The sequence below is a fragment of the Notamacropus eugenii genome, chromosome 5 (genome assembly GCF_028372415.1).
Source record: "Notamacropus eugenii isolate mMacEug1 chromosome 5, mMacEug1.pri_v2, whole genome shotgun sequence".
NCBI lineage: Eukaryota > Metazoa > Chordata > Mammalia > Diprotodontia > Macropodidae > Notamacropus > Notamacropus eugenii.
This window is the reverse complement of record NC_092876.1, coordinates 311,637,069-311,751,033: the sequence shown is the minus strand read 5'-3', so window position 1 is coordinate 311,751,033 and position 113,965 is coordinate 311,637,069. Positions and strand designations below refer to the sequence as shown.

General features: G+C 38.6%; 1 protein-coding gene across 2 annotated transcripts; it reads left to right on the top strand.

The window, feature by feature from the left end:
* Window positions 1-41,480: 41,480 nt before the first annotated feature.
* On the top strand, window positions 41,481-91,709 carry TFCP2L1 (transcription factor CP2 like 1). 2 transcript variants are annotated; one of them, XM_072613390.1, is made up of 16 exons: window positions 41,481-41,669; window positions 43,161-43,190; window positions 47,536-47,687; window positions 66,198-66,274; window positions 66,871-66,976; window positions 67,474-67,580; window positions 68,243-68,395; window positions 73,634-73,744; window positions 76,916-77,007; window positions 78,691-78,739; window positions 78,835-78,928; window positions 80,627-80,717; window positions 81,481-81,581; window positions 85,197-85,339; window positions 89,541-89,592; window positions 91,347-91,709. In XM_072613390.1, exons 1-16 carry the CDS (start codon window positions 41,608-41,610, stop codon window positions 91,391-91,393), a joined length of 1,467 nt encoding a protein of 488 aa, XP_072469491.1. In that variant the 5' UTR covers window positions 41,481-41,607; the 3' UTR covers window positions 91,394-91,709. The 2 variants fall into 2 exon arrangements, with proteins under 2 accessions (XP_072469491.1, XP_072469490.1); XM_072613389.1 differs by lacking the exon at window positions 43,161-43,190 and having other exon boundaries at window positions 41,497-41,669.
* Window positions 91,710-113,965: the final 22,256 nt, after the last annotated feature.

Here is a 113,965-nt window from a genome sequence, read left to right as displayed (position 1 = left end):
GTTAAGTGATTTGGCCAGGGTCACAGAGCAATTAACTGTCTGAGACCAGATTTGAACTCAGGCAAGTGAGTCTTCCTGACTCCAGGCCGGGCACTCTTTCCCCGTCACCACCTAGCAGCCCACTCACCACTAGGTTCTGTGAATATAAATACAAAGAATGAAACAGTCATATGACCCCTTGAGGGGATAGAAGGGTCAAGTGAAAAAAAATTTAAGGATAAAAGACAGGGACATTAGAAAGGGAAAGGCTGAAATTAAGAGAAGAGAGGATTGGAGTGGAAACCTGCCAATGGAGATAGAAGGAATAGGATGGAGGATTGATCATGACAAGAAGACTGTTCACTACTTCACCAAAGCACTAGTGCAGAGGCAGGGAACCTTTAGGTCCTCAAGTGTGGCCCTTTGACTGAATCCTGAATGGATTCCACACTAGAATGTGGGATAATGTCAAGGAGTTTTGAGACAGACCAAAAGAAGAGAGGATTTATTTCAAATGCTTAAATGGCCTCTTTTTTTCTCAGTAAAGTATGAGTTGGTGCTCTGTTGAGAGGGAGGGGGCAGTGGATGGTATAAGGAGTGTCAACAAACAAAGAAAAGATTGTGGGGAATGTAATAGAGAATCAATTAGGAGTAAGAGGATTGCCTGGCTTGGTGAGACCCAACTGAGGTCAGATAACATTAATTTGTAGTGGACTCAGTCTCCAAGTAGATGTGATTTCTTCTAGCACTGTTCAGCAGCAAGACTGGAGAAGGCAGGTGGGGGAAGGGGCCAGTTAATCAGAGTCCAGGACCTTTGACAGGTCTGAGTGATAGGACAAGTAGGGCATTTGAATGAAGAGGACAATGTAGGGTTGACTATGGTTCCACATTTGGAAATACAAGAAAGTCAAGCTAGAGCAGGAGTTTGGGAGAATATTAGGAGTTGGAGAGATTAGAGGTCATAATGAGGCTGAAAGGATAGGTTTAAGAAAAAGGAGCCACAGGGAGAAGTAGGCAGTTAGGAGATCATGGTCGAATAAAGACATTTTGGGCATCTAGGTGATATAATGGATACAGTGCTGGGCTTGGAGGCAGGAACACCTGAGATCAAATTCAGCCTCAGATGTACTAGCTGTGTGACGTTGGACAAGTCACTTAACCCTGTTTGCTTCAGTTTTCTCATCTGTAAAATGAACTGGAGAAGAAAATGGCAAACCACTTCAGGATCTTTGCCAAGAGAACCCTACCAAAAAAGGGGATCATGAAGAGACAGATATGACTGAAACAAGTGTACAACAACAACAAAGAGATTTCAGAGTATTTAACCATGGAAGGTGAACAAAGGTAAGTGATGATGAGATCAAGCATTATTACTATCCATATGTGCAGCTGCGGCTTGAATCTATAGATCATAGAATTTGAAGAAATTGATGAACTGGGAGGCCACATGGGGTGCTTGGGTGCATGTGCTTGGGCCTCAATTCTAAAATCACTTTTCTTTTTTAAAATCACTTTTCTCTCTAGCCTCAAAACACTATCCCAGGCAGTTTCTCCCCAGCCCAAGGACACAGTCTGCCCTAGCAACAACCTGCTCCAGTAGCCAGTTGTACCTATAGAACTCAATTAGGCTTAACCAGCTGTGTACCAGCTGAATGGGCTGCGCACTGGGTCATAATGACATTTACTACTCACTGACCAATCATATGTATCCTATACTTAGACATACATATACTCCCTTACATTTATCTTGTCTAGCAAGACACTGATGAGAGCAGCCTGGTATTTCTGAGCCAGCCCTGACCATTAGTTGGCTTAGTGACATTTCAAGTCTAAAACTACACCTCCAGGTAGCCTCCCTGACTTGGGCTATTCCTGATAAGTTTTGGGTAAAATACCTGCACAGTAGTTACCAAAAGTGCATGTTTCTTTAAGAACTGACCACTCCCTAATACCATGGCACATGTTTTCTATAGAATATCTTATATAAACTTTCCCTGTACCCCTCTAAGTTTGCAGGTTCCCTAAGAATGCTTGCCAGCTGAAAAGTGTAGTAAATCTTTACCTTGACCTCAACAATACTTGAGTCTGTGAATTCTTCTCCAGATGACCTGCCCCTGGTACCATGAGGTACCCTTCCAGCCCTCATCAAGGGGACATCAATATCTTCTTTGAAATTTTCAAGTATTAGGGCAGGGGTTAGGGTGAAGAAGAAGACTGTGAGCTAGGCACCAAATTCCTTGGGACAGGAGGTATAGTAAATGACCCGAGTAATAAGTCACTGTCACAAGTATCAGAATTGGACAATATACCTGGATGGAGTGAAAGTCAAAGCAGGAAAGTTTGCTAAGTGATGGTGACAGAAAGATGGTCTGAAAGTGTGGTAATGGGAGTAGAATGTACCTACTCCTTCTGGGCAAGTGTTTCTTGGGACGTGAGCACTTATATGCAAATGCCAGAATAGGTGGCCAGAGATATAATGTCTTCTGGACATTGCCAGGTCTCCAAGAATGAAGAAGATGGAAGAAGGGCAGGAGGAAAAGTCCGAGAGAAAGGAAAGTTCATTAACAACAGAGCAGAATTCCAGAGAGCAAGATGTAAGGTGAGAACAGAGTCTGGATGAAGACTTGAGAGAATAGCTGGAGTGAATGAGTTATAAGCAGAAACAGTGATAGTGGGGATAAGGAAGGGGCTTGCTTTGGGAACTGAGGATTCTGTATCATTGGGATTAGAAAAGGAGAAGATAGAAGTCTGCCCGTCATATGAGGGGAATATAGTAACTTTTGACTGAGGATCCTTCCCCCAAGAGTCCAGTGAATAGTAGGCAGAATCAGCTCTCATTCAAAACACTAGGTAAGAAAAGAGATTGGACAGTGGTGGTGTTAATAACTATGAATAAGTGAGGTCCTGAAGGTCAGAGGTCGGAAGGGAGGGGAAAAGGGTGAAGCACAGTGTGCCCCAACGAGGTCAAAGTGAAAGAGAAAAACAAAATTAAAAGGCCATTGGATTTCATAATAAGGATTTCTTGGGTATACCATCAGATTAAATAGTATTTTATTTATCACTGTGCATGTCTCTTCCCATTAGATTATAAACTCCTTGAGAGCAAAACCTTTATCCTATTTATCTTTACATCTTACTCTGCCTCTATTTTTCTGCCTCAAAACTAGGATCTGGGATTTAGTTTAAAGTCCTTTCCAGTTCTAACTCAATGATACCTAAAAATTCAGGCCAATCAGGTGTAGCAAGCTAGAGAGTGAACTTCAAAACCAGGAGGACCAGAATCTGAGGTCTGCCTCTGACAAATTGATTATATGACCCTGGACAAGTCACTCTCTACTTGAGGCCACTCTCTAAGATAGGGATTCTTAAACCTGTGGTCGATAAAATGCATTTTGGGGAGGGAGATCTATGATTTTGTATAGAAAAAAATTTATATTTTTATTTTCTCTCACCTTTGATTTTCTTTGTAATCCTAAATATTTTATTTTATGCAATTAAAAACATAATCCTGGAACTCAATTAAAAAACTAGTTAAAATTGTTTTTACATGTAATTGGGGGAAAATATTAAATAAATGGGAAATGTAAAAAAAAAATACCATAATCCTGAGAAGAGATTCACAGACAGATGGTTTTCATTTCATGGTTTCTTCAGATGGCCAAAGGGGCCCATGATAAAATATAGGTAAAGAAACCCTGCTCCAAGGCTATGTGATCAGAAGTGCTGACTTGCATTAATAGAGAGATTTTTCTCCCCTAGGAATTCCCTCTAGAATGCTAATGAAATCCCACATCCCCTGCTCCTCAAAACCTTGCTAACTAACTGTAATCCATTACAGATATAGGTCACATAATCTCAACTATGCCCTCACATTGGCAAAGCAATCCCTTCCTATCTCCATAATCAGTTCATTATCCCACTTACTGCAGAGGCTTTTCCAAACCTTTTCATTCTCTTGCAAATCTCCCTATCCCCACCCCTCAGCTGAGGAAAGGCCTTGCTTCATACTTCACAGAACAAATCAATGCTAAGCGTCTCCTGCTCTTTTTCTCTCCTCCTCACTTCACGTTACTCGCTCTCTTCCTTTTATATAAAGAGGTGAATCTCTTCCTCGCTCAGGCAGTTCCTTCTACATGGACCCCAAATTGCATTCCATTCTGTGTTCTCTAACATATTGTCTTCTCTGCCACTCCCACTCTCTCACAAACTTAATCTTTCACTATCTGTTGGCTCCTTCCCTGCTGCCTACAAATACCACAATGTCTCCTTCACCTTTAAAATTACCCTCCTTTGATCTCTACAAGCTATTGTCCTACACGTCTCTTCCTCTTCTCTGCCAAACTCCTTGAGAAACCATTCACACTACTCACCCCCACTTCTCACTTGCTTCTAAAATTTTTGTAGTCTGGATTCCAATCCCATCATTCAACTGAAACTAATCTTTCAATGGTCATTGCCTTTTCTCGGTCCTGTCCTTCTTGACCTCTCTACCACCTTTGAAACTGTTGATCCCCCTCTTTTCCGATATACTTTCTCCTCTGTAGTTTTCCTAATTCTGCCCTTTTCTGGTCCTCCTCCTACACATCTGACCATGCTTCAGTCTTCTTGCTGAGGCTCCCTCAAGGTTCTATCCTGAGCCCTTGTCTCTTTTCCCTCTATGCCAAAGCAGTAGAGAGTGAGGCTGATGACTTTGCACAGCTCTGCCTCACTTAAACTGGATTCACTCACAGACCAAATTGGTCCTCTTGGAGAACAAAGGACAGAAGGATGAACAAAAAAAACAAACTCACCAGGTGATCTCTTCACCTCCCATGGGTTCACTTGTTATCTCTCTGCAGATGATTTCCATATCTATATATCTACTCTAAGTTCTCTCCTGAGCTTCAGTCTCACATCTCCAAATGTCTACTGAACTTCCTGAATTGACTGCCTCATCTCAAACTCATCATGTCCAAAACAAAGTTCACTAGTTTTCCTCCCAAACACTCCCCTCTTCCCAGCTTACAAATATTATCTCATTTGATCCTCACAACAATGTTTTGAGGGAGATGCTGTTATTGTCCCCATTTTATAGTTGAGAAAACTGAGGCAAACAGGGTTAAGTGACTTGCTCAGGGTCACACAGTTGGTAAGTGTCTGAGGCCAGATTTGAAAGCAGGTCTTCTTGACTTACTGGCCTGGCATTCTATCCACTTCACCACCTATCTAGGTGACCTTATTATCTTTCTCTGTAATTTAGTCTTGGTGGGGTACTGAAGGCTAAGTAATCTGCGTAGAGTCACACAAATATTATGGTGGCAGAATTGGAAATTGAACCTATGACTTCCTGACTCCATAGACTGTTCTCTGTTCGCTATGCTATCCCACCTCTTGCATAGCACACGTAAGATGTTGTAGGGTTAATGGAATATAAGAACTTCCCTGTCCATTAATAGGCCTATATGACCACCTGGGTCTCTTTCTCCCTTGGAACAAGAGCTGTGTTCCCAGGTACACAAATATTTCAATCACGGATGTCTTGCTCCTTTAAATTGTGGCTCAGTTCACAACTGTTATACATTCTCAGTCACAGAGAGCCTTGGCAGGTACTGAGCCCATTATGCTCTAAGCTCATGGACTTTCAAGCTTTTCTGCCAATCAGGGGCCGAATCGTTGCTATATACATATATACATATACATACGTATATACATATATACACACACATGTGCATACATACATGCATATATGCATACACACACACACACACATACACAGGAAGGCTGGTATTTTACTTTGGAGCCCACTCACTGCAAGAACGTTGTCTTTATGATTTGGCCAGACAAGACTCTGAGTAGCCATTGCTAAGACACCCTCTGACTTTTTGAACCCAGATGTTGGTGCTCCCTGGTCTGGTAATGTAAATTGTTATATCACTTTGTTTAGACAGCTGGAGTTCTGTCTATTGAATTCTTTCTTGGATACTCACTTCTTTCTGTTTATCTGTCTGCACTGTTTAATTAAAATAAGATTGTAGACCCCTTTGAAGCTGTCTTCCCTTTAGAAAAGCAGATAAAGAACCTGTGCTAGCAGCCCATCCTGGGTGTGCTGGTGTGGTTGCTAATACAGATGTTTAATAAATGACTGTTGAATGAATGAACTAGAGGGGAAAACTCAGGTTTTGACATACAATGGCACTTGCAGGGAGTTCTTCAGGTAATCACAGAAACTGGTTTTCGTTAGTGCTTACTAAAGATTAGTTAGTTATTTGGGCCAAAATGAAGAAAATGAGTTCACCCCTTGATCTGCCTCCCTCCCATCTGCTTCAAGTCCTGCCCTTGTATATCCTGAAGAATGCCAGTTTTGTAATTGGCAGTCATCATGTTGACCCATTTCTCCTTGGAGCAGCTTCACAGTGTAGGAGGTAAATTGGGTCTTCCCCAAGAGACACATGATGTCCATGGAAGGTCAGGTTTGGAAAAGGAGGTTCATACTAGATAACAATAGTCCTTGTTTGACCACTTGAATAAGACTCTTTGCCAAAGTGTAGCAGCAGTGTTTAGTCTTGGCTAGTTGCCTAGGGATCCCTGTTACCACCTGAGTTGTAGTTGCTGAATTTGTGAATCTAGGGACTTTAGTAAGCAGTTCCTCCTTATTATATTAACCTAACACATCAGCAAAACTGAATCTTGTCATTGGAATAAGGACCCAGGTTAGAAAAAGAGCCATAGAACCATATGATGTTACAGCTGGCAGGGACCTCATCCCACACCCCCTCATTTGAAAAATGAGGAAGTGAGAGCTACAAGGATAAAGTAATAGAAAGTCATTGATGGATCCTGGACTAGAACCCAAATCTGCTGCTTTCTAGCCCAGTTTCCCTTCCACTTCACCATACAAACTATATAGCTAGACTCTAGACTTAATCCCCCAAAATACATATAATTAAATGATATTTTTCAACTAATAAATATTTATTTTCTCTTTCTTCTCCTCCAACTAAAAAAAAGAAGGAAAAACAAAACCATCATAACAATGCATAGTATAGGAAAACAAATTCCCTCATGACCATGTCCACAACTATGTCACTTTCTGCAGAGTTCATCTTTACTACATCAGGAGGGTAGCTTTATCATCAGTCATGTAGAATTGTGGATGACCAGTGCAATGATCAGAATTTTTAAGTTCTTCAAGGTTTTAAATTATGTTGTTGTTATTGTATACAATTTTCTCCTGGTCCTGTTCACTTCATTCTGCATCAGTTCATACAAGCATTTCTAGGATTCACAAATATTCCTTTCATCATTTCTGATGGCATGGATACATTCATATACCATATTGTGTCCAGACATTTCCCAATTGATGAACACCTCTCTTAGCTTCTAGTTCTTTGCCACCACACACCAAAAAAAACCCTTTGTAAATATTTTTGTAAAGGTGAGTCTTTTTCCTCTCTCTTTGATCTTTTTTGGGGTATAAGCCTAGTAATGATATTTCTCAATCAAAGGGTATATGCAGTTATTAATTTTCAGAACATAGATTCAAGTTGCTTTTCAGAATGTCCGTACTAACAACAATTCTAATAATGTATCAATATGCCTGTTTTCCTGTAGCCACTCCAAAATTTGTCACTATTTTTTTTGTCAGGTGTTCTAATCTGATAGATATGGGGTTTGTTTTAATTTGAATTTTTCTAATTATTATTAACTTGGAAAATTTTTCATGTGGATACTGATAGCTTGGATTTCTCCCCTTGAAAACTTCTGTCCATATACTTAGACCTATTTAGATCAATTGTAGAATGCTTTGTATTGTTATAAATTTGAATCAATTCTTTATGTATATTGGAAATGAGACCTTATCAGAGAAAGTTGCATACAGAGATTAATTTTTTTTTTTGCAGTTAACTATTTCCCTCCTAGTCTTAAATTAGATTAATCTTAATCTTCCCTTCTATTCACTGGTTTTGTTTGTGCAAACCCTTTTTAATTTAGTGTAATCAAAATTGTTCATTTTATCTTCTCTAATCCTCTCTATTTCTTGTTTGTGCATATGTGCATATGTGAACTGTCTAATATAAAATTATTGGTCCATGTGTGGCATAGATGGAGAGATGCCTGATCTGAAATTCCTCATCTCCAAAGGGAAACAGATTTCCACCTTTGTAGGGGGAGGAGGAGGACCTTTGCTGTCTAGCCACTAGTTTAGTTAAGGAGAAACAGGCAAAATCCAGAACAGCCATGCCTGGATGATCACTCTTCAATCTTTTATCTCCATGAAAAGTGTTGGACTAGAGCTATATCTATCTAGTAGCCTATCTCAAATATTGATAGTTTAAGGATACAATTTGGAGGAAACCAGCATTTATAAAAAATGCTGCTTTGACCTCAGGGCTCCAGTAAGCTATTCAAAAGTTCACACCTTGACTTTTACTTATCTCTCTCAGACTCTGAATTCTCCCTTCAGTCTCTCCACTCTTGTATAGTATCTAGGACCAAGAGATTTTTTAGCTAATTAGGAGTCATATCTCTCTCAACCCACCCAGCATGCAATATCACAGGGCTCTCTTTCAGGGAACTTCCTCATGGCTGGTTGAGAGTGAAGTTACATCTAAAACCCAAGAGACGTTTTTGTTTTTTTAAATTGGTCCAGATCCTACTATTTCATCAGTGTTGGGAGCTCTCACCGTTGATGAGGCTGAGATCAGTGACTCATCTGTAACTTAATAATTTTAGAGTTGTCAAAGGACAATGAAAAGTTAAATAACTTGCTTGTAGTCACGTAGGTACTATTTGTCTAAGGCAGGTCTTGGATCCAGGTTTTTCTTACTCCCATGTCAATCATCTATGTACTGGAATTTGAAGTCTGACAGCCTAGGAAACATACATACATATATATATATATTACATACATATGTGTGTTTGCATATGTATATATATACACACACATATACATATATATGTGTGAGTATGTATGCTTTGAGTATGCTTCATTCAACATTTTGTATAGTACCTAATAAATTCATCAAATGTTTAGTAATACAAGGGTGTACCTCTATGAAGCCTAAGCCAAAAGAGATTAAAAAAAGAGGAAAAGGCCTTATGTGTACAAAAATATTTGTAATTGCTCTCTTTATATTAGCAAAAATATCTATTAGGCAATGTTATACAAATTATGTTAAAATAGTGGCACATCATTGCTTCATAAGAAATGACAAAGTGGATGGTTCCAGAGAAAACTGGGAAGACCTGCATGAACCGAGGCAGAATGAAGTGAGCAGAACCAGCAGGATAACTGATACAGTAACACTACAAAGAAAGAAAACTTTGAAAGACTTTAGAACTCTGATGAATGCAATGTCAAACCATGGTGTCAGAGGACTGAAGATGAAATATTCTACCAGGCTCCTCACAGAGAGGCCATAGACTCAAGATGAAGATTAAAACCTACATTTTTGGATGTGATCAAAAAGGGAAATTTGCTTTTTTTGACTATGCATATTTGTTACGAGTTTTTCTTTTTTTTTCTTTTTTTCTTTTACTCATTTGAAGGTTGATAGTAGGCTTAAAAATGCTCATTAATTAGAAATTAACTTAAATTTTTAAAAGAATGCAAAAAAGTCCTACTTAATGAAAATATAACACATGAAATTTTAAATTTGTCATACATATAAAGTGATTTTTGAAATTCCAAAAAGGATTTTTGAAAAGCAAATTCTTCTATTGCTTTTAAGGTCTTCCTCCATCACTAATGACAGAGGCAGCAGGCAGAAACTTCCACCTCATCCATTTTGTGTTATGTCTGTTTTTTTCTAATAATTAAAATTTTGTTCTTCCTTCCTTCTTTCCTTCTTTTCCTTTATTCCTTGCTTCCTATCTTCCATCCTTCTTTTATCATTGTAACTAACACCTCTTAATCCCATAAAAAAATCCTTCATGTAAAAAGTTAGAATAATAATGCAAAAAATATATTGGCCACATCCAAAAAATGTACATCCCATTCCTTACTCTCTAGTCTAGTCCATTCTTTTTCTGTCAAGCATGCTTCATTCTCTGTCCTCTAAAATCATGGTTAGTCAATGCACTGATAAAACCTTTCAAAGTTGTTTGTCTTTCTAGTATATAATGTTTTCGCATATAATGTTTTCCTGGTTCTGCTCACTTCACTATGCATCAGTTCATACAAGTTTTCCCAGGTCTGCCCAAAACTATTCCTTTCATGATTTAATTATAAAGCAATAATATCCCATTACATTCACACGCCATAATTTGTTTGGCCTTTTGCTAGTGGATGACACCCCCTTTGGACTCCGGTTATTTGCTACAACAAAACATGTTGCTTTGAATATTTTTGTACATATGAGTTCTTTTCCTATTTCTTTTTCTTATTTCTTTGGAGTACATGCCTAAAAGTGATATTGTTACATCAAAATATGTACACAGTTTGGTTACTTTGGGGGCAAACTTACAGATTGCTTTCCATAATGACTGGATCAATTAATTCACAGAAGGTTATTACTGTGCTTGTTCTTACACATCTCTTTCAACAATTGTCATTTTCTTTTATTGTTATTTTTGCCAATTTGATGGATGAGGTAGAACCTCACTCCTACTCAGTGTTTCTCTGATTGGAGAGCAGAGCCACAAACTCTGAAATCTCCATTTAAGAAAAAGACAAGACACACATTTCCTCATTTCCTATCTGGCTGCATTACTTTGGGATTTCTGTGGCCATATTCCCACATCAGGTACTTTCTCTCCTCCTTTTCTTTTTCTGTGTTTTTCCCTTATTAGATTGTAAGTTCCTTGAGGGCATGGACTTTTTCTTTTTTCATATTTGTATCCCTAGTGCTTAGTATTATAGCACTTGACACATAATAAGTACTTAATAAAGGTTTATTGACTATTGATCTCAGAGGCTTTAAAATTTGCATTTTAAAAATTAGTGATTTGGAACATCTTTTTCAAATGGTTGTTTCTTCTTTTAAGAACTGCTTGTGCATATCTTTTGACTACTCATCTTTTGGAAAATAGCTCTTGATCTTATATATTTGAATCATTCTTTGATATCAGACCTTTATTAGAGAAACTTACTGCAAAGATTTCTTCTCCCCCAGCCCCCCAACCCAGTTAACTACTTCCCTTCTGATTTTAGCTCCATTGAGTTCGTTTGTGAAAAATCTTTTTTTATTTTATGCGATCAAAATTGTCCCTTTTATCTCCTATGATCATCTCTGTTCCTTGTTTGGTTAACGTCTTATTCTATGCAGAGCTGCTAAAGGCATTTCCTTCCATTCTCCTCTAATTTCTTTATGATATGACTTTTTATATCTAGGTCATTTTGTGCTATGTCTGTAACTAATCACATTTGTGTGACACTTTTTTTTTTTTTTGGTGAGTATGGTTGGGTAGGGGGGAAAATTCAGGGAATTTTTACTTGATTGACCTGGGAAATTTCCACAGGGCAGCTGCTTCAGGGAGAAAAGAAAATTGACAAATGCTTAGTTTATAGTTTTAGAGAATTACTTGGTAGCACTGAGAGCCTAAGTAACCTGTGTCTCCAGGGTCACATGACTAACATGTGGGAGCGATGGGGTTTGAACCCAGGCCAGGTTTCTTGATTCCTCTGTTCACTATGTTGTTGTTGCTGTAGTGCTAAGTTTTACAAAACACTTCTGTCACAACAACCTTGTGAGACCAAGAGTACAATTATTATTAAGCCCATTTAAACATTTTAATTTTTAAAAATCTCAACTTAACAAACCTAAATAAAATGAGCATTTGCATATACAAAGTAAAACAGAGACAGAATATTGTGCATGAAGGCATGAAAGTCTCCTAGGTACAGTGTGTTTTTCCTTTAAAATTTGTAATTCCTTAAACTTGTACTTTTCAAAGTTATCCTGCTTGTCTTTGTTGCCCTATTATCCCCATTTGATAGATGAGAAAACTGAGACTCAGATATTTGCCCATCATTCAGTCCCGCGGATTCCCAGGCCAATGCTTTTTCCCCACTTCATTACCTTGTCTCCACTGCAGAGTAATCAGATGTGAAGATGATGCAACTTTGACGTTGGGCAAATTGCCACACCTTCCTGAGTTCATTTACTTCACAGGCAAAAAGGAAGGGTGGGATGAAACAATCTGTATGGTCCTTTAGAGTCCTGATGATGGTTCTAATACTCTATAATGGATTTGAAGTGGAAATTGGATTCAGTTTGCCAAAATTCAGGGGGTATCAGGTGGCGCAATGGATAGAGTGCTGGACTTAGAATCAGACACTTACTAGCTGTGTGACCCTGGACAAGTCACTTAACCCTATTTGTCTCAGTTTCTCATCTGTAAAATGAACTGGAGAAGAAAATGATAAACCATTTCAGTATCTTTCTCAAGAAAACCCCCAAATGGGGTTATGAAGAGTCAGACACAACTGAAACAATCAAACAACATGTCAAAATTCAACTTATACGCAATCAGAAAATTACCTGTTGTAATAGGAAGAACTTAGAGCTGGGAAATCAAGGTTCCAGTTTCAACTCTTTCATTGAATCCCTGTGTGACCCTGAGCAGTTTACATAAGCCTTCTGTACTTCATTTTGTCATCCTATAAATGGAGATAAGACCTAGCTTCTACATGGAACTAATGGAAGAAGCAAAGGAATGATGTTTGTTTGGAAATTATCTTATAAAGTGTGCCTCTCTCCCTTCTTTACAGAACTGAGAGATCGTAGATATAGAATATTGCACATACCATTACAAACAGTTCGTTTGGTTGCACTGGTTTTTTGCTCTTTTTAAAAAGTCTTTGTTTTGGGTATTGCTCAACAAGTAGGAAAGCAGGAGGAGAAATACTTGAAAACAATGGAAATATAAAAACAAAAGATATTGATGAGAAATTTTTTAAAAAGAAAAAAATAATTATCCATGTTGGCCAAGACTGGTAAAAGTGTATGACCCTGAGGTCCTTTGTTTTCTGTAATAGAGCTTCTTTAATGAGAAAGGGACAAAAATCAGCTCTTTAGTGAGATATCTATAAAAATAGAATATTGAACAAAGTGAAAGGAACACATACATACATGCATATTGGAAGAATATTATACGTAGAGGGTGTCAGTATAACTTAAGTAAAGTTTGGAATCCCAAAGCGCTAGGAAAATCTGAAAGAGTTAGATAAGTATAAGAGATTATGATTATTTAGAGATTATTATTATTTATAAAACTATAATTAATACACAAGCAAGGTCTATTCTGGTTTTGAAGAGGGTCATTAATTCTTTTGGACCAGAAAAATTCAACAGGGAAATAACTTCTCTTAGTCATTACCTGAAACCTGTGTGACTTGAAAGTGGGACTACTTCTGCAAGAAATAAAGAAATAAAGCAACCTCTTTGGAAGAATCAGACCCTTTGCTGTTACTGTGATTGTTGTGGGGTGACTGCTAAACACAACCAATACACAGCTGGTTCCAAGAAACACAGAGGAACAACCTAGCTAAATCACTTTGATTTTTTGAATGGAGAGAGTAGGGGAAAAAAAGACAGGTGATCTGCAAGACCAGCACCTGCCTGCCCAAAGGACTGGGGAGGTGTTTTTGGGAGGGGAGCGTGGTTTGGACTGAAATACTTTGAATCAACACAAAGGTGAGTCATAAGCAGGAGCTGAAGCTTGAAAGTTAAGTCTAACAAAATTAAAGCAAACAGTATGTTGTAGTTAGAAGTCTTGGACTTTTTTGGGAATCATTACACTTGATATCTAGTCCTAATTTGATTACTAAACATTCATTCTGAGATCTTGGGAAAATCATAGGAACGTGAATTTGAAACTAGAAGAGACCTTAGAAGTCATCCAATTAAACAAATTCATTTTATAGATATGGAAACTGAGACTCAGTGAAGTTAAGAAATCTGCCTTAGGTCAAATATATAGTAAGTGGCAAAACTGGGATTTGAACTCAGGATCTCTGACTTGATTGTTCCATACTACCTTAAGTCCTTGAGCTTCTTTCCTCATCTCTATTATGGAGATGATTGTATTTGCATGACTCATCTTACAATGTGCTTTGTAAACTCTAAAGTGCTATAAAAATCTATTATCTTCATCTAAGATATATAGTCCAATCTCCCTCTTTCCTTTCCCCTTCCCTTTTTTCCTCTCCCCTCTTGTAGAGGTTTTTATAGGCAGATATGTACTATATTCTACAAATTGAGAAGGTACAATAGGATACAGTGATTATCACCTTAGAGTGAACCCATAAGGGTCAGCACCTTGGGAAGATCCTATAGAATGGAATCACAACTCCAAGAAAAGTCTTATCCTCTGGCTAATATGACAGAAAAGAAAAATGACAAATGATGGGGGTATGTGGGAAAATGGATGCTAGTGCATCATTGGTGCAGTTGTGAATTGATCCAACCATTCTGGAGAGCAATTTGGAATTATGCCCAATGGGCTATAAAACTGTGCATACCCTTTGACCGAGTAATGCTACTACTACCTCTTTATCCTAACGATATCAAAGAAAAATGAAAAGGACTTAAATATTTATAGCAGCTCTTTTTGTGGTGGCAAAGAATTGGAAATTGAGGATATCCATCATTTGGGGAATGATTAAACAAGTTGTGTTATATTATTGTAATGGAATACTATTGTGCTAAAAGAAATGAAGAGCAGGATGCTCTCAGAAATACCTGAAAAGGCTTCCATGAACTGATGGAAAGTGAACTGAGCAGAACCAGGAAACCACTGTATACAGGAACAGCAATATTGTAAGGATAATCAACCTTAAATGACTTAGCTGTTCTCAGAAATGCAGTGATCCAGGACAATTCTGAAGGGTTCAAGAGAAAGAACTGATGGAATCTGAATACAGATCACGGAATACTTATTAATACTTATTCATCTTGGGTTTTTTTGCCTGTTTTATTTTGCAACACGGCCAATATGGAAATGTTTTGCATGACTGCACATGTTTGATCTATATCAAATTGCTTGCCTTCTCAAGGAGGCGGGAGGAGAAAGAGAGAGAGAATATGAAACTCAAAATTTTTAAATGAATGTTAAAAGCTGTTTTTATATGTTACTGAGAAAAAATAAAATAAAAAAGAAGTCATACTCATATGTGAACAATCTAAGATTATAGACATTAGAGCTAGAAGGTACCTTAAAGGTCATATAATCCAACTGCCTCATTTTACAGATAGTGTCATTTCCTCCTAGTAGAATGTGAGTTCCCTGAGGTCAGGGAGCACAGTGTTTTGCATAGCAAGTGTTTAATAAATATTCGTTGAATTCAATTCAGCCTTGGCACCAAGCAGAGCTGGAGTAGAGTTTAGAAAGGGAATATTAGATTCATGGATTTTGAATAACAATATCTAACCCCATTTTCTTATCTCCTCCCTTCCTCCCAGTGAGATACACTGAGACTTGTTAGACCCCTGGGGAGAAACTAAGACTTTGTTAAGCTTCTAAACCCAAGGAACTATTCCTGGAGTGCCAGGGGAAAAGAGGATATAAGCGCCCTAGAGTTTAAAGAAAGAGGAAAGTTCTTATATGTATAAAAAACATCAATAGCAGCTCTATTTTCATAGTGGCAAAGAACCAGAACTTAAGAGGGTACCATCAGTTAAGGAATGTCTGAACAAATTATGGTACTAACTATTGCACAGAGAAGCCTAGCCAGACAAAATGATGAGATGAAGATAGATATTAGCGTAAGTAGGGTAACACTTTATATAACAACTACATTGTCGAGACAAACTTATTTGAAAGACTTTAAGAACTCTGGTCAACACAATGATGCTCCATGACTGCAATGACACTCAATGACTTCCGATGATGAAGCCTGTTCCCCATCTCCTACCAGAGAGCTGATGCCCTGAAGATGCAGAATGAGACATATATTTGAGGGAAATGTCCAATGGAGAAATTTGTTTTACTTGATTGTGCATATTTGTTACTGGGGTTTTCTTTTTCTTTTTTTTTCAGTGGGAAGGGAAGTTGAGACAGAGACACAAAGAGAAAGAGAGAGAGAGAGAGAAAGAGAGAGAGAAATAGGGAGAGAGATAAAAATGTTTTTAACTGAAAAAATTTAATTTTTTTTTTAAAGAAGACATAAGACTTTGGAGTCACCATGCCTCTGCCTGGTGTCACCACTTGAAGATGAGGAGGAGTAGGGGACTTCTGCAAGGCCAGAGGCCCACAGAAACCTACACTACAAGTATAGAAGAGACAGTGGTTAGAGTCCTGGATTTTGCAGGAAGACCTGAGTTCAAATCCAGCCTCAGACACTTAGAAGATATGAGATAATCAGCAAGTCACTTAATCTGACTCTGTTTCCTCATCTGTAAAATGGGGATAATAATACCACCTAGCCCCCATGGTTTTCCCAAGGATAAAACAAAGAGGTTCAAGAGAGTAAACCAGTATAGTACTCAGAAAGAAAAAAAGGGTTGAAAACAAAAAGGTGAGGAATAGAATCCTGGAAAGTAAGGAGACTCTTGAGATAGAGAAAGCTCCTGGCAAGAATCCCTGGAATCCGGTGAACACTAGATCAATAGAGTGGCTGGTCATTCCTCAAAGTGTTGAGAGTCAGAGAGAAAGGGAGAAGGAAAGAGAGAGAAAAGGAGGTGGGAGAGGAAGAGAAAGAGTGATTGTTATAGTTTCTGTGACCAATATTCTGAGTCATAAATCAGGACATTTAAGCTGACAAAGAATACTGTTAAGGTTGCGCTTTCCTGAGATTGTGGGTAAAAATATAACTGATCCAAATCATGAGCACAAGACAGAGGCTACTTAAGCAGTTCAAGTGAATCAAGAGCAGAAAAAAAGAGAACATTCAGGACAGGAGAAAGGAAAATAACAGAGCTTGGGAACCAGGCAAGGAAAACAAGACAGGGGAAGACATTTTTTCCTAGAGTCAGAGCAAAGAGCACACCTGCTTTAAGACAGAAAATAACTGGAGAGTAAACTAGTTTGGGGGAACAGCTAGGGTGTATCCTGGGTAGAGTAGTCAGAAAGACCTGAATTCAAATCTGGCCTCTGACACTCTAGCTGTATGACTCTGGGTAAGTCACTTAACCCCTATTAACCTCAGTTGCTCATGATGTAGAATGAAGACACATTGGCGAAGGAATGACAAACCGCTCTAGAATCTTTGCCAAGAAAACCCCAAGGATGAAACCCATGAGTCAGACACGACTGAAAAAAATGGTGACAACCACGAAGATGATGATGATGATAATGACTGCAGCAGGATTTTTTGACCGAAACCATAGGATTATATACTCTTGTGTCAGAGATTTATTGACTCATTTCTATTCAGCCAATATTTATTAAGTACCTACTATGTGCAAGGTACTATGCTAAGCCCTGGGAATACAAGGTACAAATTCAAGCAAGTTAACAGTCTGCTGGAGGCATAAGCATATATATCCAAAGAAATATATTACAAGAAAAATGAAAGAAGAAGAAGGTACAATTAAGCAGGAAAAACCAGAAAAGTCTCCATAGCAGCATCTGATCTAAGCGTTAAATAAAGACAAGGGTTCTGAAAGACAGAAATGAGGAGAAAATTCATGACATACATAATGCACAGGGGCTGGTGCTCAGCAGATACTTTATAGTTCTGTTTGGCTGGAAAGCTGAGTTTGAGAAAAGAATGAAATTAATCTGGAAATGTATGTGAGTCATACTGTAGAAGACCTTAAATAGAAACTAAAGAATTTATATTTTGACTTATAAGCAGTGTCATACAATGGAAAAAGCACTGGATATGAAGTCAGAGAACATGAGTTCAAATTCCTCCTCTATCACTTACCATCTACATATATGATCTTGGGCAAGTCCAACCTCTCTGGGCTTTGTTTCTTCCTCACCGGTAAAATATGACCTCTGAGATCATTTCCATTTTTAAATGTATGGAAAACAAGTAATTTTTTTGTCCAGTTTTGTCTGATTCTTCATGACTCCATTTGGGGTTTTCTTGGCAAAGGTACTGGAGTGGTTTGACATTTTCTTCTCCAACTCATTTTACAGGTGAAGAAACTGAGGCTAACCGGATTTGATTTGCCAAAAGTCACACAGCCAGTAAGTGAGACCAGATTTGAACTTAGGAAGTCATCTTCCTGACTCTAGGCCTGGCACTCTATCCTCTTTGCCATCTAGCTGCCCTTAAACAATAATTACTCAGGCTTAGCTATGCATTAACTTGTCCATCCCACACTGGATGGATGTAGTAGAAAGGAATGCCAAAGGGAAATTGGAAGTGGGTAAAAGTTGGGAACACTCCCATTGCTCCCTCTCCCCTTCACCCCCAGCAATTAAAGCACAAAATACTTCCCCTTTTAACTTCAGTGCTAGTAATACTGCTAGGACACTCAAGCTGCCAGGACCCAGATGGAAGACTTAGTTCTTCCGATTTCTGTTTTGTCATGAACCAATTCATATTTGTTAAACTGGTGACCATTTCTCCAGGTTCGAGTTGCCAAGTCTGACCTTTTAGGTACTTTTTAATGGGTATATTATATCTACCAGCTAGCCTGGCCCTGTAGGATACAGGCTTGATTTTGATGCTTGCTTTTGAGCTTAGAAACTGCCCACAGGGGCTTCAAGTAGTAATAATAGCTTGCATTTATATTAGGGATTTCAGGTTTTACAGAGGACTTTCCCTGGATCATCTCTGTGAGGTAGGCAGTAAAACAATTTTTATCCTCATTTTACGTATAAGAAAACTGGGACTCAGTTATAAAATGATTTTCCCAATGTAAGTGTTGAAATCAGAATTTAAATCCAGCTCCTTGGACTCTAAATCTGACACTTGGCAACAGTATACTGCTTTATCAACAAAGCTCAAGGCAGTAATAAATGTAGACTCCTTTTCTCTTTAATATTCCTTAGTATATGTTATTATTGAATCATTTTTCAGTTATGTCTGACTCTTCGTGACCCAGTTTGGGGTTTACTTGAGAAAGATGCTGGAGCGGTTGGCCATTTTCTTCTCCAGCTCATTTTACAGATAAGAAACTGAGTCCAACAGGGTTAAGTGACTAGCCCAGGGTCACACAAAAAGAAAGTGTCTGAAGGCAGATTTGAAATCAGGTCTACCTGACTTTAGACCTGGCACTCTATCCACTGTGCCAGCCAAATGCCCCATTTAGTACATATCCCACTGTATTCCATGTTATTCCTATACCTTAGCATGTGCTGTTCCCCTTTCTGTCAAATGACTTCTCCTTTCCTGCCCATACATCTTTTAAGATCTATATCTAGTCCCTCTCCACTGTGAAGCTTTCCACGAATATTCCAGCCCATGTTAATCCCTTAATTCTTCTGAATTGCTATGTCATGGACATTTAAAAATTAGCAGTAAATTACTTTTAACATTTTATTTATTTTTAAATTTAAAAAAATGTATTTCTTTTTAAATTTTTGAGTTCCAAATTATCTTCCTCCGACCCACCCCTCCTACACACACTGAAGAGACAAGCAAGGTGATATCAATTATACATATGAAATAATGCAAAATGTATTTCCATGTTAGCCATTTCCCCCCCAAAAGCAAGAAAAATAAAGTATGTGATAAAATTGCACTTCAGTTTCACTTAGAGTTCATTAGCTTTTTCTCATCATGGGTTCTTTGGAATTGTCTTGAATCATTGTTTTAACTGAGTAGCCAAGTCTTTCACAGCTGATCCTCCTTACAATACTGCTGTTACTATGCACAATGATTTCTCATTTCACTTTTGGCAATAAATTCTTTATGATCGCTCTATAATCATTCCATGTCTGGTAATCAAGTTACAAGGCTTTAAGCTCCTAGCTGTGAGGCTTTGACCGTATTTCTTTTATTCAACCCTTTCTTAATTTGTATCTCTACCCTGAAGGTCTGCAACAATGCAGAGGTGCTCAGATGATGCCAATTAATTGAACTGATTGACTGAAGGAATGTGGCGTAATGTTGAATTCCAAGCCCAGCGTCCTGTCCACTGTGTCCTCTACATCAAAAAAATCTGAAAATATGTGCGATATATCACAGTTGTGGATCTCCTACCTCTGCAAAGGATGGGCGGGAGGTGTTTTCTCATACTTATTCTTTGGGGCTATGCTTATTTTTTATAATTCCCATGTGATTGTTTTGCATTTTTTTTCCCATTTACATTGTTGGAGTAATTGTGTATATTATTTTCTTGGCTCTGGTTATTTCACTCTGCATCAGTTCATGTAGATCTCTCCAGGTTTCTCTGTATTTATCAGATGTTATTTCTCCTAGCATAGTAATGTTCCATTACACTCATGAACACAACTTGATTAACCATTCTCAAATCAATGGGAATTTACTTTGTTTCCAGTCTTTTGATATTTTGGTGTCTATGGGGACTTGTTTCCTATCAAAGGACTCCCTTGTGCATTGAATATTTGTAAAGGACTATATTAGTGAAAGATGTTATTACTTAGTGAGATGATGTACTATTCTGGAAATCTTGGTGAACTTCAAATCAAAGGATTTGGACAAATTAGCTCTGGAACAAAGGACAAATCACTTATCTTTTCTGAGCCTCATTTTCCTTACTTATAAAAGAAAGATACTTGGGCTATCTATGTCATGATCTCAAAAAAAGGTCTGTAAATGTTATGGCACTATTGAGGGATTGTACCCCACGGAACATGTATAGGGTTAGGCTTACAAAAGCCATCTCACAGAGAGGGGGCTGGATCTCCTTGGCAACTTCAGGGTTCATATGTAGCTCAACACTGAAAGGGATTGGCTCTTTAAGATCATGAAGAAATAAATCCTTTTAATAGCCACTGAGTAAGAAGAGGGGACCTTAAACGGGAGTCATACTAATTGACTTCTGTCTCTCTTTTTTTCCCTGAGGAGTGAGTTAGGGTAGTTCACAGGGGTGGGGAACCTGCAGCCTCAAGACCACATGGGACCTTCTAGATCCTTTTGACTGAGTCCAGGTTTTACAGGACAAATCTTTTTGTTAAAGGGATTTGTTCTGTGAAGTTTGGATTCAGTCAAAAGAATGCACTTGAAGACCTAGAGGGCCACATGTGGTCTTGAGGTCACTGGTTTACCATTCCTACTTTAGATCGTTCTCAGGAAGGACAGAGGAGGAAGCTGAAGTTGATGCTTCTCTCCTACCCCAGCAATATGGCGGCTGTGGGCATATGGCAACATGTCCTTGCTAGGCCTAAGTGTGGATTTTGTGCTGCTGCTTCCACTTAGTCTCTTTCCTGTGTATAAGTGACTAAGCAGCAATCCTGAGATGGACACTTCCAGCTTCAGAGTCAACCTTGTGAGTCTGAGACATCTCTCTTAGTGAGAACTGACTCAGGCAGCAGAAGAGGTCTCTTTTCTTAGAGATGACAACGAAGGACAGGAGCAAAAGCCTCAGGTCTTGAACTGGTTTGCCTGGAGAAAATTGTTTAGACAACGAAGGATGGAAGTGAAATGTATGTGGCGCTCATAAACTGCTTCATGTTCTGATGTCCTCTACTGCTGCTTTAAATCTTTTTTTAATTTTTTAAATTTTTTTTATTTTAACACAGTTTATAACAGATAAAGCAATTCCAACTTTTGGTCAGGTGATACTTCTTTTTAAAGCATTTACAATATGGACCACAAAAGAAATTTTTTTTAAACATTAACCAACTGAAACACAAATAATATTTATGTTTGCTAACTTCACAAGCTCTCGGTCTAATTGTCTCCACAGTATTACTAAGAATTAAAGGACCCTAATTTAATGTTGTTGGTCTAAAGTCCTATGCCTAATAGCTTAATTTTAGACAACCTCAGATGTTCCCCTATCCATAATCTCTAATTGAATAGATCTGGTATTAAGCTTACGAACCTTTTGACTATAGGAAATTGCCACTAAGAGTAGGGACATTGCAGGGATACAACATCTCCCCAACTTCATGTCAATTCCAGGCAGGATTAGATTGTCCACTTGCATTCAGTCAGGCTTAAAGTCTGCCAGGTGTCAGTGGGGCAACTGAGTCAGGAGAATCCCACTTCAGCCCATGCTGAACAGCCACTCTCCCACCCTTCCCTTGAGATCACCTATGCAGTTCATACCAGCATCTCACTAGCTTACTGGCTTCATGGATTGGAGGCTCAGATCACCTTTCTTACTTCCCATACCTGGAGTCAGACTCAGAAGAACATTCACTTAATAGTCCCATAGCATCTAAAAATGGCAAGTTCCAATAACCAGGTTTCAGATATGATTATAGTTTCACTTTGGCTAAGGAACATCTTTTAGGCAAGTCTTAAGTGGCTTACATGCCTTTCTGTACATGTTCTAGTTCCTGATTAAATGGCAGTCATAAAATCAATGCTGCTTTAAATCTTTTGTCTTTGGGTGCCTGTAAGTCTCTTGTATCAATCATTGATTTTTTGAGCAGGAAAGAGATAACTGGCCTATAAACTGATTTATAATTTACTTTTTAGTACCTTAGCATTTCTTACTTTTGAAAGGACCCTTAATATGTACCAAACTTAAATTTCAAATGATTATTTAATTATAATATAAACACATTACATAATATAATTATTATTATTTAAATGATCATTCTCTCTGAGTCTCTGGTGTGGGATGGCAAAAAGACTCAGAGAGTTTGAGAAGGAACTTAGAAACCTTTATTGAGAAGCCAGGTTCCCTTAGTCCATTTGTGCTTGAGTCCAAGTTGAGAGGGACCCCTTCATGGGGGAAGGAGCGTGATCCAGTTCCCCTAGACTCAGCAGTGCTGTAGAAACATGACTTGTTATTAGGATAATGTTCCAGTGCAGAGCTGTTGGATTCCTTTTCTCCACAAACAAAGCTGTTTAAATCCAATGCTGGAGAAACACTCTCCAGCCTTTTGTAGGGCTTCCTCTATGGCTGCCTGCCACCTGGTCTGGAGTCAACGGAGCCATCATATAGGTTGTCATGATTTATAATGGCACAAGGAACAGGCCAGAAGATAAAGAGGCCAAGATTGTACTCCCTTTCCTCCTTTCTAAGCCCTCATTCCATCCTTGTTCCTCCCTTGGTCACGTCAGCTCTGGCTGCTCTGTTTTCCCTGCTGGGGTAACATAAACATAAACACCACCTTGGATGTGAACATGCCATCAGTTGTCCTAGGCTGGGTTTGCGTTAGGCCCGGCTGCCTGGGCACCACTATGGCTGTATTACTAAACGAAGAAAAGCTCTTTATTTTGGCAACCCATTGTTCATCTGCTCAGCTCATAAACCCTGTCCTGTTTGCACAACAGGACTCAAAGGGAGAGGCTTTAACTAGGAGGAAATGAAACATGCAGGAGCTCTCCAGAGGAATTAGGGCCCTGCCTTGACAGCTGGGACAATGCAGACGTAGACACCTGATCCTGGGGTGACCCTGGGAGGAAGGATCTTCCCTAGGGGCAAAGGACTTTCAAGTGGCCAAGAATTGACTCATCTGAGCATCACTTTCCCCTTCATGAGAGGTGACCCCTCTCTTCCCAGGCAGTTCTTGTCCCTTTTCTCCTTTTCTTCCCTAGCTCTTCCATCTGTCTCCTATACCTTTCCACCTTCCTCTGGTTTTTTTTCTCCCTTTCAATCTCCTCCATTGCCTCTTTCCCCCTTCCTTCCTTCTGTTCCTTTGGATCCTTTCTCTTCCCTCCCTGAACTGCACCTCTCCCACTCTCCCTCTACTCCCCTCTCTTTTGTCCTCATCTTACCCTCCTCCTGTCTCCTCCAATTTTTCATCCCTCTCCCTTGTCACCCACCCTGTTTTTCTCCCCTTTCTTCACCTTCCTCTGTTCAGATGTCAGAAATTGGCCCCAATATGCTTTTCAAAGTTTCCTCTTCTGACCCAGGCTCCAAAGAGTGTGCAATGGGGAGAACGATTTGTAAACGATCATACGTAGATAGAACACCTATGGGACCTGTGTTTTGTCAGGGGTCACTTTGAAGAGGAGGGGCCTTCCAGCTCCTCCTCACTTCTTTAATTCTTTGCTCCCCCACTCCATTCCCCTTTCTCCTTCTCTTGTTTCTCTCTCCTTCCTCACTAAACATGACAACTCTGCTCTGCCATGCATCTGTCCCTCTCACACTTGCTAGTGGCATATGGGCTAAAGAACTCCTAAATCCTTGGAGAGGCGTTTGCATTTAGCTCAGTTTCTGTCACTGTCTTGCCATGTGACCTTGGATTAATCAACATGTAGGGCTTCAGTTTTTCTAGTTGGTATAAAACAAACAAATATACATTAATTAAGCTCTGACTATGTGCCAGGCACTGCTCTAAGTACTGGAGATGCAAAAAAAGGCGAAAACACTCCATGCCTTCAAGGAACTTACATGTAAGTAAGAAGGTACATATGGGACATATACAGAGTAGATGGAAGGCAATCTGAGAGGGGAGGGCGTTTATGGCCGAGAGACTGGCAAGGGCTTCCTACAGAAGGTGGGATTGGAGCTGACATTTGAAGAGTGTTGGGGTGATATGGGAATGAAAGAATGGGGGATAGCCAGGGCAGAGGCATGGAAATCAGGTATGGTATCTGAGAAGCTATCCAGCCCAGGCAAGAAATGATGGTGATCTGAACTGAGATGGTGGCAGTGAGAGTAGGGAGACAAGTTTGGATGCAAGAGATGTTTTGGAGGTCAAAGTAAGATTTGGCAACAGCCTGAAAGAGGCTGAGAAGCTGAGGGTAACACTGAGGTTACAAACCTGACTGTGTAGAAGGATAGCGGTTCCAGCAGCAGAAATAGAGACATTCAGAGGAAGGGGTGTGGGTGGAAGAAGGCAATAAGTTGTGTTTCAAAGAAGTGCTGAGTTTGAGATGTCTGTGGTACATTTTCAGTTGGAAATATCTAGTATTCATTTGGTGATGCAGAACTGAGCTCAGGAGAGAAATTGTAACTGACTATGTAGTCATTTGCATAATTAAACCCATATGAGTTGATTGATGATAGAGTCAATGGTGGAGAATGTATTGGGGAAGAAGAGGGACCAGTTACAGTTAAGGAGTGAGATATCCCTGTCCTACCAACCTCATAAGAATATATAATTATGAAGTGAATCTAGATATACTATATAGTTTACATAATTACATAATTATTATCTCATTTGAATTGAGTTAACGTATTGCAGGTTAAAGAAGTAGACCAAGTTGTTGGTGCTTGACTTCTATTTTAAAGAACGTTTTACGACTGTCTTTTGATTTTTTTACATCATTGAAATTTCTCCTGACCTCTCCCGGAGACCTAACCCATATAGCATAATATTTTTAAAGAAAAAGTGAGAGAGAGAAATCAGTAAAATTAATCAATACATCAAAAAGTCTGAAAATATGTGTAATATACCATAGACATGGACCACCCCCTCCACCTCAAAAAGGAATGGGGTAGGGGTGTCTTCTTGTATCCCTTTTTTTTTTTTCAAACTATGCTTGTTCTATGAAATTCACAACAATAACTTTTGATTATTTTGTGTCATTCTTCATTGTTGTAATTACAGTTTTCTTATCTCTGCTTCCTTTACCCTATAGTAAATCAGGCAAATCTTTCCATGCTTCTCTATATTCACCATATTGGTCATTTCTGATAGCACAATAATATTCTCTTACATTCATATAACCACAGTTTGTTTGACATTCTCCAGTCCATGAGAATCTACTTTATTTTTAGTCCTTTGCTATCACAAAACGCGGTACTGCAAATAGGGTAAGCCTAGCAATGGAATGTCTGGGTCAAAGGGTATGGATATTTTGGTTACTTTATACATATAATTTCAAATTGCCATCCAAAATGAGCGTACAATGCCCAATTCCATCAATAACACACTAATATACCTATCTTCCCATAACCCATCTGACATTGACTTCCCATTTTCTATTATTTCTGCTATTTTGCAGAGTATTAAGTGAAACCTTGGGCTACTTTAATTTGTATTTCTCTTATTATTAGTGATCTGGAACATTCTTTCTTATGGTTGTTAATAGATTTCAATTCTTTTGAGACTGTTTTTAAAAAAATTATTTGACCCCTTATCTATTGAGGGATGGCTTTTTGTTTATATATCTACATGTAACATAGATATATGTTTTACATTTATATCTTTTAGTTGCTTACACACCTTGGATACTAAACCCTTATCAGCGGAATTTGAAAGAAAGATTTTTCCCTCATTTGACCACTCCCCTTCTAATTTGAAAACCTTTACAGTTTCATGTGCTCAAAGTTATCTACTTAATCCTTTTATAATCACCTCTATTGGTTCTTTGGTTAAGAATATATCTCCTAGAAGATGTGGGAGATTTGGAACACTGAATTCATTGAATTCATTGTTGGTGAAGTTGTGAACTGATTCAGCCATTCTGGAGAGTAATTTGGAACTATGCCCAAGGGGCTCTAAAATGTGCATATCCTTTGACCCAGGAATATTGCTTCTAAGATTGTGTCCTGAAGAGATCATAAAAATGGGAAAAGGTCTCACAGGTACAAAAATATTTATAGCAGCTCTTTTTGTGGTGAAGAACTGGAAATCAAGGGAATTCCCATCAACTGGGAAATGGCTGAAGAAGTTGTGGTATATGAATGTAATGGAATACTATTCTGCTACAAGAAATGACAAACAGACATATTTCAGAAACATCTGGACTTAACATGAACTGATGCTGAGTGAAATGAGCAGAACCCGAAAAACATTATACACAGTAACAACTACAGTGCGCAAGGACTGTTTCTAATAGACTTAGCCCTTCACAGCAATGCAAGGACCTAAAACATTCCCAAAGGACTCGATGCAAAATGCCATCCACATCCAGAGAAAGAACTATGGAATTGGAATGCAGAATGAGGCAGATTATTTTCCCTTTTGTTATATTTTGTTTCGTTTTGTTTTTTTCTCATGGTTTCTCTCATTCGTTTTAATTCTTCTATGCAATATGACTAATGTGAGAATGTGTTTAATAAGAATATATGTGTAGAACCCATATAAGATTACATGCTGTCTCAGGGAGGGAGGGGGGAAGAAGAGGAGGGGAAATTAAAAACTTATGGAAGTGATTGCTGAAAATTGAAAACAAATAAATTAATAAAAAAATCTAAAAAAAAAAAGAATATATCTCCTACCCATAGCTGTGAGAGGTATATGATCTACTTCTCTTCTAATTTATTTAATAAGCTCACATATCCACTTAGAGTTTATTGCAGAATATGTCTAAGCTTAATTAGTCTTATTAGTTTAATGACTTAGTCTTAGTATAAACTTAATTTTTGCTAGTTTGCTTTCCAGACATTTTTATCTAATAGGGAATTCTTTCCTAGGTAATGCATGTGTTTCAATTTGTTGAACTGTAGCTTGTTGAGTTCTATTGTTTCTGATTCTCTCTTATCTAGTCTGTTCCCTTGTTCCACCTCCATTTTGAACCAATACTAATATCTAGTTTTGATGACTGCTATTCTATAATAAATATAGTTTGAAATCTGAAAGTGCTGTTCCTTCATTCCTATTTTATATTTCCTTGATATTCTAGATCTTTCATTTCTCCAAATGAATTTTGCTTTTTTCCCATCGTTTTGTAAAATAGCACTTTAATAATTTAATTAGTATAGCATTAAAGGTGTAAATTAACTTTGGTAGTATTTTCATTTTTATCATATTGCCGCAGTCAAGCTTTCTATAAATTCTTTGTGATTGAATCTCTACAGGTATTTTATGTTCTTTAGTAAATTGATCCCCATATATTTTAACCATTTTGTAGTTATTTGAAATGAGATTTCCCTTATTATTGTCTCCTGGATTTTGTTATTATATGAAAATGCTATTGACTTTGGAGAACTTATTTTATCACTTGTAAGGTGGCCCAGTGGATAGAGTGCCTGGTCTAAAGTAAGGAGGACGGATTTTCCTGAGTTCAAATCTGCCCTGATACTTCCTAGCTGTGTGACCCTAGGCAAGTCACTTAACCCTGTTTGCTTCAGTTTTCTCATTTATAAAATGAGCTGGAAAAGGACATGGCAAACCAATTCAGTATTTTTGCCAAGAAAACCACAGATGGGGTCAGGAAAAGCTGGACAAGACTGAAACAACTGAACATGACTTTGCTGAAGCTATTATCTCCTCTAGTATCTTTGCTGATTCACTAAGATTTTCCAAGTAAACCAATATGTCATCAGAAATGCGGATGGTTTTATCTCCTCGTTACTCTCAGTTCTAGCTCTTCCTAGCTTTAGGACCATGGGCAGCTCACTTAACCTCATACTGCCTTAATCACCAGTAAGTTCTACTTGCTGGAAGGCCTCAAGCATAGTTTAGTTGACTCCTTGTTGGATGATATTGTTAAATTCATTCAGGTATGGGCTGAACTAAATGAATTCTGAAGTCCCTTCCAACTCTGACATCCTATGATGCTGTGATTCTCTCTGAGTCTTTGTTTCCCCATTGGTAAAATGGGTATAATAATACTTGAACTTTCTACCATGAAGTGTTGTAAGGGTCAGATGAGATAATAACTGTAAATCTTTCTATAGTCAGAAAGCACTACATGAATGCAAAATAATATTATTCCTAATAGCATTGCAATTCAAATGGCAAAAAGCACAAGCAAGTATCTGGCAAATTTATTGTCTCAGACCAGTCCATCGGACTTGATGGGTTGGTGATTTCGGAAGACATCAGCACTCATTCTCCAATGAACTTTTCTCAGTCTTTACTCTCCTTCATTGACCATCATTGACCACCAAGTCTTTCTAGATACTCTTTCCTCTCTAGGTTTCTGAAATACTGTTATCTCCTGGTTTTTCCATTTATCCTTTTCAGTGTTCTTTACTCATCCCTCTCCCCTTCCTGTTCCCTCAGTCTGGGTGCTCCTCAGGGCTCTCTTCTCTCAGTCTTAATTAACATGTCTATGCAAATCTACATATCCAGTCTCAATCTTTCTCTTGAGTTCCTCTCCGTTATCTTCAACTTATGATATGCCACTTACATGTCCAGCTGGCACCTAAAATTCAGCATGTCTCAAACTGAACTTGTCAATAGCAATAGTTTGCTAGCTGGTCTCGCTGTTTTCTCTCTCTTCCCCCTCCAATTATCCTTGATGGAGCTCCCAGACCACTACATACTGATTTGGCCAGGTTGAACATGTTGCTTAAAAAACTTAACTAATTCTCTCTTTTTTCTTGAATAAAATCTAACTTTCCTTTGGCCTGGAATTAAAATTCCTTCACAATCTAGCTCTCATCTACTTTCCCAGTCTTATTTCAAATTACTTTCTCATTACCTGCTTCATATTCCAACCAAACTAGACTGCTAGTTGTTCCCTAATCCTGTCCTGAATTCTCCCTCCTCCATGTGCTTCTGCACGTCATTCCCCATCCTGAAAATATATTCCATGCTCATCTTTTCCTTTTTAAATTCTCCTTCTTTAAGACCTAGTTTCCTGTTGTCTCTTCCATGAAGCTTTCCCTGATCCTCCCAACTGAAAATGATTTTTTTCCTCCTCAAATTTTGACAGTTTCATAAAAAAGTCTTTCCATTGCCACTTTCACGTTCTACTTTGAATGACATTTATGTACATACTTACCTTATCCCCACCCCTATCCCACTAGATTAGAAATAAATTCCTTGGGAGTATGATCTTAAAGAAAGAGCATTTAAACAGGAAAAGATGAGACTGGAGCAAGTAGACAATAGAGAAAATTGTGAACGAAACCTTGGTACTCGTCAATCGCCGCTTTGAAAAACATTTAAATGTTTAATTAGGAACAACATTAAATATTAATGTGAAGAACTACATTTGCTCAATAACTCCATATACATTAATTTCAATTTATGAAGTATCATAATGCTTTTTTAGTTCCTCTCTGTAATTCTCTATCATGCCTGTTTGTGCATTCACTCTGATTCCCTTTACCTTGAGAAATCACAGTATATGCTACAACTTAATTGTTCTTGGAGACAGTTATCTGTGTTAATTCAATTCAATTTCATCCTATCCAATCTGATTCAACAGCATCTATTGAACACCTGCTCTGCCAAATCTAGAGCACCCAAAAACAAAATGGGGGGAAATCATCTGTGCTCAAGGAACTTATGTTCTATTGGGGTGAGACATCACAGTGTTCAGAGAAGTAAACATGTGATACATTCGTCCCTAGTATTTGCTACTGGGAAGATTAGGAAAGGCAACTAGTAGGAAGTGGCACCTAAGCAGAATCTTGAAGGAAGCCAGGGATTGTAAAAGATAGGGGTAAAGAGGGAATGTGTTCTAGGGTGGGGATCTTCTCGCCTCCACACCAGGCATTATTGGAACTAGGAAAAGTCCTGGAAGAGACACTGGAGCAGAGGAAATTCCAAACTTTTTCTTAAACTTGGTCAAGGCTTACATATCAGCCTTGACTCCTCCTCTCTCGCATCTACTCTACCCAGTCTGTTGCAACATGTCTCTTACATGCCCCCTTTCCTCCTCTGACACTGCTACCACCTTGGTCTAGACTCTCATCACTTCAATACTTGGAGACCTGGAGTCAGGAAGACTTGAGTTCAAATTTGGCTTCAGATACTTACTAGTTATGTGATCCTGGGCAAGTCACTTAACCCTGTTTGCCTCAGTTTCCTCATCGGTAAAATAACCTGGAGAAGAAAATGACAAACCAATCCAGTATCTTTGTCAAGAAAACCCCAAATGAGGTCACAAAGAGTCAGACATGACTGAAAAATGACAAAACATGGCTTTGAAAACATTTATTTCCCTTTCAAAATAATTCTCTACTGCTTCAGGATAAAACTATCAAGGTTTTAAAAAACGAGCCCCCTCATTAGTTCAGATCCAACTACTGTGGAATTGGTTATCTTAGGATATTAAAATCATATAATTTCAAGTTGGAAAAGCCCTAGAAAACTTCCAGTACAGCACGATGGGACAGGAGCTTGGCTGACTTTTGCCATTGTCCTATATATAAACAGGGTTTTCTAAGCAAATTAAGCAAATCATATTAAGTAAGACTGTTTGCAAGAATATGTTATCTACTTAATATCTTCAAGCACTTTAAAAGCAACCATTTATACAACATGCTTCTTTGTGGAAATATTTTGTTGTCAGGGCTTTGAGTCACCATGATCTAAGAACAAAATGAGTGGGTAAAGTAGGGAGTGGGAGGGTGAGGGGAGAAGATAAAAACTGGGGCTGAGAAAGAAATAGTGAGTAAAAATTAGATGGAGTGAAATTCACAAACACAAATTATAACTTTGAATATGAATGGGATGTTTACAGCAGCTCTCTGTGGTGGCAAAGACATGGAAATTGCAGGGATCCCCATCATTGGGGAATGGCTGAACAAATTACGGTATATGGTTGTGATGGAATACTACTGTGCTATAAGACATGATGAGCTTGATGATCTTAGAAAGGCCAGAAAAGACTTACACAAAATGATGAAGAGTAAAGTAAGAAGAACCAAGAGAGCATTGCATACAGTAGCAGCAATACTGCTATAAGAAACACTTTGCCCTTTTCCCCCAAGATGGTGCTGAAGGCAAAGAAGGAAACTGTTGTTCCCCCCATGACTGAAGCCAAGTCCAAGGCCTTGAAGGCCAAGAAGGAGGTGTTGAAGGGTGTCCATAGCCACAAAAAGATCGGAGCGTCCCCCACCTTCCGGCAACCCAAGACCCTAAGCCTTGGAAGGCTGCCCAAATACTCTTGGAAAAGTACCCCTCAGAGAAACAAGCTTGATCACTGTGCCATCATTAAGTTTCCCTTGACCACTAAGTCTGCTATGAAGAAGACTGAGGACAACAGCACCCTAGTCTTCAGATCAAGTAGGTGGTAAAGAAGCTGTATGATATAGAAGTGGCCAAGGTCAACACACTGATCGCACCTGATGGAGAGAAGAAGGTCTATGTCCAACTTGCTCCAGATTTTTAGATGTTGCCAATCAAACTGGAATCATCTAATCTGTGTCCAGCTATCCCACTCCACCCACAATTAAAAATTTTCTAGGAAAAAAAAGAACAACTTCGGGCAACTAAGTCATGTTGACTATGATAAATATGCTTATTAAAAATAAAGGAAATCTGAAAAGAGATGTTATCTGTATTCAGACAAAGAAATGACAAATAGAAGTATGTATAGAATAATTTTGCATATCTTTATCTATCTGTCTATTTATCTATCTATCTATCTATCCACATGTATACCATTTTGTGTCTAATGGTAGCCATCTCTTGGGTGGGGGTTGGAGGGAGGGAGGGAAGAAAAAAAGGGAAAAAATTTATATAACTTTGTTGTATATTTGGAGGGAACAACAAGCTGTACATGGTAGATTTGCAGTTTCATGTGCAATCATCTTTTTTTATTGTACTGTGTTACAGAAATACTTGTTCTCGTAGTTGAAAATAAAATAAATTTGAAAATAGAACAAAACAAAAAAGACATACAAAAAATAAACTGAATTTTGAAAGAAAGTAAGCTGTGTATTAATTTTGATCATCCCTGTTCTTTTCCCCTCTTCTCCTCATTATACCTTATCCATTACCTTAAGCTAGTGAACTTTGACTGTACTGTAGCCACTGGTACAAGTTTAATTGTAAATATTGCCCAAGCATCATCCCTTGTGCTGTACAGGGTGCCCCACAAAAGGATGGGGCCCCTTTCTACTGATCCCTTGTGCTGTACAGGGTGCCCCACAAAAGGATGGGGCCCCTTTCTACTGATCCCTTGTGCTTTACAGGGTGCCCCACAAAAGGATGGGGCCCCTTTCTACTGCAGACTTGCCTATATTGTGATTTACCTTGGGAAAGCAAGGGGATCTTTTATGAAAAGTTCTGTGAAGGTCAAACCTTGAAATTTAGACTTATGGTTGTAGGATTCTAAGGCACATTAGTGAGACTTATGGGAAAAAAATTCTTTCAAAAGATGTTTAGCCTGATAATGTCCCTTCTGTTGACTTTATAAGTGTTGTTAAATATCAGCAGTCTCTTGTGACAGCATAGAAATTGCCATTTGAAAATGAACCTAAAGTTGACTCCCCAAAGACAGACTTCAGTGTTGAAATTATAATCTATTTCTGTTAAATCACAATAAAAATTTACTGGGCACTGAGTGGAAAAATTTCAAGCAGTAGGAAAATGCATGTATTATCTATAAGGGGCTTATCAAACTGGAGTGAGATAAAGATCCTTTTTGGGATCATCATCACAGAGAGTAGAGTATGCAACTGGACTATGGGTCATATATAAAATTAATTAATATGTTGATTTGTTTTTGCTTTAACTTTGACACTTATAACCAAATAAATCATAAGTAAAGGGCGGTTGTGAATTTTCTTTATCCCAAGTCAGACTCTTCTCCATAGAGCAGTTTATCCTGGTTCCCTTCTCTTCCACATCAGCCCAGGAGTTACCTTTCAAAGTGCTAAGCACTTATTAATTCCTCCTTTAGGCATCATGCACTAGAGGATTTCTGCTGGGATTGTGGCAGACGAATACTACATCTCTAGAAGACACCATGAAGCACTCAAGAGTTTGTAGACCTTATAACTTCTGTCTGCCTATCAGTGTTAATTTCACATAAAGCAGTAAGAACACTTAGCAAGCTTTTTTTGAGAATCATGGAATTGTAGAAGATTAAAACTGAGAGGAACTTAGAGGTCATCTGACCCAGCTACCTCTTGTACAGCTCAGGGAACTGAGGTTCGGAGAGATTAAGTGATTTGCCTAAGGTCACACAACCAGTTAGAGGTAGAACTGAGACTAGGAACTGATTACTGGATTTCTTGATTCTAAACTAGCAGTTTTTCAAACATCTTGGTCGTAGGATTTCTTTAAGCTCTTAAAAATTATTGAGGACCCCTGCCAGGCCTAGAGGCCTGAGGGCTACCCGAGTCTTACCTTACCTCTATCGGAGGTCTTCGGCTGGCCAAACCGGATGCTCATATGAGAGAAAGGACGTTCCAGAGTCGAACAAGGGTTGAGCTTTATTTCAGGGTCTAGTTACAAGTGCAGGGGAATTCTTCCTTAGGAGGGAGAGAGAAAGATCTCCCAAGGAGGCAAAGATCTTACAACAAGAGATTGGAAGTAGAAGTGTAAGTGGGGAGAGAGGGGGAGGGGAGAGGGGAGAGAGGAAAAGCGGAGCCTTCTGTCCTGTCCGCTCCGCGCCCCTCCGCCCAAGAGAACTTTCAGGCTTTCCTGATCCTACTTAAGCTCTCCAGCCGCATAGTTTGCATCTGAATACCGTGCTGTTAGGTGTGCCCAGATCCGGGACAATCTCGAGGGCAGGGAGAGCTCTCTCCCATCACATTTCTCACGGGAAGAGGCGGAAATACACGAGATAGCTCGGTTCACCTCAATTCCCAGTCATTTCCTGGGGGGTCTCGTGAGAACTCTAAGATTTAGAAGTTCCCACCTTTACCCGCCCGAGACTGTCCACATGGAATTGAGCTTCCATCCCCAGCAGACCCCAAAGAGCTTTTGTTTATGTGGATTGTATTTATCAACATTTGCCATCTTAAAAATTAAAACTGCTAAAATTTTTAAATATATACTTCATGAAAATAGCAAAAATAAATCCATTACTTGTTAATATAGACAACATTTTTATTAAAAAAAAAATCTTTTTTCAAAACCAAAGCAAACTTTGGAGAAAAGTGACATTGTTTTATACATTTTTGCAAAATCTCCTTAATGTCTGGTTCAGTTGGTGACAACTAGATTCTCAAAGGGGCAGGTGCCATGGTGGAGCAGCAGACCAGGAATCAAGAAGACTCATCTTCATGAGTTCAAATCCAATCTTAGACATTTATTAGCTGTGTGACCCTAGACTAGTCACTTAACCCTGTTTGCCTCAGTTTTCTCATCTATAAAAATGAACTGGAGAAGGAAATGGCAACCACTCCAGTACCTTTGCCAAATGGGGTCACAAAAGTTGAACATAACTGAACAACAAGAGATCCTCCTATCTGCTTCTGCATTCAATAATTTCAGTGTGTTGTTTTGATTAAAGTATGTGAAGAAAATATGACTTGGCACAGCTAGGTACTTGGAAAAGGGAAGAGTATTTTAATAGGCAAATAACTTCTTAGTATGATTATGAGAATAGTTTTGACCTCTTGGACTCCCTGAAAGGGTCTTAGAGATGCCAAGGGGTTCACAGACCACAATTTGAGAATCAGTGTTTTAGCTTCCATGGTTTCATTGGTGTGAGTACTCTTGCTGATATACATAACTCTTCCAGTTCTTAATTCATGAGTTGCTTTGGCTAAAAAATTAATTTCTGAGTGGCCAACCCTTCGGTGAAGTTGGTTGAAGCTAGGTCTTGGCAAGGTTAAGAAAATACTCCTTCTTTTTAGAGGTGTGTGTGTGTGTGTGTGTGTGTGTGTGTGTGTGTGTGTGTGTGTGTGTGTTGCGTGTAAGGTGGATTTGGGGTGTGGAATATTGCATATGTTCTCAGGCATGGTTGAGGTGTCAGTTGGTTTTGCTGAATTTTTCTTAAGATTTAAAAGACTTAAAATTGAAAAAGAAAGTTTAGCTAGGTCTATCTTCAGAAAAAAGATGAGTAGTTTGTCTCTGGGCCCACACTCCAAGCTTTGTCTGTTTGGTAAGACTTGATTAAAGCTTTCATTCAACTGGAAAAGTCTTGAAAAGTTCGGGCTCTCCTCCATCATGTTATAACATGTTAACATAATTATGTATTAAACTTCATGGAATATGTTTATGCAGTCCAATGAATTCTTTTTTCTTTAGTATATATTTATGGAATTTATCTACAAGGTATACCAAAATGTACTAGACTTTTTTTGGGGGGGGGGGGGTCTGTAGGTTAAAGAATAGACAGGATTCTTTCTTCCAGAAATTTACAACCTACTAAGAGGGACAAGACAGTACAAAGACTTGAAATACATATAGTTTTAAAAGTCTGCCACATGGCAAAAATTTGAAACTTGAGGGAGTTTCCATCAATTGCAGAATGACTGGATAAGTATATGATTGTGATAGAATACTGTTTGCTTTAAGAAATGATAAGCAGGAGGGTTTCAGAAAAACCTGGGAAGACTTATATGAACTGATACAAAGCAAAGTAAGCAGAACCAGGGAAACTTTGTATACAAGAACAGCAATATTGTATGATGATCAACTATGAATAATATAGCTATTCCTGGCAATATAGTGATTTAAGACTATTCTGAAGGACTTCTGGTGAAAAATGCTATCCGTTTTCAGCAAAAGAACAGATGGAGTCTAAATGCAGATTGAAGCATACCTTTTTCTTTCTTAATTATTTTTGTTCTGCATTTTCTTTTGCAACATAGTTAATATGAAAATGTTTTGCATGACTGCACATGTTTAAGCTCTATTGGATTGCTTGCCTTCTCAAGCAGAGGAAAGAGGAGGGAGGGAATTTAGAATTCAAAATTTCTAAAAAATGAATGTTAAAATTTTTTTAAATGCAATGGAGATAAAGAATTAAAAGAATTTTTTAAAAAATCCACCACAATAATTATAGGTATGTGATAAATAAGAATGTCCAGAGGAGGACAACCCTGAAGGTGAAAAGCCTTAAATCCATGTTTTGTGAGTCTCAGTTGAAGGAAACAGTATTTTTCACCTCATTCCTATCAGGGGACTATTATAACTGACTTCAAGTATTTGAAGGGATGTCAAGCAAAAGAAGGCTTAGACTTTCATCTGATCTCAGAGGAAGAATCAGAAGCAATGGGTAGAAGATATCAAGAGGAAATTTAGTTTTGTTGTTAGGAAAAACTTCCTAATTGAAGCTGTCCCAAAGTGGAATGGTCTACCTAGACAAGGAGTGGATTTTTCCTCCTCAGAGGTCTTCAGGTAGAGGCTGGACAACCATCTTTTAGGTATATTATAATAAAGATTTCTTTCATGAATGTTTTGGACTCAGTGGACACTAAGATACCTCCCAACTCTCAAAATCTGTGACTGTCATGAATGAGTCAGGGATTATGTTGGCAAATGAACAGATAAAATGGAACGCTTAGGAAAGGTACGTACCTGCTCATCATTTACAGTAGTAAGTGGTGTGAGGCTCTCTGGAAGAGGATAGAGTTTCTTCTATGCAAAGGTTTAAATCCATTTATTAGAAGTTTCATTACAGAATAGTCCCAAGCATATGAGGTTTTCAGAGAACAGCAATCCCATACTGCGATATGAGAGCTCTGGGATTTGATTCCTGCTCTGCCTCTGAATGTAACCTTGGAAAGAACTTAACCTTTCTAATTCTTTCCCCCAGATATAGATGAAAATGGATTACTGAAACAGTGTTTATACAAAGCACCTTTAAATTCGGTTATGTACTGTGTTGCACATTTCCTTTACTCGTTTCAAGTAAATAAGTATTTATTAAACATCTAGTCTAAGCCCAGAAATGTGAGAGATACAGTGAAGGAAACAGGCAGTGTTGTACATGACAAAGTTCCTGACCTCTGGAAGTTTATCATCTTTTTGTTGTTCATCCTTCATACTTGTACTACAAGAGACCAATGACATCCCAATATTGGGGTCAAAGTGTGTTCCCCTGTGGCTGATCAGTCTATGATAGGTCAGGCACAAATAGTCTGTTTGAACCTTTAGGATGGCGATGTCTCTAGATTTTTGCATCTCACATTTCCTTTGTGCTACTGCAATTCTGCTTTGCTCGCAGAACACAGTGCCTTCTATGATCTGAGCACCCTATGCCAGGTGGTCCTGTGCCAGTGTCTCCCATGTCTCACAATCAATACTAAAATTCTTCAGAGAGACCTTGAGAATCTCCTTGTTCTGCTTCTTCTGGGTACTTGTTTGCCTTGTGTGAGTTCTCTGTATTTGACATTCAGACTACACTGCCAGTCCATTGGAGTTGTGCTTTCTTTGAAGTAGAGTTTCGTACTTGGCTGTTCTGCTGGAGACTTCAGTGTCGGATACATTATCTTGCGGGTGATCTTTAGATTCTTCTTAAGACAATTCCAATAGGGTGCAGTGTGCTATACCGGTGAAGACACTAGGAGTCATTACATCTTGAGCTGGTGGTAAACTACTGCTCACAGCTAAGTGGCCCAGTAATTAGGTACAGGACCTGGAGCCAGGAAGACCTGAGTTCAACTCCTGCCTCAGACACTTATCAGCGGTATGATCCTAGGCTATAATTTAAACCATGCCTGACTCAGTTTCCTCATCTATCAAATAAGAGTAGTAACAGTATTTACCTACAGGGTTGTTGTGAATACAAAATGAGATAATGTTTGTTAAGTGCTTTATAAACCTTAAAGCACTATACAAAGGCTTATTCTTGTCTTGACTTTCTCCCTGCTTCAGTTCCATAGATTACATGAGGGGACTGGGCTGCAGGATTGCCACATTCCCTTCCCAGGAGTCAGTTTTTAATCTTCTGATCCTTATTCTGAACTACCTGGACTTTGATCTTCTCATCTATAAACTGAGAGGGTTTAACTAACTGATCTCCGTTGACCTTCTACAGTTCCACGTGGAAGTCAATTCCCCCCAAACAGTAAGATGTTCCCAGCAGGCCACAGGCTATTGAAATTCAGAGGGCACTGAGAGCACTCTAATCTGTAGCAGTTAAATAAAACAATAAAAAAGGAGCTGAGTGTCTAGTTAGCCATATTTAGTTAAGATCCACTAGATTGGGAGCTCCTTGAGGCCAGGAACTGTGTTTTGCCTTTCTTCAATCCTTATCACAGCCCCAGGCATGTGATAATACATTCAACTTAATTAACTGAATGTATTGATTAATACATTCACTTTGACTAGAAAATGAGAAGCTACAGGAAATGACCTCCTTCTCTCTCCTCCCTCCAGCAGACTTTCCAGCAGCGGCCTTGGAGAAGTTCTGAGATCTCCATTCCCAAGAGCTAATCACTACCCCCAGCCCCCTCCACCTCGAGCACACAAATTTGTATTAAACTGATCTGAGGACATATTTCATTCCTCGTGCCTGCTGCTGTTAGTGCCAGTTACCTCAGATGCAAACATTGCTAGCTATAGTGGTAGTCCCAAGGATAGGGACTGTCTCCACCTACTTTTGTGCAGTGCACAGACCTGAGTACAAAGTAGTAACAGAAAGGGCTACTACTTGGGAAGGTCAGGGCTCAGAAATGACTGAGGCCAAAGAGAAAACCTTCAATAGCTCCTCGTTGCCTTTGGGCTCAAAGACAAATTCCTTAGCCCAGTAAAGCTGATTTATGATGACACCGTGCATGCTCCTCCAGATAGCATATTATTCTCATTTCCCTCGACCTCTTGAATGAAACTGCTTTCTTCAAGGTTATCATCCTCTTGGATGCTCTCCTCAGCTTTTTTTGTCACCCCTTCCACCTGCTTGACCTCTTTCTTGGCCTCCTTCACTGGATCATCTTCATCCTCCCATTTTCAGGGCTCAACCACTTACTAGCTATGTGACCTTGGGCAAGTCACTTGATCTCTGCCTCAGTTTCCTCAACTGTAAAATGGGGGCAGTAATAGCAGCTGTTTTTCAGATGCAGCTGCTAGGAGGCAGGTAGGTGGTGCAATGGATAGAGGACTGGGCCTGAAGTCAGGAAGACTCATCTTTGGGAGTTCAAATCTGGCCTCAATCACTAGCTCTGTAACTCTAGGCAAGTCACTTAACCCAGTTTCCCTCAGTTTCCTCATCTGTAAAACGATCTGGAGAGGAAATGGCAAAACTTCTCCAGTATCTTTGCCAAGAAAATCTCAAATGGGGTCTCAGAGTCAGACATGACTGACAACAACAAAAACATAAATGTTTACTCCCATCTCACCCTCCCCCCTTTCAGTGATATCCAAGGCTCTATTTAAGCTTTTTTCTTCTCTCTCCACTTCTCTCTACCACCTCATTTCTATGGATTTAATTGTCTCCTCTCTTCAGGTGACTCCCAAATTCATATAACTAGCTCCCATCTCTTCACTATTTTCCTGCCTTCATCTCCAGAAGCCTGTGGGACATCTCCACCTGGATATTTGTCCACTCCCCAAAATTAATATGTCCCAAAGTGAACTGAGCACCCCCCAAAAAAATCCAACCCCAAACCAACCAAACAGACAAAAAACAACTCCCTACTTTCCTTTTCAAGTTTCTTGTTTTTCTTTAAGGCACCATTAGCCTTCCAGGTACCTAGGCTGGAAACCTTGGAATTACATTTGACTTTTCATTTTCTCTCCCCCTTCCCCCCCATTAGTTCTATCTATACAACATTTCTTGCTCTCCCTTCTTTCTCTTCACTCTAGTTCAGGCCCCCCTTACCTCTTGCATATAAGATTACAACAACCCAACTAACTTCTTGCATCCAATCTCCAATGGATTTTTTACACAGTTGCCAAAATGATCTTCCTAGTGCACAAGTCCGACTAAGCACACTCCTCTTCTCAAAGACCTTCAATAGCTCCTCATTGCCTTTGGGATAAAATACAAATTCCTTAGCCTGGTATTTTAGATACTTCACAAAATGTTTTCAACCTATCTTTTCCTGTCTTCTCCAAAATCGCTGCCCTTTAACACCGTACCTTTCAAAATGAGACTATTGCCTAGAGGTAGCTAGGTGGCCCAGTGGCTAGAATGCTGGCCTCACCTGGGTTCAAATCCCAGTTTCAGACACTAATTAGCTATGTGATCATGTATAAGTTATTTAACTTCTGACTCCCTGTCAGGATCACATGGGGTATCTTTGAAGATCATGGTGCTTAATAGATGCTTGTTTCCTTCTTCCTCTGCAAAACTTAAAGTGCTACATAAATGACAGTTATCGTTGGTGGTAGTAATAGTAAACTTTCCCCCAATTAACCAAAGCATTCCTGAAAGCCTTGCCATGCATTCTTCCCTTTCACTTAGCTCATGGTTCTTTAAATTTTTTTGAATATACTGTCTGTATATTTCTTTGCTCCTAAAACCCCACAACCTAATTTGAATTATACTTTTTCTACACAGGCGGTATGCCTCTGGTAGGATGTAAACTTTTTGAGGGTAGAGACGATACTACCTTTCATTTGGGCATCTGCAGCATCAGGCGCAGTGCCTTCAATCATTATAAACCCCTAATGAAAGTTTAGTGATTTTAATCTGCAAAAGATTTGGGGGCTTGGACAGTCCCCTCTCTCAAATTCTTGATTACTCCCCGGGGAAGACCGCCAACTTGTTCCACTGCCTATGCCAACACAGACACCTGTCACCCCACCCTGCTCCTAACCGGCCGCATTCCAGAGAGGGGCCTGACTTTGGAGAGAGAGCCAAAGCCCTGGGAAAGAAGGGACTCTACCTGGTCCCTTTCCCTTCCTTAGGAAAAGATTTCGGGATCCGCCTGGCCGCAGAAGATCCCTCCTCCCTGTCCTGTCTTCCCTTGCACCTCACTCTGCCGGCCGCAGGGTGTGCCAGGCGGGGTCAGTCCAGGTTGCGGACCCTGGGAACCACCCCTTTCTCCTCCTTCCTTCCCACCCCTCTCCTGGGGAGGAGCAGGGTGCGGGGAGGGCATCGGCAGTGACCTCAATGCCCGCCCTAACCCCACCCTCGTCCGGAGGCAGTGGTAAATAAAAGCGCGTGCTTCAGCCCCGGTGCCCCGGTGCCCCGCTGCCTCGTGGGAGCGGCTGTGTCGCGGGGGGCTCTGGCCACCAGTGTGTCACTCTCCCCTCCCTGTATTCTCTGCGCTCTCCCGAGTTTCGAGAAGGAAAGGAACCATGCTGTTTTGGCATACTCAGCCGGAGCACTACAACCAGCACAACTCCGGCAGCTACCTGCGGTAAGCCCCGATCGCTGGTGCCCTGGGCGCAGCCCCCAGCCCGAGCGGACAGCGCTCCGGTGCCCGGAGGCGCGGCCGCCCCCTCCGATGCCTCCCAGTAACCCTGCAGCCCGGGACTTGGCGCCGGCCCTGCTGCGGTGTAGGCAGGAGGGTTCCGATAACACTTAATCCTGGGGGGGCCTCCCAGGCGGGGGGTGGGGGGTGCAGGATCATCAGGAAGATGCCCTGGCCCGAGAAGTCCGCCTTGGAGGAGAGGCTGGTGCTCGCCCTAGGGGGAAGCCCGTACCTACCTAGGACACTGACTACCTACCTACCTGTGTGTCCTTGGTCAGGTCACTTGGGCCTCACTTTCCTCCTAGACTAGACGGCCTCAGTTCTTTCTTAAAGCTTTTTCATTCAGTTTGGAGAAGATTTAGTTCATAAAAGACACTCTCTCAGGAAAGCATATCAGAAAACATAATACATTTTTGAAAAAGAGCTTTCATTGTCCCTCCCCTACCCCCTCCCCTCTTGACAGGAGGGAAGAGGGGGCTAAAATTTGTGCGCTCGCTCCGCTCCCGCGGCTGGAGCTCCCCCCTCCTTTCTCCCCACCTTTGGGTGCCACTGACTTGAGTTTGCTCGGACCTTACTCAGGAAAAGAAAGGGAACCGAGACACCCTGGATGGGGGAGAGACAGGGAGCGAGACAAATAGATGGCACGCCAGGGAGAGAGCCGGGCAGCTTTAGTGACAGCCACCGGCACTTGCCGGCAGGAGGTGCATTCCCCAGTCCCTCCTGTGATGCTGACTATGTTCGGTGACCTTGGACAGGTCGCTTAACCACCTTGGATTTCCATTTGCTCCTCTGCAAAATGAAGACATTTGGATTATACGTGGAGAGCCTCTGAAATACCCAATAAATAGCTCAACAGATAGGATCCTCCCCATCTCTGGGTTGTGGGTGCTTCTGCTGCAAATGCTGGCGCGTAGCAAGCGCTTCATATTTATTAAGCTGATATATGATTACCAATGGAGTTGATTAAGGGGATACAAGTTAGTATTTATTAGATGACTGATTAATATGTGTGAGAAGGAAGAGAACTGCCTTTTTGGACTAATTCTTTATCTTGATATTAATCAGCTTTGGGGAGGAGGGTAAGGTGGCGGTTTGGGGATGGAAAAGGGCAGAATTCGTTTTCCTTGGAAAGAGTTCACCTAATGAGGAAGTGTGCAGGATATTCCATAGGGTCTCTGCATTCTGCCTCCTCTTGGCCCTCCAAATTCTGCTTTTTAATTTGAGAAGGGCATCTGGTTTTGTGGTTCTGGGTTTTCTATCTCTAGTGTGCAAATTCCAGATGGGGGTGGGGCAAGGGTGGGGGGAGAGGGTTTGACCTAAGGGCTGGGACTGCAGGAAGCATCTCTTCTGCTTACAGATAGCCCCCTCAGATAATCTTGTATGTATTTGCCTGAGCTCAGGCCTATTCCCTTGATGGAAATCTTTATTTTTCTGCAGGGATTTGACTAGCGCCCTTCAAAGGGAAAAGTAAGTCTTGTCTGTTTTGCAAAATTCTCTAAAAAAAACACCTCAAAACTGGACTTTTAGAAAGTAGGACACCCCCCTTCTCCTCTGTTCTGTGGGATTTTTTTTTCCTCCTTTTCTATTGGAGGCTGGGTATTAATGGATTCTAATTTCACTCTCTGAACTTGCTTGAACCAGCTTTAGCCTGTCTTATTTCCACCCTAGTCACAGTTTATTAAATGTGCCTAATTTAACCCAAGGGGCAGTTAACATTGGCTTGGGAAAAGTAGAATTTGTGGAAAGGTTACCAGGCAATGATTGTACCATTATTGGAACTAGATGGCTTTTTGTACCCCTCTCCGATTCAGACTTTCCCCAAATACCCAAAGTGCTACCTGTCAAATGTCACCACTCCGATTCCATATCCTTTATTCCACTTTCCTTTAGAAATGAAGGGGAGAGCAATGAAAGGGTTAAGCTTTTTAATTTGTCAGTTCATCATTCAATAGACTTAATTATTAGAAAGATGGTAAATGATGGTGGATCTTTATTAATTCTGCAAGAATATTCTGTGAAGATAAGATATTGAGCCAATGACAGCCCAGAGCAATTTAAATATAGATCCTACTCTGATGAGAATGTGTCAGTTCATTAGCATGTGTTTCATTTAAAAAAAAAATATTCTGGAGAAAACTAAGTTCCTATTTATCCCAGGAACTAAAATTTTTAATATTCCACACGACTTTAATTTCCCATTTTCTCTAAAACCTATTCTATGGTTATGAAATATTTTAGGACATTTAAAAATGTGGATTTGTGTAAATGTGATTGAAATGTACTTAAATTTCACATCCCAGAAATTTCAACTGAGTTAAATTTATTAAATTTAGTTATTAAATTTGGGAGCATAAAACTTGAATTTAAAACTTTAAATCTTAAAACATAAGAAACTTAAGACACTGAACTCAGTGGAAACTGGGGTATTGGTTGAAGAGGGAGAAAAGGAAAACAAACTAAAATTATTCCTACTCACAAGGTACTTACATTCTAGTAATTCATTAAGGAATAATTGTGCATTCTTTTTGTGAGGCATGCCAATCAGCAGTTTTCATGTTTACTTCAGAGGTTAGAGATTCATCCACTTGTGAGGTAGTCAAGAAACACATTTCAGTTCAGCTATAATGTGGAGTTTCAGAAAGAGAGCAAACTATAAGACTAAAAGTTTATCTGTAGTGCTTTTTGATCCAAGGATAATCAAGCAAGTGGTCGACAGTCTTTTATTTGATAGCACCCTCCTTTAGGAGATTGTATGATTCTCCTCCTAGACATTGGGGCAAGAGAAGGTCATGGTTCACCCAGATTTAGGGAACAGTCCTGTATTCAAGGGAACAGTCCTGTGTCTAGCCACTACAGTCCTCCCTCACTCAAAACAAAGTCAAGGGCAAGTCATGTCATCATTTCTCTGATGTTATGGTCTTCTTCAAAAATGAAGGACGAACACAGACAGACCTTAATGTTGAAGTTACTCAAATTGGCCTTTAACAGGGCCTTTAGTCTCTTTCCTCATTTAATGTTTGATGTTCTAGGCAATTTTTATTTCTTTGCAAATAAGGATAACTATCTTGAAACAAATACCCTTCCATGAGTGACTGTAGTGTTGAGTGACAGGTCAATTGTTTTCTTTTCTTTCTCCTCGCCTCCCCCCCCCCCCTTTTTATTTTTAGCACCAAAGCACATGGATTATATTAACTTAATATGATGTGGACAAACATGAAAAACCCTAAAGTTAGAAGGGCCAGTACACACTTTCCGTGTTCCTAGATAGCTCTTTTCATTTGTATTTGTTCATCTGAGGTTTAGTAGAAGGAAAGAGGTCAGCCTTGCTCTTTCAGTAAAATGAAAGCTGAGCTGAATATTGGCTTCACTGACCAGTGGAAAACAGAAGGGCAGGTGTAAAAAGGATTTTTGAGGTGTACCCAAAACTCTGTTTTCCTTCAGGGAACTAGTCAGATGTTGGCGAGGTGTGTACAGTGTTTATGTATTTTAGAGACACAAGTTTATTGTGTTAGACGGAGAACAGATTGTCCCGGTGACTTAGGTATTTATTCAATTTTTATAGTGATCCAGGATAAGCTAATCTGATTCATTAGGTAAAGCATATTAAGAGAAGGGAGGGAGGGGGAGAGCGGTTATCAAGATAAGGGCACTGGCATTTTTTTGGCACCTGTTTCCTTTACTCTTCATAATTTATTAGACTTTAATAAGTCTCTCTCTTGCAGGCCATTCATATTATCAGGGTTTTTCCATGCCTCAGTCATAACCCAGACTAATTCTAGAATCTCAGAATCAAAAGAGCGTTCAGGTTTACCCAGCTCAACCTGAACTTGATCAATATTCTCCTCTAATACTATACACACCAAGCTGTCATCAGCCTTTGCTTAAAGACAGAGAAAGAGAGAGAGAGAGAGAGAGAGAGAGAGAGAGAGAGAGAGAGAGAGAGAGAGAGAGAGAGAGAAAGAAAGAGACAGAGACAGAGACAGAGAGAGACAGAGAGAGAAGCCCACTAATTCTGGCAGTCATGGAGACACTGGGGAGAACACCATGGTTAGCAAGTTTATGGTACATCTGAATTCCCCTCTTTGAAGTTTCCTTTAGGCACTAGTTTTGTCTCATGGGACAAAGCAGAAAAAGGCTGCTCTCTCTTTCAAGTGGAGCAGGGGCTATCTTTTACCTTTCTTTGTATCCCCAGCACTTAGCACAGGGCCTGGCACATAGTAGGTGCTTAATAAATACTTGTTGACCTATTTGGATACCTGCCACTATCAGGACACCATTCTGTTTAAATTTGTACCAGATTAAGCACCCTTGCTTTCTACTTTCTTCACTTGACCATTTTAGTGGCATGGACTCAGGAGCCATGTCCACCCTGGGTACCCTACTCTGGACGCACTCTGATTTATCAATTTACTTCCTTAAAATGTGGTGCTAAGAGCTATACATAATTTTGCTAATGTGGTCTAATTAGGATTGAATATACCAGAACTATCACTTTCTTTGACTGTAATTTTCTTGGCTACAATATCACATTGTTGACTCACTGAACTTAATAGTGCACTGAAGCCCTGAAATTTTTTACATGAGCGGATAATCTTGTCACCACTCCCCAATCTTGAATTTTTGAAGTTTCTTTTTTTAAACCTGTGTAAAATTTCACATTCATCCCTATGTAATTTCTTATTAGATCTGGCCCAGCATTCTAGCCTGTCAAGACTTTTTTGAAGTCTGATTCTGCTCCAGTGTTAGCCTTCCCAGGTTTTTGTCATCTGAAAATTGAATAGCAATCTCTGCCTATGTCAAAGTCACTGATACAAATGTTTCACGGGACAAGCTGAGCAGAAATTCTTGGGGTATTCCACTGGAGACGTTTTCAACTCTACAGTGAATCTTTAATGAGTACTCTTTGAGTCTGGCCACCCAGCCAGTTCTAAGTCCAACTAATTGTACTGTCCAGCTTGCTAGGAGTCATTCTTCCTCCCCCACCCACCCCATTCTTATCTTTTGAGGTCCTATGAGTGGGGGTTTCTTTTGAATAGAAGGAAAGGAGAAATCTATTTTGTTAAGGAAAGAAATCAAATCCAAATTTCTTGTTTGAATGTAAATTCAGGGGAAATTAGTATGGTCCTGGAAGAAGAGAAATTACCTATTATCCAGTTGCTCTCCATTGCTGGAATGGATTCTTAATCTCAGTACTTGTGTAGAGCCAGAGATCCTCTCAGGGTAAATGATCTATTCAGCCCAATAAAGGTTATAAAGAGATGAAATATGTTTCATTTTTAAAAAGATAATTCGTGTAGCACATAAATAGCTATTCATTGCAATAGTTTGTGTGCTTGACCAGGACTTGTGACATCTCATAAAACTGCCTCCAATGTTGATATGTTATTAATCTTAGAGAGAGAATTTTTTTAGCTCTTCTTAAAAAAAATTCCAATTTTTGTCCTCTAGACTTACAGAATATCTTATCATTCTATATGCGATGTCCAATCAAAAGAAAAAGATGTCATACATTATTCTACTTTTATTGTACTTTTTAACCTCTGTGTGTAATATTTATGATACAGTTTGTAGTAGATTTCTACAGAAATTTCTCCTGCTGTAGTAGTTTCTTCAAAGGTTTAAGATTTTGGGGGGGAAGGGTAGTGGAGGGAATGGGGAGACAGATGAATCTGATGTATTAATATCCAGGTAAACTATCTCATGTTCCTTCTACAAGAATGCTGTAAGCTATCTAGGCTTTTTTTTTCTTCTCAAAAACAATGATTCTTCTTTTAGATATCTTGCTGACACATGTGTTAACTATATGTTTCAGTGATGTCCTTGCACTGCCAATCTTTAAGCAGGAGGAACCTCAGCTGTCCCCCGAGAATGAAGCCAAACTGCCCCCATTTCAGTATGTGCTCTGTGCAGCCACATCACCAGCTGTGAAACTTCATGAAGAAACTCTGACCTATCTCAATCAAGGTACGTTTACCCCCCCAAAGGGGAAAAGCTCCTCTGTGGACCTGGATTGGTTTGATCCTGAGTGGCCCAGATGGAAGCGTTCACATTTTAGCATGCTGTTTTCATTGGATTTCTTGTGAAGGGGAAAGAACAGGGTAGAGATTGTTGGAAGAGAGGGAAGGAATAGGGAATTAGGAGGGGAAAAAAACCATTATCATTGTTGGTTGCAGACTGAACACTTATTGCATATTATATCTGGCAAATACATTTGGTGTGTGTAAATGTGTGTATATATATATATACACATATGTATATGTATTTGTATATATATGCATATGTGTATATTTATATAAGTACATGTACATACATTCACACATATGTCCTGGCTCTTTTAGAGATTATTTGTGTAATGAATTGATTGTCTTTCATAAAATAGTTTAGATCAGGGATGAGGAACTTCAAGGCCACATATGGTCCTCTAGGTCCTCAAATGTGTCCCTTTGAATTCAAACCTGGTTTAGATGTTATAAAATCCAAAAGGCTTTTTGTTTCTGAATATAGTGGTAACTTTTTATAATTAATAGCAGGAGACAGAATGAATATTCATTTCTAGATCAACAATATCGTGAGAAGAGGATAGACCACTCAATTCCGAGTCACAAAAGCCGAGGTTCAAATTCCTCCAGGTATTGATTATGTTATCCTGGGTAAATCACTTAATCTCTCTGCCTCAGTTTCTTCATATGTAAAATGAAGGGAGTGGACTCAGTAGTATTGTAGGATCCCATCTTACTCTAAACCCTATGATCCTCTGTCAGATTTTGGTAAAATCTTAAGAAACAGACTCCTAATTTCAAGTTAGAATGGATGGTAGAGATGGTCTAGTGGCCCAGGACTCTAGCCCATACCCCTGTGGTATCAAATTCTATCTACAATATCCCCCAACGAACACAATGAGTGTTCATTCCACCTATACTGAAATACTTTAAGTGGCAGGGAATTCTCTCTCTCAAAGCTTCTAATTGTAAGGAAGTTCTTACATTTTAGGGATGTGATTCTGACCTTGTTGTCTATGTTGATGTTATGAGCTACATTATAATAATGATTGCTTTTATAGGCATTCTAATGTTTAGCCATCCTCAAAGGTAAGTATTAAGTAATATTCCTGAGTTAAAAAGCAGTGAAAATAATTTCTCTAGATGGTGTGTATGGGAGGTGGGGAGAAAGGCAGATGATTTATTATTCCACTTGGCAAAATTGGAAACATAACTGAATCCTTGAAGTTTTTTGGTCCCTTTCCTATCTCACTGACTCTTTCTAGAACTTTGACTCCGTTTGGGAAATAACTGGGGGTAGAAGTCCAACTTGATCCTTTTCACGTTCTCTTTTCTGCTGAACTCACCAGCTCTTTAATCTAAGGAGAATTTAATTTACTCCAACTTTACCAAGAGGGTCCATTTCTTTCTCAGGATGGCAGACTGTAAAAATCAGAGGTCTAGGAATGTGACCCATCTAAAAATAACCCTGATTTTGAAATGTCCCAGAAGAGATTCATTTCAAGCTTTAAAAAGGTGTTCCATCTGCCTTCAGATGTCTCAGACCTGGTTTGAAGTTAAAGTCTAATACCATCTGTCTAACCTAGATATATTTTCATTTAATTTTAAAAACTTAGGATCAATGAGAGGTTTATTTTTTGCATAAAAACTATTTTTTAATGTAGCTGATCTAGTACCCTCTTCTTTATTTTTACTCTGAAGGTGGTGTGCCACTAGCTATATGGCCTTGTAAACATGGCCCTTTCTTTCCCCTTCTACAAAATGAGATGTTGGTCTAGATAATTACTAAAATTCTGCGGTTCTTTCCATTTCTGTACTTAGCGGCAGGATCATACAGACTTTCATTAACTTTACCATATGATTGTCTCCGCAACATTTAAAACTTTTTTGTTTAGTTTATAATTTTTTGCTTTTATTTCTTTTTTTTTATACCAGTTATTTCCCCCAACCCCTATCGTACCCTTCCTTGTAAACAGAATATTTAAACAAAGCCAACCAACACAGTAAACATACTTGACTGTGTATACCTTACCTGATAAGTGTATACTTATACATCCATAGTTCATACCTTACTGCCATGAAGTGGGTGTGTTTCTTTACTAGTTCTCCAGAACTGAGATTTTTAATTACAATTCCCCAGAGGTAAGCAGCATTTTGGGTGGAATTATCATCTATTATTGTAGTCAACGTGTTGTATGTGTTGCTCCCTTGGTTTGATTTTCTGTACTCTTTGTTACTTTATACAGATCTCACATTTTTCGGAGTTCCTAATTTTTGTTGTTTCTGCAATAGCAGTCCCTTAAATTTACAAACTGCGATTTTGTAATCATTGGTCCATAGGCCAACTTACGGACGCCCATTTTACGAACAGGTCTTTGCTTCCATGAAGAGTCTATGATATTGACCTTTGAAAATTACTTTCCTTTTGTATTTGAGAAAATTTTAGTTGCTCCTTCAATCAATTTGATTTTTAGTTTCCATTGATTAACAAATTTAGGAAAGTTTTGAATAATAGACTTTCAATTTTAATTATATATATATATATATATATATATATATATATATATATATATATATACTTATGTGCATACATACATATACATACACACATGCATATATTTAGCAGACTTAAGTAGACCTTCTCCCTAACACTCCATTTGTCATGGAATTTAACAGAAAGCTTGTGGGACTTTGGGAAAAAAATCTTTGTGGTTTTGACACACTATTCATGAAGGCCTTTTTAGTAGTTAACAGTAAACCTTTAAAAGCACTTTTGTGTCCACTGCCTATGCTCTATAACATATCTGTGAGGCTCTTCCACATTATCTTCATTATGGAAATGTATTTCATGTGTGTACTCTCGTTATTATTAGAAATGTGGACATCCCCTTAGCACAAGACCCACTTAATGGAATTTCTACTTAAAGCCATGTGGCACCTTTTTCTTCTTCACGTGGTGCCAAATGTTGCCTGAGATAACTGAAAACACATTGTACTTGGCCATGTTTTTCAGCACAGTTTTACAGTTACCATAACCAGAAAAGTAAATTGCGGTGCAAGATTGAGAAAGAATCAGGAAAATGGAATGGAAACACATTAGGCTTGGAGGCGTAAACCTGTCAGCTCTGCCGTTTCTTAGACATATGACCAATCACAAGCTAATCGCTCAGCCTCTTTGAAAGTCAGTTGGTTCATCTGGAAAAAGGGAAGTCTTACTACATAAGAGTATTTAACTCATAGGTTTGTTGCAGATAAATCACATTGATGTGAGCTACTTGAGGGCAGGGTTTACTTCATTGTTTCTTTTGTGTCCTTGTATCCCAGTGCATAGCATAGTACCTGACATGGGAGTTTAATAAATACTTGTTGATGGAATGATTGATTGCTATATATTGGACCAAAAAAGATAACACAATTTTAAGCTGCATGAAGAAAGGCTTAGTTTCTAGAACGCAGGAGGCAATAGTCCTTTTGTATTCTACCCTGGCTAGGCCATGTCTGGAATATGGTATTCAGTTTTGGGTGCCATTTTGGAAAGGACATTGATAAGCAGGAGTGTCCTGAGGAGGATAGCCAGGATGAGACCTTGAGATCATACCATATAAAGAACTGTTGGAAGGAATTGGAGTTGTTTAACCTGGAGAAGAGAGGGGACATAATTATCTTCAGATATTTGATAACTGTCATATGGAAGAAGGATTAGAATTGTTCTTCAGAACCCCAGACAACAGAATGAGGAGTTGAAAATTATAAGGAAAATATTTTTTAACCATTAGTTATCCATTGGGAGGTCTTGGGTTTTCCTCTCACTAAAGGAATCTGACAATTCATCTGATCCAGTTCTCCCTCATTTTACAGATGTATTAAAGGTGATTCTTGTTCAGATATGCATCTGCCTGGATGGCCATTGAGTTCTCCTCTAACTCTGTGATTCCGCTATTAGCTTATCAGTGTGTGCTTTATGTGAGGAGCCACTGGGGAAAAGATGTCTTTTACTTGTGAAATCAATTTGATTGACTTTAGTGCTACATGAAAGGAGAAAACAGTTAAATGTAAGAAAACCTCATTATTGTCTACCAAAAATTTCATAATTATGTTCTTCAGGAATGAATTTTTCTTGAGAATCATCCCTGACCCTGTACTCTCTTTTATTCCATTGAGTTATGACTCTAATCTTCATTTCTTCACCTCACCTTACTAGTCATCATGTGGTATTCCCATCAAGGTGGGAGGGCAGTCTCGTCTCTCTTGAAGGCTGAAAGAAGTGGTTTTGAGACAAACAAAAGAAGGTCTACTTCTGTTAAAAGCTGCTAATAAACTTAGGAAACTGTCTGCCCCTAGAAGGTACAGACTTAAAATGTAAATGGGTCCAGAAAAGCCCTAAATAGGTTCAGAGACCTAATGTGAAAGAGGGATTACTTGTTCTACCTGACCCTAAAGACAAAACTATGGGCATTGAATGAAAGTTACAGAATGCAGCTTTTGATTTCACTTATGGAAAATTGAGTAGCAATTAGAGCTATTCCAAAGATAAACTGCCTAGAGAAGTAGTGGCTCGATCTCCGTTCCAATTATTCTTGGACTTTGAATGTAATTTTACATAGCGAGAACCAAGTAAGTCAAGTGGGTTTCTTGCTTATTTTTGCTTCTTATACTTATTTTTTCTTAGTTCCATATCTGTATATCTATATATATCTATATCTATTCTCTATTTATGAAGTGAGGAGCTGGAATGGAGAATGGACCTTAGAGCTCATCTAGCCCAACCCCTTCATTTTACAGATAAGGAAACTGAGGCCCTGGGAGGTTAAGAGACATAAGGTCATATGCTGGAATTTGAACATTGATCCTCTTGACTCCAGATCCAATGCTGTCAGAAGCAGGGCTTTTCAACCCTAGTCTTCCTGACTCCAAGGCTAGATCTCTGTCCTCCCACTCACTGCCTCTCCTTTACTCCATTTCCCAAGGTCTGTGTAATGGGGATAGGGAAAGGAAAAACAGAGGATTTATGTTATGAGATTTGTGCATATAACCACAGATGGAAAGAATATCTTTTGGAAAGTTTTAAGAGAAGGATATTTGCTTTGGTTGGTTGCAGGGAATTTCCTTGAACAAGAATAGATAAACCTGTGGGCCCTTCTTTATTTTGTAAGCAATCTCTGAGTATGAGAATGAAATAGAAAATCATCTTCTACTCAATGAATCACCTTTTTGAGGTGGTCTGTTACTTTCTGGGTTGCATTTTTTGATAACTAAACACTTCTAGTTCTTTTAGTCAGCCATCATGGAGCACCTACTATGTGCCCAATCGTGTTCCCCACATAACTTGCCCCAAAGGATCGAGCAAAGCTGGGCAGTGTAGATTTAAAATTAGGTGTTCTCCTTTGATCTTCTGTTTTCTCTAGGATATGTTTGGATGTCACAGTACTACACTAGCCTGCTTCCTGCACTGGCTCTGCAGCAGGTCAGTGATATATGGGCAGCATTTAGGAATAAATCTGCTTGGATAGTAGTCAAGGTGAACCTGTCTAATCCTGAATTCTGAGCCATAGCAGCTGGCTTCATTGTGAAGTTCCAGTGTTCATACTAATAAAAATCATAAACCTTTGTGCACATACATATACATATATGCACATACATGTATGTATACATATATATGCATACACACATATACACATACATATACATGTATATAATGTTGGTGGGGTTTTAAAATTGACTTATATTCAATAAAAGGTCTTTTCATTCTATTCCCCTTCCCCTCTTCCCGTGGACCATCATGTGGCTCTCTGACTTCCTGGTTTGGCTTTTTCTCACTTGATTAGAGTTACACCTTGAATGCCCTTAGTAACTTTCCAAACATTTGTGTGTGTGTTGGTCTTGTTCTATTTGCTTTTGAAAAAAGCCTTTTTGTATACTTTCCAGTCTGATTGCATCTATTCCCTATTTGTGTTATCAGAATATCATAATAAGGGGAGGAGAGGACACATTTTTCTGAAGCAGTCCTTTGTAAACTGGAGTTACACTTAACATAAGGGCAAGAGAAGTCCCTGTTAATAAAAAGAAAGAACAAATACTTGCTGATTCCCTCATTTAGACAAGATCAGGTTGACCTCACAACATATAAAGAGTGATTATTGGGAAAAGTTATTACTATGAAAATGCGTACAGCATGTTTATTTTAGTAAAGGGTTTAGAGGAATTTTCCGTGATAGAGTGGAAGGGCCACTGCGTTTGAAGGCAGAGAACCTGGATGCAAATCTTCCTTCTCTAGCCGACTAGCACTTAAGTCTGTCAGGCTCTTATTTTCTTCAACTCTAAAATGAGGGAGTTGTTCTAGGTGAACTCTAAGGTAACTTCCAGTTCTAATTTTAGGTTCCCATGTTCTTTCTTTGATTTCCTTTCACATGCAATGAAAATCCTTCTCCTCATTTAATATAGGAGGTAACTGAGATCTGGGAAGTTTAGTGTTTTGCCCCATGTCATAAATAACAAAATTACATATTTTCGAAGTTGGGTGGTACCCGGATTCAATTTGTCCAAACCATATCCATAAAGAGATCACTACTTTACCACACGTGATAAATAGTCATGCAATCCAATCTCCTCACAAGGAACAGATGTAAGGCATGAATTTTAGCAAGAGGCAAATATAAAACAAATCTCAGGTACTACATTGTAACCATAGTGTCCTATATCCAGCTCTATAGTTCAGCAGAATTACTGATGAACTGTCCATGAGAGACAGAAGGGTACCATCAGCAGCAACCCCATCATTTTATACAGTTTACAAAGTACTTTTCAGATGTTAGTTATCCAGTGGTTGATAGAATGCTAGCATTTTGATTCATGAAGATCTGGATTCAAAACCTGCTTCTGAAACTTAAGATTGAGACCATGGGCAAGTCACTTAATAACTCTCTGACTCTCAGTTTCTGTAAATTAGTAGTCCATTGCAAAATGAACTACTAATACCTATGAAACCTCTGTCACGGGGGTAGGGGGGGAAGGCCTTTGTCATATAAATGTAATAATATAAAACTTTTCTGCATGGTTCTCCAGACTTTGGATCTACTCTCACAGTGGTCTTGGAAACATGGTGGCCATGCCTGGGAGCAGTCTTAGACTAACTACACAGAATGATTTTTGCTTTTCCTGTCCCACCCTTAGATATAAAACCTCTTACTTTCCCTGAATCATAACATTAGATCTGAATGTTTCTGAAATGAGGGAAATTTAGTTTTTCAGTCTCATTATTCAATTCTACTTATCCGGCATATCCTTCTTTTTCTAATTTCCTTTCTTCTCTCTCTTCCTCCCTCCCTCCCTCCCTCCCTCCCTCCCTCCCTCCTTCCTTCCTTCCTTCCTTCCTTCCTTCCTTCCTTCCTTCCTTCCTTCCTTCCTTCCTTCCTTCCTTCCTTCCTTCCTTCCTTCCTTCCTTCCTTCCTTCTTTTACACACATACTTAGTATATAATGAATTTGAAAGCCAGCCCTTATAATAAGATTGTTTATAGCCAACTCTTTTATTCCTGTGGTAATAGAGGCCTCAGTTACATTTTACATGCCTTAGTTACTAGAATCAATAAAAGTTGGAAGGTAAACAACCTATAAATTTTGTCTAAGCTGAGTGTCATTGACTCATGCTCCATATTATGCAGTGCCGCTTGAATGGTTGGCTGCTGGCCTGGGTATTGCTGGACAGATCACTTATTTGTTTACTGCCTGATGGTGGCACAGAACATGGTCGCTGGCTAGAAGAGAAAGCTTCCATCATACCAGAGCATTAGGATTCTACCCCTCAGAGTCCCCCTGTATTTGGAGGCAGTGTGCAGTTGGGGAAAGAAGTAGAAGGCCTGGAGTTCCCTTGTCCAAACCATATCCAGAAATAAATCCCCTCTGGGGTTCTAGCCCTGGCCAACTCTCCTTACTAATTTGCTAAGTCATCTTGGACAAATAATTTCTTCTTCTATAAAATGGAAATAATATAATTATATCTGTCCTGATTACCTCATGGAATTACTGGGAGAACCTCATGAGATTTTGCAAACTATAATACGTAAATAAATTTTCACTTTCACACTTTTAGTTTTATTAATATATTTCATTTTTTACATTATCAAATTTTATAGATTATTCATATTTCCAGAGGTTTCTTGTAGCAAAGTAAAAGCAAATTAATTAAAACTAGTGCAGAGACTTCATCTGAAAGTTCATGAAATATTTAATATCGGTAATAACCCATCATACTTCTCTATTTAAAAAAAAATAACAAATCTGTTTTCTCTCCCACACCATTAAAAGGGAGGGGCGAAGCAAATTTCTTGTTTGCAGATGCATAGTCAAGCAACAAATTTCCTCGTTGAGTATATACAAAAATACATGTCTCATTCTGCCCCCATAATTCATCAGCTCTGTAAATGGATGGCATGTTTCATCATCAGTCTTCTGGAATTGAGAATGGTCATTGCTTGATCATAGTTCTTAAAAACCTTAAAGTTAATAGTCTTTGTGGCATAAATTGTTCTTTTCGTTCTTGTTTCATTCTTCATTAGTTTAAGTCTATACTTATTCATTTTAAAAGTTAGCACTTCCTTTTTAGTCAGGAGGTCTTAACTCTTTTTATGACGTAGACACCTCTTTGGCAGTCTGGTGAAGTCTATGGACTCCTTTAGAATAATGGACTGCCTCAGAATAATGTTTTTAAAAGCATAAAATACACAAGCTTTTCAAAGTATACTAATTATATTGAAATAAAGATGAACTTTTACCCATCCAAATTCTCAGACCCTTTGAAATCTAGGCAGGAACCCTTACCACCCAGGTTAAGAAGAAACCCAAGTTACCAAAGTCCACTTTTCTAGCTCCTTCACTTTGAATGACCTTATTTTACCTTATTTGGAATGCCCTCCTCATCCCTGCTGACATCCTTTAACAGTGGTAGAATTGTCAGAAATGCAGTCTGGACCATTTCTTTTAAGCACCCACTGCATGCATGAACTTCATTAATTTTGTATTATTACCTGCCTAAGGTGCCTAAGCAGTATCAGTCTAAGAGGAGAAGCGTGAGGCCCCTGTCCTCAAGAGCCTTTTAGTCTACTTTTTGGGACCAACTGAGATTTTTTTTTTTTAAGACTCAACTATGTTTGTTTACACAATCTCACACAAAGGAGAGCCAATTAATAAAGTTAAATTCCATGGAGGGAGAATCCAAGGCAAAGTCACTTCCTTGGGTGTGATAGGATTAATTTAATTCAACACACATTACATGTCTACTTGAAGAAGGCTACTAAAGATGGTGACTTTCTAACTGGGTATTAAAGGACTGGAAGGTGAGAAAAGGGGATATGTGATAAGGGATATCTCGGTTGGGCGTATTTTAGCAATTGCCACTTTGAAGATTCTTTAAGGGAGATTCATCTTTCTCACTGCTAGGCCTAGACTAAAGTCCAGAGTCACCCCTTTCTAGTTAATTTGCCTAGTTGTCTTCTAGATTTTAGATGATGACGTTTTGAACTCTTTTTTCCCCCTCTGTTTTTGAAAAGCTTTTTCCTGTAAATCATTTCTGAATATACTCTCCTCCATCTTCTTCTTCCTTCCCCCATTATTGTACCCTTTCTTATAATAAAGAACAGTAGTTTTCAGACTTCGGATGCCATATATCAAACTAACAAGGTATACAACCCTCCCCTCTGCCTTTTATTTCTGTTAAACTATTCCATGTTTGGAGGGATTAGTCATCCCTTGTCCCAGCCTCTCATGGGCAGAACCTCTAATGACCTTTTCCCTTGGCATTTCCCATGCCTGAAACCACACCCTTTCTTTACCTCTGCCTGTAGAATCTCTGACTTTTTCAAAGCTCAGCATCAATGTTACCTACATCAGGCTTTTCCTGATCATCTTACATACTATGCACCCTTCCCCATTGCTTCAAAATCACTATGCCTTTACTTTGTATAAATTTTGTACACCCCTGGCTAGCTGTGGTATATTCTGGAGATGGGAAGGATCTGTGCAAAAGTCCAGAAGGGTTAAATGGATTGTTCTGAGACTGGATCGTCTCCAGTTTCTCTCTCTGTAGGTAATCAGGTGTCAACTTAGAGTAGGGCTGAGATGTGGCTTAGCCTAGCTATTTTCTAGTACCAAATACCCTCCTCTTTGTTTTGTCTCACACCAGTCCAATCTGTCATGATGCCTGTTAGTGTTACTGAGTAATCTGGTGTCTTCATGAAGAGAGCTTGAGTGTGAAATAAGAAACTTTTACTAATGTACCATATTTTACTTTTAAAATTTCAAATACATATGTATATACTTAACTTGAGTATCTATAATATGACTAACAACGTGCTGGGTATTGTAGATGTTTACAGAAATCCCTTAACCTGCAAATGGTTCCCTCTTTCTTTTGACTACAGGTCTCCTAAGTAGCAGTGCTGCCATCTACTAATTCATTTGCTAAATTCAGCAAATATTTATGCCTGTGAGATAGAATATAAGCTCCTTGATGCTAACGACTGTTTCATTTTTGCCTTTGTCTAGGTGCTCTATCCCTAGCACCTGGCAGAGTTTCAGATATCTAGTAGGTGTTTAATAGATGCTTAATGAAATGAGACATCACAGTGGGTAGGCCTGGAGTCAGGAAGTCTCCTCTTGGGGAGGTCAAATCTGGCTTCTGTGCAACCCTGGGGAAGTCACTTAGCCTTTTTTGCATCAGTTTCCTCAGCTGGAGAAGGAAATGGCAAACCATTCCAGTATCCTTGTCAAGAAAATGGGAGTCAACAAGACTGAAAAAATCGTTCACCCACAAAAACAAAAAATTCTGGATGCTTTTAATGGACAGGTTGGGTGGCTTACACAGGTAATCTCTGTTGCTAAGGCTGATGAATCAATTGAATTCCGCAATTCCTGGCTTCCTGCAGTAGATTAAAGCCACTGAGTGTCTACATTAAATCTGGAATCAGAAGGCTACCAGGCTGTCAGTTGAAGTATCTTAGGGGTTAAAGAACCTACTTCTTTATCAATTAGCATTGGCAGCCCACATAAATAAGTGGGGAACCTAAAATTTAAAGCATAGTGATTGATTTATTATAGTTCATATATAGTTCCAGCAATCAAAGAGTTTAAAATCTAATAACCAAATGACACATGTACACAAATAACTATAATACAATTGTGTTTGTCCTTCGTTGCCAAAGAAGACCGTGCCATCAGAGAAATGATGATATGACTTGCAATTGATTTTGTTTTGAGTGAAGGAGGGTTGATAATACAAATTAGGATGTGATTAAATACATGAGAGGGTCTGAGGAGGACAGGGAATCACTCCTAGCTGGAAGCAAGAGTAAAGCAGAAGAGGTGTTACCAGAGCCCGGCTTTCATATTGCATATTGGAAGGACTGAATTTTAAAACTGCTGTACTTTAAAAGACCAAGCTATGTTTTTTTAAAACAATATTTTATTTTTCTTCCCAATTACGTTTCAAACAATTTGAAACTTTTTAAAAAAAGTTTTGAGCTCTAAATTCTATTTCTTCCTCCCTCCCTTTTCTTCCCCCCTCCCTGAGTCAGCAAGCAATCTGATATAAAGGAAAACGATAAATATTGGAGAGGTGTGGGAAAACACTGATGTATTGTTGGTGGAATTGTGAAGGGATCCAGCCATTCCAGAGAGGCGTTTAGAACTATTCTCTTAAAGAGCACTTTTGCACATGCTAGAGATAGTAGAATAAAAATTATTTATTTCATAGTGAAATTAACAGTATATTGTAATTATTTGTATTTAAAGCACATTTGCATAGATAGGAGAAATTATAATAAAATTATTTTAAAAATTTTTACATTAGTTTACACAATTGGCATGCCTAGTCTTTCTAGTGTTAAGAACAAGACAAAACAAAACATGTGGTTTATTCCTTATTTATTTCTGTTTCTGAAGTTTCAGCTGCAAAAAAAGATGGAGACTCATAGGAAAAAATGAAAATTTTCATACCTTTTCTCTCATTTCTATAGTTTCTAATGGTTGACTCTTTTCAGAGTTAATCATTAAGTCCAAATTATGGGGATTTGACCTTTCTGAAGTCATCCACTCTGTTCCTGACCCCTGAAGTCTCTTGCCTGACACAGTCAGAAAGAAGAATCAGCATTTGGAGAAAAATGCCTGAACAGGATTCCCAGTAAGCAGAAGTAATACTTAAAGAAGGAAAAGAAAGTGAATAGAAAGGGAAGAATCGTAGGTTCCTAGGCTTTCTTCCAGTTGGGAGAGACCTTGAAGGTCATGTAATTTCAATATGAAGGAGAAGAAAAAGGAGAAAGGAAAGAAAAAGGTTCATTTAGTGGAAAGAGGGCCACTTGTGTACAGGAACCCTGGGGCTCATGTCTAAGTCTGTTTGGGCTAACCCATTATCTGGAGTGTTGGGGGCAGATCTCTAAGAAGTTAGATTGGCCTTCTGGTAGCTTTCTAATATCTTTTTAGACAAGCCAGAAGGATCTAATGAACTGCCCCCCTAGGCCTAAGGGAGGAGACTGAACAATTCAGTTAACCAGGGTTGACTATATGCAAGGCACTGGAGATACAAAGATCCTAAAAAAAAAAAAAAGATTCTGTTAAATACCTACTGTATACAAAACATTGTGACCTGCATGGGGGAAAATACCTTCTGTGTCTGCCATCAAAGAGCTTATAATCTACCATGAGGTTCTGACACTTATCCAAAAGTTGATACAAAAGTGAATTTTACAAGTGCCAAAGAGACAAAGAGATCTCTAAGAAATAGAAGTTGAATGAGATAATTCTCAAGGGAATACCTCTGTCATTCAAAGCCTCTACCACCTAAATCTGTTGAGTTCTCTCCATCAGAAGGATTTGGGACCGGGGGAGTGGAAGATGGAGGGAAGAGGTGGGACTGAAGTTTTAGCATCATTTCAAGAGCCATAAATTCCTACGTTTGGACCTAGGCAATTCAGTTTATTTGCTGTGGCCTGGGGAAAAACACTTACCCTTATATCTGGTTTAAGATAACCTTTTATATGAATTACTCTATTGGCATTACAAAAGATTACCCTAAGGGTTCTATTAAATTAGAACTCAGCCAACCCCTTAGGTTTGTTTAAAGACCCTTAATGACTTGACTCAAGTTGGAGGAAGGAGGGCCCTGAGACACTTAGCGTTAAGGCTTTGGGAGTTCCTTGTGAAAACATCTAACATGAATGAGTAGAGTTCTTAGTGGTGGGAGTTCAAAGGAAGTAATAAATTCTATATTCCTTTCAAGGAGCTTCCATTCTAGTTAGGAAATAAAATAAGTCAAACGTATTAGCAAATAGATAATCTTAGGTGATTTAGAGCTTAGTGAATGGGAACCTAAAGACCCAACTTGGCATTTGGGTCCCATAAAATATCCTGAGACATAAGTAATCTTTCCTTCCAGAATTCTCACTTATCTTCTTGTTTATTCCTTTTATACACCTATTATATTTTATCTTTTGATAGTAATCAGTTGCATGTTTTACTTCCCCTACTAAGACGGTAAACTCCTCCAGGTCAGGAGAACACATTTTACTTAAACTTTATATCTCCTAGTGGCTAGTATAGTGCCTACCACTCAGTAAATATATAATAATTTCTGGAATTGATAATCAATCAATAAACATATAGAAAACTAGATGTCTCAGGCACTGTGCCCTGTGCTGGGGATACAGGAAGCAAAAGATAAGGAGGTCACAATCTAACGAATGAATGAATGTTGTCTAGTAGTAGGGATTGGGTGGGTTTGGGTGGATAGGATTTGGATAGAGAGAAGATGAGAGAGGAAGGAACATCATGAAATGATGTTAAGTAAATAGGGGAATAAAATTCAGTTTGCAGATATTTGACCCACACAGTCTTTTACAGCATTCCCTTTCTGTGTCAAGAGTACTTCCCTGAGGAGCCAAAACACTTGTCCCACTGGAGAAGGATTCCCTGTCTGTTTTTTTCTCTGTCTGTACAGAGCTAATAAAACAGTGGAACAGGGAATAAAAGGTTAAAGGATACCTACCCCACAGGGTTGTGAGGAGGACCAAAGGAGATCATTTGTGCCACAGCTCTTAGCAAAGTTTTCAAATTTCACCATTCTATGACCACATGGCACATTGGAATAGAAGGAAAAAATTCGGTCTGGCATCCAGAAATGTGGTCTAAAAGACACTAGGTCCTGGCATGTGGAAATATTAGGATAATGGACAAAATTTTTCATTATTGGTTAGACTCTCCTACTGTCTATACAGGATCAGAGTGATTAAAAAAAATAAAACCTTTTCCTGAAAGCACATGTAAAAATCCCAGCATAATGTCTGTGGGTCAAATGAAGTCTTCATTTTCCAGATAGAAGAAGTTATATCCAAAATCTTGGAGGCTAGGAAGAGTCAGGAGGCATTAGCTAGGAGGAAGTGATAGCATATTGTTAACTATTTTGTTACCGAAAATATGTTAGGGAGGGAGGAACTTAGGGAGAGCCATTGAGCTTTTAGACCATCTCTTTCTCTCCTTTATTGGGTAGATCTCACATTTGTCTGGTCTGGGGTTTCTCTGTTAATATGGATCTAAATTAGAGAGGCATGATCTTCATCTAAATCAACACTAGCTTTTATATATGTCCAAGAATAGGTGGGATCCAAGGGTCATGGCCTTTGCCCTCTTGTTTGCTATTTGTGATTTTTAATCTGGAAGAGGTCTCAGATTAGCATGATTTCTCTAGAGGTAGGGGCTCAAGGAAGTGCCTGATAGTAAGACTGAAGCTAGATAAAGGAAGATGAGAAAATAGCAGTGGAGACTGCTCGAATGACTGAGCCTTGCAGACACCAGAAAAATAATACAGATGAATCTATTGGTCTTAGAAATGACAATGAATTTCTTTGGGAGCAGGATGAGACAGTACTCCTGAGAGTGAAGAGCTGGGAAACTGATTTGAGAAGTGTAGCTAAGAGTTTCCACTCGCAGACAACAGTCCACTGATTGATATGTTCGCTTGCTAACCTTTACTGGTCAGAAAGATATGGTTAATGGTGAGGATGGTGACATCTTATTTGACAGAGGGGTTATTTCTTTCTTTAGTTTTACTGTCTTCCTAAGAATTCCTACACGCATGACATATTGAATGCTTCTAAACCTGGATCTGATTTCCTAGACAGATTGGAAGGCCTGGTCTTGAGGATTTATGAATATATGACATTTAAAACTAGGATTGCAAATCCCACATCTCGTGATAACAGTTGTGTTTTGTTCATAGGATACTTTTAATCATAGCACAGATATTTATTTTATCTTGGGGAAAGTTAGAGAAATTTTAGCTTCACGGGAAGGGAAATGAATGTTTTCTTATTAAGTAATTTTGTTCAACCTACTAAACTACCAATCTTACTAACCAGAGTCTTGAGGAGGACATTATTATTGATTCTTTTGGGAAACTAATTTGCATAATCTTCCTATCTTAAAATTATTACTGTGCCTTAGCACTGTTAACCTCTTTCATTCCAAAATACTTAGCTTGTTTCAAAAGGTCACTAAAGGAAGATTATTTTACAACCTTCCCCAGTAGCCCATTCTAGCATATGACAAACACCATTAGGGAATTTTTATATTTCCTTCAGGGAAAAATTGTGTAGAACTCTTTCTTTTTTTGTATTGAACTTGTCTTTGCTCATTTTCTGGAAGAACTTCTCCTTGGGAAAGTCAGAGACTGAATATGCGTTCATTTAGCACACATTTCTTTTATTCCTGGCTTATTCGTAATGCTGTGCAAGGGTTACAAAGAAATATGATTACATTCAGTTCAGCATTTACTAAGTGACTTCTATATGCAAAGCATTGGTCTAGGGCTGGAAATACAAAAAAAGTAAAACAATCCCTGCCCTCAAAAGCATTGCAGTCTAATTTGTAAGACTAGGTAAACACACATACCTATATAAAGCATGAGATAATTAATTCTCCTGTGGGAGAACAAGCAATAAAGACAGAAGGAGAAATGATTTGTCAACTCTAGTAGCCTGAGAAGTCTTCCTGAAGGTGGAATGGGGCCTGGGGCATTTGGATGGGCAGATGTAAGGGGGCAACATGAACAAAGACATGGTGGTGGGAATGAACATAGTGTATTGGGTGGGGAAGGAGCAACAGGGAGTAAACCGGTTTGACTGGAGCAAAGAAAGGATTTGTGTGGTATAATAACATGGACTGAAGTTAGGCATATAAATTGGCCGAGATAAGGGAGGACCTTCCGTACTAGGCTGAAGATTTGGATTTTATCCTTTAGGCAAGGGGAAAATTTTGGAAATTTCTGCATAGAGGAATAAAACAATTTAAAGTATTTTTGGAAAATAAGACTTGGTAGAAGTATATACAGGTGGAGGTAAGGGTTGGGGAGGAGAAATTAGACTAGAGACAGGAAAAGGAAGGAAGAGGACTGAAAAGGAGAAAGGAACAAGCATTTATTAAGTGCTAGGGATTGTGCTAACCAGTTTACATATAACAGTCATGTGAGGTGTCTCTATTTTACAGTTGAGGAAACTGAGGCTGACAGAGATAAAGTGATTTACCTGGGATTGTACAGCTATTAAATCTGAGGCTGAATTTGGTAGTAGCTCTTTCTGACTCCAGAGCCAATGCTCTACTATGCCACTACACTGAAAGTCAGTAAGGATTTATGCAAAGGTGGGAATGGAGAAGATTGACAGATGATGCCTATGAGAGACATTGTAAAAGAAAATTTCATAAGGAAAAAGTGGGAGCTAGTCTTTGGAATCCTAAATAGTTTAAGACCCTAAGTTATTCCACCTGCTTATGATATGCTTCCTGAGAGAAAGTCGCGACACTGAACTCTCTTACCTGATCCAGTAACTCATTTCTTGTAAAATTATAACCTCTGACATTTCTAGCTTCAGAACTGGAAAGATTCCACATTTTCTTCAGGGCAGGAGGTGTCTGCTTGAAGAGAGTTCTGTTTGTATAGCAGTTCCTGGGGTCAGGGCTCATCTGACACTGACTGAGCTAGTAAACCTGAGCTAATGACCATTTGCTTATTGGCTTATGGAATCCTTTGCTCTGCTTTCTTCAAATGGGGAGTTGGGAACAGGGAAGAGGGGTATAAAGAGGAAGAAAACTGGAAGAACTAGTTAGTAGGTGTTCTCCTTTATTTTCTCATTGCATTGGGGGTGTTGTATTCTCCTTTAAAGCACTGATTTGGTATGTTTAAAATCTGGCTCACCATGTGTAAGAAATAAAGCATTTCTTTAAGGGACAGATGTCTCTGGTGACCGTATTTCTCTTGGCGGAGTAATAGATGAGTATTTGATGTTGGCATCTGTGTCCTAGGATCCGACAGTGTCATTCCCTAGCCCTTGCCTTCTGTGTAGCACCTCAGACAGTGAAGTGGGCCTTAATTATTAAGCAGTGCAGAATGCAGCGTCATTTGCTATTTGTATATGATGTAAGAAATAATAATAAACATGTCTGTTATTATATTTTTCATTTCATTGGTACTTAATTATTTCACATCTTTTAGTATCTCATAGTTCACAATGATCAGTGGGTTATGGGCAAGATAACAAAACCCCTTTAAACATTATTTCTAGCTTCATGTCTCTGTGATCTTTGGATAATAGTGATGTAAAATCTATAATGCACCTTACACGCATTATCTCATTTGCACCTTGTAGCAACTGAGTAGGGTGTAGGTATTATTTTAAGGATGTTGAGAATCAGGAAAGTTAAGGATTGCCCAGGCTCACTCAACCAGGTGTTGTCAGTCAGGGTATGAACTCAGTTCCTCCTAACTGCAGGTATTGGGCTCTATCTACTTGTACTATGCCAGTTGGGATCATTCCCCCTAAAATATACTTTATCCCTAGTTAAAGGTATTTAGCCCGTAAATGGAAAAGTGACTCAATGCAGGAATCTTTGAGAGAGGGCTCTACACTAAGGTGTAAATGAAGTTGGGTTAGGGCATGTGAGAAGTCTCTGGGTGCCTAATGAGGGGAAAAGGAGAAAGAAATAGGAGAAACTGGAAGAGTAAAGACAAACTTGGCTGGATTCATAATTTTCCAAGTTTTGTCCTTGGCAATGATGGAATGCTGTTGGTGTGATTTTGGTAGCTCTACAAGAACTAAAGAGTATTCCAGAACAACAGAGAAAGATTAACACTGTTCAGTAGAATTATAATGTTTGGTGTGATTTATTGAAATATTATTCTTTAAAATTTGGACATGCTGGGTAACTTTTGATCAGAACATTGAGATAATTAGGGCACCCCATTCCCTCACCAAACTAGATAATAATTTGTGTATATAGTGTGAGGTGAACTTCAGGTTTGTTTATTGAGTGTATTTGCTTTGTGCTGTGGAAAAGGTTCTGTCTGAATCTTTTCTGACATGAATATCCTGGAAATATCTCCAAGTCCTCCTGAAATTGGGAGGAGAGTCAAACTTAAAAGATGCCATTAACTTTCTACAGGTCAGTCTTATGAAATCCGACTTCTAGAGAATCGAAAACTGGGAGATTTTCAGGATCTCAGCACAAAATATGTGAAGGTAAGTAGAACTAGAATCCCTTCTACTTCTTAGTACCTGGTATCCTGGAAACCTTGACCTTTGGGCTTTGGCTCTGAAAGCCTGGATTTGAGTTGAGCGTGTCGTTGAAGAGAGTGAAAAACTTAATCCTATAGACCTTACCTTTTTTTTTTTCCTTCAGATCAACAATCAACAGTCATTCAAGAGATAGTTCCTGAGGGACTGGAATATACAAGATACTCTTAGACTGGGTCCTGAGAGGCAACACAAAAATTTAAGCAAGTCTTTTGCTTTTAAGGAGAAACTAGCAGGAAAGACTGACAGATAAAAACATAACTAACAATACAAAAAAAACTGAATAATAAATATACAATGGGTTACCGCCCACTATAGCACAATGGTGCTATAGGAGGTGAAAGGGGTAGAAATCACTCTGGGGTAGAGTGGTCAGAGAAAGCTTGATGGAGAAAGTAAGATGTGAAATAGAACTTATAGGTTTGTTGGCATTTAGATAGAAAGTGGGAGTGAAGAGAAGGTACATTCCTGGCAAGGGCAACAGATGAATCTTCTTGGTGGTCCTGACACAAATTTCTCTTTGGGGGCTTCCTTCATCATAGAGTATCATCCGTGTGGTTTTTCATGACCGGCGGCTCCAGTACACGGAGCATCAACAGCTGGAAGGCTGGAGATGGAGCCGACCTGGGGATCGAATCCTGGATATTGGTGGGTCTTTCCTGCTTGGCTTTTTGCCCCAGTGCATTGCTTGAAGTTTAAACTGTGTTAGAATCCTCTCCAAATGCCTGTACATGATCATTTGATGTCCACATCTGTGGACGCACATCAGTCAAATCAACATATTAAATAACAGCCTTGTGTAAGGAACTATTGGCAAATATTCCCTCAAAGATTTTGCAGTTTATTTGGAAATACAGCCAAATATGATTAGGGTCCAATGAGTAATGCAGATGCTGTCACTGACATTCAGAAAAGGAAAAAATGCCTTGGTTGGTGTGGTACAGGAAGATGTCACTGAAGAGGTGGGATTTGAATGGTACTTTAAAGGATGGGTAAGATTTAGATAGAAGAGGGTTGCTGGGTGTTTGGTGGGGGAACCAGCATGAGCAGGTTCAGGGTCATATGGTTGATGTCTTGCCATGACTTCCCTGAGTATCTGAATGAGTTTGCTTGGGCTATTTAAAAGACTTTTTCTTTTTACGCAGATATCCCTCTCTCTGTTGGCATCTTGGACCCCAGGGCCAGTCCGACACAATTAAATGCAGTTGAGTTTCTGTGGGATCCTTCAAAAAGAGCTTCCGCATTCATTCAGGTAATTGCCATGCTGTATTTTTCTCACTGTATGGTTTGTAGTTAAGTTTGTAGGTAAGACAGGCAGGATTAAACCACATGCAGCCAGTATATAAGAATTGAATGTTAGCTGATATACTGACTTGCAGTGCAATAGAAGTTCAGAGAAGGCAGAGAATTGAATTCAGATTCAGTACCTGGGTAAACTGGAAGGAGTCAGGATGGGACCTGAACTGGACTGTTTTTATTGCGAATCTAGGACCAATGAGTGGAAAATGTGGAGATATGGGCAGAAGGGAGAGGAATTTCATTTGGGGAAATCATATGAGCAAAAATGCCCAGCAATGGGAATAAACAAGAGGCGCATATATTTGGAGGGAACAGGATGAGGACGATTCTAGAAGGGAGGGATACAGCCAATGAGGAGACTAACTAACTAACTAACTAACCTGGAGCAGAAGGGTATGTGTTGGAAAGTAGTAAGAGATAAAATTGGATTGGTAGGGGGTGGAACCAGGGGAGGAAGAGTCTTGAATTTCATCCAGAGAAGATTAGATTTGATAGGCAATAAAGAAACATTATATAGATTATTCTTTTGAATGATGTAATGAAATTTGCTTTTGTACTGTGGTTCAAACTGACTTTTCCACTCATGCTGCCATACGTTTATTGCTCTTCTTCCAGGTACATTGCATCAGCACAGAATTCACACCCAGGAAGCATGGAGGAGAAAAAGGAGTTCCTTTTCGAGTACAAATTGATACCTTTAAACAGAATGAGAACGGGGAGTACACAGAACATCTGCATTCAGCCAGTTGCCAGATCAAAGTGTTCAAGGTGGGGATTACTGTGTCTCTTTTTCTCTTTCCTGTTCTGTGGTTAAGTCTGTAGGACTGTGCACCCCACTCATGTTTTACTGTTGGGTGTGGATATGTATCTTACGGCGGTGATGGTTTTGGTGACTGGAGGGAAGGGAGTCCTTTGGCTGGGGCAGGATCCAATCACTCTGGAATAGTTGGAATTTTTGATAATTTTCAGAAGCAGAAACCTAGCCAGGTATGGTGGTTCATGCCAGGAATCCCATCTGCCAGGGAGAATGCCACATCTTGCTGCAAAGGGTTGTGCCTACCAGGTATCTGCACAAAGTTCACTATCGGTGCCGTTGAACCCTTCAGATTGAGGGGCTGTTATGCTGACTAAGGAGGGGTGAACAAGCTGTGTTGGAAACAGAGCTCCTATGCCACTCAGACTTGGAGTCAGGCCATGAGCAGCCCCTGGACTTCCAGCCTGGGAAAGATGGGAAATGTGGTCTTAAAAAAAAAGGAACAAAGGCCAAACCTCTTATTTTCATCTAGATATCTGGCCTATCTTGACAAGAACTGAGGAATCTTTCAGTTATAATATTTTCTATCCAAATACCAAAAGAGGCACTTCATAGTTCAAGACTTCTAGTCTTACTGGTAGAATTAAAATAGGTCCACCTGAATTTATTTTCAGTTTGTGGAGTATGTGAAGTTGTAGTGGGTCTGTGTTCACTGTTGTTTTTTAATTAGATGACCTCTAAAAATGAAAATTCACTGAGTAAATGGTGGTATTTATAGGCTAGAATAAAAAAAAAAAAGATCTGAGAGTGGGATCTGGGTGGGGGGACGGTAACAATGAACGACAAAAGTGAAGAAGTATCATGTAGTACTAGCCTTGGAGTAAGGAAGGCCTGGGTGTGAATCTCACCTCAGATACTTCATGGCTGTTGACACTGCACAAGTCATGCAACCAACCTCTCTGCTCAGTAGCAGCCTCATCGGTAAAATGAGAGGATTTAGATTCAGCGACTCCTAAGGTCCCTTCCAACATACCTACAATGCTATGATCCTATGAATAGCAAGGAGGGGCAGAGCTGTCTCCAAATGGACTGTCTCCTTGTATCATATGCTATCATCCAGATAGTAATGGACTATCTGGATGATCACTAGCTTCCTTCCAAGTTCAGCCCTTATAGGAATCCTGTCCCAATCCCCCAAGCTGCTCTGTGTCTTCCACCTCAGAAATGACTTTGACATAGTTTGTAGTTTAATATTCTGTGAATGTACTGTGTCTTTCCAATAGAATGCAAGTTCCTTGAAGGCAAGGGCTTTTTCATTTTTGTCTTAGTATTCTGGGCACCTATCACAGTGTTTTTCACATGGTAGGCATTAATAAATGATTTTGAATTGAATTGAATGTTGTAAATTCATGTTTTAAGCAGGAGCTTGCTCCAGGTGAACTTTGAACTTCCTTCCAACCCAGTTTCTAGTTCTAAGATGAAAGATGAGGCAAGCAAGAAGAATGTATCTGACACTCTTTTCCCAGCTGACCATTGGAAAAAGAAGTCTCTTTTCCCTTCTTTTGTTCCTTTGCATATGTCACTTCTTTTTCTGGTCATACATTTCCTAATAGGAAATACACAATCTATACATTCACTATGATACTCAGAAAAGGAATGTCTTTTGGAAAGGTGAAGCATTTTTAAGAACTGTTCAGGAGACTAATTATGTTTGTCTTAGGGCGCTTCCTCCTTCATTACTGGAATGTGAGCTGCATATCCTAGGTAAAGAGGAAGAGGGGTTAGTCCTGGTTAGTAGAAAGTACCTTAGAGATATTGAACTGAATTCTTTCCTTGGTCCTAATGTCCCAAATTCATACGGTTCTGAAGAGATAAATACGACTATATTTTAAGATTCCAGAGTTAATCCTTTTGGTCAGTCTTATTAGACTATTGGATCAATTTTTATCTCATTAATATTATCAATGGATACAGACTGAACCTGTGATTTCATTGGCATAGGGAACTCTCAGATGAGAAAGTGCCTCCTACTAACGAAGGTTGTCAACTTCTTTGCACCTTTTAGTCTTAGAGAATTACCTGGAACAACAGGAAGTTAAATGACTTGCCCAGGATCACACAGCTAGTACGTATCAGAGGTAATAATAATAACAGGCAGTGTTTAGATAATGCTTTAAGGTTTGTAAAACACTTTACAAATAGTATCTCATTTGTACCCTTCCTTGGGAGGTAGGCCTTGTTGTTATCCTCATTTTACCAATGAAGAAACTGAAGCAAAAAGTGGTTAAGTGACATCACACAGCTAGGGTCTGAGGCTGGATTTGATCTTGGGTTTTCCTTATTCCATCCCTAGTACTCTATTATCTAGTTGCCTCAATCCTGGGCCTTCCTTGTTTTGATGCCCACATTGTTATCCACTGTACTATGTGGAAGGACATGGAAAAAGTTGAGGGGAAATCTTTTATAGAAAAGAAACAACAAAAATAATAGATGTAGGACTTAGAACTTTCAAAAGTCTTTCATTTGCCCAGCAGTTGAACTCTCTAATATGTTGTCTCCCTCCCACCCCACCATGTGTGAACTTGACCATAGACTATCTTTCTGTGGTTGTCATCCCTCCCCAGTACTGAGCATGGCACTTGGAAATTAGTAGGAATAGGAATTCAACAAATTTTTTTTTTCATTAAAAAGAAAAAGGAATGATTTACATATATCTCCTATCTCCCATTAAGTTGAGAACAGGGACTATGCTCTACATTCCTGGCACTTTGCCCCATGGTGCCTTTACTCAGTAGGATATAGTAAATGTTTATTGTTGATGATAAGAAGGGAAAGAAAAGGATTTGGAGTTAAGAAAACTACAGGAGGCTTTGAGCAATCGGGAATTTTTTTAAAGGGATGTTAGAAGGAAGGTCTCAACTAGATGTCTGCTTGTTTATCAGATAGAAATGGAGTAAATAGGTTTAAATTGCAATGAGATATTTTGATTGGTCCAAAGGACAAACTTCCCTGTGGTTAAGATAATAAGAAATTTGAAAGAGGCTGTCAAGGGAGGTGGCCCATTTTCCATTACTGTAGTACTTTACAACTACTGGTTCTCTGTGTTCTTCTTGTATTCTGTGACAGGAATAGTTTATTAAGAAAGCTTCTAAGTACTGTTTTCCACCCTTTTTTCATCTGTAAACTTGCCAGTACAAACCAGGATAGATATCTTAGGGATTGGGTCTTGAAGGATTGGGTCCAGTCATCCAATTGTCTAGATGTCAAACTACCTCCATCTCTGACCCTAATTACCTTATATGTGCACCTAAGCACATATACATGTCAGCTGTTTTCCCCTTCTCTTTCCATCACAATCACAATGAACTCTGTCTTCTATCTTTGGGCTAGAAAATGGCAAAGGAGAGTGAGGAAAGAAGGTCAGAAAGTCAAGATGAAGCAAAGTGGTTCATGAAACCACCATGCAGTGATAGTTAAATGGTACCTCAGAAGCCCCTCATTTTATGAAAAGGGAACAAGGTCTAAAGAGGTTAAATGATCTGCTTCCAACCACAAAGATGTCTAGTAATGGAGCTAAAACTAGAACTCAAGTCTGGCTCCTAGTCAAGTTCTTATTCTGTTGGAATTAGGCAGGATCTTAAAATTTCCCAAACTAGTTTCACAAAATGCCCAAGGAGATATTTTCACCTTGATCTACCAATTGTCCTTTACACAAGCAAAGCAGTCTAAATAAGTGTGGAATAAGGAGGAGGAAAGATTCACCAACATTATCAGTTATTCTCTTTGCAAATCTTCCTGTCTTGCTTGAGGCCATTGCCAGAGGAGTCTGTAAGGGAAGCTCTTCTGAGTGTGGTTAGAAAGAACAAGAATGCTCAGATTTTTAGGAGGCCAGCTATTAGTAGGAGTTATTTAAGATGAGGTAGTTGATGTGGTGGAGAAGTTTGTATCTGTGGCCTTGGCACATATTGTGAATTATGGGATGGGTGGGGACTCTTCCTTTTGCAGTACTGAGAATAACCAAGGGCACGAGTGATAAATGGGAGGAGGCTAGGAAAGGATCCCAGGAGTCTAGGAGATCAAAGTGTCTGGAGCCTGTGTTCAGATGTGGTTTTCACTTTGAAAGTCCTCTTCCTTTGAGATGAATGTTGGCTTATCCGGGAGGACTGTCTGTAGGTAAGACTGGATTTATCTGTTACAACTGAAACTGGTTCAAAAATTCTCTTCATTCGGCTTCTAAGTTCTTTTCCATTTCCCTTTTGCTAGCCCTAAGAGAGGGCATGCAGTGAAGGAGTATGAGGACTCAGGTTGGTCTCCTTTGAGCTATCTCTGGATCAGTGTGAGGGTAGCAAACAACTAAAACCAAATTTATCTGTGTCTTTTTATCATTAGATAAATTAGGTAGATTATCATTAGAAGCATAGTCTCATCTGCAATGAACAATGATACTTCTCCAAAGGCACAGAGGGATCCCAGGGATTTAGGCAAAACTCATCATCTAGAGCAAAAGTTCCAATACTGAAACTCTTTTTAGCTTTTTTTTCTTACCTACCTCCATAATGTTAAGCTGGAAGAAAATTGAGTTCAAAATGAATTATCTTAGGATAGCTTCATTATTCACTTATTTACTCATTCAGCATGTATCTGTTGACCACTGAATTCTGTATTGGGTGCTATTGGAATACAGAGAAGTAGAAGACATGGTTCTAGCCCACAAAGAACTTAGAATCTTTTTGGAAAGAGACAAGCAGACGTAAACACATAAGACTTCCAGTAATACTGCAAGTGAGCACTATGGGTGTTTGTCACAAGTCAGTGAATGATTTCAGTACCAACTGAATAGTATCTATGATATGTGTTGATGGGAGTACAGAAGGACAGAATTTCTTCATAAATATGCCTATTCCCCAAGTTTTTTTGGAAGGGAGGAGGAGGTTGTTGCCTGTTATAGCCTTGCAAACCAAGAATACAAAGTGACACGCTTCTGTCAGACTTGACTCTCCATGGGGAACTAAATAACGAATGTTACTGGTTAGAATTATTCTTCCGAAGATGATCATTTGTAGGGTTGCTTTCCAAGTGTCTCTCTCTCTAATTGGCCACACTGGAATCTTCTGAATCCTTGAAGTGGGCAATGCATGTGAACCGGGGAGATTGGGAGAAGCCTGGTTAGTAGATGTCAAGGGGTCTGAATTTCAGTTAGCCACGCTTGGCTTGTCTTGGCTAAACAAAGACTTGTTGCTCTATATTTACAGCCAAAGGGAGCAGATCGGAAACAGAAGACAGATCGGGAGAAAATGGAGAAGAGAACTGCACAGGAGAAGGAGAAGTACCAGCCATCTTATGAAACTACAATTCTCACAGAGGTTAGGAAACCATCAATCCTTCCAGAATGCCTTTAGGACATAACTGTGGAGTCTTAATTGGTTTTAGATTCTTGTGAAAATGCCCTTTTGGCATTAGGGCAAATAGGAAATAAATCAACAAAAAACCACATTAAGGTTAAATAATGGCTTGTTCTCCTTGGGGTCTTAAACTCAAATAACCTAGGAGGAAGGTGATTTCCCAATGTTTGGTGACTAGAATTCACTTTGCATCTTAAATGTATCCTCCCTGCCACTCCCTTGAATCAGGAATGTTTTTTAAATTTACTTAGCTATTACTTTCATGAATCCTAGTGATCCGCTATTCTCTTCCTTTGGATTTTCTCTGTCATCCACCTTAGACTCCACTTCTGGTCAATTAATAGGCATTTCTTGAGTAATTACCATGTACCTATCACTGTGTTAAATGTTGTAGAGGTTACATGAGAGTCCCTACCCACAGGATCCCTTCCCAAATTGTAGTTGGGAGATATAAAACTACTGGCAAACTAGAGAATATGAAATGCTGGTGGTTTGGTGTAGCAAAATCAGTATGGTTTGGACAAGATAATTTCTGAGATTCCCTTCTAATTCCTAAAGATTCTAGGATTTTCCATGTAATATTTAGAATTAGAGAAGCAGATCAACATCAGGTATTGTTGAGATGGGACTTCAACTTGGCCTTCTTACTAGGATAGGTGGAATTTAAAATAAGTAGATAAGAAGGAGGAGAGTATTCCAGCTACTAGAAACAGCATGAGTTAAAGACCCAGAGAGAAATAATGGGGTGACCATTATAAAGACCAGAGAGAAATAATGACCAGAAGGACAGAGCTTAGCCCAGGGTTTTTTTTTTTTTTGAACATATAATGCCACAGTGATGGTGTGATCAACATACCTCTATTGCACAGCTATCTATGTTGTGTAGTTAGGTGTCATAATGGATAGGAGTGCTGTGCCTGAAGTCAAGAAGACTCATCTTCATGAGTTCAAATCTGGTCTCAGACACTTACTAGCTGTGTGACCTTGGGCAAATCACTTAACCCTGTTTGCTTCAGTTTCCTCATCTGTAAAATGAGCTGGAGCAGGAAATGGCAAACCACTTCAGTATCTCTGCCAAGAAAACCTCAAATGGGGTCACAAAGAGACAGACATGTAAAACAGCTGAACAGCAAACACATCTATGTTGTGGCTAGGACTGTGCTCACTGCCACAGGCAATGAAAAACATGACTCCTATCTTCAGGGAACTTACCGTCTACTGGAGGAGGGTCAAGACATATATACATATACATATATATATGTACATATATATTATATATATACACACACATACATGCAACTAACAATAAAAGGTAGCCTATGCGAAGAGCCCAATGAGTGATAGTCATTAAGTATTATTAGTCATTCAGGTCAGCCAATAAGCATTCACAATAAGTGATTTCTGTGTCTTGGATAAGTCCAATCCCAACTTTCATTTTTTTGTGTGTGGAATTTCCACCTTGACAGTGTTTGAGCTAGGAAGTCCCATTGTAAAACACTAGCTTGAAGGGAGGCATAGTTATAGCTATTCATTAGGCTTCCTCTTGCCTTTGCAAGTTGTAGAATTAGGTGCCATTAAATTCCAACCTGCACTGGCTGTGGAGTTAAATATTTACTGTCTCTGGTTTAGAGGGTGAGAGTAAATCTTAAGGAATGCTACAGATTGACTCTCTACTAGGAAACACTGTTACAAGGAAGGAAAGGAACAGATAACCAGAACCACAGTGTTTTTATCCTCCTGATAGACCAAACCTGTATGCTTTCTCATGGGTTTAGCAGACTCTTGTGTTAATTAATATTATCTCAATAAGATTGTATGCTCTTTCAGGAGAGAGCTAAGCACTCACGCAGTGTCTTGTGTACAATATGCTTTCAGTAATTCCTTAAATATTTTTAGATTTGAATTGAGGGTGGCTGTCTCTTGGGCTCAATTTCCATACTATTCATTAAAGTACAATGTGCACTTCCTCTGCCTCCATGTAACTTGAGTTCACATTTTTCCCCCCATTTTTTAATTTTCTCTGCTTAATAATTTTTTCAATTACATGTAAAGATAGCTTTCAACATTCGCTTTTATAAGATTTTGAGTTCCAAATTTTTTCTTCCTCCCCTCCCCCTCCCCAAGATGGCATGCAATCTGATGTAGGCTATACATGTACAATCATATTAAAAACATATTTCCACATTAGTGATGTTGTGAAAGAAGAATTAGAACAAAAGGGGAAAAACTATGAGAAAGAAAATATAAAAAGCAAAAATAGTCAAAATAGTCTGCTTCCATCTGTATTCAGACTCCATGGTTCTTTCTCTGGATGTGGATAGCATTTTCCATCATGAGTCTTTTGGAATATCATTGTATTTCTGAGAAGAGCTGAGTCTATCAAAGGTGATCATCTCACAATATAGCTTTTACTGTGTACAATGTTCTTCTGATTTTGCTTGTTTCACTTAGCATCAGTTCATGTAAATCTTCCCAGGGTTTTCTGAAATCCACCATTTCTTAGAGCACAATAGTATTTCATTGCGTTCATATACCACAACTTTTTCAGCCATTTTCCAGTTGATGGGCATCTCTTCAATTTCCAATTCTTGGCCACCACAAAAAGAGCTGCTACAAATGTTTTTGTACATGTGGGTCCTTCTCCCTTTTTCAATGTCCCTTTGGGGTACTAGTAGTGGTATTGCTGAATCAAAGGGTATGTACAATTTTATGGCCCTTTAGGCATAGGTCCAAATTGTTCTCTAGAATGGTTGGTTCAGTTTACATTGAGGTCACTTTCTTAGTTATGCACATGGGAATGACACCTTTTTTATAGCGAAGTAAGACTGGCATGAAACAACCTGATGGGAAAGGTACCCAATCAGCATAAAATATCCTTTGTATTTGGTTTTTATTTTAGATTTTATACTTAATCTGAGACTTCTACTTAATCTGAAAGGTAAACTACTGAGCATCTTGTCTCCTACCATTACTTGGGGGAAGCGGGAGAGAGAAGACAGAGAACACTATTTGTGTTTGGTTTTGAATGTTCCTTTGAAAAAAGGAGAAAATACAGCATTGGCACCAAATCTACTTTTTCAATAGCCCTAAAATGCACTTGGGTCACTGCCACTCTTTGCTCTGTTCTGACAGTGTTCTCCATGGCCAGATATTCCCTACCAAGTAAACAATGTCCCATCACCGAGTTACAACAGCTCTCCAAACAGCTTCAGCCTGGGAGATGGGTACGTCTGGAAATTTCTTCCTTTGGATTATGTGGAAAGATATTGTAGGTTTATTTCTTCATTTTCCTTTATCTCTTTTGTAGCCCAAGTGTGGGGGCATTGAGATGGGTTTGAGAATTGTTGAGTATTGTATCACTCTTATTTAATTACTAATAAAGTGCACCTTGCTTTTTAGTTTTTAGAGCTTATTTTCAGCATGATGAGGGAGATCAGAAACCTTAGGAAACACATAGTCTCAGTATACTTTAGGACGGCAAATAGACTTGGATCATTTGTGCTACATATTTATAAAGCAGTAATTAAAATCCATGGGAAAATGGACCCCAATAGCTACATCTGTCACTAGTGATGGGCTTTGAATTCTTAACACTTTGCTATACCTGAGGACAGGTATTGAAGACGGTGTGATTAAATAATAGTAAGAGAGAGCAGTAGACTAGAGGTTAGGGGACCTGAGTTCTAGTCCTCTATCTAATGCTGTGTTACTGTGACTGTAGCTGTGTTACTGGAGAAGCTGAACAACCTTTCAGTGTTTTATTTTTCTCACCTACTGAGTGATTTCTATAGTTCCATTCATCTCTAAAAATGCCTGGTAGTTCACTGAACATTCCCAGTCATGGATGCATTTTCCTGGCCTTTGGAGATATACTACCCTTAAGTAAAGTTTTCTGATGTCCTGATTTCCAGCTTGCTGGGACTGTGAAGCCCTAGAGAATGACTTCTCTGCCTCTCTGGATTCATTTCAGGGTTGGGATAGGTTGGCTGCTTGTAGAGCAAACTATAGTGCAAGAAGTAAATGTGCTCAAATAGCTGTTTGTGTCAGGAGATCGAGGGTTAAAATTTAAAATCTGTCTGATCTTTGTTGGGTTGTGTTAAGTTGTGTTAAGAAGGCAGGCAGTAGTTTTCTGCTGGAGAAACTGGTTTGACCACAAATTTGGTCTTTTTAAGAGGAAGACTGACCAGTTGACACTGAGACTGGGAATTCAAGAAGAAGAAGCAACCTGATCCGTAAAATTCTGCATGCAGAGGAATAAATTAGGGAATAGCTATTTGCATTGTAAGAGAATTTCATATTGATGGAAGTCCTTTGACCTCCCTTGTCACGTTAGCACAGAATTCAATGGTCTAAAATTCAATTTACATGTCATTTTTCCTGTACACATGTGGAAGTGAGTTAGAAACAGGACATTTATGAGAGAAATTTTATAGCTCAATTCAATTCAAACCCCAAAAAACAAAACTACAATCTCAGTGCCTCAGTATCTAAAATTTGATTACCTGGACTGGGGAGGGATTATCCATGGGACTTCATTTATCAGCGCTTTCTACCAAAAGCAAAGGGTTAATTCAGAATTTTGATGATTTGTATTTTAAAATGAGTTCTCTCTGACTGCACCAAAAAAAAAAAAAAAGAAAAGAAAAAAAGAAAAAAAGAAAAGAAAAGCCAGAAAAGAAAAAGATAAAAAAGAATTTACTTGCTGCCTGAAAAAAATCTTTTGGTCTTCTTTCATTTAAAGTAGACCTTCCTTAAAAACAATACTGTTATCAAGGTTGATGTGGCTGATAGGAAAGACAGATCTAAGTTAATTCTTTAAAAAGCACAATAGTTTGATAAGTAGTATGCTTTACTGTGAGGATTTGCCCTAATGCTTTTTTTCTCCTAATCTTATGCAAATTTTTTAGCAACAGTTCTCCAACTCACCAAGTGGAGCCTCTGCCTATCAGCAATGATGTAAGTATTTGAGATCATTTTAATGTGCTGCTTTTCTCTTTTAGGACACTGATGAACAGTTCATTTCAAGGCCTCTTATTCTTTTTGCAATGTAGCACCTCCTTCCTTCCGCTTCTATTCAAGATGCCCAGCAGTGGCTTTACCGCAATAGGTTTTCTCCGTTCTGTAGACTCTTCTCAAGTTTCTCTGGTGAGTTAAATGGTTCCCTATGTACCTTCCACAGTATATGTAGATTACTTCTATATTTACCGAATCCATTACATACTATGGTATCGGTCACAGCATTTCGGAATTGGAAGGGGTCTTAGTGCCATATCTCATCCCTTCCCTGATAAGAACCCTTATGGCACCACATCTGGAAGGTGCTTAATCCAGTCTTTCTTTAAAGACTTCCAGGGAAGGAAAAACTTGCTCCCATCCAGAGAAGCACACAAAAGGTGCAGGGATAACCCAGAAATATGACCTCCTGCAGGGAGCTGCACTTCTGCCCTCTGTTCTCTGGATAGTTTTGTTCATTATATCTTAGGTGGCATTGATTTGTTATTCTTTAAGTTTATACTGGTGCAGCCCCTGTGTATATTATTTTCCTAGCTCTTCTTATTTCATTCGGTATCATAAAAGGTTACCCATATTTCTCTTCATTTACATAGTTTGTTTCTTAGGGCACAATAATATAGACAAGCAGTAGAAGTAATAAAATAAAGGTTCCATTCCAAATTGCTAATCACATAATGCTTCAAGGGTCTTTGAAAGAGGATGATAGTGACTGAAAATATAAAGAGGTTGAGGAAAGTTTACATAAAGTCATGAGTAAATGATACATTACGGGGGAATATGGGAGGAATAATCTGTTTCTTGGTACCTCTACTGGAACTCCACATCGCCACCCTTCAAAAACAGAATCCTGCTTTAAATGGAGCATAGGACTAATCCAGAGGATATTTCTTTTTTTTAAATTAATTTATTTTTAGTTTTCAACATTCACTACCATAAGATTTTGAGTTTCAAATTTTCTTGCCCTTTCCTCTCCTCCTCCCTCTCTGAGGATATTTCTTAAGGTGTTATCTTGTTACTTTTGCATATGCTAAAATTATTCTTTGCCTCATTACCTTCTAGACTTTTCCCCTCCTCAAGTCTTTTTATTTCCTCCTGTTCCAAAGATTGTAAATATTCTCGGTGGTAAAGACAATGTTTAGAATGTAGTTAATTTCTATGTAAAGTTTCTTAATTGTGTTGTACGTATATCTATGTCCACTCAGATTGGACCAGACGCCTTGCTCAGCAAATCCTTGAGGAATTAAAGAGATTTGCATTGCAGTTAAAGGGAGTTTGCATTAGATGAATTCTATTTAAGGGCATAAATCCTCTCTCTGGTATGTCTGGAGAATTTTAAGCTTCACCTCTGTGTTCCTTCTCTGTCTTCCTTTTTCTCTATAGTTCTCTCAATGCTAATGAATGGCATCTACTTTATGTAGCTCTCCACCTGGGGGAAAACTCCCCCTCTTTTTATAAATTTTTCCCCTTAGGACTCATTTGTGTATAGTCTTATGTTTGGTATTGTCTTCTCAAGTAGACCATAGGCAGTTTGAAGAGAAAGAATTGTGCCATGTTGTTCTTTGTGTTCCACAAAATGTCTTTCCATCTTGGTCCCTTGTGTGTAGCAGGTGCTTGGGTCAATAATAAAGATCTACAGAGAAGAAGATTCTCTGTCCTCACTATAAGCAATCCATTTCCAAACCTAAAGATCAAAATTTGTAGCCAACTTTTTCCATTGTATTCTGTCCTCCATGGTATTAGAGAAAAATTAGGTTGGCTCCATAAAGACTCATGGCTCCTTCCTGGCTTTTGTTTGCTTTAACTTGTGGGTACCTGCTCTTTAACATCTAGGTGCTGACTTACTAAAAATGTCCAAGGAAGACTTTGTTCAAATCTGTGGCCCCGCTGATGGCATCCGGCTCTTCAATGCCATCAAAGGCAGGTATGTGATTATTTCAAACTAACACATCAAGAGCAATTAGAAATTGCAATAGCTTTTGAAGATTTCTGGAGCATTTATCATTGGTGTGAATGAAAATATATTCCTAGTCCATATACAAACTGAGAAACCTGATTGGTCTGGCACCAGGAAGTTCCAGGTGCTTATAATTTATATGGACTATTTCTTTGCTCCAAATTTGACTTCAGCCTTTGTCACCCATTTTGCTGCCCTAGATTGTTTTTTCTCCAGTTGCTCACACATTATTTGTTGAGTGTCATTGCTTCTGGGCTCTTCTCCTACTCTAGGGCAGGTTTATGGACTGGTGACCTAAAGGGCGAGCTTACTAGTTCTTTAGAAGCTCTTCGGTTCCTCCCTGTTGTCCTGCTTCAGTTTGGGACTTGTGCATATGTAGACGTATTTGACAATTCGAAATCTGAACAGTTGGCTCATCCATGGGATATCTAGCAAGATAGTTTAGGCCCCTTGTTTTCTAAGCAAGGTCATTCTGAAGCCATCCCAGAGAGATGCGGATCTGCCTCCTACTGCAAATTCTCTTCACAGATAGAAGTTCAGTTTCCTTCTACCTAGCAACTTAAAATTCACTCGCCTTTTTCTTTCCTCCCTCAATCCTCTCCAGGACATTTTTAGTCTTTTGATTCATGTTCTGCCTTCTGTGCTAACAGAATTAAATTGTCCCGTTAAATGGGACTATCATCCCATCTACATTTGTTACTGGGTTTTCTTTGTTTTGTTTTGCTGCTAGAAATGTAAGGCCAAAGATGACCATCTATGTGTGCCAGGAATTGGAGCAGAACAGGTCTCATCTTCAGCAGAAGAGAGAAGGTGGTGACAGCAATTTGTGTGGTAAGTTGGTCAGGAGGGGCTAACCAGTTTGACTGGAGATTCTCATTCATCATCCTTATCTCTTTAGACAAGGGGCAGTTTGTGAACTGTGTGGCAAGTGTAGATGGAATAAGGAGATAAATAAGCACAGGCAGAGAATTATTCCTTGGTGTGGTGTTCTAAAGAAGGAAATCTAGTATTGGGGGCAAAAAAGTCATCTCTAGGAGGATTTTGTGTGTTCTCCTTCCTTAATACTTAAAGTTTTATGTGATAGGAAGGCTTGTTAAATGTAGTTTGATGTAGTCTTCAGGTTGTTAAAGCCAGAATGGCCCTAAGAGACTTCAACCATTTTACAGGTGAAGGAACTCTAGCCCCTTAAATGTCATTGTGACCTGGCCAAGGGTCCATATCTGGTAAAGTTTGGAAATCAACCTCGAGTCTCTTGAGCCTCAAGCCATTGCTTATTTCATTGTAACATATGAAGAACATGCGGTCTATTATTATGTTCTAGTCAATGAAGAAGCTTGTAAAAAGATAATAAAAAAATGATGCTTAATTGCTGTGTTCCTGGGAACAAAGCAGTAGACCATGGACACTGCCTCGTTGTTCCTTAGATTTGTAATTATATTCCTTGAATTTGAAAAAACTCTGTAGACTTTTCTTTGATTGTGCATTTTGAGTGAGCTTCATTTTTCTTCCACTACAACAGTGGCAAGGCTAAAGGGAAGTTAGTTGTAGGTTTGTAGGGGATCTTAGGAACACAAACCATACTGGTTTAACTTCCTAAGAAGTGTTAGCCACTATAACACTCAGATCTTTTCTTCTGATCAGTAGAATCCCCAAAGTGGCCTTTTTCTAGTTAGGGACCTTGTTTCTACACCCCATCAATGATGAATTATTTCTCTTTGACTTGGAAATAACAACTGGCTAGTTTCAATTAACTGCAAGAAAAAGTTAATTTTTGTTAATCCTTAATGTGTTTGTTAATCCTTAAAGAGGTACACTAGAACTTCTACATATCTCCATTTATTGTAAAGAGGAATTCAGATTAAAACATGTTTTTCTTGGACCACATTTATGAAGTTGGAGGGAGGGTGGCTTTCTGAAGTGTGTCAAAGGACATATTATCACATGGCTTAAACTAGAAGACAATCATATAGGTCAGGCTCTAAGGTTCTTGTCTGTTTTTGTCCCAAAGTTTATGTTTGATAGACTTCTTTGACCTCTTATAGTCATTGGTGTTGAGTATGGTGCCAAAAAATAGGTTTTCTTTTTCTTCTGCCAATCTCACTGGCTAGCTGAATAAAGACAGGTAGTCCTGAGAAATACAGGGACTTTGCAGCTAAACCACATGTGGATCAGAAGTCCTAGATGACTACAGTTTAAAGAGCAGTTAAATATTGGAAAGCCAGTTGTTTGCTCCAGCTTATGTGCCTTCCTTGTTGAAATTTGTGGTTGACATTCAAGTAACCTTATAGCCGTTAGCCAGTTAATGTAATACAACTATTTCTAGAGTCCTAGAGGTTAGCTGGCCTTTTACCCCTGTACCTTCAGAGTGGCAAAGTAGCTACCAGAAATGTTTGGTGTTAAAATTATCAAAATACTTCAGGTACTCTATCATCAAAAAGTATTTTTTAAAAACCTCAGTAACCTTTTAATCTTCTCATTTCATCTGTTGTAACTTAAAAGATGGAGCTGGAAAGAATCTTCTATACATAATAGAAGATAGAAAAGTAACCATATGTGGGTAGGGTGGTGCAGTAGCTGTCTTTGCTACTGAGGAGGCTTAAGACTGGTGGATTCATGGAGTCTGGAAGTTTTGAACAGCAGAGGGGCTAAAGGTCAGCTGAATGTCTGCAATAATTTTGGCGCCAATATGGTGAGCCCTAGGGAGAAGGGGGCTGCCAGGCTACCTAAGGAGAAGTGAATCAGCCCACTTTGGAAATAAAACAGGTTAAAGCTTAAAGCTTCCCTGCCAATTACCAGTAGGATTGGGTGAAATAGGGAAAGCCAGTCTCCAAAAAAAGAGCAAGTTGACTATCATGTTTAATGAATGGCCACAGATGAATTCTGATCTGAGTGGGGAACAGGGGGATAACTTGCTTTTTTTTAGAATGTACTTTATCTATTTTCAAAATATGTATCATACCTACTTTTTGCTTCCTTCTGAGAAGCTTCTTTTTTAACTGTTTTTTGGTAACAAAGAATAAGGGATGAGAGAGACAGTATCAGACATGACAACCATTATATATTAGCTAACATTTCTATAAGGCTTTAAAATTCGCAAAGCCCTTTATACATATCATTTCATTTGATTGTCACATCAGTCCTATAAGGCAGGGGCTACCATTGATCCCATTTTATGAATGAGAGAAATTCTGACTGAGAGTGGCGAAATGACTTGCACACAGCTAATAAATGGTAGAGAATTTGAATTGGAATATTCCTGACTCTCAAGGTTAGTCCTCAGTCTACTGTGTCCACCTCCCTTGGAAAATGGTTTGAAGTCTAAAATTATCATGAGCATGAAAGGTCTTATTCATGAAAAAGGATTCCGTATAACCAAGCAACGTTCACGTCCCCTTGAATGACCCAGGGTAAATGCTCTTTTAATTAGATTACAGCTTCTGTAATAAACCATTCAATTCTTATCCTTCATAACATAAAGTACCTGCCTGGGTGTTGTTTGCATTACAGGGGAGGAGTATAAGAAGGGAACAGGAAAGCTGAACTCTTTCCAGTACTTTTGTTTGGCCATCAAATATTATTTGTCTTAGGATTTCTTCTACTCTCCTCCCCCGGACTTCCAAAGTATCCATTAAGTGAAACAATATAAAATGATCTAGAAGCATGGTGGAAAAAGTCTAAATGGTATATTCTTGTCCTTTCCCCTTCCAATTAATTCTCTTGCTAGTTTGCAACAGAAGATGGATAGCGACTCTTTCAGGTATTATGTCCTGCAGCCCAGGAATATTATTTCTAGTAATAAACACATTATGACCATATTCCACTATAATAAATAATTTGGAGGACCATTTTTTGGGTATGTGGTAATGTAGTTTATGTTTTTGGTAGTAAACATTCTTTAAAATTTTTTTTTATTTTGTACCTATCACCTTCCCCCATGAGCAAAGTAGAACAGAAAAAAATTGATTGTATACGAAACAAATCTCCATTATATATAGCTAGCTTTAAAATATATAAATATAATACATAATTATTATATATTACATAAAATATATATATGTGTGTGTATATATGTTTCACCCTGTTTAGTTCAAATCCATCCTGGTTGTGTTTCTGTCTGAATCTGCTTCTGTTCTCTTCTGTGGATTTTCTTGTTAATGTTTCATTGACTTTTTATTTTCTGACATTCTTGGTTTTCCTCTTCACTCTTCCCTCTATTGAATAAACAGGAGCAAACAAAGCAGGCCCATCCATTTGCCATGTCTGAAAATATAGACCTCTTTCTGCAGCTTTAAGTCTAGCCCCTTTAAAACAGAAAGGCAAGGTATTATTTTTCCATGGATCTGTGAACTGCTAACTTAAGTAACTAACTCGAAGTAGTTTGTTCCTTAGAGAGGAATCTTTTCAGAAGAACTAGCTAAAAGTATTTCTTGTTTCTTTTCTCTTCAGTGTACCATGCTATCTTTTTGGAAGAGCTGACCACTCTGGAGCTAATTGAGAAGATTGCAAACCTTTACAGCATTTCCCCTCAGCATATTAACAGAATCTACAGGCAGGGACCAACGGGGATCCATGTGGTGGTAAGCAATGAGGTAAGAACCATCTGACACCAGATATCAGAGTTCAGCAGCTGCCTGACCTTTATTCCTCTTCAGTTGGGGTGACCTTTTGGACTGTGGTGAGATCCTGGACAAAGTTGCCTGAAATAAAAGCAGGGGAGTTAATGTAGGGGGTAGGCATGACTATAGCCAACTTTTTTCTTTTAGAAATCCTAACAGGCTTGTTTAGGGAGAAAGGTTGTCTTCCCAAACTTAGAAATGGAAGATTTATCATTATTTCACATGGAATTATCAGCACCCCATCTACTCAGAATCCTTTCCCCCCAAACCAGTGATTTTTGAGGTAGGCAGGGCATGAAACTTTAAATGACTTGCCTGGGACCATATTGCTACCAAGAAAAAGGCCAGAGATCCTTAATGGCAGATCACTTCTCTTTCCATTATACCATACTGTCTCTCATATGGGAAAAATCCAATTTCCAATAAAAGGCAGTGTAAAATGAAGTATGAAAATGAATGTGCTATCTTCCCAAATTTTAAAAAAGAAGAATCACTCTCTTACTACAGGGGTGGTCAGCACAAGTTTCATTGAGAAGACTGCATTTAAACTTGGCCTTGATGGGTGAGCGGAATTTTTATGGGTGGAGAAGATAGTGCAGCCTAGAAGGTAGGACACTAGAGATGACATGGTCCTTTTAGCAGACCAACACCTACAGATAGAGCCATTGAGAAGCAAACAATGGAGCTGGGTTCCCAGTTTTAATTCGGAGATTAAGGTAGGTAGTGCAGCATTGAGGTGATATGGTAGTAGTCACAAAAATGCTCGTCCTGGACTCAGGAGATTGGGCTTGATTCCTGCCTCCAGTAGTTGTTAGGCTCTGTCACCTTGGTTTAATCACTTAACTTTTCTGACCTTAGACTCTTCATCTGTAACATGAGGATAATAAAATTTACACCGTTTTCATCAAGGTGGCTTTTTATTGAGGGAAGTGCTTTTATAACCAATATTTTATTATAGTATTTTATTATTGCCCACATGAAAATTTAAATACAGAGGATCTTTTGGTCAGCATATGTCCATGACATCAATTTGTCCTTATGTATTTTTCAGAGAAAGCTAATAGCCAGGCATTTATATAGTGTTTTACAGTTTGGAAAACCCTTGACATGTTATATTATTTGATTCTCACAGTTAGAGGCTACTTTTATCCCCTATTTTACAGTTGAGGAAACTAAGGCTGAGAGAGGTTTAGAAGGTCACACGATTAGTAAGTGTCTGGGTTAGAATTCAAGTGTTAAGTCTTCCTGAATCCAAAGCCAACATTTTCTCTATTGAACCACTTATTCCATATTTGGTTTTGAGTACATGGGGCACAAAGAAGGAAGACTGCAGGTTGGACGGTAGGAGACATGGCTCTTGGCAACACAGATAACTTTAGAATAAGAAAGTTTGCAAGGTTGTGGAGATGAAGCAAGTCAAGGAGTCAGAACAAATCACCATTTATTAAGACCAAAACCAAAAAACCTAACACCCAGACCCCTGCCATTTTGTGAACTACAGTCCAATTGAATAACATCTTGTTCAAAGCTTAGGCCCAGCTAGTTAAAGCAAGTGGAACAAGGCAGAATTCAAATGTGGCCTGGATTTAAGCAGGCAGTGCTTATTCTGCAAAGGCTTCTTGCCTTTTTGCCCTGATTAAATGAGAAACTTTCAATTCTAATCTTCTCGAAATGCTTTGAGACAGCCCTGGTGGCGAATTGCCTTGGCTCCTTTGGGAGCATGGGGAGTAAATGAAATATTTAAGTTACTGATTAACAACGTATATGGCTATATTTGGGGGCTTTCACGGCCATGCAGCAGGACAGCCAGAGGAATAGATGGAGCAAACAAGAGAAACAGAATACGCATACTTCATGCATCATTAGGCACTTGAAGTGGGTGTATGCGTGTCGGGGCCTGAGGGAGGGGATCCTGGGGAATGATCAAGCCCAAATGATCAGGTTCACATTCTTTGGTTGTTGCATTTTTAGTCAGAGAGTTTTGTGACCTTTTTAAAAAGTTAGTTTGTAGATTTAAAGCAGAATGCCATTTTGCCATTTTAAAGATTAGGATGTTGAGGTTTGGGGAAAGAGAGTAAACTTGCATAGTAACCAAGCATGGACTCACTATTCAGATTCTCAGTTCATAGGAATAAATGGTACACGCTGTCTCCTTCCTGTGCACTGATGTCTACCATGAATATCCCTCCCCTTTTGCTAGCAGATATACAAAGTTATCACCTACGTTGTAAGATCCTTGAGTTTATGGATAATTTTTGTTCCCAGTTGTGCTCCTTGGTTACCCATTTCACTATTTGATTTCCTTCTGGGTAAGAAAAGACTGATGGAATAGAGAAGGCCCAAGATGAGAGATAATAAATTGGATGAGCATTTAAATCCAGAAATGATCACAATCCTCCCCCACACCCCGATGCATCTTAACAGAGGGCCTGTTATTGAGGGCTTAACCTCTTTTTACATCAGCTCTAGTTCTACATCTTGTTCCATTGAGATAGCAATTTTAATATTTCTCTTGTTGAGGGATAGGTACTAGACCTGTTACTTGATTGGTATAGGGAAGTCTTAGATTAGGAAATTCCCTTTACCAGTGAAGGTTAGAGTTTTCTCTGTAGCTTATATTATTAAAGAATTGTCTGGAGGATTAGGAGGTTAGGTGATTTGTCCAAGGTCACATAGCCACTATAACTGAGGTCACTTGATGTCTTAGTGTCTAGTGCCTCCCTAGGATATTGTTAAAACCAAATCTACATAGATAGAAGGACATATGTCCCCACATAGAGTTATCCATACCACTGAAATCATTGCAGCCTCCTTCCCCCACCAAAAAAAAAAAATGACATTGTAAATTCCTTGACAGCAGGATTGGATCTTAAATTATTTTTGTTTACGTAACAGTACTTGGCAAAGTGCCTTGCATATAATTGGTGCACAAGATTTTGTTGCGTGAATGAATGAATATTACGTTGTGTGGAAGAAAGGAACTGGGACCATCTGGTGTAGAAATAGTGCTTGAGCAAAGCCAGAACCTGTCTGCCAATGTGAACTTGGGAGTTGCATAGTAGAGCATCAGCTATGCTTTGGAGGATGACCTGAAGGAGGGGATGAGAGATGGGATTTTAGGAAAAGCTAGATGCCAAAGAGTCTGAGTTGAGTGGAGGGTGACTGTTACTAAGACAGGTTATGGAAGCTTGAATATTATGTGTCTTGGTTTATTATTCCATGGTGAGGCTCTGGGCAATTAATTCTGCCATTTACCTTGACTCTTCATATGCCACCTTTGGAGAACCTAGAGATGGAAGAAGGTCTGTGACAAGGCACTGAGCTCATTTGTTTCCCTCTAGTCCAGGTGCATTTAAATGGCACCACTGGAACCTTCCAGGGCATTCCCTTAATGTCCGTTGTTGGTGCTGATGAGTTAAAGCCTCTCAGATAGCAAGAAGCAGGCAGGGGAATGTTTGGGAGTTTTTGATGGCAGTGTTTGAATTCTTTCATTGGACAGATTGGTGGCCCTGATGTAAATAGATCATATTTGTTCACCTGAGCCCTTAAACTGAAGTACCAGAGAACAAAATCTTTTTTTCAAATGGCTACAACTTTATTGTTGCAGTACTTTCTCCTCTCGGGTGAAGGTTTGCCATTAGCATCTTTCTTGGGACTCTTTACTGCTTTTCTCAGAGGAGAAAATCATTAGAATTATCTTCTGTAACTGTGTGTGTGGTGGTAGTAGTGGTGGTATGTGTGTGGTGTCATAGAGCACTTTAATGTTTGCAAAACACTGTCAATTTATTATCTCATTTAATTCTCATAACAATTTTGGGAGGTAGTTGCTATTACTATTCCCTTTTACAGATGAGGAAACTGAGGCTGAAAGAGGTCTAAGTCTTAGGGTCACACAAACTAGTATCAGTGCTAGGATTTGAACTCAGGTCTTTCTGATTCCAAGTTCAGAACTCTGACTACTACCATCTACCTCCTTCAAAACATAATCATGGAGGTTTCAGTTACCATTTATGTGTTCCCTCTTGAGAATCTTGATTTGTATGTCTACATAAAGATAACTAAGATTTCTGTGTGTGGTCAGTACTACAAAATGGAAGGTTAGCTATCTCTCTGGGTTTTGTCCTACATCCCAATTCTGAGTTGCTGATAGAAGATGTCATTTTTTGTCTTTCAGATGGTGCAGAATTTCCAAGATGAATCTTGTTTTGTTATCAGCACATTAAAAGGTAGGATCTCTTTTGCCTTTTAAAAAAAATGAAGTTCTTTTGATTTTAGTATAATGGTCAGAAGAAGTTGCTAGGGCAGACTGAAATTGGGAACAAGGAATGAGGCCAACCTAGCTAGATCTGAGATTCCCTCTCTTGAGAGATCTGGTGTGTGTGTAGTGGGGGCGGGAGAGACACGTGGTGTCAGTGGGTTTGTCCTGGTAAGTACTACCATGGAAGAAAAGAGCTTCATGCGGAAATTTAGCTAAGTGAAACTGTGTTGACTCAAATGTAACCTCAAATTTGAAAGGGGGGACCTATGAAAAGAACTTTTCATTGTTCCCTGGATATCAGATGATCTTTGCGAGTTTGGAAATAGTAGATAGAGGTAGAAATACATGAACTAGTTCTTTTACATGAATTTTGAGAGAACAGAAAACAAGCCAATCTTCAGAATATTGGCTTGCACATATGGCTCTCTAATGATGAATTCATAAGTGACTTGAAGCATTCTATCACACGTTTATTTCCATAACTGGTAACATTGGCCTGAGAAAAGTCACAGCTTGTTTGGTGGAACCCTTCTGAATCAAGCTCTTGGGTGCTAAGAATACTCCATCTTTTCATTTTGTTTTTTGGTCTACATGATCCTCCCTTAGGGACAGGTGAATTGAAATAGCCTGGAAATAAATGCCTTATGCTTTCAGCATAGGCAACCAACAGTCCTCTGTTTGGTAAAGTCATATTGTCGTGCCTTTAATGACTGTGAGGGAGGGCCAATCATTCCAGTGCTGACATCATCAAACCTCTGTGAGATGATCTGTGAGACAACTTGGATTGGAGGTACATTCCTGCAAATCCTGCAGCCTGGCAAGAATAATTAAAAAAAAAAGACAACAAAAAGTCTCCAGTAAATTAAAATATATATCAGCCAACTTGCAGATTCTACCCTATACTTCCCCACATGCAAACAGGGTCATATATAATACCTTTAGGGCTGACATCAGGAGCTCATGACAAGGGTTTTCTTGGGAGGTATGGGCTTAAAGGAAATGCCTTTTTAGAATTTTGCTCAGGGGGTCTACATAATATATTTATTCCCCTGCCCAGGACCTTACCGGAATGTGATGACCCAATAAACAGTTTTAGTTATTAATATTTTTTCTTGCCCTCGTTCTGATTTTTGTATGCTGTCTAGGCTTGTGGGCTTGTGTTCAAGTTGAATATGTTTTGGGGTTTGTTATTGATGAACTGTAGGAGACCAAAGGGGAAAGCTGCTTGGTTATTAGGAAATGCATGAAGTATCAACCAGTGCGTCAACTCTTTATACAACAGAGGGATTTGCCTGCCATTTTTTTAAACAAGGTTTGTTTATGGTATTTAGCTTTTATAAATCAACCGAGGATCTTTGATTCTCAAAATATTGATTTTTATTTGAGAATCTTTGATTCTCAAAATTATTGACATCTTTCGTTTTTATGACACATTTCCCAGTACATCCCCTCCTCTCTATTTCTCCCATAAAAGAACAATCCCTTGTAATAAATAAAGAGAAAAACGTTTAGTAAAACTACCCAGCACATTGAAGAAGGCTGAGCTTCTTCAAAGAAGGAGTGTGGGTGGTAGGGAGAGGGTAGAGAGGTGACTTCTTATGTCTCTGCTTTGAGGTCAGACTTGATGGGTATAATTCCATAGCAAGGAGCTTTGGCTTTTCAGCATGTTTAATAATTCTTTGGCCCTCTTCCTTGAAAAAATCCATTGTTTCTTTGTTGTAGCTGAAAGCAATGATGGTTACCACATCATCTTGAAATGCGGACTCTGAATGCCAGGATCCTTAACCACATCAGACTCCAAGGCACCCCTTTCCTTCTCCCTTCTCCGCTCAACGTAGACATTACCCCAGCTGCAAAATACAGAGACCTGTTTGGGAAAAAAGAGAAGCAAACGCTCAAAGGGGACCACCACAACTACAGACAACAGCGTGATGACGACAACTTGACAGAGATGGAAGAAAGGACATTGTCCAGAAAATGTGCTCCTATCCCCTCCCTCACTCTTTTGTCCTCAAGCCTTCTTAAGTTCTCCAGTTTCCTCATCCTTGTTCCCTAGCCTTGTCATTCTAGAAAGAAAAAAAAAAACAACAGCACTCATTTTTTTCTCTCTGAAATTTGCTTCTGAGGAGGAACCTGGGTTTGAATTTTTTCGCCTTTGGATTCCTTGATTTCCCTGTCTCCCAGTTCTCTTATTTTCACATCAGTGCCTTCTCATTGACTCAGTGGATCTGTGGGCAAAACTGTTGGAACTGGTAACTGGCCCTCAAGGACTTGAGGCTCGTAGAAATACTTTCTCTTTTCACTTCTTTTGGGGAATGCCTCTACCTTTCTTTTCCTCTGGGATTTAATGATGTAACAGATGTGGGTTCATTTTGTGTTGTCATCCTGTCACTGTTTGCTGTCCCTCTTTCCTTCCATCCTTTCCAAAATAATTTGGTACATTTTTAAAGTATGGTACAGCCTTTCCCAATTCATGCTTTGTTGCAGTTGTATCTTCATGCTGATATTTGGGAATGCCCCACTTTGTGTTTATTACCCACTGTATTGATAAATGCTCCTTCTGAAGTCAGGGCCTCATAGGTGAGATTGGACCACTTTCTAAGGATCCCACAGCTAAAGAAAGTGGATATTGACTTTCACAAAGGATAATTGAAATGGAGCTCAAAGCATGGACCACAGCCTACCCTGTGATTTGGTGGGCTTGGAGTTTTATCTTTTATTTTAAGCATTTGTGAGATTGGTGATGGTGGGGAAAGGAAGAAGCCCTTGAATTTCTTGTTAACTCTGAAATGGTTTTGATAGTCATGGTCCCAGAGTTCTCAGGTTTACATATAAAATTTAACGGGGGATTGACCTTTGTGAATATTATTGACTCCACTAGGTTTGGTAAGATATCTTTTTTGCTGTATGCTACCTGTCATAATTCTGCCCTGTCTCATTTGTAGAGGAAAATTTAAAGCAATCTCGATTAAAGATGTGGAAGGTACTAGAAGACATTTTAAGGCCCAGGCCTAAGTTTGCCTCATGAAAATCCTAGCTCTTAGATCTGCAGTTGTTGGCAATTGGAATTTGAGTTTGGCTGAGTGGAATTGGATTAGACTTATTTGTTAATGGTTCTTAAGATCATGTGAACCAGATTGTCTCAGGTCCTTAAACTATCTGTGGTTGTAAAGGGAATAAATACCCTTGGGATGCTTTATGTGAAACCAGTCTATGCTGTGCCGGTGGCCTAAGAGGTTTCTTGTTTTCTCCTTATTTTGAGTTTGTTCTCTTTCATTGAGATTACTTTTGGCTCCACGTACCTCATGACTTATAAAGTCAAGTGGTACCTATTAATTGTGCCCTATGTAGTCCCCAGTACCATTTCTGCTTCCTTAGCCCAGCTGAGTAGTCTATATTGCCTTGTGGTGCTTTCAAAATATTTTAGGGGGATTTTCATATTGTGAGACAATTTGATTGTCACTAAGACTGAAGGCACCTATTATTTTTCCCATTTGACCACTAGGAAAACTGAGAAACAGATTAATTGTCTAAGATTATGCAGCTAGTGACAGAGCTGGAATTAGAACCCTAGTCTTCTCACTCCTGGTCCATTGCTCTTTTCAGTGGACCATCAGTCAATCAGCATTTATTAACTACATATTATACAAGGGACTTAGCTAGGCACTACGGATGCAAATGCAAAGAATGAAACAATTTTTACTCTTGAGTGGCTTACCAAGACACTTTTCTTGAGGAGAAATAAAAGTCTGTTGTCCATGTGGGAAGCCTTTGTCCATGCTGAGTGTCTCCCTACACCCACCCACACTTTCTGGCTCCTTGAGTAAAGGTAGTTGTAACTTAAGTGAGGTCAGGAGTAAGAGGGTGGGCTGGAACAGGAGCCCCCACCCTCACTGCCCAGAGCTTGTTCCCCTTGTTGACCCTTTCCCTATTCTGCCTCTGGGGTGCAGGTGAAGAGTTATTAACCTGCTGTGAGCTCTCACCCATACTGCTCACAAATCGCCCAAGTCAAGGGTTGCTTCAGGGGAGGACCTGAAAAACTAAATGTCAGAAAATCATTAACAGGTTAGAGTTGCCAAAAAAGTAAAAAAGTTTTTTTTTCCCCTTCTATTGACGTAGTCAGTGGTGCAGAGGGAAATAGCTCCCAGGTTATAGAAAAGAAAGAAAAGTGTACAGGGAGTAAAAAAGTAAGAGATGAGTTAGACTTAGACGAATATTTCAGCAATTACAAGGTAACATCATGTCTCTTTTTTCCCTCGTTAAATATATAATGTGTCTACAGATATGTGCATCAACGTACATGATGGGACTGAAACCCATTATTCAGCTAATTTTAATTTCAGCCATTAAGACTTGGTTAATATGAAAGTTTTGGAAAAACCAACCCACTTTTGCTGCCTGGTCATCTCTAAATTAATATGAACCAGCCTTAAAATAAATTTTAAAAAACCAGAATAAAACACCTCATGGTAAAAAAAATTAGCAGGCCCTCTATTTGCTTGTCACCAAACTTGACATTATTTAGGCATTAGATGGGGTTTGAACTTTAGTAGCCATTAGATATTATTGTGTTAGTATATATGCACAGCTAGTGAAGAGTGTTTATACACCTCAGGCCTAACTTTTCCAAGAAGTCTGATCTCTGGGTTATTGGTAACCAGGTAACCTGGTAACCAGTTCTTTGTATTCCCAAATACTATTATCATAGGGCAAGCCTTCAAAGGTAGTATGAATAATCGAGTTGGATTTGTGGGGAAAAGAAATTTTTTTTTTGAGATTGCTTCATTCAATAACTCTCTTAGGGTGTATATACGTGATACACACACACACACACACACACACACACATATACATATACATTACTAAAATGGATTATAGTGGCTGTAAAAATTCTTCTCAGTCTGCTCTCTCTTTCCTCCCTCAAAGAGGTGTGGGAATGGGTTTGTACTCTGAATTACCATTCTGGGTTTAAACTCTTACTCAACATGGAGAATCTAGAACTCACTGTACTTGCTTACTTACAGGGATCACTTAGGATCTGTGATCTGTCAGTGCTAGTTATTTTTATATCTCTGCCCAGCGGAGGAAAAATCACTGATTAAAATCACTCTTTGCTTTGGGTTGATGGGGGAGGGACAGAGATTCATTAACCAGTCGTTTCTCCAGGACCCTAGCCTGTGACCCTGAGCTCAAACTTGTTGGCTTTTTTTGCTGTTTGCTAGGACAAGTGTCCTAGCTCTAGGAATCTCAGTCTATGTATTAAGTGACATTTGTATAATGCTTTATAAGTATTCTTATTTGGTCCTCACAACAGCCTGACATGATTGAATATTATTATCAATAATATTGTTATTGATATTGTGGTATTACGGAAGCCCTTTGTACGTATGAGGAGATTCAAATTCTTGGAGAAGCTGAGTGACTGGCTCAAGATTACCTCACTGAAAATTCCAGAACTAGCATGTGCATCCAGGTATTTCTTGCCTTGGTGTTTGTTAAGAGTGTTTTCCATCCTACTGGACTGCCTTTGATTAGCAAATGGTAAAAGTCTACACATCTGTGTTTACTCAGGGCAGAATATCTTGTGAGAAAGCACCCATCCCTCCCAACTCCAGTTCTTAGCTCCCACTGGAACTGTAAGTTTCTAAATGCTTTGACCTGGGCACATTACCAAATCTACCTGTGACTGATCTTGGATGAATGGGAGATGTTAGGTCAAATGCTTTCTAGTGATTTAAGATGTAAATTCAAAGAGTTTGACGTGCTCTTCAGGATTTCGACAAGCCTTTGAAACACAGATACAACTGGATATATCTGTCATTAAACTCCCAGAGGACTTAGAGGTGATCAGTCACAGGACTGGGACCCATAGAACCATTCTGTGTGAACACTAATGCCTTTATTTGAGCTGAAGATTGCTTAAGGCTATCTGAATCTGAAATTTCTAGTTTTTTGGGGGGGCATGAGGGATTACACTTAGGACTTTGGGGGGTGTTTATCCTGCATTTGACCTTTTCCTTTTGGAGGAGCTTATCTATTTAATAAAAATGAGATTAAAACAAATCAACTACTGTTCTTTCTCAATAGCATTTTAATTTGTCAGGCAGCAAAATGTGTATATGCATGTATATACATACATATGTATATGTACACATATTATATACAGATATATTCCTAATTCCATATCCTATGTCTATATTAGTATTTTGCTCAGAGTTCAGGGAAAGCCCTGTGTACTCCCATGATCTTTCCCTGCCACAAACTAGTTAGTATAATGGACAGAGAGCTTGCCTGGGACAAAGACTTGTATTCAAGACCCACCCCCGACATAGTAAGGCCCTAGGCAAGTCACTTAACCTTTCATCCCTAGGAAACTCCAGCGCTATAAGGTACAGAGGAGACCTATACTAATAGTTTTCCTTACTATACCGATAAAATCTAGAGAGGACCTGTTGCTATCTTGTCCCAGATGAATAAACTTAGCAACACAGAAAGGTTGTGATTTTCCCAAAGTACTTACTGCTGCCTCTCTGATGAAATGCCTAGATTCTATATTTGTTCTTATCCCATTATAGAAAGTGAAAATACACCCTTGGGTAGTGTGATCAGTTTGTAAATTTCCTGAAAAAGCTTGGGTACTCTATTAATTGGACCTGAACATTTTGTTTTGTTTTTCTCTTTCTGTTCTGGCCTCCTGGAATTTAACCTCCCATCCAAGGGATTTGATGGAAGGTTGTGGAAATTTCTGAACACTGAGACTTGGACTAGCAATGTCCAAATTGTACTTTTTCAATTGCAAGAGTAGAGGACCCCTAGAAGACATTCTAGGAGAATAAGCCTTTGCCCAGATGTCACCGCTTCCTTGCTTAAGCCACTCCAAAGCAAAATTCACCTAACTGACAATTTCTACTTTTGTCTCCTATTTCTAAGAAAATTCTTCTTATAATAGTACATAGCAGAACCTTGGTGTGGTACCAATTAGAAAACAAAGAGACTTGGTAGAAACTACTAGCAAACCCAAGGTCTGTGTATGAAGTTATTTCAACCAAACTCTTAACTATAGCGTAGAAGCAATGGCTAGATTGATGAAATGTGTCTAGGCACTTATTCTAACCTCACTTTCTACTTTTTCATTAGATAACATGCACCCTCATGGTGTTCTTTGGTTACCTGAGTGTGTGTGTGATAACCTTCTGACTTTCCACCATAGAAACCTACCTATTCTGTGTCCTATTTCCTCTAGACTCTGCTATCTCTTAGGCTACAAGCCAGGTCATCTGATAAACTGATGTAACTGTTAATGGGAGAGGGGCTAAAATCAGAATGACCTCCCTCCTGAGTAATGGGCATTTTAAATGCAACTTAGGGACAAGTCTCCCTGTATTTATTGCCCAACTCAAAGGAGTAAAGAGTGCAGATTGCAGCCAAGTCTAATACAGGTTTTCATAACAAATGGATGATCCAGGAAGGTTACTTTCCCACTCTGAGTCTCAACTTCAATGTAGGTGAACTTGGAGGAGATTGGATTGAATGACTTTCAAGGGTTCCTTCTACTGTTTAATATTATTCTGTGGTTTTAATGGTGTACATTTCAACACAGGTAGGAAGATAAGATGGTGCCATTGGTTGGGGCAGAGCATTGAGGGGTATACCTTTTTTCATCAAAATTTTATTAAGCACCTACTGTGTGTCAGGTATTGTGCTAAGTACTACAGGGACAAAAACCTGTAAATGATAGTACCTGGTCTGTAGGAGCTGGCAATTTAACTCTGTCTCTTTGGTCTGCCTTCTGACAAAAACCTAGGCAGCTCCCTTCATTCCGTAGGGCTGTCCCTGGCTATCTGTGGGAAGCCACAGTTGTTCTAAGGAAGAAGGCCCCAATCAGTGAATGTGTCGTCTTAACCCAGCCCAAAGCTGACTTTTTATTTTTTATTTTTGGACCCTGGGTGCCTCAGAGAAAGTAGAGATATGTCTGGAGGCTCTTTTAGGTTTGAGCCTTACAAGAGGACAATCTTGGTGTGGTCCCTCCCCCTTCCTTACATTACAGGACTAGATCTTGCTAAGATTTAGCTGGAGAACCTACTTGGAACAGCCCATTTTTACCTTTTAATGTTATTGTGGCCCCTTAGTATAATTTAAATTCCTTTACTTCTTCCCCTGTATGCTTTTCTCTATGTGAATTGATAAGGATTCTAGCCTGGTGATTCTTTGTAAATGTTACCTTCCATATAACCTAAACCTTATGAGGCTTTAAAAGAACCTATCCTAAGTGAGGGAAGGATTGTGGACTTGAGATATGTAGTGTGTTAACCTGTGTATTAACATATGTCCCTATATGTGTATGCTATCCACTTAAACTTCTAGCTAGTGCCATTTATTGCCTTTTAATTAGCTGTTGCTTTGGTACTGAGGAGGTATCTTACTGTTTCTTCATTGTCTCTGAATAGAACTTATTCAGCAGTTATGCCTTACCAATGAATGCAGCTTTGTTTCTAAGAGAATTCCTACGGTTTCATAAGCTAGTTGTGAAGGATTTCCGGTTCAGTACCACTTGAAAGCAAAGGGATTTGGGAAAGGTCCAGGCAAACCAACCAAAAGCCCAGAATCAGTCTGAACCGGCTGCGAAGACTCCCTGTTTCAGGCAGACAGTGGGCAGCCATCCCTTTATGCTCACCAGCTTGTCTGCATCTTCAGAGTTTCCAGAGTCAAGCTGAAAATGTGTCTGGGAAGCCCTGTTACTAAAAATACTTTCAAGCTGCAATTTCTTTATAAGCACTACTTACCTAGATGTTATTGCGATTGCAAATGGTCATTGGATACCACCCTGTTTGGGGGAAACATTTCTTAGGGATGTTTAATTTAGGGCAAATGAAAGAAGGGAAATTAGTTTTCCCTTCCATTCTTTCCTAAGTTTAACATTGGTTAAAGTGTTACCTAATATTTGTAATATTAGTAATATCTAATATATGTATTTCAAATTATTGCGTTTCTTTATATGCCTACTTTTGTTTTATGCGGTGTTTACCTTGCTTTTCTGTCCCCTTATTAGTAAGTAGCTTTTTTTTGGTTTGTTCCATTCGGCTGATTCTTTTCCAAAGGGCTATGGAAGTCTATCTCTTCCCTGGAGATTCAAACGTTACATCAAGGTGGCTTTATTGGCTAGGTAGATGTGACTAAGAGCAGGCACGTGAAAGGTGGAAAATGGAGACTGAAGTGTAAACAGTCATCATACTGCCACGTTGTTTTTGTACGTGAAATAAAGCATATTTTGCACTGGCTTCTTGTACTGTTGTGCAGAGGAGAAATCTCTATCTGGAATCTGTGCTTCAGTCAAAATGCAAATAAAATTGAATTTGTAAGAAATCTCTGTGGTCCGAGGCTCTGTATCTTGAAGTTTGGTAAGTGGGTGGATCTTTTGATATATTTGCACAGTGCTTATCCACAGAGCGCACAAAGGCTACATCACCAGTCAGGCATGACTCTGAGCTGACTGTGTGTCTCCTCAGAATGCGGTGCATTCAGAGCCCTTCCTCATCTTCTTCCATTTTAACCGACCCAACTATTCTCCTCATTCAGACAAGTCTACTCCCTACTCCCTACAGATGTTTTATATATTCCTGCCTACATTTATATTGCTCCCACTTCTGAAATGTATCCTCCACATTCCCATACCTTTTATGAATTCTGCTCATTCTTCAAATTCTACTTTCATAACTACTATATCCCAGTTCATGGTGATTTCTCTTTCCTTTGAATTGGACAGAATATGGAACTAGGAAGACAATGTGAAGAGCCTTGGATAGGAATCTTAATTTAACCACTAACTAGTTATGCAAACCTCAGGCAAACCATTTCCTATTTCTGAGTTTCACTTTCCTCATCTCTAGAATGGGGCTGGGGAGGTGGGCATGTTGGTTATAAATTTCTATGATTCTAAGACCCATTGTATCAATGCTCCTTTCTTAGACCCCTCCACTTTGGTCCAGGATATTCTATCCTTTTATGTCTCAAGCCATTTATTGTGTAAGTTATTTAACTATGCCATTTGTTTGGCACTGATCATCATAACTCTTTGAGAGAAGCATTAATGAGCATTTTCAAACTGTAGTCCACCTATTAAAGGAACTTTGTTCTCCAGAGGACATCATACTTCTGTATGGGTTCCAAGGAGTTAAAGCAATTCCTGAAGTGTCCTCTCCTTTGCTTTGCAAGAGTGAATTTGATATGAAAACCACTGAACTTTTTGGCTGAACTGTGAACCATCCCTCTGCACTTTATATGAAAGATACCAGGTCAGCACTTTCACAGTGACCAGATTTTTATAAACGTGTCTGTCTGATGATGCCTCTTCCCCAAAACAGCAGTAATAGCTTGTATTTGTGTGGCACTTTAAGGTTTCCAGAACACTTTCTTCATCATGATCCCATGAGGTAGGGAGTGAAATTAGCACTTTCAGGCTTTCCATCTGTTTTGCACCTGACATTCCTTACGTATATTGTGTCCTCCAATTAGAAGGTAAGTTCCTTATGAGCAGGAACTGCTCACTTTTTCTACTTAAATCTCCAGTACTTAGCAGAGTCAGTGCATAATAGTGTTTTCAATTCATTCATTTATGGAAATGGAGTCTCTGAAAGGCTCTGAAATGAAAAAATGAGAGAATGTGCCACTAACAAAGAAGAAATTAAAGCAATTATAAGGAGTTATTTTGCTCAATTATATGCCAATAAATTCAATAATTTAAGTTAAATGGAAGAATATTTACAAAAATATAAATTGCCTAGATTAGGCAGGAGAGGAAATAGAATATCTAAGCAGACCTATTTTAAAAAAATAAATTGAATAGGCCAAAAATGAACTTCCTAAGAAAAAAGCATCAGGACCAGATGGATTTATAAGTGAATTTTATCAAACACTTAAAGATCAACTATTTCTAATATTAAATCATTTAGAACAATAAACAAAGAAGGGATCTTAACAAACTCTATTTATGAAACAAATATGATACTGATACCTAAACCAGGAAGAGTAAAAACAGAGAAAGAAAATTGTAGATTAATTTCATTAATGAATATGGATGCAAAAATCCTAAATAAAATACTGGCTAAAAGATTACAACCATATATTACAAAGATTATACGTTGTGATCAAATGGGATTAATACCAGAAATGCAGGGTGTGTTATCATAAGGAAAACTATTATCGTCATATCAGTAATAAAAGTAAAAAAATCATGATTATAACAATAGATGCAGAAAAAGCTTTTGATAAAGTATAATACTTATTTCTATTAAAAACACTTGGAAGTATGTGTATAAATGGATTTTTCCTTAAATTGATGAAAACTATTTATCTGAAAGCATTATTTTAATGGGGAGAAACTAGAAGCCTTCTCAGTAAGATCAGGTGTGAAAAAAGGATGCCCAATTATTATATCACTACCCAAGTATTATATTACTATAATACTGTCACCAGTATTATTCAGTATTGTATTGGAAATTCTAGCAAGAGCAATAAGAGAAGAAAAAGAAATAGAAGGACTCAGAATAGGGAATGAGGTTATAAAACTATTTCTTTTTGCAAATGATATGATGATATACTTGGAAAAATCCCAAAGACTCAACTAAAAAGTTAGTCAAAATAATGAATTATTTTAGCAGAGTAGCAGGATATAAAGTAAATCCACATAAATCATCAGCATTCCTATAGGTCACAAACAAAACCTTGTAAGAAGAGATACTCTATTTAAAATAACTCTAGACAGAATAAAATACCTGGGAGTGCACCTGCAAAACAAAACCAGGAACTGTATGAACAAAATTATGAAAAAACTTTTTAAACAAATGAATAAGCAAATAAAACCAGACTTCATGAATTGGAGAAGTATTAATTATTCATGGGTAGGTAGGGCCAATAAAAACTACAATTTTACCTAAACTAACTGAAACATTCAATGCCATTCCAAATTAAATTACCAAAAATTCTTTTGGCTGAATTAGAAAGAACAATAACAAAATTCATTTGGAAGGACAAAAAGTCAAGAATATGAGAGGTACACTTAGGGAACTCTCAGTCCACATTGAAAATGATTTGCCTTCGGCTACACATCTAGTAAGTGATGAAGCTAAGAGTCAAACCCAAATCTTCTGCCCCATGATCGGTGCTCTTTCCACTACCCCATAATTTAATTAAAATAAATGCCAGACAGTATCAGGTTCTGGAAATACAAAGAGGATGCCTCTAGGAAGTAGTAATCTCTTAATGTGATATTTATGTGTTACTGAAATTGTAAAATTCCACTATAAGCAATGTGGATTGGGTTGAATGTATGTTAGACTATTAAAAAAGAAAAATAGACTTTGTGAAAGGAGAAAAACAGGGAAAATATATTTTTACACTGAAAGATATATAGACAATGAAATAATATCAATGCTTAATATATGCACCAAATGGCATAGCATCTAAATATGTAAAGAAAACAGATGGATTAGAAGGGAAAACAGATAGTAAAAGTATAATAGGATTTTCTTGTTTTTCCTTTATAATTTTTATTTTTAACATTAATTTTTAAAAAATTGAGTTCCAAATTCTCTCCCTCCAAACTTTCCCCTATTTATTGAGAAGGCCAGCAATATATCACTTATAAATGTGAAGTTATACAAAACATATTTTTATATTAAATATGTTACAAAAATAAAAATAAAGAAACATAAAGAAAATGAAAAAAGCATATTTCTGTCTAAACTTGGAGTTCATCAGTTTTCTCTCTGGAGATGGATAGCATTCTTCATCATGAATCCTTTGGTTTTGTCTTGAATTATTGTTTTGATCAGAGCAGCTAAGTTATTCACAGTAGATCATCATACAGTATTGCTGTTACTGTGTACAGTGTTCTCCTGGTTCTGCTCACTTGCTTTGCATCAGTTCATATAAATCTTCCCAGGTTTTTCTGAAAGCATCCTGCTCATCATTTCTCATAGCACAGGAGTATTCCATCACAATCACATACTGAAACTTGTTCAGTCATTCCCCAATTGATGAGCATTCCCTCAACTTCCAATTCTTTGCCACCACAAAGAGAGTTACAGTAGATGGTTTTGTACATATTTTCCTTTATCCTTGATCTCTTTGGGATACAGATCTAATAGTGACAAAAGTTTTTAATAAGGACAAATTAAAGAAGAAAGATGAGCTAGGTTTCAGAGATGACACACATTTTATTTCCCCCATTAATCTGATCTACTACTTTAGGGAAAAGTGCTTTATAAATTTTAAATATAAAATATAAATTTTATTATGCAAAATTTAAACTTTAAATAATAAACAGTATGTAAATATAAGTTATTATATCCTTACAGATCCTAGGGGACAAAGGGGAATTTTTGTTTAAAGAAGGGAAAATTGAGGTTCATAGGAATGAAGTAACTTCGGGATGGTTCCCCTGTAAGCTAGTGGCAGAAATAAACATTAGCACTTTATATTCATGGCTCATTCCAATAAAAGGGAAATTTTGTCCTCTTATCAGAAGTTCCCTTTGAAAGAGAGAGAGAATGGACCTATGATTTCATTGATATAGGAAATTCCAAAGTAAGGAAACTCCCTCTGCCAGTTCTAGTTAGCAGCTTCTCCACAATGCACAGTCTTTTTTGTTGTAATTCAATCATTTTTTTTAGTTGTGTCTGACTCTTTCTGACCCTGTTTGGGGTTTTCTTGGGAAAGCTGTTGGAGTTATTTGCCATTTCCTTCTCCAGTTCATTTTACAGATAAGGAAACTGAGGCAAACAGCGTTAAGCGACTTGCCCAGGGTAACACAACTAGTAGGTATCTGGGGCTGGATTTGAACTTAGCGAGAGGTGCGTGTTCCTGACTCCAGGGCTGGCACTCTAACCACTGCCCCACCTAGATGCCTAATTTATAGTTCCAGAGAGTTGCCTAGAAAGCATAGAGAAGTTAAATAATTTGCCTGTGGTCTCAGTATCAGTATGTGCTAGAGTGGGTATTCGAACCCAGATCATCCTGAAGTCAAAGATGGCTCCCAATCCACTCATCTTCCTTTTTTTTCCTTTTGGAAATGACATAGACTTTGATGTGGCTATTATAGTGGATTCTCTTTGACCGTAGTAGATTCTGTGGACTCTGTTTGATTGGTGGAAATATCAATAAACTCACATTTATTACATTTCTACCTGATTCCAGACACTGTGCTGAGCACTGGGGATACAAGGAAGGGCAAAAAATATTCCCTTCTCTCAAGGAGCTCACAGTCTAATGAGGTAGACTACACATAGATGACTATGTAAAAATAAACACTTAGCACAATGCTTGACACATAGTAGGTGCTCAATAAATGTTGATTAATTGATTGGAAAGATAAACTGATATTAGCTTCAGAAAAAAGATATTAAGATTAAAGATGAGAAGGGAATTTTGTCAAAGGTGAGGCTGTAGGACAGGGGGGATGATGAGATAAGTTGATATAAATGTATGTTTATGGTTTTCTTGTTTATGTAAGAATATAAACTTCAGGATCTACCCCAAGCTTGAGTCATCCTTGTAAAAAGCATAAGATCATTAGATCTAGGTCACAGGATTATTGGATCATAGGGTCATTAGAGTTAGAAGAGAACTTGAAGAGTTCTCAAAATGTGGTCTGCAAATCTCTAAGAGTCCTTGAGACCCTTTCAAAGAGATGAGGTCAAAGCCATTTTCATAATAATACTAAGATCTTTTAATTTCTAATATAGTAAATATTAAGAGATATAACTCACATAAAAATATATTCTTTGGGGTATCCTCAATTTTTAAGATTGTAAATGGACTGTGACATCAAAAAGTTAGAGAGTTGTTGATCTATCCTAGCCTATCCCCTTTATGTTACAGATGAGGAAAAGAAAGAGGAAGAGATTGGCTAAGGTCAGTCACACTATCAGAATTGGAACCTCGCTCTTCCCCGTGTTCTGATACTCTCTCCTTTTCATTACATGTGGAAGTAATTGAATATGTATCTATTTACCTGGGAATATTTTTTTAGATGTCTAAAATCTAATTATCCCCAGGGTACATCTTGTCAGCTAATAGTTAATAATAGCTAGCGTTTTTTTTCCCACCAGGCTTAATTCATTTTGGACTTCTTTGACTTTTTCCTCATTCTTCCATGCTGGGTACGTCTCCACCCCCATCCCTTTAAACTCCCTCTTCCTCTTGTCTTTTCCATTAGATTATAAGATCTTTGAAGGCAGGGATGTCTTTCTTTTTTGTATCTGTATCCTCAGTGCTTTTTGTAATGCCCAGCACATAGTAGGTACTTAAATAAATGCTTATTGATTATATAGTGCTTTTAAGTTTTCAAAGCACTTTAAAAATATTATCTTATTTGGTACTGACAACAACCACAAAAGATAAGTGCTTTTATTTATCCTTACTTTACAGTTGAGGAAATGGAGACAGGCAGCAAGTTAAGTGACTTGCCCAGTGTCACACAGCTAGGAAGTGTCTGAGAACAAATTTGAACTCAGGTCTTCCTGACTCCAGGCCCAGCACTCTAGACATTGGGCCACCTGGCTGCCTCTCTAGTTCTTCCAAGGGAGTAGGAATCCTGTCATCTCTATCCTTATCCCTTGGGACATCTGCTGAATGTCACCATTCTTGAGCCACCATTCTTGTAGCCACCCACATTTGGAATCACCCTCAGATGCAGTTGGATTCCCCCCTCTCCCTTGTCATCTGTAGTCATCAATGGCCACAATGGCCAAGTCCTCTCTAGTTTTCCTTTGCTCTATGGCCAGCATCCACCTCTTCCATTGCTTCTGCCTTATGCAGAGACTCATTAGGTCCTGCCTGGGTTGCTGCAGTAATTCCCTACTTCTAATCTCTTCCCTTTCCTAAAATTGATGGACTTAGAGACAGAGGACCAGGTTTCAAATCTACCTTTGTGACTCTTGGAAAATCATTTAACTTTCTGGGCTTTAATTTCCTCATCTGTAAAATAAAGGTGTTGGATTCAATAGTTTATAAGGTCCCTTCCAGCTCTAAATCCTTGACCGTATTGTCCGATGCACCACTGCCAGTCTAATTGTTGGAAAGCTTTTGGTTATACCTCACAATGTTCCCTTGTTTTATTATGTGCAAATTACATTATTCTGAATATTGTGTCCATGACAAAAACAGGCATTCTTTGAGATCTGGGATCATGTTTTGTGCTTTCTTTGTATTTCCCATACCATCTAATGCAGTCTTGGGCTTAAAGCAGTGAGGCATACACAATGTAGTGTGGAGAATTGGGAAGAGTGCTACCTGATTGGTGAATCAGAGAATCTGGATTTGAATCTGGAGCTGATGCTCTCTCCCCTAGATGATGTCTGAATCATTTAACCTTTTGAAATAATAATAAAGGTCATTTAACCTTTCAGTAGCTTGGTTTTCCCAACTCTAAAGTGAGAGGGTGGGACCAGATTAGATCTAAGTTCCCTTTTGGCCCTAATTCTTATATTTCCCCTTTGTTTAGGAAATACATATTGAAAGAATGAATTATATAAGCTAGAAAAAAGATTCTAGGGCAAAAGAATAAGGAGACTACCAATTTTCACAGAAAAATTTCTAGTAGGAGGCTGGAGACCATCACTGTAAAGCGGAGGTGTCAAATCCATGGCCCACCATGCTCCTGAGTGCTGGCCAAACCAGATGAAAATGTAATTGGGAGATAATGAACAAAATAAATAGAAATGTAGCAAAATACGGATAATAGGACATTTTAAAACTAAGTCAATATATAGTTCACAGGGTGCTTATACATTGACCAATTTCTATTAGAGCTTGACACCACTGGTGTAAAAAATTATTAATTTTATGTGAAAGGTAGTGCAGAGGGAAAGGGAATAAATACATATGTTGCATTTACCATGTGCCAGACACTGTGGTAAGTGCTTTACAGATCTGATTTGATCTGAGCAACAACCCTGAGAGAGGTACTGTTATTATCCCCATTTTACAGGTGAGGAAACTGAGGCAGACAATGGTTAAATGATTTGCCCAAGGTCACACAAATCCAGGGCCAGTCTTGTCAACTCTAGTCCCTGTGCTCTAGCTGCTGTACTACCACCCACCTCAATGAAGGGAAATGCAAATGGAGTCTCTGAAATCTTGGCAAAGTGGAAGGAGTACTGGATTTAGAATCAAGAGGTCTGGGTTTCAGATCCCTAGTTCTGCTACTTATTATATGTGTGACTTTACTTATCTCTTTGTTACAAAAAAGGGCATTGAACTAAGATGCCCTTTCAAGCTCTTTCATCCAGTTTACTGGTTCACTTATGGGTTGAACCCGTAACCTTCATTTCATTAGCCCAGTAGCCTAACCACCAAGTTATTCTGTCTCAATAGTAACTCCTGTGTTCCGAAGGAGCTTATTGTCAAACACAGTGGGGATTGGTGAGTAATAACTAGAGCTGCTGTATAAATTCTGGAATAAATGTTGAATAAATGCCTTAATTAATTTATTGAGGATGGGCCAAAGCTGTAGGATAATCACTTTTAAATCCTCTAGTAAAACAAAATTCTGCGAAATTTTTTATTAATTTTCCACCAGGGGAAATAATGGTAAAACCTCTCAAGTGCTGAGATTAAAAGCCCAACTCTCCCTTCTCTCTTTAAAGCAATAAGAAACTAAAACCTGGGAGTGGGGTCAGGGGAGGGAAAATTGGAATCTTAACACTAACTCCAGAAAATCCATTGAAATCCAAGGCTGAATATATTCCACCTTGTATGACATTAGTATGTTAGTCCCCTGATTATTCTAGTTAGGCCTTGCTTAGAAGCCATATGAAATGAGGAGGAGACTTGTAAGAGGAGGCCAGAAATTAACCCAGGCTCACCTATCAATTTTAGGGATTGTTGATGTTTTCCTAAGGTTCTGTGTTTTTGCTGGGAAAAGGGACAGATTTTCGATGCAGTCGGATGCTTGGATGGATTCTTTTCTTCTCTTTTAGTCCCTTTCTGGAGTAAGGAGAAGCTGTTGCATATTTAAGGAGCCTTTTGAATGCCTTAGTGGAATCCTACCGTATCTCACCCCTAGCTCAGAATGATTCTCGAACTCTCTCTGGAACACACATTAAAACTGTTCCACATGATGTGAATGGGAAGGAGCGATTGGGGAGGTTTCTGTGAGAACATAATGTATAAGCGATTAAGTTTATTTTTTCTTTTAACAAATATCAATTTTCTCTCCATCCCACTCCCCATTGAAAAATAAAAAGAAAAGAAAAACCCTTATGAGAAATATGTATGTTCAAACAGAACAGATTTCTGCATTGTTTGTATCCAAAAAAATTTGCCTCCTCTGCAACTTTATTTGTCATTTATTTGGACAATTAATAATAAAATGAACAATTTTTTACACCAGTAGTGTCAAACTCTAACAGAAATTGGTTAATTTATAGGGATCCCTGTGGACTATGTACTGACTTAGCTTTAAAATGTCATATTATCCATATTGTGTTGTATTATAATTATAATATAATTCAATATATATAATGAAATCCATCAACTTTTTGTCAGGAGCTGGGAAGCATGCTATAGCATGGGTCATCTGGAGTCATGGCTGATAACTACCTTGATTAGAGAGAGGTCTTAAGAGTTTCAAAATTGTTTATTTTTACCCTGTTACTGCTATTGCTTAAAATTCTTTCCTTGTTTTGTTCATTTTACTCTTCCTCAGTTCACACAAGTCTTCCTAGGTTTCCCTGAAACTGTCCCTTTTATCTTGCCCTATAGTGTAATAAATTTCTATCACATCCATGTACTATAATTTGTTTAATTATTCCCCAATAGATAGGTATTTTTAGTTTCCTGGTTTTTTGCTATTATAAAAATAGCTGCTCTAAATTAAAAAAAAATTCTTCTTCATTTTCCTCCTCCCCCTCCTCCTTTCTTTGGGGAATAGGCCTAACAGCGTTATGGCTTGGTCAAAGACGTACAATAGCTTTGGGAGCATTTTTCCAAATTGCTTTTCAGAATGGTCATACCAATTCACAGATCTACTAATAAGACATCAATATGCCTATTTTCCTTGAGCTTCTTTATTATTTGTCATTTTCTTTCTTTTCTCAAATTTTTCAATCTTATGGGTGTGAGGTAGAGTCTCAGAGTTGCTTTAAACTTGCCTTCCTTTAATTATTAGTGATTTAAAGCATGTCTTCATGTAGATATTTGATAATTGGATCTCTTCCTTAGAAAATTACCTTTTCATGTCCTTTTACCACTTACGAATTGTGGAATGGGTCTTATTCTTATGGATTTGAATCAGTTCCTTATATATCCTAGAAATGAGACTGTTATCAGTAAAACTTGCTGACACTGCAAAGGTTTTTTTCTCTTGAGTTATCTATTTTCCTCCTAACGTTAGCTTCATTAGTTTCGTTCGTATAAAAACTTTAAAATTTTATGTAATCTAAATTGTTCATTTTATCGTCTTGTAAACCTCTCTATCCCTTGTCTAGTCCATGGTCCGACAGGTAATTTCTCCCATGTTTCTTTAATTTGTTTTTGAAGTCATGGTGATATCATGACCAAAAAAGGATAGAGAGATTCATAGGAGGTGAAAGTGACAATTTTGGTTACATAAAGTTAAGATACTTTTTGCACAAACAAAACCAAGTCAGCTACCATTTGGAGGAAGGCTAGAAAATGGAAAAAAAATATTTGCAAAAAATTTCTCTGATAAAGATCTCATTTCTAAGATCATAGGGAACTAATTAAATTTTATAAAACGGAGTCATTCTTCAATTGATTAATGATGAAAGGATATGAACAGTCAGTTTTCAGTGAAAGAAATCCAAACTATCAAAAGACAAGTGAAAAAAAATGCTCTACAGAAGAAATCATTAGAGAAACATCAATTAATACAACTCTGAATTTCCACTTCACCTCCATCAAATTCATAAAGTTGACAGAAAAAGGAATGACAAAAGTTGGAGGGGCTGAGGGAAAACAGATATGTTAAAGTTACTGGAACTGTGACCTAGCCTAGTCATTCTGAAAGCAATTTGGATCTATGCCCCCAAAGCTATTAAACTAACCATACTTTTTGACCCCATAATACCACTTTGTTGTTATTGTTCAGTTGTGTCCAGCTCTTTGTGACCCCATTCAGGGTTTTCTTGGCAAAGATACTAGATTGGATTGTCATTTCCATTGTACGGATGAGGAAATTGAGGCAAATAGGGTTAAGTGACTTGCTCAGGGTCACACAGCTAGTAAGCGTCTGAGGCCAGATTTGACCTCACAGAGATGAATCTTCCTGGCTTTAGGCCTGACACACTACCTGCTATAATACTGTAATACTACTACTGCCCCTGTAATATTGCTACTAGGTCTATAACCTAAAAAAAGGACCTACATTGTAGAAAAATGTATATAGCAGCTCTTTTTGTGGTGGCAAAGAATTGGAAATTGAGGAGATACTCATCAGTTGGGGAATGGCTGAATAAATTATGGTATTGAGTATGATGGAATACTATTGTGCTATAAGAAATGTTCAAGGGGATGGTTTCAGTGAAAACTGGGAAGACCTATATGAATGAATGCAGAGTGAAGTGTGCAGAACCAGGAGAAGAATGTATACAATAATAACAGTATTATGAGACAAACAGCTTTGAAAGCTTTAGGAACTCTGATCAACACCTAGAATCACCCACAACTACAGAGACTCATGATGAAGTAAGCTACCTGTTTTCAGACAGAGGAATGATGAACTCAGAGCATATCAAAGCTTTCTTTTAATATGACAAATTCAAGAATTTGTTTTGTTGACTCTGTGTTTGCAATGGCCTTTATTTTTCTTGCTTTCTCAACGAGGGACAGAGAAAGATGGCAAGGATAGAATGCATTTTATCTCAAAATTTTAAAAATTGATGTCACACTTTAAATCATGGATGTGTTTGATGCTTATCTTGTTACATGTAGTAAGATGTTGATCTCTACCTAGTTTCTGCCATACTGCTTTCCAATTTTACCAGCAGTTTTTGTCAAATAGTGAGCTCTTACCCAGCTAGTTAAGGTCTTTGTGTTTACCAAACACTAGAGTACTGCATCCTAGTGATATTCACAATAATGCTAAGATCCATGATCTCATCGCTGTGGGTACACATCACCAAAATGGATCACAGTCCCTCTGAACCTCAGAAATCTCCATGAGTTACTGTGGCCAGAAAATTCTATCACTTAGTGTTCAACCTGGTGATCAACCTCTCCAACTTAGCCGTATTACTCTGGGGATGTTTCAGTAGAAAAATATAGTTATTTACCAAGTATTCTCTGTACCTTCTTAAGAAGCTTCTTCTACTTTCTGGGAGTATATGCACCCCAGGTTGGGAACCCCTGTATTAGTGAGTATGTTGTCTATAATTTTTCTTTGACTTCTATCTTGTATTACCCATTATCTTTTCATGTCTAGTATCCCAATCAGACTGCAAACTCCTTGGGAACAGGGATCATGTGATGCTCTGGTAGTGCAGAACCAGGTATTTAGTTAGTGCTCCATATATATTTGTTGATGATGATGATGATGATGGGGAAGGACTGTGACCACAGCACTGATGCTATTGGTGAATGTTGTATTTGGCAAATGCAGAAGATCTAATATTTCTTTGGAGAGACATTAAACTGAAACAAGTGAGATGGTGTCTTGAATCATTAAGAGTTTACCATGGGAGCAACATGTAAATGCCCCTATCTCCCACCTAGGTCACCAAGACAGAGGACAACTTTTCTTTTGCCCAAGACTGGCTCTACTCAAGGTTTTGTCTATAGAATTCTTGTATTGTAATCAACTACTAAAGTATCAAATGACATAATGGCAAGATCACTAGGGCCAAAGGTCAGAAGTCTGGAATTCTTGGCAGAGTGGAAACAGAACTAGATTAGGATTTAGAGGACTTGAGTTTGAATTCCAACTCTTTTGTTTGCTGTCCAGGTGACTTGAGTAAGTCACTTATGCTCTCTCTGCCTCAGTTTCCTCATATGCAAAATAAGGGAGATGACAAATCTGCTTTGAAGAAGATTCACTTCTATGTAATTTATAGTCTTAAAGATCTTCCTGAGTCGAGGGGTTAAGAGACTTATCCAGAGTTACACAGCCAGTATGTATTGGGGGCGGACTTGAACACAGATTTTCCTGACTTTAGACCTGTTCTCTATTCACTGCCATTTTTTTTGCAAATTAAAAAAAAAAAATCTACTTTTTTTTTTAAAAAAGAGATGATCATAATCACATTCTCTTGAAGTCTCTGGTAAAAGGAACTATTTGACTGGATTTGTTCAGGCCTCCTCTTGCTGGGAGCCAAGGCAATGTATTAGATTACTTTTTTCTTTAGGGTGCTTCTAATCTGATGAGCCTAAAAGAAAGGGAATAAGCATTTATATAGTGCTTACTGTGTGCTGGATACTGTGCTGAGCACTTTACCATTATGATCTCCTTTGATCCTTACAACAACCTTGGGAAATTGGGGCTATTATTATCCCCATCTTACAGATGAGGCTACAGAGGCAGATAGAGAGCAAGTGACTTGCCCAGAGTCACATAGCTCAGAATGTCTGAGTCTGAGTTTGAACTCAGGTCTTCCTGATTCCAGGTCCAGAACTCTATCCACTGTGCCATCGGCTACCTCTAGTTAGGGAATTTAAGGAGATGATTCTGAAGAATCCTGTCTAGTTTCCTCTCCTTCAACAGGTCCTTTAGGACCTGGATACAGTTTTAAAATCCATATAAATACAAATAGCTCCTGACAACTGACACGTCACATTCAAACGCTTTTGCAAAGCAACTTCCTCTCTATTTTCTCAATTATTCTTCACAACCAACTTGTGAGATGAATAAGAGTGGGTGGCCATTATTACCCCCATTTTACAGAGGAGGAAACAGATTCAGAAAAAATTACTTGACTAAGGTCATTTATTCAACAAATATTGATAAAGTACTTATTGGATACCAGGCACCAAGCAGATCCCTTGGGTGTGTCTGTGTATACATATACACATACATATAAGTATATACACATATGGAATATATGTGATATGTATGGAATATTTGTGATATACACATGGAATATATATGTATATTGTATGTACACATACACATATATAAATAAAAATCGTTCAAGACCAAACAAGTACTTAGTAGTTTAGGACAGCAGTGACAAATTCAAATAAAAACAGGGGCCACTAATTTAAATCTATATGTAAAGATCCCCACTGGCTGCATATTAGCTTGGTTTTAAAAGGTAATATTATCTATGTTCTACTGTATTTTTACTAATTTTGCTAAATATTTTCCAATTACATTTTAATCTGGTTCCAGAAGCATGTTGTGGGCTACATGCTGCCCAGTCCCTGTCTGACACCTTCGGTTTTGGAGGAATATAGATGCTAGATCTTCTAACTCTCAATAGAGTACATGTCTCACTATGCCATACATGAACCAAAGGAAATGGTTTTATTCTTTTTTGGCTGTTTTGACTTTTTGCTAAGGTTCTCCACCAACCCTAGATGCCTAAGGCAGGTGAATCTGTGTGCTTCAAGAACAGGCATTCAGGAACTTGGGCGTGTTGAACGTTAACCAGCTCTGCATTGATCAATATTTAAACACAATTAAAGGGGAGGGAGGTTATCAAGAAAGCTCTTATCAGCTGGGAGCAGCTATTGAAATATCTGATGACCAGAGAGATTCTGACAAAGGGTGTGGGGGAGATGTTTGTGTATATATGGAGGGGAAAAGAGATAGAGGAACGACATTCATTTGTTCATTCATTCAACAAATATTTATTTAACATCCAACTCTGTGCCTAGCCCAATGCTAAGGGGGCTACAAAAAGGTATAAGGACCCTGCTCTCAAGGTGCTTCAAGTCTAGTTGAGGAGAAAAGATGTAGCTATGTGAAAATTTAAATAACAAACAAAACAATGAGTGATTGTCAAATGAGTTTCCTTTGTTAAAAGTTAATTTCTTTTTTTTAAATTTTAGTTTCTTTTTGATTTATGGAATAAAGCATTTCTATAACATAGTATAATAAAAAAGATGATTGTACATGGAGTTGCAAATCTGTTGTGTACAACTTGCTATTTATTTTAAATATATAATGAAGTTTTCATGCAAATTTTCTTTTTTTCTTTTCTTCCTCCATAGCTACCACTAGACACAAATATGTGTATACATACATACATATATGTTTACATATAGATGTAAAATCATTCTAGACATACTTCCATTTATCAGTCATTGCTCTGGATGCAGATAGCTTCTTTCTTCATATGTCCTTTATTTTTAATTTGAGTATTTACAGTAGTCAAAATGACATT

Coding starts and splice junctions, on each gene's coding strand:
- TFCP2L1 (XM_072613390.1), top strand. CDS start 41,608: ATGCTGTTTTGGCATACTCAGCCGGAGCACTACAACCAGCACAACTCC. Junction 47,688..66,197: donor TCTGACCTATCTCAATCAAG/GTACGTTTACCC, acceptor AACTTTCTACAG/GTCAGTCTTATGAAATCCGA. Junction 67,581..68,242: donor GAGCTTCCGCATTCATTCAG/GTAATTGCCATG, acceptor CTCTTCTTCCAG/GTACATTGCATCAGCACAGA.